The sequence below is a fragment of the Tachyglossus aculeatus genome, chromosome Y4, assembly GCF_015852505.1.
Source record: "Tachyglossus aculeatus isolate mTacAcu1 chromosome Y4, mTacAcu1.pri, whole genome shotgun sequence".
In the NCBI taxonomy this organism is placed as follows: Eukaryota; Metazoa; Chordata; class Mammalia; order Monotremata; family Tachyglossidae; genus Tachyglossus; species Tachyglossus aculeatus.
Genome location: NC_052096.1, coordinates 8,777,448 through 8,917,324, shown reverse-complemented (window position 1 = coordinate 8,917,324; position 139,877 = coordinate 8,777,448). Strand labels below are relative to the sequence as shown.

The 139,877-nt window shown below is 53.2% G+C and overlaps 6 protein-coding genes and 1 non-coding gene across 9 annotated transcripts in view; 2 read left to right on the top strand and 5 right to left on the bottom strand.

The window, feature by feature from the left end:
* Window positions 1-10,280, top strand: part of SLAMF8 (SLAM family member 8) — a 10,612-nt gene extending 332 nt beyond the window's left edge. Inside the window, exons 2-6 of the mRNA XM_038768453.1 lie at window positions 4,144-4,476; window positions 6,631-6,957; window positions 9,212-9,319; window positions 9,506-9,567; window positions 10,010-10,280. Coding sequence (XP_038624381.1) covers window positions 4,144-4,476; window positions 6,631-6,957; window positions 9,212-9,319; window positions 9,506-9,567; window positions 10,010-10,216 — 1,037 coding nt within the window. The 3' untranslated portion in view covers window positions 10,217-10,280. The remainder of the gene's footprint in view (window positions 1-4,143; window positions 4,477-6,630; window positions 6,958-9,211; window positions 9,320-9,505; window positions 9,568-10,009) is intronic.
* Window positions 10,281-21,334: 11,054 nt separating this feature from the next.
* Window positions 21,335-41,048, bottom strand: VSIG8 (V-set and immunoglobulin domain containing 8). Its single transcript, XM_038768452.1, has 9 exons — window positions 40,973-41,048; window positions 38,033-38,320; window positions 37,489-37,581; window positions 30,512-30,687; window positions 30,093-30,294; window positions 28,235-28,456; window positions 25,044-25,169; window positions 24,721-24,916; window positions 21,335-21,647 (listed from the first exon to the last, which is right to left on the bottom strand). The coding sequence occupies exons 1-9, from the start codon at window positions 41,046-41,048 to the stop codon at window positions 21,335-21,337; spliced, it is 1,692 nt and encodes a 563-aa protein (XP_038624380.1).
* A 9,082-nt stretch (window positions 41,049-50,130) lies between these two features.
* On the bottom strand, window positions 50,131-72,586 carry CFAP45 (cilia and flagella associated protein 45). Its single transcript, XM_038768855.1, has 12 exons — window positions 72,548-72,586; window positions 65,441-65,557; window positions 63,270-63,412; window positions 58,471-58,615; window positions 57,255-57,425; window positions 55,038-55,216; window positions 54,324-54,453; window positions 53,709-53,855; window positions 52,964-53,077; window positions 52,270-52,463; window positions 51,229-51,453; window positions 50,131-50,248 (listed from the first exon to the last, which is right to left on the bottom strand). Exons 1-12 carry the CDS (start codon window positions 72,584-72,586, stop codon window positions 50,173-50,175), a joined length of 1,680 nt encoding a protein of 559 aa, XP_038624783.1. The 3' UTR covers window positions 50,131-50,172.
* Window positions 72,587-76,284: 3,698 nt separating this feature from the next.
* TRNAQ-UUG lies at window positions 76,285-76,356 on the bottom strand. Its single transcript has one exon. It is a non-coding gene; the product is annotated as a tRNA-Gln (tRNA).
* A 4,418-nt stretch (window positions 76,357-80,774) lies between these two features.
* Window positions 80,775-86,527, bottom strand: TAGLN2 (transgelin 2). 3 transcript variants are annotated; one of them, XM_038768875.1, is made up of 5 exons: window positions 86,444-86,527; window positions 83,261-83,447; window positions 82,303-82,477; window positions 81,604-81,706; window positions 80,775-81,516 (listed from the first exon to the last, which is right to left on the bottom strand). In XM_038768875.1, the coding sequence occupies exons 2-5, from the start codon at window positions 83,438-83,440 to the stop codon at window positions 81,375-81,377; spliced, it is 600 nt and encodes a 199-aa protein (XP_038624803.1). In that variant the 5' UTR covers window positions 83,441-83,447; window positions 86,444-86,527; the 3' UTR covers window positions 80,775-81,374. The 3 variants fall into 3 exon arrangements, with proteins under 3 accessions (XP_038624803.1, XP_038624805.1, XP_038624806.1); XM_038768877.1 differs by having other exon boundaries at window positions 83,261-83,444; window positions 86,444-86,475; XM_038768878.1 differs by lacking the exon at window positions 86,444-86,527 and adding an exon at window positions 85,976-85,996.
* On the bottom strand, window positions 85,365-113,443 carry IGSF9 (immunoglobulin superfamily member 9). Its single transcript, XM_038768451.1, has 24 exons — window positions 113,386-113,443; window positions 111,483-111,665; window positions 108,733-108,885; window positions 106,299-106,450; window positions 103,410-103,527; window positions 102,928-103,069; window positions 102,637-102,849; window positions 102,226-102,412; window positions 101,893-102,033; window positions 101,528-101,578; window positions 101,321-101,437; window positions 100,910-101,060; window positions 100,398-100,521; window positions 99,917-100,092; window positions 95,317-95,579; window positions 94,011-94,095; window positions 93,721-93,897; window positions 91,868-91,910; window positions 89,935-90,624; window positions 88,591-88,736; window positions 87,376-87,617; window positions 86,444-86,586; window positions 86,172-86,266; window positions 85,365-85,510 (listed from the first exon to the last, which is right to left on the bottom strand). The coding sequence occupies exons 1-24, from the start codon at window positions 113,441-113,443 to the stop codon at window positions 85,365-85,367; spliced, it is 3,996 nt and encodes a 1,331-aa protein (XP_038624379.1).
* Window positions 113,444-124,755: 11,312 nt separating this feature from the next.
* FCRL6 (Fc receptor like 6) lies at window positions 124,756-134,127 on the top strand. The gene is made up of 6 exons (XM_038768991.1): window positions 124,756-124,799; window positions 127,555-127,575; window positions 128,034-128,276; window positions 129,736-130,029; window positions 131,386-131,679; window positions 133,831-134,127. The coding sequence occupies exons 1-6, from the start codon at window positions 124,769-124,771 to the stop codon at window positions 133,965-133,967; spliced, it is 1,020 nt and encodes a 339-aa protein (XP_038624919.1). The 5' UTR covers window positions 124,756-124,768; the 3' UTR covers window positions 133,968-134,127.
* The last annotated feature ends 5,750 nt before the right edge of the window (window positions 134,128-139,877 follow it).

The following is a 139,877-nucleotide window of genomic DNA, read 5'->3' as shown; positions in this document are numbered from 1 at the left end:
CTTTTTTTTTTTCCTGTGGTCTTTGTTAAGCGCTTACTATTTGCCAGGCACTGTGCTAAGCGCTAAGACGATCAGGTTGGACATGTGGGGCTCCCAGTTTTAATCTCTATTTCATAGATGAGGTAACTGAGGCCCAGAGAAGTGAAGTGACTTGGTCACGGTCACCCAGCAAACAAGGGACAGAGCTGGGACTAGAACCCAGATCTTTCTGACTGCCAGGCCCGTGCTTTATCCACTAGGCCACACTGCTTCTTCTAAGGATGGGGTGCAGGTGGGCGAGGGGACTGGGCACCCCTTCCATTGGGGTAGTCTCCCAAACTATCAGCCCCCCAGGGCCACCTGTCACCTGATTTCTCTCCCACATTTTGGATTATCCAGGGATTACTATTATCTGCACTCTCCTTGTTTCCATCCAGCAGGGCTGTGTATAATCAGCTCCCTTCGATCCCATAGATCCCCATTATCCACACTCACCTCAACTTCTTCCCCGAGGCCACGGATAATACAATACATCTTGCATTATCCATGGGTTTTCAATAGCTAAACTCTCTCCACTTCCTTCCCCCCATCGCTGAGGATAATCTGTGTTTTGAGTTTTCTGTGAGTTTCTGTGTTCTATCCTCTCTCTATTCCTTCCGGGCCATGTTTTGGAGTTTTTGAGAATTCCCATTATCCACGGTCCCTCTATTTCTAACCACGTGGCTGTGGATAGGCAGTGCATTTTGGCTGGTCTGTGGGTTTTCCTTCTCCACACTCTCTAATTCTTCCCTCATGGCAGAGGGTAGTTGGTATGTTCTGCATTAAATGTGCGTTTCCAATCCCCATGTTCTTTCCACTTTTCCCTTCCCCACAGCTGTGGAGAATTGGTGTTTTGGATTATCCACGGGTTTCCATTATCTGCTTCCCTTTCCCTTAAGCTGTGGCTAATCACTGTATCTTGGATTTGTCATGGGTTTCTGTTATCCTGTTCCCCTTCCCCGAGAATAATCAGTGTGTTTTGGATTGTCCATGAGTTTCCATTATCTGCCTTCCCTTCCCAGAGACCATGGAAATTGCTGTGTTTTGGAGTTTCCAACGGGTTTCTGTTATCCACTTTCTCTTTCCCGAAGCCAAGGATAATCGCTGTGTTTTGGATTTTCCTCAGTTTCCATTCTCCATTCTCTGTCCTCTCCCTTCTTGCTGCCACTGATAATCGAGAGTCAGCAGGGGCAGTAACTTCTCGGGGCACCGGAAGAGAGGCTTCCGGGGGGTCCAGCCGACCACTCGAGGCTTGCAAGGGTCATCATCATCATCATCAATCGTATTTATTGAGCGCTTACTGTGTGCAGAGCACTGTACTAAGCGCTTGGGAAGTACAAGTTGGCAACATATAGAGACAGTCCCTACCCAACAGTGGGCTCACAGTCTAAAAGTCTAAAAGGGTCCAGTGAACGGGAAGAGCCTGGGTCCAGGAGTCAGAAGGATCCCAGTTCTAATCCCAGCTCTGCCACTTGTCTGCCATGTGCCCTTGGGCAAGTCACTTCACTTCGCTGTGCCTCAGTTACCTCATCTAAAAAATGGGGATGAAAACTGTGAGCCCAATGTGAGACCTGGACTGGGACCCACCAGGCTAGCTTGTACCTTTCCCAATGCTTAGTATGGTGCCTGGCACATAATAAGTGCTTAACAAATACCATTATTATTATTATTGTTGTTATTATTATTATTACTCTCTGTGCCCCAGTTCCCTCATTTGTAAAATGAGAATGAAAACTGTGAGTCCCATGTGGGACAGAGACTTTGTCCCACCTTTATCAACCCAGCGCTTAGTACAGTGTCTGGTACATAGCGCTTAACAAATACCATTAAAAAAATCATAGGCAGCTCCCGTCAATCAATCGTTGGCATTTATTGAGCGCTTACTGCATGCAGAGCACTGGACTGAGTGGTTGGGAGAGGACACTAGAAGAATATAACAGACACATTCCCTGCATCTTCTTTAAAGCCCTCAATCCCCTTGCCCCTTCCTACCTCACCTCGCTACTCTCCTACTGCAATCCAACCTGCACGCTTTGCTCCACTAATAATAATAATAATAATAATAATAATGATGATGATGGTATTTGTTAAGCACTTACTATGTGCAGAGCACTGTTCTAAGCGCTGGGGGGGGATACAAGGTGATCAGGTTGTCCCACATGGGGCTCACAGTCTTAATCCCCATTTTACAGATGAGGGAACTGAGGCCCAGAGAAGTGAAGTGACTTGCCCAAAGTCACACAGCTGACAATTGGCGGAGCTGGGATTTGAACCCATGACCTCTGACTCCAAAGCCCAGGCTCTTTCCATTGAGCCATGCTGCTTCTCTGCTGTACTCTGCTCTAATGCTAACCTTCTCACTGTGCTTCGATCTTGTCTATCTCACCGCGATCTCTCACCAACGTCCTACCTCTGGCCTGAAATGCCCTCCCTCTTCATATCCGACAGACAATTCCTCTCCCCCACCTTCAAAGTCTATCTCCTCCAAGAGGCCTTCCCTGATTAAGCCCTCCTTTCCTCTTCTCCCACTCCCTTCTGCATCACCCTGACCGGCTCCCTTCATTCATCCCCCTGCCCAGCCCCACAGCACTTACGTCCATATCCATCATTTATTTATTTCTATTAATGTCTGTCTCCCCCTCTAGACCGTTAGCACCTTGTGAGCAGGGAATATGTCTGTTTATCGTTCTTTGTAATTTAATTCAATTCAACCGTATTTCTTGAGTGCTTGCTGTTTGCAAAGCACTGTACTAAGTGCTTGGGAGAGTACATTATAGCAATAAACTTACCCTTCCTAGTGCTTAGTAAGGTCGCTGTGGGCAAGGAATATGTGTGTTTATTGTTTTGTTGTAATTCAGTTGTATTTATTGAGTGCTTACTGTGTGCAAAGCACCATACTAAGCGTTTGAGAGAATACGATATAACAATAAACATACTCTCCCAAGCACCTAGAAAGCTCCTTGTGGGCAGGGAATGTGTCCGTTTATTGTTGAATTGCACTCTCCCAAATGCTTAGTACAGTGCTTTGCAAAAGTGCTCAATAAATACAAGTTGAATTAGTATAGTGCTCCGCACACGGTCAGCGGTCAATAATAGTAATAATTGTGGTATTTGTTATGTGCTTACTATGTGCCAGGCACCGTACTAAGTGCTGGGGTGAATACAAGTAAATCGGGTTGGACATAGTCCCTGTCCCACACGGGGCTCACCGTCTCCATCCCCATTTTCCAGATGAGGGAACTAAGGCAGGGCCCGTCTTCCCCCTTCTAGGCTGTGAGCCTGGGTTGAGCAGGGATTGATTGTCCCAGAGAAGCAGCGTGGCATAGTGGAAAGAGCATGGGCTTGGGGGTCAGAGGTCATGAGCTCTAATCCTGCCTCTGACACTTGTCTGCTGTCTGACTTTGGGCAAGTCACTTGACTTCTCTGCCCCTCAGTTACCTCCTCTGTAAAATGGGGATTAAGACTCCGAACCCCACGTGAGACAACCAGATTACCTTTGTATCTTCCTCAGCACTTAGAACCGTGCTGGACCCATAGTAAGCGCTTAACAAATGCCCTCATCATTATTATTATTATAGCAGCGTGGCTCACTGGAAAGAGCCCGGGCTTTGGAGTCAGAGGTCATGGGTTCAAATCCCGGCTCTGCCGATTGTCATCTGTGTGACTTTGGGCAAGTCACTTAATTTCTCTGGGCCTCAGTTACCTCACCTGGAAAATGGGGATGAAGACCCTCAGTGAGCCCCTGTGGGACAACCTGATCACCTTGTAAACCCCCCTAGCGCTTAGGACAGTGCTTTGCACATAGTAAGCACTTAATAAATGCCATTATTATGATTATTATTACTTGTTGCCGAATTGGCCTTCCCAAGCGCTTAGTACAGTGCTCCGCACACACTAAGCGCTCGATAAATACGATTGACTAAACGAATGAGAAGCGAGGTGACTTGCCCGAGGTCACCCAGCAGGCAGGTGGCAGAGGGGGGGACCAGAACCCACGTCCTTCGACTCCCAGGCTCCGGGCTGTCCGGAATGGGCCACGCTGCCCTGACCGAACTGGGACCCACAGGAGGCCGGACCCGACGGTCCCTCAGCTCAGCCCGGTTCCTTGTCCCTCTGCCGTTCCAGCCCAGTGGTGGGCCGCCTCCGGGGAGGCCTCCCGGGTGGAGGGCCTGGTGGGAACATCAGCGCTGCTGGAGGCGGAGGCGGGTCCGGGCTTCCAAGTAAGGGAGGCCATCTGGAGGAGGCTGTGTCCGTCGGAAGAGGAGCTGGTGGCCACGTTCTTCGGGGGCATGGCCCAGACCCTGTACCGCTCCCGCTTGCTGGGCCGCGCCCGGCTGCTGGCCAACCTGAGCCTGGAGGTGCGGCGGCTGCAGCGGGCGGACACCGCCAACTTCTCCCTCCTCCTCGTCGACGCCCACGGACGAGCCCGGACGCGCACCGTCCAGCTCCACGTCTACGGTGCGACCCCCGAGGATGCCGGACGCTGGCCCTCACGTGGCCCCGACACGACCCCCGACGCGGCCCCCGACACCACCCTTGATACTGCCCCGGCACGGTCCCGATATGGCCCAGATACGACCCCCTGAACAGCCCCGACACAGCCCCCGACATGGCCCGACACGGCCCCTTACACGACCCCCAAAACGACCCCCGATACTGCCCCGACACAGTCCCGATACGGCCGAGACACGACCCCCAAAACAGCCCCGATACAGCCCCCGACACGGTCCCGATATGGCCCAGACGCGACCCCCAGAACAGCCCCGAAACAGCCCCCGACGTGGCCCGACACGGCCCCCGACATGACCCCCGATACTGCCCCGACACGACCCCCAAAACAGCCCCGACACAGCCCCCGACATGGCCCCCAATACTGCCCCGACACGGTCCCGATATGGCCCAGACACGACCCCCAAAACAGCCCCGACACAGCCCCCGGCATGGCCCCCGATACTGCCCCGGCACGGTCCCGATGTGGCCCAGACACGACCCCCAGAACAGCCCCGACACAGCCCCCGAAATGGCCTGACACGGCCCCCGACACGACCCCCGATACTGCCCCGACACGGTCCCGATATGGCCCAGACACGACCCCAAAACAGCCCCGACACAGCCCCCGACACGACCCCCGATACTGCCCCAACACAGTCCCGATATGGCCCAGACACGACCCCCAAAACAGCCCCGACACAGCCCCCGGCATGGCCCCTGATACTGCCCCGACATGGCCCAGACACGACCCCCAAAACAGCCCCGACACAGCCCCCGACATGGCCTGACACGGCCCCTAACACGGCCCCCGATACTGCCCCGACACGGTCCCGATATGGCCCAGACACGACCCCCAAAACAGCCCCGACACAGCCCCCGACATTGCCCCGACACGACCCCCGCCACTGACCCCGATATGGCCCCCACACGATCCCCGACCCGACCCCCGACGCGCCCCCGATTCGGCCCCGACATAGCCCTGACACAGTTCCAACCTGGCCTCGACACTGCCCCTGACACGGCCCCGACTTGGCCCCAACACGACCCCCCGACACTGTCCCTGATAAGGCCGCAAAATGACCCCGACACGGCTCCCGAAGAGGCTTCCACCCGCCCCCCGACCTGTCACGGGCTCGGCCCCTGACACAACCCCCGACACGGCCCCGACACGGTTCCCCCCCTGCCCCGGGCCTCTACAGAGTCCTCTACCCCACCGGGGTGGAAAGGTGGGGCCAACTGAGGCGAGACCCCCACCCAGGGGGACCCAAGGCCCAGTGGGAGGAAGAGAAGGGAGGTGGGGGGAGGAGGAGGAGGAGGAAAAGGCAGAGGAACCTCTGGGAACACGAGAGTCGGGGTACTGTGGCGGGGTGGGGGGAAACGAAAGTGGGAAATTAATTAATGATGGGCATTATTAAGCGCTTACTCTGTGCGAACCACTGTTCTAAGCGCTGGGGTAGATACAAGGTAATCAGGTTGTCCCCTCGTGGGGCTCACAGTCTTAGTCCCCATTTCCCGGATGAGATCACTGAAGCACAGAGAAGTGAAGTGGTTTGCCCCAGCAGCAAGTGGCGGAGCCGGGATTAGACCCGACGCCCTCTGACTCCCAAGACTGCGAGCCCGTTGTTGGGTAGGGACCGTCTCTATATGTTGCCAACTTGTACTTCCCAAGCGCTTAGTGCAGTGCTCTGCACACAGTAAGTGCTCAATAAATACGATTGAATGAATGAATAAGTCACGCTGGCTCCAAAGAGAAGTGGGTGGGGGCCGTCTGGGAAACCAGGGAATCAATCAGTCGCATTTATTGAGCACTTACTGTGTGCAGAGCACTGTACTAAGCGCTTGGGAAGTACAAGTTGGCAACATATAGGGACAGTCCCTACCCAACAGTGGGCTCACAGTCTAAAAGGGAAAATCAATCAATCAATCGTATTTATTGAGCGCTTACTGTGTGCAGAGCACTGTACTAAGCGCTTGGGAAGTACAAGTTGGCAACATATAGAGACAGTCCCTACCCAACAGTGGGCTCACAGTCTAAAAACACGGGAGAAATTGGGGGTGGGAATGGGGGGGGGGGGGGCGTCTGAGATGGAGGCGAGGTTCCGGACTCTGTTCCCCATCCAGAGGCGGTGTCCAAGCCCACGGTCCAGGTGTTCACGGCCGAGGCGGGGGGCTCCCGTCCTGGGGGGCCCTGCCACGCCTTCCTGTCCTGCGACACCCGCAACGGCTCGGACGTGGCCTACAGCTGGAGGCGGGAGGACCGGGGCGGCCGACGGGAACAGGCCGGCTCGGGGAACGGGGAGCCCCTCTCCGTCCTGGCAGGGGGCAGGGTCCTGAGGGTCTCCCTGCCCCCCGGGGACCGGGACACCTCTTTCTCCTGCATCGTCGCCAACCCCGTCAGCTGCCACTCCACGGCCGTCACCCCCTGGGACCACTGCCACCGTGGGCCAGGTAAGACGGGACCTCCGACCCCACCGCGCCCACCATTCCGCAGGGGTAGGCCCTGCTGCGAAGGGGGCGGAAGGGGGAGAGGGAAAAGGAGGGGAGGTGGGGGAGAAGGGAGGAGGGGGATGAGGAAGAGGCAAAGGAAGTGAGGGAGAGGGAGGAAGGGAGAGAAGGAGGAGGAGAAGGAAGAGGAAAAGGAGGGAAAGTAGCGGAGAGGGAGGGAGAGAAGGAGGAGCGGGACAAGGAAGTCGAAGAAGAGGGGAAGTGAGGGGGAAAGGGAGAGGAGGAGAAGGAGGGGGATGAGGGAGAGGAGAAGGAGGGGAAGTGGGAGAGAGGGAGGGAGAGAAGAAGGAGGAGGATAAGGAAGAGGAAGAGGAGGGGGAGTGTGAGGGGAGGAAGGGAAGGAGAAGGAGGAAAGCGCTTAGAACAGTGCTCAGCGCTTAGAACAGTGCTCTGCATATAGTAAGCGCTTAACAAATGCCATCATTATTATTATTATAAGGAAGAGGGAAAGGAAGGGAAGTGTGGGAGAGGGAGGGAGAGAAGGAGGAGGGAAGAGGAACAGTAAGCTCATTGAGGGCAGGGAATGTGTTGAGCAACTCTGATATATCGTCGTCTCCCAAGTGGTTAGTCCAGTGCTCTGCACACAGAGAGCACTCAATAAATACCATTGATTTATTGTTTATTTAGGTTAATGTCCATCTCTCCCTCTAGACTGTAAGTTCCTTGTGGGCAGGGAACATGTCTACCAACTCAGCTATATTGTCCTTTCCCAAGTGCTTAGTATAATGTTCTGCACACAGTAAGCACTCCATAAATACCACTGATTGATTGATTGTATGGGGAGAAGGAGGAGGGAAGAGTGGGAGGACAAGGAGGAGGAGGAGAATCGATCACTTAATGGTATTTACTGAGCACTTACTGAGTGCACAGCACTGTGCTAAGAGCTTGGGATAGTACACTACAACAGAGTTGGTAGAAACTTTGGTAAGCCCATAGTGAGCTAGAGGCAGAAACAGACATTAATATAAATACATTTTGGAGAAGGATGAGAAGGAGGAGAAAGAAAGAGAGGAGGAAGACGAAAGAAGGGAGGCATAAGAACCCAACAGATAACCTCGGCTTTTAACCCTACCCCTAGTGATATCACAACTCTCTATAGCCAGCTAAAAAACCCCACCCTCAACCCTGCTCCCTGATGACATCACATCTTCGAAGCCAGCCAAGAACCAGGCCCTTAACCCCAGCCCTGGGGACATCAGAACCTAGTCAAGACCTTGGCCTTTCACCCCTCCCCGCCTGATGACATCATAATCCCTCAAAGAAAACCCTTCCCAGTGACATCACAATCTTCAAAGCCAGCTAAGAACCAGGCCCTTAACCCCACCCACTGGAGTCATTAGAATCCAGTCAAGAACTTGACCCTTCACCCTGCCCCCACATGATTTCTTAATCCCTTAAATCTTAGTGACATCACAATCCCTCAAAGCACCCCCCCCCCCCCCGCCAACCCCGTCCCAGAATCTCCACCGGCACCGCTCAGTGGTTCGGCATTATGGAAGGCCTGTCTATGAGGAGGTAGACTGCCTCTGGCATAGAAGAATGGGGTGGGACCGGGAAGGCTCAGAGAGGGTCACTGACAGGCCCATGGTCACACAGCAGGTCAGGGGCAGAGCTGGGACTAGAACCCGCGTCTCCTGACTCCTGGGTCCCTGTTCCAGAAGGTGATGCTATTAGTATGGTGGGTGGGAGGATGGGCTTTTCATTCATTCATTCAATCGGTATTTATTGAGCACTTACTGTGTGCAGAGCACTGTACTAAGCGCTTGGAAAATACAATTCAGCGATAGAGACAATCCCTGCCCACAATGAACTTACAGTCTAGAAGGGGGGAGACAGACATCAAAACAAGTAAACAGGCATTGACATAAATAGAATTATAGATATGTTCATATATACACAAGTGCTGTGGGGTGGGGGGGAATAGAGCAAAGGGAGCCAGTCGGGGAGATGGGGAGGGGAGAAGGAGCTGAGGAAAAGGGGGGCTTATTCTGGCAAGGCCTCTTGGTGGAGGTGAGCCTTCAGTAGGGCTTTGAAGGAGGTAAGCGTGATTGTTTGGCGGATTTGAGTAGGGAGGGCATTCCAGGCCAGAGGTAGGACGTGGGCCAGGGGTCGACGGTGGGACAGGTGAGAATGAGGCACAGTGAGAAGGCATTCCACTTTCCAAAGCTTTCCGCTGACCCTGCCCTGCTCCTTTCAGAGGCTGAGAAGATGCCCTACTGGGACATCATGCTGGTAGCACTTCCGGTGGCTGTGGTCTTGCTGCTGGTGGCTGTCATCACCCTGAGACACTGCATCCTCTGCTCAGGTTAGGGCTAGACGGGCTCTTCCCTGCCACTGCTGGGGTGGAGGTGGGGTAAACTGGGTCTGGCCCATCTCCTCACCAGCCGAATCAGCGGAAGGGACTGGTGCAGACTGGAAGGAGCGTGGCCTGGCCCTCAGGCAGGAGGATGGATGGAATGACCTCTCCTGTTCTCTCTGTTCTGTCTTCCAGGGAGTAAAAGGAAACAGGACCTGACCACCACCACCTCCTCCCTGGACACAGAAACTCCCCAGGTGTAGCACCCACTGCCCCTATCTCAAGGACTTCCCCTCCCATCCACCTACTCCGTTTGCCCTCGGGGGTCAGGAGGTGGGTCAGTGTAAGATTGGAGGGTGTGCACATGGGGGAAGGTGGAAGGAAGCAGAAGGAGGAAAGCTGGTTCAGAGTCCCCTTCCCCTCTCCCACCTCCTACCCACCCCATGGTTCGTGAGGTTGGGGGGAAGCGGGAATAGAGGTGAGGGACACAAATGAGGAAAGTAACTTGGGGCATAGTGGGTATTGCTGAACTCCCTGGGGTTTGTTTTTTTCCATTCCCCACCACAGCCCTGGCCAGTGCTCCTTGAGAGAAATCAGGCAGGACCTAAGAGAAACTAGGCTGTGGGATAGGTGTAAGCATTTAAGTAAAAGTTAGAAAAGGTGGTCCACCCCTCTGGCTTCTCCCCTCCCTCTCTCCAGGAGGTCCCCTCTTCCTCTGACCATGCTCTCCCACACATCGTGATTGGCGAGACACCGGAATGTCGTTTGGGGCTCCAAGAAGAGAGAGATCACTGCGGAGAATGTCACCCTGAGCGCTCCACCCCACTTCCCAGTGACCAGGAACGGACAGGACTGCGGGCAGGATGTCAGGAGCAAGCTTTTCACGCTCTGATGGCCATTCATTGAACTGTTCCCCACCTCCTGGCCCCTGTACCCTCCAATCAATCTATATATTCATTGAATGTTTACTTTATGGAAAGCTCTTTACTGAACGTGTGGGAGAGTACAGTGTAACAAAGTTGGTAAACACATTCCCTACCCACACCAGGGTTCCAATCTAGATGGGAGGTGGAGCCCCATTCCAGCCTGAGAGCTAAGGCAGAGAGCAGGCCCTGGGCCCTGGGCCACTAGTCACAGGAAGAGGCAACTTCTCTATGGGCCTGGCATTTCTCCTAGACCTAAACCCAATCCCAATACTAGTCTTTAAACTTTAATCCCTAAGACTCAACATCAGGCCAACCCAGCCCCAACTCAAATTCTCCTTCTCTGCCTCCTAAATCCATTCCCAAACTTACCCTTCACCCTCATCCAACCCCTGCAAACCCTTACCACCACCCAATCAAAACCCCAACCCTAACTCTAACCCTTAAACCAACTACTAACCCCAACCCCAAACCCAACACTGACCACATGGGTGGAAAGGGAGAGAGGGAAAGGAGAAGGGAAGGAAGTGAAAGGGAGATGGCAGCAGAGAGAGATAGAGAGGCAGAAAAAGAAAATCAGAGAGAGAGGAGAATGACAAAAAGGAAAAAAAGAGATGCAGAGAAAGGAGAGAGACAATATAAGAGACAAAGACAGAGACACAGAAAAAGACTGGAAGACAGAAAGACTGAGAAACAAAAAGAAAGAGGAGAGACGGCAAGAAAAAGACAGACATAAAGGCAAAGAGAGACACAGAAAAGGAGAGGCAGGAATGGGGAGCAGAGACATACAGGGACAGAGAGGCAAAGAGATGGAGAGGAAGATGGAAGTAAAGAGATGGAGAGAAAGACTGAGAAGTAAGAGAGGAAAAGAGAGAGGAGATTGAGAAAAAATCAGAGACAAAGACAGAGAAAAAGTGAGGATAGAGGCAGAACGAAGCCGAAACAGCAACCAGAAAAGGAGATAGAGAGAAAGACAGAGGTGAAGAGACACAAAGAGACTGATTAAAAGACAGAGCGAAGAGAAAGACAGTCATGCAGAGTGAAAGACAAACTGATAGACAGGCAAAAAAACACAGGGAGATGGAAAGAGAAAGAGAGAGGAGAGAAAGCAGTGTCACAAAGAGATAGAGAAAGGTAAAGAGACAGAGAGACAAAGATAGCAAAACAAAGGAAAGAGACAGAGAGCAAAAGGCAGAGTCAGAGAGACCAAGAGATACCAGGAGACAGACAGAGAGATCAAGAGGAGAGAAAATCAGTGAGTACCACAGAGAAACAGGTAAAGAGACATGGAGAAAGAGATAAAGATGGAGAGTTAGAGACACAAAGAAAGAAAGGTGGAGAGACAGAGAAAGAGGAAAGAGATAGAGAAAGGGGGAAGAGGCAGAAAGTTAAAGAGATCGAAGGAGACAAACCCAGAGAGATAGGGAAGGGGAGAAAGACGGTGAGTGCCACAGAGAGTTATAGAGAGGAGACAGAGAGTGGTAAAAAGTCACAGAGATAGAAAGAGAAGAAAGAGACAGAGAGAAAAGGGCAGAGAAAGAGAGATAAAGGGACACAGGGGGAAGGATAAAGACAGACGACTGTCTTCCAACCTCAGCTTCTGACTGTGCCTCTGACCCTGAACTCTTGCAACCCTTATCTCATCTATCTTGCTGCCGATCTCTCACATAAATCTTGGCCCTGGCCTGCAACATCCTCCCTCCTCATATCCGACAGATGATCACTCTCCCCACCTTCAGAGCCTTATTGAAAGCACCTCTCCACCAAGATGCCTTCCCCAACCAGGCCCTACTTTCCTCAAGTCCTACTCCCTTCTGCATCGCCCTTCCACTTGGATTTGCATCCTTTTTTCACTTCTCCCTCAGCCCCATAGCACTCATGACCATATCTGTAATTTATTTATTTCTATTAATATCTGTCTTCCCCTCTAGACTGTAAGCTCTTTGTGGGTAGGGAAAATGTCTACCACCCTCTTGTATTGTATTCTCCCAACTGCTTAGTCCAGTGCTCTGCACACAGTAAGGGCTCAATAAATACGATTGACTGATTGTTTGACTGATCGATTGAACCCTCTCCCCCTTCAAATCCACCTGTCCACAGTGCCCAACTGGCAGTGCCCTCCTAAAAGCCCACCTCCACTAGGAGGCTTTTTCCAATCTCCTCCATGTGCATTCATCATCCAGTTATTTATTTATCCTGCCACGTTCCTGCGAGCAGCAGCAATAGTGTGGTGTCTTTCTCCTCTGATGGACTCCTGGCCTCCTCCCACTCCCAGCCCCACAGCACTTATGTACATATCTGTAATTTATTTATTTATATTAATGTCTGTCTCCCCCTCTAGACTGTAAGCTCGTTGTGGGCTTAAACAATAAACAATATTGTTGAGGGTGATGATTACGGTACTAGTTAAGAGCTTACCATGTGCCAGGCATTGTTTTAAGTGATGGGGTAGATTCAAGGTAATCTGGTTGGACACAGTCCCTATCCCACATGGGGCTCACATTCTTAATTCCCATTTTACAGATGAGGGAACTGAGGCACAGAGTAGTGAAGTGACTTGCCCAATGTCACACAGCAGACATGTAGCGGAGCCAGGACTAGAACTCAGATCCTTCTGACTCTCAGGCCCGGACTCTAGCCACTAAACCAAACTATTGCATGCTCCCAAGCAATTAGTACAGTGCTCTGCACAAAGTAAGTGCTCAATAAATATGATAGAAGCAGCGTGCTTGGGCTTGGGAGTCAGAGGTCGTGGGTTCTAATGCCAGCTCTGCCATTTGTCGGCTGTGTGACTTTGGGCAAGTCACAACTTCCCTGTGCCTGTTACTTCATCAGTAGAATGGGGATTAAAACTGTGAGCGCCACGAGGAGCAATCTGATTACCTTGTATCTACCCCAGCGCTTAGAACAGTGCTTGGCATATAGTAAATGCTTAACAAGTACCATTATTATTAACAGTGATTGGCATATAGTAAGCGCTTAACAAACAGAGAAGCAGCGGGGCTCAGTGGAAAGAGCACGGGCTTTGGAGTCAGAGGTCATGGGTTCGAATCCCGGCTCCCCCACATATCTGCTGTGTGACCTTGGGCAAGTCACTTCACTTCTCGGAGCCTCAGTGACCTCATCTGTAAAATGGGGACGATGACCGTGAGCCCCACGCGGGGCAACCTGATCACCTTGTAATAATAATAATAATGATGATGGCATTTGTTAAGCGCTTACTATGTGCAAAGCACTGTTCTAAGCGCTGGGGGGGGATACAATGCGATCAAGTTGTCCCACGGGGGGCTCACAGTCTTAACCCCCATTTTTACAGATGAGGGAACTGAGTCTCGGAGAAGTGAAGTGACTTGCCTAAGGTCACAGAGCAGACTTGTGGCGGAGCCGGGATTCGAACCCACGACCTTGTATCCCCCCCCGCGCTTAGAACAGTGCTTTGCACATAGTAAGCGCTTAACAAATGCCATTATTATTATTAAATACCATTATTACTGTTATTATTATTATTACTGACTGACCGCCCCCCTACGCCGATCCTCGCTGGGTTGTAGGCTCGAGGTCAAGCTCGTGGTGGGCCACAAGGGGGCGCCCGGTCCGCGTTCGGCCACCGGGAAACGGGGGGTGCCGGGGGCGCGTTCGGCCACCAGGGGGCGCCCGGCCCCGCGCTCGATTTCCCCCGGAGGCGCCCAATAAGTAGCATTAGTGGATGGATTGAGGGCAGACTTGAGCCCACGGCAACGCGGGATGCGCCGGAACGAGCCAACCGGGCGTGACCCCTGCTCATTTTCCGCCGCACGCGAACGCCGAGTCAACCCCGACACCCCGGGGAGTGCCGAGGGTGCACGCCCAGCCACAGGGAAACACCCGCCCTGCTCGCCCCAGCCTGGACCCACTCTCCCCCACCCTCTCCGGGCCCCAGGTGATCCTGGCTCCCAATCAATCAATCGTATTTATTGAGCGCTTACTTTAGTATGTTTGGTTTTGTTCTCCGTCTCCCCCTTTCAGACTGTTGAGCCCACTGTTGGGTAGGGACTGTCTCTATATGTTGCCAACTTGTACTTCCCAAGCGCTTGGTCCAGTGCTCTGCACATAGTAAGCGCTCAATAAATACGATTGATGATGATGATGATGATGCAGAGCACTGGACGAAGCGCTTGGGAAGTACAAGTTGGCAACATCTAGAGACAGTCCATACCCAACAGTGGGCTCACAGTCTAAAAGGGGGAGACGGAGAACAAAACCAAATATACTAACAAAATAAAATAAATAGAATAGATATGGACAAGTAAAATAAATAAATAAATAAATAGAAACGCGGGGTGGGAGCGTGGCCTATCAATCATATTGATTGAGCGCTTACTGTGCGCAGAGCACTGTACTAAGCGCTTGGGAAGTACAAGTTGGCAACATATAGAGACAGTCCCTACCCAACAGTGGGCTCACAGTCTAAAAGGGGGAGACAGAGATCAAAACCAAACATACTAACAAAATAAAATAGAATAGATATGTACAAGTAAAATAAATAAATAGAAACGTGGCGTTGGAGCGTGGCCTATCAATCAATCATACTTATTGAGCACTTACCTTGCGCAGAGCACTGTACTAAGCGCTTGGGAAATACAAGTTGGCAACGTATAGAGACAGTCCCTACCCAACAGTGGGCTCACAGTCTAAAAGGGGAAGACAGAGAACAAAACCAAACATACTAACAAAATAAAATAGAATAGATAAGTACAAGTAAAATAAATAAATAGAAACGTGGGGTTGGAGCGTGGCCTATCAATCAATCATATTGATTGAGCGCTTACTGTGCGCAGAGCACTGTACTAAGCGCTTGGGAAGTACAAGTTGGCAACATATAGAGACAGTCCCTACCCAACTAGTGGAAAGAGCCCGGGCCTGGGAATCAGGCCTGGGTTCTAATGCCCGGCTCCGCCTCTTGCCTGCTGTGTGACCTGGGCTGGTCACTTCCGTGCCTCTGTTACCTCATCCGTCAAATGGGGAATCAAAACCTGGCCTTTCTCCTACTGTACGGGATGGTATGTATTCCTCCGTAGCTCTCTCAGGACTTAGAACAGTGCTTGGCACAAAATAAACACTTAAATAATAATAATAATGGCATTTATTAAGCGCTTACTATGTGCAAAGCACGGTTCTAAGAGCTGGGGAGGTTACAAGGTGATCAGGTTGTCCCACATGGGGCTCACAGTCTTAATCCCCATTTTACAGATGAGGTAACTGAGGCCCAGAGAAGTTAAGTGACTTGCCCGAAGTCACACAGCTGACAAATGGCAGAGCGGGGATTTGAACCCATGACCTCTGACTCCAAAGCCCGGGCTTTTTCCACTGAGCCACGCTGCTTCTCAAATACCACAATTATGTCAGCTGTGTGACTCTGGGCGAGTCACTTCATCATCATCATCAATCGTATTTATTGAGCGCTTACTATGTGCAGAGCACTGTACTAAGCGCTTGGGAAGTACAAATTGGCAACATATAGAGACAGTCCCTACCCTACAGTGGGCTCACAGTCTAAAAGGGGGAGACAGAGAACAAAACCAAACATACTAACAAAATAAAATAGAATAGATATGTACAAATAAAATAAATAGAGTAATAAATATGTATAAACATATATACATATATACAGGTGCTGTGGGGAAGGGAAGGAGGTAAGATGGGGGTATGGAGAGGGGGACGAGGGGGAGAGGAAGGAAGGGGCACTTTTCTGTGCCTCAGTTACCTCATTTGTAAAATGGGGATTAAGATTGTGAGCCCCACGGGGGACAACCTGATCACCTTGTATCCCCCCCCGGCGCTTAGAACAGTGCTTTGCACATAGTAAGCGCTTAACAAATACCGTCATTATTATTATGCCCCAGCTCGCCTGCCGCCACGGCCACCACAAACCACGTGATGCGGGGACACTCTGACCTAAATCCCTCTCGCTGCAGGTTCAGCCGCTCCGCCTCTGTCACTGCCCTCCCGGGAGGGAAGGAAGCTAATCCCATGGGAAAATCCTCCCAAACAATGGTTCGGGAGAACAGGGCCACGTGATTAAATTTTCCCAGTTCTACCTGAGGGAGCTGTTGATCTGCTCTTTAAGGGAGGAGTCTTCCCCTCCCCGCTTTCCGGCAGGGTCCTGATCTCCCCCACAGGCTCATAAACACCCAGGGGGACCCTGGGCTCCTCTTCCCCTCGTTGGGCACTTAATTGCCTCGTTGGGCAATTAATTTCCCACCTTGTCCCAGGTGTTATCCCGGTCAGACCAGTATGTACTATTCATTCATTCATTCAATCGTATTTATTGAGCGCTTACTGTGTGCAGAGCACTGTACTAAACGCTTGGGAAGTACAAGTTGGCAACCTATAGAGACGGTCCCTACCCAACAGCGGGCTCACAGTCTAGAAGGGGGAGACAGACAACAAAGCTAAACATATAAACCAAATAAAATAAATTGAATACATACGTACAAGTAAAATAGAGTAATAAATATGCACAAACATATATATATATATACATATATATATATATATATATATATATATATATATATATATATACAGGTGCTGTGGGGAGGGGAAGGATACTATTGATGGATCAATTAATGCTATTTATTGACCCTGGGCACCCCTTCCTCTCGTTGGGCACAAAGTTTTGCTCATAGTGGACCAGGGCCTAGCAGGGAGGAGTGGTAGTCTAGCAAGTGTCAATCAAATCGGGACTCCCCCTCCCCTCCTCCCAGTTCCTATTTCATCCTTCGCCCCTCACGCCAGGCACCCCTATACCAACCTACTCCCTACTTCCCTGCCCCCTGGGGGGTTCGGTCCATTCGGATTTCAGGGTCAGCCACACAAATAACACGGCACGGAGGCCGCCTCTGGGTTTGAGGGAACCCTGGGGGAGAGAGGGAGAAGAATTCCAGGGGGAAACTGAGGCAGGGAGCCAGACTCGGGGCTGTGGGGAGAGGAGGGAAATGGGGTATTTTGAGGGGCCGTGTCAGGGGAGGGGGCTGGGGGAGAGAGGGAGAAGAATTCCAGGGGGAAACTGAGGCAGGGAGCCAGACTCAGGGCTGTGGGGAGAGGAGGGAAATGGGGTATTTTGAGGGGCCATGTCAGGGGAGAGGGCTGGGTTTGGGGGCAGGAGAGACAGCGGGACTGAGAGATAGACAGTGAACAACTAGTAATTCCCCACAATGAGAAATGGCCCCTTTTAGACTGTGAGCCCACTGTTGGGTAGGGACTGTCTCTATATGTTGCCAATTTGTACTTCCCAAGCGCTTAGTACAGTGCTCTGCACATAGTAAGCGCTCAATAAATACGATTGATGATGATGATGATGACCATCTCAGGCATAGGGGTGAAGTGGTCTAGTGGAGAGTGCCCAGGCCCGGGAGTCAGGAGGTCTTGAGTTCTAATCCCAGTTCCGCCACTTGTCTTCTGTGTGACCTTGGGCAAGTCACTTCACTTCTCTGTGCCAGTTACCCCGTTTGTAAAATGGGGACTGAGACTGTGAGCCCCATGTGGGACAGGGACTGATTTGCTTGTATCCACCCCAGAGCTTAGTACAGTGCCTGGCAGAGTGTAAAAACTTAATACCCCAATTATTATTTGTAAGGTAAAAACATAACAAATACCCCAATTATTATTTGTAAACTAGCAAGATTCCTGAGGGCCGGAACAGGATCTACTTTTGTATTCTCCCAAGTGCTTAGTACAGTGCCCGACCCCCAGTATATACAATTACAGACAGCATATACAATTAATTTCCCACCTTGTCCCAAGTGTTATCCCGGCCAGACCAGTATATTGATAGATCAATTAATGCTATTTATTGAGCATTTACTATGTGCAGAGTACTGTACTAAGCACCTGGGAGAGTACAATCCAACAGATGGACTGATGGATTATTTCGCACCTATCTCACAGATGAATTGCAAGTTTCCTGGGAGGCAGAGGTCACATCTGCTAACCCTACCGGCTTCTCTCAAGCGCCCAGTGTGGTGCTCTCTGCCCACAAAATGGGTTCAATCCCATACTAGAGACAGATGGCTCCATGAAGGCTAGGGATTGACCCGATCGCATCTCGTCTCTAGACCGCAAGCTTGTCTCTAGAGAAGCAGTGTGGTCTACTGGATAGAGTGTGGGCCTGAGAGTCCAAAGGACCTGAGTTCTAATTCCAACGCTGGCACTTATCTGTTGTGTGACCTCGGGAAAGTTACTTAACGTCTCTGTACCTCAGCTCCCTCATCTGTAAAATGGGGATTAAGACTGTGAGCCCCATGGGGGATGGGGGCTGTGTCCTACCCGATTTGCCTAGCTCCATCCCAGGGCTTAGTACAGTGTCTGGCACATAGTAAGCACCTAACAAATACTGCAGTGATTATTATTATTCGACTGTAAGCTCTTTGTGGAAAGGGAATGTGTCTGTTTATTGTCATACTGTCCTCTCCCAATCTCTTAGTAACCATAATAATAATTAAGATACTTGTTAAGCACTTACTATGTGCCAAGCACTGTTGTAAGCACTGGGGTAGATACAAGGTAATCAGGTTGGACACAGCCCTGGTCCCTCATGGGGCTCCCAGTCTTAATCCCCATTTTACAGATGAGGTAACTGAGGTACATCCAAGGGCAGCGTGGCTCAGTGGAAAGAGTACGAGCTTTGGAGTCAGAGGTCACTAGTTCAAATCCCACCTCCGCCACTTATCAGCCGTGTGACTTTGGGCAAGTCACTTAACTTCTCGTGGCTCAGTGGAAAGAGCACGGGCTTTGGAGTCAGAGGTCATGGGTTCAAATCCCAGCTCCGTCACTTGTCAGCTGTGTGACTTTGGGCAAGTCACTTCACTTCACTTCTCTGTGCCTCAGTTACCTCATCTGTAAAATGGGGATGAAGACTGTGAGCCCCCTGTGGGTGACCACAGGTGACCACACCTGATCACCTTGTAACCTCCCCAGCGCTTAGAGCAGTGCTTTGCACATAGTAAGTGCTTAATAAATGCCATTATTATTATTATTATTCTCTGTGCCTCACTTCCTTCATCTGGAAAATGGGGATGAAGACTGTGAGCCCCCCGGGGGACAACCTGATCACCTGGTAACCTCCCCAGCGCTTAGAACAGTGCCTTGCACATAGTAAGCGCTTAACAAATGCCATCATCATCATCATCGAGGGAGGGGATTTGCCCAAGGTCACCCAGCAGACAGGTGGTGAAGCTGGGATTGGAACTCCCGAGTCCGTGCTCTTGCCAATAGGCCGGGCTGCTCCTCTAGAACGGTGCTCAGGACACAGTAAGCGCTCAGTAAATACGACCGAATGAATGAGTGTCTCTCGGGTAATGCCTTTATTCGCGCTGATACCACTGCCCCGAAGCTCTGCGCTTCCCTCCGCGTACAATCCGCAACCTGGCGCCGACTTTCTTTCCCGTGTCCTCCAGGCCCTGGCCCAGCCGCCCCTCGAGGCCCATCTGCCCGGCCTGGGGATGTGCACACTCTCCCTCCTGCTCTCCATGCCCACCCAGGGGTGGGAAGGGAGAGGGGTGTACCCCCTCACCTCTCTCCTGCTTTCCGTGCCCACCCAGGGGTGGGACCCCCACCCCCACCTCCGGGACACCCCCCCAAGTCCAAACCCAAGGGTCTCGGGAAGGCGATGGCATCTCCCTGGGGCCGCCCCGGCCGGTGCTTGGACGGCCTGGTTCAATCAATCAGTCAATCAATCGTATTTATTAAGCGCTTACTGTGTGCAGGGCACTGTACTAAGCACTTGGGAAGGACAAGTTGGCAACATATAGAGACAGTCCCTACCCAACAGTGGGCTCACTGTCTAAAAGCACTGAAAGGAGATGCCATGCACTACTGAGAAATTAATTAATGGACTTTGTGATGTGACGTGATTATCATCAGATTTTCCCAGAATTGGTGCCAAGCTGCTCCCATCCAAACTGGTCACAATTATGGGGTTGATGAGGACTAAAAGGATTTTTTTTTCTTTTTTGAATATTCTTTCCTAATTTATCTTGAGAGATCTGTCTCAGGGAACTGGACTGGCCTTCATCATAGAGAAGCAGCGTGGCTCAGTGTAAAGAGCACGGGCTTTGAGGTCATGGGTTCAAACCCCGGCTCTGCCAACTCTTTATTACTCTATTTATTGACTTATTTTACTTGTACATATTTATTCTATTTATTTTATTCTGTTAATACGTTTGGTTTTGTTCTCTGTCTCCCCCCTTCTAGACTGTGAGCCCGCAGTTGGGTAGGGACCGTCTCTAGATGTTGCCAACTTGGGCTTCCCAAGCGCTTAATCCAGTGCTCTGCACGCAGTAAGCGCTCAATCAATACGATTGATTGATTTGTTCTATTTGGTTTATATGTTTTGTTTTGTTGTTTGCCTCCCCCTTCTAGACTGTAATCCCCCTGTTGGGTAGGGACCGTCTCTAGATGTTGCCAATTTGGACTTCCCAAGCGCTTAGTCCAGTGCTCTGCACGCAGTAAGCGCTCAATAAATACAATCGATTGATTTGTTCTATTTGGTTTATATGTTTTGTTTTGTTGTCTGTCTCCCCCTTCTAGACTGTGAGCCCGCTGTTGGGTAGGGACCGTCTCTAGATGTTGCCAACTTGGGCTTCCCAAGCGCTTAGCCCAGTGCTCTGCACATAGTAAGCGCTCAATCAATACGATTGACGATGATGATGTTGCCAACTTGGGCTTCCCAAGCGCTTAGTCCGGTGCTCTGCACGCAGTAAGCGCTCAATAAATACGACTGATGATGATGATGATGATGTTGCCAACTTGGGCTTCCCAAGCGCTTAGTCCGGTGCTCTGCACGCAGTAAGCGCTCAATAAATACGATTGATTGATTGAGAGGGAGGGGACCCCGGGACCCCTCCCCGAATTGGGGCAGCGCCTCCATCATCAATCGTATTGATTGAGCGCTTACTATGTGCAGAGCACTGGACTAAGCGCTTAACTCCAGCCAATCAGGAGTCGGGGAAGGGGGCACGGGGCGGCCACACACACACACACACGTGCGCACGCGCGCTGTCCGTCGTCGGGGGGGCCGTCTCGGGCGCCCCCTTGCGGCCGCGCGGCCCCCTGCCCGCGCTCAGACGAGGCAGCCGTCCTTGACTGCGCGGCCCGCCCCGCAGTCGGCGGGCTCGGCGCTCTTGACCTTGACGTAGATGGGGGCGTGGCCCGCCTCGCAGGGGGCGGGGTCTGCCGCCGCGGTGGCGGCGGCGGCGGCGGCGCCCCCCACAGCGGCGCAAGGCGCCAGGGGCACGTCCTCGTGGGCGGCGCAGGGGGGCGGGGCGTACTTGCGGCGCAGCGATTGGCTGACGTTCTGCGTCGGGTAGCCCAGGAGACGGGGGAGGCCCCCGCCCCGGCCGCCGGCCGAGCACGAGGGGGCCATGGCGTCCTCTCTGTGGAAAACAACAGCGGGCGTGAGGGGGCCTCCTCCGGCGGCTGTGGGGGCGGCGGCCATGGCAGCGGCAGCTCTCTTCGACGTCCTCTTCCTCCCCCCGCCGCGAGCCCCCTCAGGCTCCTTCGCCATCACCGTCGCCGGGCCTCACTGGGCGGGCGCCCGCTCTGTACTGAGCGCTCGCGAGTGGGCGGGACGACGGACGAGGCCTTCTTCGGGGCCTCGCCTGCCTATTGCCGTTTCAGTCGAGGCCACCTCGGTGCTGTCGATTCGTCCAGTCGGTCGTATTTATTGAGCGCCTACCGGGTGCAGAGCCCTGTACCGTGTTGCCAATTTGTACTTCCCAAGCGCTTAGTACAGTGCTCTGCACATAGTAAGCGCTCGATAAATACGATTGATTGATTGTACTAAGCCCTTGGAAAGTATTAACCTGCCCGGCCACGGGCTCACAGGCCAGAAGGGGGGGAGACGGACAACAAAACCGAACAGACAACAAAACCGAACAGTGCTCTGCGCGTAGTAAGCGCTCAATAAATACAATTGATGATGAGGTAGACAGGCATCAATAGCATCGGGCGCCTACTCTGGGAGAGGGCGATGAGATACAGTTGGCGGGCCCGTCCCCTGCCCTCATCCTTCTAATAATATTTATTTATTTTACTTGTACATATCTATTCTATTCTATTTATTTTGCTAGTATGTTCGGTTTTGTTCTCTGTCTCCCCCTTTTAGACTGTGAGCCCACTGTTGGGTAGGGACCGGCTCTAGATGTTGCCAGTTTGTACTTCCCAAGCGCTTAGTACAGTGCTCTGCACATAGCGCTCAATAAATACGATTGATGATGATGATGATGATAATAACAGCATTTATTAAGCGCTTACTATGGGCAAAGCACCGTTCTAAGCGCTGGGGAGGTTACAGGGTGATCAGGTTGGACCCCGGTGGGGCTCACGGTCTTAAGCCCCATTTTTTACAGATGAGGTAGCTGAGGCACGGAGGAGTTAAGTGACTCGCCCAAAGTCACACGGCTGATATTTGGTGGAGCCGGAAGGACTGTGAGCCCGTTGTTGAGTAGGGATCGCCCCTATTTGTTGCTGAACTGTACTTTCCAAGCGCTTAGTACAGTGCTCTGCGCACAGTAAGCGCTCAATAAATACGATTGAATGACTCCTTTTGTTCCTCTCCTGCATCAAGCGCCTACTCTGGGAGAGGACCATGAGATAGAGTTGGCGGGCATGTCCCCTGCCCTCATCCTTCTAGACTGTGAGCCCATTGTTGAGTAGGGATCGCCCCTATTTGTTGCTGAACTGTACTTTCCAAGCGCTTAGTACAGTGCTCTGTGCACAGTAAGCGCTCAATAAATACGATTGAATGAGTGAATGAATCCTTTTGTTCCTCTCCTGCATCGAGCGCCTACTCTGGGAAACGACGATGAGATAGAGTTGGCGGGCACATCCCCTGCCCTCATCCTTCTAGACTGTGAGCCTGTTGTTGAGTAGGGATTGCCCCTATTTGTTGCTGAATTGTACTTTCCAAGTGCTTAGTACAGTGCTCTGCACACAGTAAACGCTCAATAAATACGATCAAATGAATGAATGAATCATTTTGTTCCTCTCCTGCTTATAGTCACTTAAGTTTTGCACTCGATGGGATCTATTGAGTGCCTGCTCTGGGCAGAACGCTGTACTGAGTGCTGGGGAGAGGACTGTACCACAGAATTGCAGGCACCTTCCCGACCCAAAACCTTCTTCTGTTCCTCTCTTGTCTCCTGCCTAAAGCCACTTCAATCGAGAACTCGGTGGTGCTTATTGAGCGCTTACTCTATGCAGAGTGCTGTACTGAGCGCTTGGGGGGAAGAGAGTTCGACGAGAGTTGGCAGACTTGTTCCCTAACCACAACCTTCCTCTGTTCCCTCCTGTCCTGCCACCTATCTATTGCCACTTCAATCGCGCACTCAGTGGTATTTATTGAGCACTTACTCTGCAGAGTACTGAACTGAGTGCTTGGGAGAGGACAGTACAATAGAGTCGGCAGACACGTTCCCTGCCTAAACCTTCCTCTGTTCTTTCCTATTGCCACTTCAATCACACACTCAGTGGTATTTATTGAGCACTTACTCTGCAGAGTACTGAACTGAGTGCTTGGGAGAGGACAGTACAATAGAGTTGGCAGACACGTTCCCTGCCTAAACCTTCCTCTGTTCTTTCCTATTGCCACTTCAATCGCACACTCAGTGGTATTTATTGAGCGCTTACTCCTCAGAGTACTGAACTAACTGTTTGCTAGAGAACAGCACAACAGAGTTAGCGGACACATTCCCTACCCATAACCTTCCTCTGTTCCTTCCTATTGCCATTTCAGCTGCACACTCGGTGGTATTTATTGAGCGCTTACTCTGTGCAGAGCACTGTACTAAGGCCCCTTTCTGGCTCCATTCTCACCAGGGAGAACGGATACTATTGGTCACCCCAGCGGGCACCCAAGGCCCGGCCTAGTGGATTAAGCCACACCATCGGCCCTGTTCCAGAAGGGGCCGTGGGGGACAGCCACACCCTGACACACCTCTTTTAGGGATGATGGGGACACAGGTTCTGCCCAATGAGGTGCCCACTAGGGAATTTTGGTGGCCCAGAAGTGGGAGGGGAGGGGAGGTATCCATACCTACACCTCTCCCTCCCCACCCCTAATTTCTCTCTCTTCCTCTTCCCTCTCCTCCAGGATGCCCCCCGGGGGAGCTAATCAGTTCTGGGATCAGTCTCTATTTTTTTCTACTTTTATTTCTAGTCGATGCTGGACGGAATTATCGATTTAAGCGTTTCTAAAGCCCGGCACCTGTGCAGATCAGGGTGGGGCGAGGGATTCGGAAACTCCAGGGGACGCATGCCCTGCCCTCGAGGGGCTCACAGTCTACAGAGGCAGACGAGAGAGACATGCGAGAGGGGTGGGGGACGCCCAGAAGCCATGCACGGGCGGGAGGAGACGTGCTGCAGTTCTACGGTGGCTGATGCAGGGGGGTGGGTGTTGGGGGGCTGGGGGGTCCCCCGGAGCAGCATGCACCATGCATCAGGTTTTACCTGATCTCACTCGCCAGATCGCAGGGGTCACCGCCCCTGACCCCGCCGCCATTGCCGAAGCCGAAGCCATTGCCTCGGCCAGCGCCGGTCCCGACGCAGCACCAGCAGACGAGGCCCCAGATTCCAAGTAAGAGGGAGGCCAGCATGAGGAGGGAGCCCAGCACGGCTCCGATGATCATGCCCACTCGCCGGGCATCTGCAGAGAAAAGGCCAAGGGGATGGTGGGGGGGGAGGGGGGCAGTCGGCATGGGGAGGGACTCGGGGACCACCTCCACCCACCTCCCGAGTGCCCACCCATCCACCCATCGCCCACCCCTGCCTACCTTTGACTTTGACTTCCACCACGCACACGCTGTAGCCCACGTAGTTGGCCACGGTGCACTGATACAGGCCATCATCTCGTTTCGAGATGTCCTTCAACACGAGGTCTCCATTGTTGAGTCCGGTGCCTGAGAGAGAGGGGAAGGAGTGGGAGTCAGTCCGAGCAGCCTGCGAGGTTGGTGGTAGAGTTGCGGGGGCATCTATGCCCTCTGCCCTGATTTGTAGGACCAGGCTCGTTGTGGGCAGGGATTGTATCTTAGTGTCCGCTCCCAAGCACTCAGTACAGAGCACACAGTAAACGCTAAATAAATGCCATTGTTTGTATTTTACTATTCCATGATTGATTGTATTGTACTCTCCCAAGTGCTTAGTACAGTGCCCTGCACACAGTAAGCGCTCATTAAGTACCACCAGATTGTATTTTACTCTCCCAAGGGCTTGGTACAGTGCTCTGCACATAGTAAGCACTCAATAAATACCACTGGTTGATTGACGAACAGTGTATTCTCTCCCAGAGCTCAGTACAGGATTGTGTTCAAGACATCTCCACCTGGATGTCTGCCCGCCATCTAAAACTCAATATGTCCAAGACTGAACTCCTTATCTTCCCTTCCAAACCCTGCCCTCTCCCTGACTTTCCCATCACTGTTGATGGCACTATCATCCTTCCCGTCTCACAAGCCCGCAACCTTGGTGTCATCCTCGACTCTTCTCTCTCGTTCACCCCTCACATCCAATCCGTGACCAAAAACTGCCGGTCTCACCTCCACAGCATCGCCAAGATCTGCCCTTTCCTCTCCATCCAAACCGCTACCCTACTGGTTCAATCTCTCATCTTATCCCGGCTGGATTACTGCATCAGCCTCCTCTCTGATCTCCTATCCTCCTGTCTCTCCCCACTTCAGTCTATACTTCACGCTGCTGCCCAGATCATCTTTGTGCAGAAACGCTCTGGGCATGTTACTCCCCTCCACAAAAACCTCCAGTGGCTACCAATCAACCTATGCATCAGGCAAAAACTCCTCACCTTCGGCTTCAAGGCTCTCCATCACCTTGCCCCCTCCTACCTCACCTCCCTTCTTTCCTTCTACAGCCCAGCCTGCACCCTCCACTCCTCTGCCGCTAACCTCCTCACTTTGCCTCGTTCTCGCCTGTCCCGCCGTCGACCCCCGGCCCATATCCTCCCCCTAGCCCGGAATGCCCTCCCTCTGCACACCTGCCAAGCCAGCTCTCTTCCTCCCTTCAAAGCCCTACTGAGAGCTCACCTCCTCCGAGAGGCCTTCCCAGACTGAGCCCCCTCCTTCCTCTCCCCCTCCCCCCAATCCTACCTCCTTCCCCTCCCCACAGCACCTGTATATATGTTTGTACAGATTTATTACTCTATTTTACTTGTACGTATTTACTATTCTATTTTATTTTGTTAATATGTTTTGTTTTGTTGTCTGTCTCCCCCTTCTAGACTGTGAGCCCGCTGTTGGGTAGGGACCGTCTCTATAGGTTGCCAACTTGTACTTCCCAAGCGCTTAGTACAGTGCTCTGCACACAGAAAGTGCTCAATAAATACGATCGAATGAATGAATGAATGCACCCATTAAGCGCTTAATAAATACTATTACTACTACTTCAGCTACTACTACTGGGAAGTAGCGTGGCCCAGTGGAAAGAGCATAGGCTTGGGAGTCAGAGGATATGGGTTCTAATCCCAGCTCTGCCACTTGTCTGCTGTGTAAACTTTGGCAAGCCACTTCACTTCTCTGTGCCTCAGTTACCTTATCTGCAACATGAGGATTAAGAATGTGAGCGCCACGTGGGATGGGGACTGTGTCCAACCTGATTACCTTGTATCTGCCCCAGCGCTTACAACAGTGCTTGGTGCATAGTAAGCACTTAACAAATACCACAATTATTACTATTACTACTACCTGGACGTCTGTTGCAGCCCGGTGCGTGAACATAGTATGTGTCTCTATGTGTCTCCCCCATCAGACAGGAGGGTGGGGAACGAGTGTCTGGTTTCTGTTGCATCCTGTTGTATTCCCCCCTGCGAAGCGCTCAGTATAGAGCTGAGCACTCAACAGAGGCTCAATCAATGCCATTGGAATGGCATTCCTTGGGTCCCCATAAGTTGTGTTAGGACCCAGAGCCTCAAGTCAACTGAGGGGAGGGTGGGCCTTTAAATTGGGGGACCCCCAGAGTCATGCAAAATGCCCTTCCCCCCATCAACTTCTATTGCTAGTTTACTCTCCCAAGCACTCAAGAGTGCTATGCACACAGTAGCTGCTAAGTCCTATTGATCAATTAGTTTATGAACTCCTTCAGGGCAGGAATTAGGTCTTCCACTACTACTGTACTCTCCCAAATGTGTAATACAGTGCTCTGCACACAGTAGGTTTTTGTACATACTACTGATGATATTACATCTCCCCTGAAAACTGTCAGCTCCCTGAAGTCAGGAATGATCTTTTCTAAGTCTTGAACTCTTACTATAGTACTCAGCCCCCAGTCGGTGCTCAATACATACTTGTGACTGATCAATTACTTTGTGTCTGTCTCTCCTGACTGTAAGGTTCCTGAAGGCAGGGATCATGTCTTCTAACTGAACTGTACTTTCCCAAGCACTTAATATAGTGTTCTGCACACAATAGGTGCTCAATAAATGCCATGGACGGATGGATGGATGGTTGGATGGACTGGTTGGTGGGTGGCTAGTTGCATGGATTTAAGACTGTAAGCTCATTGTGGGCAGGGAATGTGTCTGGCAACTCTGTTGTACTGTACTCTCTCAAGCCCTTAATAAAGTGCTCTGCAAACCGTAAGTGCTCACTATATACAAATGATTGATTGGATGGACAAATGAATGGATGGATGAATTAGTGGATGAATGGGTGGATGCATGGATAGATGGATGGGTGGGTGGGTGGCTAGATGGATGGAGGATGAATTTAAGACTATGAGCTCATTGAGGACAGGGAATGTGTCTAGCGCTCTGTTATACTCCACTCTCCTAGTGTTTAGTACAGTGTTCTGCACACAGTAAGTGCTCAATATATACAACCAATTGGATGGATGGATGGATAAAACTGGTGGATGGGTGGATGGACAGATGGGCGGGCAAATGGCTAGATGGATGAATGTGTGTGTGGGTGGGCGCCCCATCTCCCGCTTGCCCCACTGACATCCGGGCCCAACTCACCGCTGGAGATGGAGCTTTGATAGGACTCCTGGTAGGAAACCTCGGAGTGGTAGCTGTGCTGGGAGTTGTAGGAGCCGGCACGGTAGGGGTGGGTGGTGCTACTCAGCTTAGTCCACTTGTAGGCCAGGGGAGGCGTGCCTCCGTTGGCGAAGCACTTCAGCACCAGGTCATTGCCGTAGCTCATGCGGCCCTCAGTCCAGCACATGGGCACCGCGGGCCTTGCTGCCATGGAGGACGGGGGCAGGAGGCAGCGGGATCGGGGGGAAGGGAGGGAAGAAGACAATGGGACAACAGGGGGAGAGGTCAGCCAACTAGAGGAGCCTCGTGGCAACCCCCCTCTACCTCATCCCCCAGCGTGACCCATTTGGGAAGCCCTCACCCTGAAACGCATTCCCTGGTCTCCTCAGGCCATTTGGTCCAGCCCCCTGCCTCCGGGCCGGTGACGAATCCCTCTGGGAAAGGGGGCGTTGGTTCTTCCGTTTGGAGAAGCTCCCCAGGGGTGGAGATGTCACACCCTCTTTCGATTGCCTCGGCCCAGGACTAATCCCCTTGACTCTCCAGGAAGTCCTTCCTTACATCCAGCCACCTGCTTTCCCATCTTAATCTACTTCCTCCTGTTTGGGCCTCTGGGGACTCAGTGGCCGGTTGGCATCCTCCCCCTCACAGCCCAAGGAAACCTGTCAGGGCCAGTGGCCGAGCAGAGGGACCAAGGGACTGGGAGTCAGGACACCCGAGTTCTAGTCCCGGCTCTGCCCCTGGCTGGCGGTGTGACCTTAGGCAACGTGCTCAGCCTCTCTGGGCTTTACTCTCCTCAGCTGTACAACGACAGTAAGATAGATGGTGAGCCTCACGTGGGACAGGGACTATGTCCAACCTGTTAGTCGTGCATCTGCCCCAGCGCTTAGAACAGTGCCTGGCACATAGCGTTTAAACAAATACCATTTTTTTTTTTAAATGTGGGACATGGACTGTGTCCAACCTGATTAACTTGTGTCTACCCCAGTGCTTAATACAGTGCCTGGCACATAATAAGCCCTTAGTAAATACCATTTTTTAAGTGGGACATGGACTGTGTCCAACCTGTAACCCCAGCGCTTAGTATAGTGTCTGGCACATAGTAAGCACTTAACAAATACCATTTTTAAAAACATGGGACATGTACTGTGTCCAACCTGATTAACTCATATCTATCCCAGCTCTTAGAATTCGGCCTGGCACGTAGTAAACGCTTAACAAATGCCATTTTTTTAAAATATGAGACATGGACCATGTCCAACCTGATAAACTTGTATCTGCCTCAGCCCTTAGAACAGTGCCTGACATGTAGTAAGCTCTTAACAAAGACAATTAAAAAAAATGTGGGACATGGATGTATCCAACCTGATTAACTGGTATCAACCCCAGCGCTTAGTTCAGTGCCTGGCACATAGTAAGCACTTAACAAATACCATTTTTTAAAAAGTGGGACTTAGACTGTGTCCAACCTGATTAACTTGTATCTACCCCAGTGGTTAGTACAATGCCTGGCACATAGTAAGCACTTAACAAATACCAATTTTTTAAAATGTGGAACATGGACCGTGTCCAACCTGATTAACTTGTATCTACCCCAGCGCTTAGTACAGTGCCTGGCACATAGTAAGCACTTAACAAATACCATTTTTTTTAAGTGGGACATGGACTGTGTCCAACCTGTAACCCCAGCGCTTAGCATTGTGTCTGGCACATAGTAAGCACTTAACAAATGTCGTTTTTACAAAAAGGGGAGGAGGGGAGGGGAGGACAGGGAGTGGGGCTCTCCATCCCCACCCCTGGGGCCGAGGGAGGGGTCTAGATGAGGAAGGTCGAGGGGGCGAACCTTGGACGGTGACGACGACCTTGCGGGAGGCCATGGTGGTCTTCTTGACCCGGCACTCGTAGGTGGCCGTGTCGGCGACCTGCAGGTTCATGAGGTTGATGGAGGCATCATATTGGCTGGGGTCTTGGGCGGCGAAGCGGACTCGCTGCTGCAGGTGCGGGAGGCTCCCCTGGTTGATGCGCTTGTCCTGGTAGCTGAGAAACTGGGGGTTGGGGCAGTGGGGGGTGGGTGAGCCTCTCTTTTAGACTGTGAGCCCACTGTTGGGTAGGGACTGTCTTTATATGTTGCCAACTTGTACTTCCCAAGTGCTTAGTACAGTGCTCTGCACACAGTAAGTGCTCAATAAATACAATTGATTGATTGATTGACCCCAGAGACCCGTCCGTCCCTCCCGCCCCCTGCCCCGGCAGGACACTTACCACATTCTCCCGGTGCAAGGGGTCCGAGTTGAGCAGCATCCACTCGATGTCCAGCCCGTTGGGGCCGTAGTCCTCGGGGTCCAGCATGTAGGGACAGCCCAAGCGGACATTGTCCCCTTCGGCCAGGTACAGGACCTCCTGGCCGTCCCCGCTGATGCGGACCGCGGAGAGCAGGGCTGGGGGACGAGGAGCAGGAGTGGGGAGGGCAGAGTTATTATCGTTCATAATAATAATAACAATACTAATAATTGCTTCTAGACCGTGAGCCTGTTGTTGGGTAGGGATTGTCTCTTTCTGTTGCTGAATTGTACTTTCCAAGCACTTAGCATAGTGCTCTGCACACAGTAAGTGCTCAATAAATACGATCGAATGAATTAATGAATGGTATTTGTTAAGCGCTTATTCATTCATTCGATCGTATTTATTGAGCGCTTATTGTGTGCAGAGCACTGTACTAAGCGCTTGCAGAGTACAGTTCAGCAATTCATGCCTAATATGTGCCAAGCATGGCACAGAGGCTAGAGCACAGGCCCGGGAGTTAGAAGGTCATGGGTTCTAATCCCTGTTCTGCCACTTGTCTGCTGTGTGACCCTGGGCAACTCACTTCACTTCTCTGGGCCTCAGTTACCTCATCTGTAAAAAGGGGATTGAGACTGTGAGCCCCCATGTGGGACAGGGAGTGTGTCCAACCCCATTTGCTTGTATCCACCCCAGTGCTTAGTACAGTGCCTGGCACACAGTAAGCGCTTAAGAAATACCTTTATTACTACTATTACTAAGTGCTGGTGTGGGTACAAGCAAATCAGGCTCGACGAAGTCCCTATCCCACGAAGGTCTCACTTTCTCGATCCCCACTTGACAGAGGAGGGAACCGAGGCCCAGAGAAGGAAAGTGACTTGCCCGAGGTCACACAGCAGACATGTGTTGGGGGGAGGAGAGTCTGAGGGGGTGGATGGGGGCACGTGGGCGAGGTTGGAGGGATGGGGAGTGTGTGGGCTGGGGGCAAGGGGTGGAGAAAGGGAGGGCAAGGTTAGAAGGGGGGAGGAGAAACTGGAGGGTTGGGGTGGCACGTGGGTGAGGGGTAGGGGCAGGGTGGATCTGAGGGGAGGGGGCGCGCAGGAGAGGGGGTGGGCTGAGGTGTCTCCTCCTACTAGACTGTGAGCCCGTTGTTGGGTAGGGACCATCTCTAAATGTTGCCAACTTGTACTTCCCAAGCGCTTAGTACAGTGCTCTGCACACAGTAAGCACTCAATAAATACGACTGAATGAATGAATGAATGAGAGCAGGAATGCGGGAGGTACATGAGAGTGAATGTAAGGAGATGAAATTGTATATGTGTGTGTGTTTGAATATGTGCAGGAGTGTGGATTTGTCTCTAGGACAGACCCCTCCAGGGCAGGCACTCTGAATGGGTGTGTTTTGTGTATCTGAGACCCCTAATGTGAGTGTATGGGAATGTTTGGGTGGGGAATGTTACTAGTGTGTTGGAGGTTTTTTTGCGGTGGTGGTCTGTGTGTGTCTGAGAGTGTGGGAGTGTTTGTGTGGGAGGTGGCTGTAGTGTGAAGGGATATCTAGGTGTGACTGTGAGATCGTGTGTGAGAGTGATGGAGTGTGAGACTGTGTTTCAGTTTGGTACAGTGCAGTGCTCTGCACACAGTAAGTACTCAGTAATTACCATTCATTGATTGACTGTGAGTTTCTGTGGCTGAGACTGCCTACCCATGGGTGTGTAGTAGAAGTAATAATATTGATTTATCTATGCCTGTGTTTGTGTACATTCATTCAGTCATATTTATTGAGTGTTTACTGTGTGCAGAGCACTGTACAAAGTGCTCGGGAGAGTACACTACAACAATAAACAGGTACATTCCCTGCCCACAAAGAGCTTGCAGTCTACAGGGGGGGCCTTGTGGCATGGCCACTCTGTGTGTGTGGAGGGGGGGGGTGTCTGTTCAAGTGAGTCAGGGGATGCATGTGTGTTTATATGCCGCAGGATGAGTGTGTATGCCTCTGGGCCTGCTGATGAGCATATGTGTGCTTATGACTGGGTGGTGGGGTGTGTGTTTGTGTGCCTCTGTGTCTCTGAGCCTGTGTGAGATCATCTGTCTGTTTACATCTGCTAGTATGTCTGTGTGTGTCTGCCTCTGTGTATTTGTGTCTCTAGCTTTGTGTCTGTTTTGTAAGAGTATATGTGCGGTTGTATCAGTGTGTTCGTGTGTCTCCATATATTGATATCTCTGCCTTTGTATTTCTGAGTCTGAGACTATATGTGTGTGTCTTTGTGTCTGTGTGTATTTGTGTGTCTCCCTCTGTGGACCTGTGGCTCTGTCCTTGTGTCTCCGAGCCTCGTGGAAGCATATGTGTGGTGGTATCTATGTGTGTTTGTGTGCCTGTCTCTGTGCCTCTGTCTTTATGTCTCCAAGCCTCGCGGGAGCATGGGTGTTTGAGGTTATATCTGTCTATGTGCATGCCTCTCTCTGTGGATATGTGTCTGTGTGTTTGTGTGTCTCTGAGCCTTATGGGAGTATATGTGTGTGGTTGTATCCGTGTATGTGAGTGCCACTCTCTGTAGATATGGATCTCTGTTTTTGTGTCAATGAGCCTTATGGGTGCGTGTGTGTGTGTGTGTCTCCTTAAGTCTTGTGGAAGTGTGTGTGTGTGTGTGTGTGTGTGTGTCAATGACCTCGTATGAAGGGGGCATGGGGGGATTGTCTTGCCAGGGGAGGGGGACTGAGGGTCGGTCGGACACACACACACACACACACACACACACACACACACACACAGAGACTCAGAGCGTCCTCCCGCGACTGGTTCTCCGCTGAGTCAGCGGAGCCCCGCCCCGGCCTTGCCCCGGCCCAGCCGGCCTTTCCTGTCCGGACCTCGGACCCCGGGCCCCCCGGGCCCCCGGTCCCCCGGCCCCCAGCCCCGGTCCCGCCGACAGCCTCCCCGCGGCAGCCTCCCCTCAGCAGCCTCCCCTCCGGCCTCCACCTCGCGGCCTCGGACGGACCCGGGGAACCGGTCAGACCCTCCTCCCCGCCCGCAGCACCGAAACGCCGCTGCCCTGCCTCCCCCGAGACCCCCCCCCAGGACCCCCGGGACCCCCCTTCCCCCACCCCCCGCTCCCTCCACCGCCCCTGGGGCACCCTCCGTCTCTGCCGACGCTCTGTCTCTGCCTCTGTCTCCTCCCCTCCATCCCTCCCTGTCCATCTCTCGGTCCCTCGGTCTCTCTCTGTCTCACCCTGACTCTAGATTTCTCTCCGTCTTTGTCTGGGTCTCTCTGTCGGTCTGCCCCTGTCTCTCTTTCTCTCTCCGTCTCTTGTCTCTCTCCCCGCGTCTCCATCCTTCCCCTGCTGTTGGTCTGTCTTTACGTCCGTGCCTCGCAATCAGCTGCACCTCTCAGCACACTCACCAACTCGTCCCTTGACACGCACATACACACACACACACACACACACACACACACAAATCACTCCCATACTCTCACACTCGTAAACGCACAACGTCCACCTCTGGCTCACAGCTCCCCCCCCCCGCCCCCCCCCGTCACTCCCACAAATCCTCTGTTTTCCTTTCAAGTCTCTCCCGTCACTCCCACAAATCCTCTGTTTTCCTTTCAAGTCTCTCTGAGTTTCCACCTCTCTCTGTCACTCATACCTGAGTTTCCACCTCTCTCTGTCACTCATACCTGCATAGATCCACACCAGCACGCGCGCGCCAACACTTACACACCCATACACACGTGCGCAAACACATGCAATCCGTATACAACCACAGACATAGCCACACAGATCGACACGCAAACACCCTCACCAGGTACACACGCACACCAGTTACACTCGCCCCCCTTACCCTAAAAAACACAACCACAAGCATGACCACACAGACACACACAAACATGGGCTCTGGCCAAAGGATGGGGCTTTGGCGGGGGGGGGGGGGGGGGGGAGGTTTCCTTCCCCCTCAGCCCGGGACTCCCCATCCGCCCCACGCCCCCCTCAAGACCCCTTGAACCCGGGCGCCGACAGGACAGCAGGACGAGTCAGAGAAAAGGGAAGGAGGAGGAGGAGGAGGAGGAAGAGGGGGGATGATAATAATAATAATAATGGTACTTGTTAAGCGCTTACTAGGTGCCGAGCACTGGTCTAAGCGCTGGGGTAGATACAACTTAATCAGATCGGACTGATAACAGATGAGGTAAACTGAAGCCCAGAGAAGTGAAGTGACTTGTCCAAGGTCACACAGCAGACTTGTGGTGAAGTCGGGATTAGAACCCAGGTCCTTCTGACTCCCGGGCCCGGATTCTCACCCACTAAATTACGCCGGGGAAGATGTGGGGTGGGGGTGGGGGGTCGACGAAGAAGGTGGGGGAGGAGGAGAGAAGGGCTAAGAGGAGGGGGGAAGAAGGAGGAGGAAGAGGAGGAGGAGGAGGAGGTGGGGGGAAGGACGAGGAAGAGAAGGAGAGGGAAGAAGTGGAGGAGGAGGAAGAGGAGGGAGGGCTAACGGTTGAAACTGAGACGTCGGATCACCGCCCGTCCCATCCCATCCTATCCCATCCCGTCCCGTCCCGGTGCGTCGCAGGCTGCAGCCGCTAATTAGCGATAAGGATCCCTATCTCAGCCTGGCGTGGCTCAGTGCCGCCCGGGGCGGGCGAGCAGGCTGGCAAAGAGCCCATGGGCACGGCCCGCTGCCTACGGGTCGGAGAACCACCGGACTCAAGGGTCGGGGGTGAGATGCTCCCCCAACTCCCGCCTCCCTCCCTCCTCCCGCACCCGGCTGGAAGTTTGCACCAAGTCTAGCCCCAATCCGGCCTGCTGCAGGCTGAGGCGGGAAGGACCAAAGTGGGGGGTCGGGGGGCTTTCTCCAGTCTATCAGGGGAACCGGGTCATCCCTCCCGGGGCGGGGGCGCGGGGGGCGTTCACACACTCCCTCGCCCACACGGGGACGCAGGGTCGCGTCAGCCGCGGCTTGGAGCATCACAAACTCATGGATGCGCGGATGAGAATCCGGCTAGATTCACTACAACCTGCTCACCCCCATCACGCCTCGTTCCGTCTCCCTGTCTCTCTCTCTATCTATCTATCTCTATCTCTGTCTCTGTCTGTCTCTCTCTCTCACACACCCCTCCAGTACCCAGAGACACATATTCAACAACCTTTATGCACCACACACACACACATGCACGCACGCACTAGCCTACACCACTCTGGCACCCAGAGATACGATTTCAGAAACCTTTTTTCACCTCATAAACACGGAGACACATTTTTTACTTCCCCACGGACACACGTGGGGAAATCCAGAGATGCCACAGAGACAGGATTACTAAAGATACCTCCGGAGATGAACTCCCACAGAGACGCACAAATTCACATCCCCAGATATACACCCATAGGGACCCAAAGCTACCCACAGAGACACACAAATTCAATCCCACGGAGAACATAGACATGCACCCACGGAGATCCAAAGATGCCCACAGCGACAAATATCCACGGGTACACACAAATTCATAACCCTCAGAGACAAATTCACGGCCAGAGAGAGCACAGATATGCACCCACGGAGACACACAAATTCACTCCCACAGAGACCCAAAGGTACCCGTAGAAACACACCAATTCACTCCTACAGAGACACAAAGATACCCACAGAAATACGTAGGTGGGCCCACAGACGCACACAGCGTTTCACACAGATATCCACAAATTCACTCATACACACATAACCTCAGAGACACACAGTTATACTTCCAGAGGTACATAGATATGTACCCCGAAAGATACCTAGGGGGACATAAGAAACAGGCAAATCCCCACAGGGGCACACACACACATACACGTCATACATTAGAGACCACAACCTAGGTGCTCAGGGTCTCATACAAATCGTGATGCAAGCACTCAGACACACATTCTCTCTCCCCGGGCCCACGGTCACGCCTCCACTCAAGTCCACGAACACACTCTGCCACAAGCGTCTCCTCCACCCAACTGAGGGGTTATCCCCTACCCCGCGCCCCCTTTTCCCCCCGGTGCCCCTCTCCTACCATCACACTCCCCGCCACAGCCCAAAGTGACTTGCGCAAGTCACTTCACTTCTCTGTGCCTCAGTTCTCCTGTCTGTAAAATGGGGGTGGGGGGTTAAGACCGTGAGCCCCATTTGGGACAGGGATTGGGTCCAACTTGATAAGCTTGGATCTCCCCCACAGTTCAGTACAATGCCTGGCACATAGTAAGCGCTTAACAAGTACCATTAAAAAAAAGGAGTGGGGGTTTTCCTTCTTTATTCCCAGAGGGGGTTCCCCTCCATAATCTCCATCACCAGCCCGTCTAGGAATTGGAGTACGGGGAACCGGTGCTTTCCCACCGAAGACCCCTAGAATCAGACACCACCACCACCCCCCGACCCTCGCTGGCTCGAAACCCCTCTCCCCACGCCCCGGGAGGCGGCGGGAATAGAAAGAGTGGGAGAAAAGTCTGCAGCCCATCAGAGAAAAAGCCAGCTCACGATCCCAATGTGGAAACAGGTCTTTCACACAGAGACCCCAACCGCATCCTTCTGCGACCCCCCTCTCCGGTCCCCAGACAGGTCAGGGGCCGCAGCCCCGAGATCACCCAGGCGAGACCCTTCCCCAATCCCCCCTTCCCCACCCAAAGCCACCAAGCAGGGTAGATACGTTCCAAACGCGAAAGAGCTGGGGAATGGGGGAACGAGGCACCCCTAAACTCTTCTCTGCTGGCTGGATCCACCGGCCCACCACACATCTCACCCGCCCCCCCCCCCAAAAAAAAAAATCCCCCCTGCTTATTCCTGGACACGGGAGGCGCAGAGCTCCTATCTTTCCCATCTGGGCTGGAAGTTGACTGTGAGTCTCACCCCAAGCCGGCCTGCTGCGTTCTCCGAGCCGGGCTGAGGTTGGTGAGGGGGTGCTGGACGGGAACGGAGATTCTCCCTCGGGCCCCTCCCCGCTTACCTGGGCTCAGGCACAGGAGCAAAAGATGCACGGCGAAGCGCCCATCCATGGCTGGACAATTCCCCCAAGGGGTCCGGACGCGGCTGGGCAGAGCTGGGGGAGGGGGAGGGGGGTGTGCAGGGCCGGGCCCGGGGCCGGGAAAGGGTCTGGGGTCTCGGGGTGGGGGGAGAGGGGGGGCGGGGGTCCTGGCAGGCTGGCGGAGGGACGGGGGGGCCGGGGCCGGGGCTGGGCGGACTGTGACCGGGAGCCGGGCGGGTCGGAGTTATTTCTACGGGAGGGAGGGGCCCCCCGCCCGCCTTAATTAGCGGGGTGACGAGGTGGCCTACCCCGGTATTAGCCGGCGCTCACCCAAGCGCTTCCCCGGGCCGCGGGGCGCGGGGCAGGAGGGGAGGGGGAGGAGTGGGTCAAGGGTGTGAAGGTGGAGGGGCGGAGTGGGAGGGGAGGAAAGGGGGCGCCAGGCCTTGTAATTAAGGAGGCTCATAAACCCGCGCTTCCTCCCCCCGGCTCCCGGGCCCCGCCGTGGCCGGCGTCCCTTTCCCGGTACCTGGATCCCCCCCTCCCAGACCCCCGCCCCCACCCATCCCCGGCGGGGGGCAGCGGGAACGGGGAAACCACGGGACTCCACGGGACGGCTTGGGGGGGCCTCCCCCACGGCCGTCCCTCCCCAGCCGCGTCCCCGCCGGAGCGTCAGGGGTTAAGGAGACCCGGGGCGGGGGGCGGGGACGATGCCCTCCGTAGGCGTAGGGGCAGGTCCCAGCCACCCTCCCCACGAAAAAAGACCCCGCTGTCCGCCCCCCACCCAAGTTTCCCAATTTCAGGGCCCCTCCCGCGCCTGGGGTGGGACGGTGGGCGGTGGTCAACGACCCCCGACCCCGGAGGGGAGGGGGTAAAGGCTGGAGAGGAGGCCGAGGCCGTCGGCAGTTTGGAGGGGCAAGGGGCTAGGGCCCAGGGTGGTCGCCGGGAGCATCTAAGAAGGGGAGGGGGGTTGGATGTCTTGGAGAGGGGAGGGGGAATAGGGTAAACTGAAAGGGGAGGGGGCTGTCAGCTGGTCATAGAGGGGAGAAGGGACTAGGAGGGGGGAATGGGGCAAGCTGATGGGGGGCTGGAGGTCGTTAAGGGGAGAAGGGGCTAGGAGGATCTTGGAAGGGGAGGGGATGGGGGGTCGTTGAGGGGGTGGGAATGGAGTTGAAGGAATCGGGAGTGGTTGGGGACTGGGGTCTTGGGGGGCTGGGAATGGGGGGCGCAGGGGGAGATTGGGGAACCGATTTAGGGGACCCAGGAGTGCCCCACCCCTACCCTTCTCCGACCCCTGACTCCGACTCCCTTCCCAGATCCCAGCTCACTGTGCCCCTCAACCCCCGCGCCCTCCCCCGCTGCCTAGGCATGGGCGGGGGAGCCCCGGGGGTAGGAGGTGCGGGGAGGTGATGGGAAGGGGTGGGAGGATGAGCCCGGGGCGGAGGGGGGGGGGGGGACAGGGCTGGGGTGGAGGGGGACAGGGGCCGGAGTCGGGGCGGGGGCTCTGTCCCTCCCAGCGGGGGCAAGGACAGAAACCGGTTGTGTGAGCTGTGAGGGGCCAGGATGAGGCCCAGGGGTGGGGGACCCGAGCTTCCTTTGCGAGCCACAAGGCAGGACCAACTGGGCCTCGGGGGCGGGTGGGGGGTGGCTGTGTGTGTGTGCGCGTGAGTACATGTGAATGTGTGTGGAAGTGGGGACATCAGCTTGATGCACCTGTGTGTGTATGTTTGTATGTGCATGTATGTGTGTGCGTAGGTATGGAAGTGGGCTTAGGAGTTAGAAGGTCATGGGTTCTAATCCCAGCTCTGCCACTTGTCTGTTGGGTGACCTTGGGCAAGTTAGTTCACTTATCTGGGCCTCAATTACCTTATCTGGAAAATGGGGATTGAGAGTGAGAGCCCCACGTGAGACAGGGATTGTGTCCAACCTGATTTTCATATATCCACCCTAGCGCTTAGTACAGTGCCTGGCACATAGTAAGTGCATAACAAATGCCACTGTCATTGTAATAATAATGGTATTGGTTAGATAATAATAATAGTGTTCGTTGAACGCTTACTACGTGCCAGACACTGTACTAAGCGCTGGGGTGGATAGAAGCAAATCGGGTTGGACACAGTCCCTGTCCCACGTGGGACTCACGGCCTCAAATCCCCATTTTCCAGCTGAGGGAACTGAGGCCCAGAGAAGTGAATCGACTTGCCCAAGGTCACACAGCAGACAGGCGGCAGAGCCGGGATTAGAATCCTTGAACTTCTGACTCCAAGGCCCGTGCTCTATCCACTATGCCATACTGCTTTTATATGTCAGTTGTCAGCTGGATGCACCTGTGTATGTGTGTATGTGCATGTTTGTGTGCGCAAGTATGTGTCTTTTTTGGTGTGGAAGTGGGGACGTCAGCTGTATGCACCTGTATGTGTGTGTATGCGAGTGTGACTGCATGGCTGGGTGAATTGCTTTCTAGGTGTCTCTGGTCATATGTAGAAATAGTGTCTGTGTGTGCATATGTTTGTCTTTGTATATGTGTGTCAGAGGGCGTGTGTGCATCGGTGTGTGTCTGGGTGCCTGTGACTGCGGGTCTGGATATCTGGGTGATGTCTGGTAGGGGGAGGTGTCTGATCTCACCGTGTACGTTTGCGCATCTGTCTGTGAGCAAGTGTGTGAGTACCTCTGGGGAGGGGACGGCCCGTGTGTGATTGTGCATTTTTTATGGTATTTGTTAAGCGCTTACTATGTGCCAGGAACTGTTCTAAGCGCTGGGATGGAGATACAAGCTAATCAGGCTGGACACAGTCCATGTCCTACGTGGGGCTCACAGTCTTCATCCTCATTTTACAGATGAACTGACTGAGGCACGGAGAAGTGAAGTGACATGCCCAAGGTCACACAGCAAGCAAGTGGTGGAGTGGAGATTAGAACCCAGGTCCTACTGACTCCTGGGCCCGTGCTCTATCAACTAGGCCATGCTGCTTCTCTGCTGTTTGTGTCTATAGAGCTCTTTGTGCGTGCATACGGTTGTTGCCTATGTACATCTCTTTGTGGACAGCAGGATGTGATTGGGGGGATCAGGGCTGACTTTCTGTGTGTGTGTGTGTGTGTGTGTGTGTGTGTGTGTATCTGTGTCCGAGGACTGTAGGCCCGCATACACGTGGGAGTCTGCTTGCGTGTGTGTGAGTTTATGCGTCCCTGGGAGTCTGTGTTTATTTCTAAGTGTCTGTGTTGTGTATGCGTCTGTGGGTGTGTAATCTCGGGGTGTGCGTGCATGCACCCGTGTGCACTTCGGTGGGAGCCCGCCCCCGGGAGTCTTTCTCCTAGTGGCAAGTGTCCGGGTGGGAGTGGGAGGGGAGGGGGGTGCTGGGTGCGTGGGAAGCTGAGTGAGAGGGGGATAAAGCAGGGGAAAGGACGGGGTGAGGGGGGGAGTTGAGGGGAGCCGAGAGGGTTGGGGGGTAAGTAACCCCCGGTCACTCACCGCAGCCCTCGGGGTCCCCGGGGACCCGGCCCAGGGCAGTGTGGAAGGGGTTCCCCCAAGAAAATGACACCCACATTTCCATTTGGAGGATGAGGACGGGACGGTGAGTTCGTTGTGGGCAGAGAACGTGCCTACCAACTGTTGTTTGTATGGCATTCCCCCAAGCGCTTGACACAGAGGTCGGCACCCAGTAAGTGCTCAATAAATACCGTTGATGGATCGATTGATTGATGGATGGATTGAAGTTTGAGTCGGGGAGTTGCAAGTGGGGAATAATAATAATAATAATAATAATTAATAATAATAATAATAATAATGGCATTTCTTAAGCACTTACTAGGTGCAAAGCACTGTTCTAAGCGCTGGGGTATACAAGGTGATCAGGTCATCCCACGTGGGGCTCACAGTCTTAATTCCCATTTTACAGTTGAGAGAACTGAGACTCAGAGAAGTTAAGTGACTTGCCCAAGGTCACACAGCAGACATGTGGCGGAGCCTGGATTCGAACCCATGACCTCTGACTCCAAAGCCCGGGCTCCTCCACTGAGCCACGCTGGTTGATACAAGGTAATCAAGTTGTCCCACGTGGGGCTCACAGACTTAATCCCCATTTTCCAGATGAGGGAACTGAGGCCCAGAGAAGTGAAGTGACTTGTCCAAAGTCACCCAGCTGACAAGTGGCGGAGCCGGGATTCGAACCCATGACCTATGACTCCAAAGCCCGGGCTCTTTCCACTGAGCCATGCTGCTTCTCATATCTGTGCCTATGGGGGACACCCGAATCCTGTCTCTAGTTACGACGCTGACTCCTGGGGAGGCGGGTCTCCCTCTCCCTCCCTGTCCCCTCCTTTGCTGGGGGAGGGGGGCGGGAGAGGAGAAGCCCATTGGAAAAACCAACTCCCCCTTCTGCGTCATAACCCTCTCCATACGACTCCCCTCCAAAAAAAATCACCTTTCCCCATCCCCCTATGCCTCCCACCCAACAACCTTCTTTCCCATCAGTCACACCCTCAGAAAAGTGCAGGACAGTTTTGGGGGGTGGGAGTGGGGGATTCGGGGAGAGTGATGAAGAGAGGGAGCCTGCTTCTGGGAAAGAGCACAGGACTGGAAGTCAGGAGGCCTGGGTTCTGGCCACAGTTCTGCTTCTGCTGTGTGAGTTGCTTAGTCTCTCTGGGCCTCAGTTTTCTCCTCTGTCAAATGGGGGTAAGTATCCCGCTCTCCCTCCCTCTTCACCTGGGTGGGACAGGGAGGGGGTCCAAGCTGATGTCCCTGTAATTCCGTCCATGCTTGGCACAGTGCTTCGTGCTAAATCTAGACTACCAATCAATCAATGATGTCTATTGAGTACTTACTGTTTCATTTCTATTTATGTCTGTCTCCCCCACTAGACTCGTTGTAGGCAGGGAACGTGTCTGTTTTATTGCTGTGTTGTACTCTCCCAAGCGCTTAGTATAGTGCTCTGCACACAGTAAGCACTCAATAAATACGCTTGACTGCCTGTAGATCACTGTTCTAAGATAAGAAGGTGAGGAAATCTTCGAGCATCTCTGCCCAGCAACCGTAGATTTGGGGTTGAAGGAGGGAGAAGCTAATCCACCGGGCTCCAGATGGGGCCCGGACGGCCCACCGGACTGAGCTGGACGGGTCCAATCTAGGGGTCCTGGTGCCACCGACCCAGCGAGGTCTGACGGGGGGAGACACCACACACACACATTCAAATCCCGGCTCCACCACTTGACAGCTGTGTGACTTTGGGCAAGTCACTTAACTTCTCTGTGCCTCAATTACCTCATCTGTAACATGGGGATTAAGACTGTGAGCCCTCCGTGGGACAACCTGATCACTTTGTAAACTCCACAGCTTTCAGAACAGTGCCTTGCATGTAGTAAGTGCTTAATAAATGCCATCATTATTATTATTACACACACACCACGCTGGAGGAGAGGACAGAGGAAGAGGAAACGGTAGAGATACAAACTAAAACAAATTAAAACAAAGCTATGGAGCATGCAATCAGGCGAATACCCCCTTCCCCAAACACATACACACACACAAACACATGCATACACATGCACACTGGGCACTGGAGGAGAGGAAACTGTACATACACTTTTTTTTAAAAAAAAGCTATGGACCATTCATTCTTTCATTCAATCGTAGTTGTTGAGCGCTTACTGTATGCAGAGGACTATACTAAGCGCTTGGACCATGCGAACCCCCTCTCCCCAAAACGCACACACACACACACAGAGTACAAGAATACACAAACGATGGAAAAATCACCAAACTCAGCAGTAGAGCCAGGAAGAAAGTTGGGAGACCAGTAGGATAGACTGTGACCTCTCCCTGTCTAGACTGTAAACTCGTTTTGGGCAGGGAACATATCCACTAATTCTGTTGTATTGTACTCTCCCAAGCTCTTAGCACTGTGCTCTGCACCTAATAAGCGCTAAATAAATACCACTAATTGATTGGGGCATTTGGGGAAGACTGCCAGAAGGAGGTGGGATTTTTTTCTCTTTTTTTAAAATAGTATTTGGTAAGCGCTTACTATGTGCCAGGCACTATACTAAGCCTTGGGGTAGATACAAGTTAATCAGGTTGGACACAGTCCATGTCCCACGTGGGGCTCACAGTCTTCATCTCCATATTACAGATGAGGTAACTGAGGCCCAGAGAAGTGAAGTGACATGCCCACGATCGCACAGCAGACAAGTGACAGAGCCGGGATTAGAACCCAAGTCCTTCTGACTCCCAGGTTGGGGCTCTAGCCACTAGGCCATGCTGCTTCGGGGACCGAGTTGAGGTTGGGACACTGTGTCCATCTCAGAGCCAGGCCGCAGAGGGGGTTAACATTGGCTGGCCGCGCCAGGGGCTGGGGGTGAGGAGAGAGTTGGAGTAGTGGTCGGAACTAAGGTTAGGGTGGGGTGATGGGGTGGGTGGCTTAGTGGATAGAGCACGTGCCTGGGAGTCAGAAGGTCATGGGTTCTAATCCTGGCTCCGCCACATGTCTACTGTGTAACCTTGAGCAAGTCACATCACTTCTCTGGGCCTCAGTTACCTCCTCTGTAAAATGGGGATTAAGAGTGTGAGTCCTATGTGGAACAGGGCCTGTGTCCAACCTGATTAACTTGTACAGCACTGTAGGGAAAGTACAATACAACAATAAACAGTGACATTCCCTGCCCACAACGAGTTTACAGTCGCGGGGTGGGGGAGGGGGAGGGAAGACAGGCATCAGTTCTAATAAATAAAATTACAGGTATGTACATACGTGCTGTGGGGCTGGGGGAGAGCAGAGGGACCAAGTCAGGGTGATGCAGAGGGAGAGGGAATCAGGAAAGTAGGGCTTAATCAGAGAGGGCCTCTCGGAGGAGATGTGACCTTAATAAGCCTTCGAAGGTGGGGAGAGTGATGGTCTGACATATAATAATAATAATAATAATGGCATTTGTTAAGCGCTTACTATGTGCAAAGCACTGTTCTAAGCGCTGGGGAGGATACACGTGATCAGGTTGTCCCACGTGGGGCTCACAGTCTTCATCCCCATTTTACAGATGAGGTAACTGAGGCTCAGAGAAGTGAAGTGACTTGCCCAAGGTCACACAGCAGACACGTGGTGGATCCGGGATTCGAACCCATGACCTCTGATTCCAAAGTCCGGGCTCTTTCCACTGAGCCACGCTGCTTCTATATATATATAATATATATATATAATACATATATATACATATATATATATAATACATGCATAATAGAGCAGCATGGTGTAGTGGCTAGAGCATGGGCTGCGAGTCAGAAGGTCATGGGTTCTAATCCCGGCTCCGCCACTTGTCTGCTGTGTGACCTTGGGCAAGTCACTTCACTTCTCTGGGCCTCAGTGACCTCATCTGTAAAACGGGGATCAAGACTGTGAGCCCCGCGTGGGACAGGGACTGTGCCCAACGCGATTAACTTGTATCCACCCCAGGCTTAGTGCCTGGTGCGTAGTAAGCAGCGCTTAACAAATACCATAATTATTATTATTCATTAATTCACTCATTCAATCGTATTTATTGAGCGCTTACTGTGTGCAGAGCACTGTACTAAGCGCTTGGGAAGTACAAGTCGGCAACATATAGAGACGGTACCTATCCAACAACGGGCTCACAGTCTAGAAGGGGGAGACATCCCCCTCTCTATCCCCCCCATCTTACCTCCTTCCCTTCCCCACAGCACCTGTATATATGTATATATGTTTGTACATATTTATTACTCTATTTATTCATTTATTTATTTTACTTGTACATATCTATTCTATTTATTTTATTTTGTTAGTATGTTTGGTTTTGTTCTCTGTCTCCCCCTTTTAGACTGTGAGCCCACCGTTGGGTAGGGACTGTCTCTATATGTTGCCAACTTGTACTTCCCAAGCGCTTAGTACAGTGCTCTGCACACAGTAAGCGCTCAATAAATACGATTGATTGATTGAGACGGACAACAAAACCAAACATGTAGACAGGTGTCAAAATCATTATCCACCCCAGAGTTTAGAACAGTGCTTGGCACAGAGTAAGCGCTTAACAGGTAGTATAATAATCATTGTATTATGCGTTGCCGTGGGGTGAGCTGGGGTCGGGATGAGGGTTGGGGCGGGGGTGATGTCATTTTGGGGGTCACACGCCAAACGGGTCGGCGGTCCCCGGTGGCCGTGGGGGCCGGGCGGGCAGAAAGGCGAGCACGGGGCAGGGCTGGCCACTGGGTCTCGGTCTCGGTACCGGTCCCGGTCCCGGTTTCCTGCGCCCCTGTTTGTTTCACGGTTGCCTGGATCCCGAGGCCCGCCCCACCCTCACCCCGCGTCCCGCTCACGCTGACTGAGCCGCCGCGGATCACGGAGGGTGCGGGATGAGGGCGTGAGAAGGTGTGGCGGGGAAGGAGGGAACTGGGCTGCGGAAGAGAGTTTGGGGAGGAGTCGTGGAGGTTGGGGGGGCGCTCCCAGGGGGGATCCTCCCAAATAATAATAATAATAATAATAATAATAATAATGGCATTTGTTAAGCGCTTACTATGTGCAAATAATAATAATAATAGTAATAATAATAATGACATTTATTAAGCGCTTATGTGCAAATAATGATAATAATAATAATGGCATTTATTAAGCGCTTACTATGTGCAAAGCACTGTTCTAAGCGCTGGGGGGATACAAGGTGATCAGGTTGTCCCACGGGGGGCTCACAGTCAACCCCCGTTTTACAGATGAGGTAATTGAGGCCCAGAGGAGTTAAGTGACTGAGGTCACACAGCTGACAATTGGCAGAGGCGGGATTTAGAACCCACGACCACTGACTCCAAAGCCCGTGCTCTTTCCACTGAGCCACGCTGCTTCTCTTAGCACTGTGCAAAGCACTGTTCTAAGCGCTGGGGGGATACAAGGTGATCAGGTTGTCCCGCGTGGGGCTCACAGTCATCATCCCCATTTTACAGATGAGGTAACTGAGGCTCCGAGAAGGTAAGTGACTTGCCCAAGGTCACACAGCAGACACGTGGTGGAGCCGGGATTCGAACCCACGACCTCTGACTCCCAAGCCCGACCAGCCTGGGCCCTCCCCTGTCCGTCCGTCCCCCATACGGTCTTAAGACTGTGAGCCCCATGTGGGACGAGGATTGTGTCCAACCTGATTATTTACCTTGGATCTACCCCAGCGTTTAGAACAGCACTTGGCACATAGTAAGCGCTGAACAAATGCCATCATAACCTGATTTGCTTGTAACCTCCCCAGCGCTTAGGACAGTGTCTGGCACACAATAAACGCTTAACAAATGCCATCATAACCTGATTTGCTGTTTTTAGACTGTGAGCCCACTTTTTAGACTGTGAGCCCACTGTTGGGTAGGGACTGTCTCTATATGTTGCCAATTTGTACTTCCCAAGCGCTTAGTACAGTGCTCTGCACATAGTAAGCGCTCAATAAATACGATTGATTGATTTGCTTGTATCCACCTTAGCGCTTAGGACAGTGTTTAACACATAGTAAAGGCTTAACAAATACCACCAAAACCTGACTTGCTCCTATCCACCCCAGAGCTTAGTACAGTGTCTGGAACATAGTAAGCGCTCAACAAATACCAGAATTATTATTATTACTCCATCCCCTCTGACCACCCCCCCTCCCTAAAAGGGGATTGCTGCTTTGGGCGTGGCCAGTCTCCATTAACCCTTTTTGGACCGGGCCCCGGACACAATTTTTTTAATGGTATTTTTTTAAGCGCTTACTATGTTCCAGGCACTATACCAAGCCTTGGGGCATATACGAGATAATCAGGTTGGACAGAGTCTCTGACCCACATGGAGTTCCCGGTCTTAATCCTCATTTTGCAGATGAGGGAATTGAGGCACCGAGAAGTGAAGTGACTCGCCCAGGGTCACCCAGCAGGCAAGTATCCAAGATTTTCCCCGGAGCCCCCGCCCTGCCGGACCCCTAGTTGTGTCCGGCGGGGCCCGGGCCCAGTTCCCGCTCCCAAGCCTCGGGATCGAGCGATCCCAGGACCCTGTCCCGCAACCGGCCACGCCTCGGGGAAGCTCTTCCTGGCTTTGAACCTCCCAGCCCCTTTCATCCCCGCCTAATCAAAGCGTTTATAGAGCCCAAGGAATCCCACTGGGCGGGGCGGGGCGGGGAAGGGGACTCTGGCTCCTGAGGGGAAACCGAGGCAGGCCCCGGCTGACCGGGATCGGGGAGGATGACCCAAGACCTCTGAGTCACGCCGCTCCCCAGGGTCAGCCGGCGTGGACGGCAGCTGGCTCTGGAGTGGAGCCACCCGGCCGGGGCACGCGGGATGAAGGGGTGGAGGGGGGCTGGGGGAAGTGTGGGGGGCGGACGGGGGGCTTCCGAACCGAAATTACATCGGGAAGGGGTCCGGGAAAGGAGCCGGCTAGAATGGCGTGGCTCTGGGCAACGAGAGGCCTGGTGGCTCTGACCCCGCGGGACAGGTTGGCGTGGCGCCCCGGGGACGCCGCCGCTGCCGCCGCTCTGACATCACCCACGCGGGGGAGGAGAGGGGAGAGGAGGGGGACGCCCGCCGGATCTCGGCCTCGGAGACCTCGCGGCGGCTACTCCCTTTCAGCCCCTGCCCCCCTCCGTCCAACGCCCCGCTACCTCGTCCCTCTCCTCCGTCCTTGGCTCCTGCCTCTCATTGTCCCTGCCCCTCTTCCCTTAGAGAAGCAGCGTGGCTCAGTGGAAAGAGCGCGGGCTTAGGAGTCAGAGGTCAAGGGTTCTAATCCCGACTCTGCCACGTGTCTGCTGTGTGACTTCGGGCAAGTCACTTAGCTTCTCTGTACCTCGGTTACCTCATCTGTAAAATGGGGATTAAGACTGTGATCCCCAGGCGGGACAACCTGATTACCTTGTATTCCCCCACCCACAGTGCTTAGAACAATGCTTCCCTTAACAAATACCATTATTATTATTATTCTCTCTCTCTGCCCCTGCTCCTCTCTCTCCTCCCTCGCTGGCTCCTGCCCCTCTGTGCCCTTGCCCCTCTCTTCTCTCTACTCCTGTTCCTCTCCATCCTTTTTCACTGGCTCTTGCCTCTTACTCTCCCTGCCCCTCTCCCCTCTCTGCCCCTGCTCCTCTCTCTCCTCCCTCGCTGGCTCCTGCCCCTCTGTGCCCTTGCCCCTCTCTTCTCTCTACCCCTGTTCCTCTCCATCCTTTTGCACTGGCTCTTGCCTCTCACTCTCCCTGCCCCTCTCCCCTCTCTGCCCCTGCTCCTCTCTCTCCTCCCTCGCTGGCTCCTGCCCCTCTGTGCCCTTGCCCCTCTCTTCTCTCTACCCCTGTTCCTCTCCATCCTTTTTCACTGGCTCTTGCCTTTCACTCTCCCTGCCCCTCTCCCCTCTCTGCTCCTCTCTCCTCTCTCGCTGGCTCCTGCCCCTCTCTTCGCTGTGCCCCTGTTCCTCTCCCTCCTTCTTTGTTGGCTCCTGCCCCTGTCTCTGCCCCTTTCCCCTCTGGCCCTGCTCCTTTTCTTCCTTCTTCGCTTGCTCCTGCCCCTCTGTGCTCTTGCCCCTCTCTTCTCTGCCCGTTTCTTCTCCCTCCTCCTTCGCTGGCTCCTGCCCCTCACTGTCCCTGTTCCTCTGCCCTCTCTGCCCCTGCTCTTTTCCCCCTCTCTCGCTGACTCCCACCCCTCGGTGCCCTTGCCCCTCTCTTCTCCCTGACCCTGCTCCTCTCCCTCCTCTCTCTCTGACTCCCGGTGTCCACCAACTCCTTCTCCGGCTCAGGGGACCAACTAGTCGGTTCTTCCTCCTCCTTAAGACCGGCCCGGCTCGGGTCCCGGTTCCCTTCCTTGGGGAAATGCCCTAAAGGAAGCGGAAAGCCGGCGGCCGGCAGACTCTCCGGAACCCGATGAAAGGAGAACTCCGGCCCGTGGCCCTCGTAAACTGGTATCGTAAACACCCTGGACGCGGCCGCCCTCCCGCCCGCCGCCGTCTGCCCCTGGGCCCGGCCCGGCCCTGGCAGGTGACCCTGACCGCCCCGAGGGCCGGTCTACGCTGTAGGCCGGGCAGAGCCGGGCCTGGGGACCCGGGGTCTGGGCGGAGGGCACTGGGGGAAGCTGGAACAAGGGAGGAAGAGGAAGAGGACGACGAGAAGGGGAAGGAGGAGGAGGGAGGGGAGGAGGAAAGGAGAGGGGAGGAGGGAGAAAGGAGGTAGGAGAGGAGGGAGGGAGGAAAGGAGGAAGAGGGAGGGAGAAAGACAAGAAAGGGAAAGAGGAGGAAAAGGAGGAAGAAGTGGAGGAGGCGAAGGAGGAGGGAGAAGAGGGAGGAGGAGAGGGGAAGGAGGGAGGAGGAGAGAGGGGAAGGAGAGAGGGAGAGGGAGGAGGAGGAGGAGGAGGGGGCAGGGGTGTCCCTCTGGCCGTCAGGCCGGGCCTGTGTTGCCATGCTACTGGAGTTGAAAGAAGTCGGAGTTACAGGCGTGTCCGGGGGCAGCGCCGGGACCATCCCATGTGGCGGTCGGCAAGGACTACTGACCACACTATGCCCGGGTCCCGGGGCGGCCGGGGGGCGGGGGCTGATCTCTGGAGTGTGGGACCCCCGCCCCGCCCCACCCCCGAGAGTGAAGGATACCGGCACTGACCCCGGCGGAGGGGAGACAGGATAGAGACTCTATTGGTGAAGGATTTGGGGGGTGGGCACGGGGGGGTTCGGGGCCGGGGTGGGGAGATGGATCGGCTCAGCGCACCAGGGAGGGCAGGATTATGGCTTTGCGCTCCACTTCCACGCAGTATTTCTCCGGGAGACCGGCCGCCCTGCGGAGCCAAGACAAAAGAACCCATTAAGCCCTAGAGGACAAAGCACGAGACTGGGAGTCAGGAGGACCGGGGTTCTACTCCTGACGCCTCCGTCTGTCTGCTGTGGGACCCTGGGCGAGTCACTTCACCCCTCTAGACCTCAGTTTCCTCCCCTGTAAATTGGGGATTGAGATTGGGAGCTCTACGTAAGGACCAGGATTGTGTCCAACCCCATTATCTAGTAGCTACCCCAGCACTTAGTACAGTACCAGGCACCTAGTAAGCGTTTAACCAATACCACAGTTATTATTATTACATACTCTTCAATAACCATTATAAATATAAGTATATTTATACAAACATAAATATATGTAATTATAAACATATTATTATAGTTGATATATTGTTAGTAATATAATTGATAATAATAGTAATAGACTGCAAACTCCCTCATGACTGTAAGCTCGTCGTGGGCAGGGATTGTCACTCTTCATTGCTGTATTGCACTTTCCCAAGCGCTTAGTACAGTGCTCTGCACCCAGTAAGCGCTCAATAAATACGACTGAATGAGTGAATGAATATTATAAAAGTGTGAACCCCTCGCAGAGAGGGATGTGTCCACCCTGATTAACTTGCATCTACCCCAGCGCTTAGAACGGTGCTTGGCACATAGCAAGAGCCTAACACGTATCATCATGATTATTATTATTATTATTGAGAAGCAGCGTGGCTCAGTGGAAAGAGCCCGGGCTTGGGAGTCAGAGGTCATGGGTTCAAATCCCGACTTCGCCTCTTGTCAGCTGTGTGAACTTTGGGCAAGTCACTTCACTGTGCCTCAGTTACCTCGTCTGAAAAATGGGGATTAAGATTGTGAGCCCCATGTGGGACAACCTGATCACCCTGTATCCTCCCCAGCTTTTTAGAACAGTGCTTTGCACATGGTAAGCGCTTAACAAATGCCATCATTATTATTATTATTCAAGGGGAAGCGCTGTCACCTCAGCTCTTCCAGTTTCTTCTGCTTGAGCGTGTTCATGCGCTCCCGCCTCTGGGCCGCCTCCTCCTGGAGCCTCCTTCCCTCCTCGAAGGTGGCACTGCGCTCCTGCACCTGCTGCTGCTGGTGCTCCCGCACCTGGCGCCGCAGCTCCTCCGCGTGGGCCCGCCGCGACGCGGCCCGCCGCTCCGCCTCCTTCCGCTCCTTCTCTATCTGCTGCCGCTGGGCCCTGGGGAGGCGGGACAAGGGCAAGGGGCTGGGCTCCGGGGCGGCCGAGGAGGCGTTCCTCCCACTCTCACCGCACGCCCGGACTGCTTTGGGTATGTGTTTGCGTGTGGATCATCCGCAGGTCTGGATTATCTGTGGGTCTGGATCATAGCCCGTTGTGGGCACGGATTGTCTCTTTTTATTGCTGTATTATACTTTGCAAGCGCTTAGTACAGTGCTCCGCCAATTGTCAGCTGTGTGACTTTGGGCAAGTCACTTCACTTCTCTGTGCCTCAGTTACCTCATCTGTAAAATGGAGATTAAGACTGTGAGCCCCCTGGGGGACAACCTGATCACCTTGTAACCTCCCCGGTGCTTAGAACTGTGCTTTGCACATAGTAAGCGCTTAATAAATGCCATTATTATTAGTAGTAGTAAGCGCTCCATAAATATGATTTATTGATTGAATGAATGAATGAAATCCATTGGTTTGGATTAACCACTTGGCCCAGTGCCTGGTGGTTCGTTCTTTCTTTTCTCGCTCTCCCTCTGCATGTGTGTGTGTGTGGGGGGGTATCTCTCCCCTTCCCCCAGTGTTATATGGGCAGCAGAAAGCGCAGATGGGTGGCGGCGGGGCAGCACTCCCAGGGGGTCCGGGCCCCCGATTCCTTCCAGTCGGTTAGACCTGGACAAATCCGAGCTCGTCCCCCCAACCCCTGCCCTGCAGGGTGGGCCTCCCGCTGTTTCCCGGCCCTGGGAGTGTGGCCCTGGGTAGGTGACCCCTGGCAGGGAGGCCTGGGGAAGGGGGTCCCGGGGAAAGCGGGGGTCCGTGACCTACCCCAGGACCCGCTCAAACTCATCGCGGTCTCTCTGCACCTGCACGGCCAAGGCGTGCTCCTTCTGGGCCACCTGCTGCAGCCGGCTGCGCTGCAGTTGCGCGTTGGCCTCCGTCTTGCGTTGCGCCTCTTCCACCTCCTTCTGGCGCCAGGCGCGCTCCATCATCTCCTGGATGTGCCGGGCCCGTACCGCATCCTGGGGAGGGGGCGGCCGGGTGGGGTCACTGGGATGGGGGTGGGATGGGGAAGCAACGGGAGCTGGGCAGGGGGCGTCAGGAGGGTGGCCTCAGCACTGGGTGGATGGGGGGATTGGGAGCAGAGGGCATGGGGGGCAGTGTCAAGAAAGCAAGGGAAACTGGGTGGGGCAGAGTGCTCCACACAGAGTAAGGGCTTGATAAATAATGATAATAATAATTATTATTACGGTACTTGTTAAGCGCTTACTATATGCCAAGCACTATTCTAAGCGCTGGGGTAGATACAAGGTTATCAGGTTGTCGCATGCGGGGCTCACATTCTTCATCCCCATTTTACAGATGAGGTAACAGGCGCAGAGAAGTTAAGTGGGTTGCCCAAGGTCACACAGCCGTGCTTCTCAACACCATCGACTGGTTGATTGCACCACTGCAGATGGGGGCTGAGGAGCAGAGGGAGGAAGAAGAGGGAGGGAGGAGGGACGGGAGGGCAGAAGGAGACCTGTTCTGCTTGAGTGTCCTGAGCCTTCTCCTGCAGCGCCAGGAGCCGCGCTGTCTCCATCTCCTTCTCCTTCCGGATCTTCGCCTGCTCAGCCTCGAATTCTGCTTCTCGGGCCTGGGAGCGAGAGGGGGAGGTGGAGGGGAGCTGACCAGGCTGCCCCCATTTCTGGCCCGCGGATGATCCTCCCACCCACCTTGTGGCCAGGCTGCCTCCTCCCCCTGGGGACTGGAAGCTCCCTGAGGGCTGGGGCTGGCCCTTTCAACTCTTCTGAAGCAGCGTGACCCAGTGGTAAGAGCCCGGGCCTGGGACTCAGGGCAACTATTGCCGAACTATACTTACCAAGAGCTTGGTACAGTGCTCTGCACACAGCAAGCGCTCAATAAATACAATTGAATGAATGAATGGCTCTGCCACCAGCCTGCGGTGTGACCTTGGGAAAACCACTTCCCATCTCTGGGCCTCAGTTTCAACTGCTAAATGGGAATTCAGTACCTGTGCTCCCTCCTACTTAGACTGTGGGACACGGACTGTGTCCAGCCTGATTATCTACCCCACAGCTTAGAACAGTACCTCACAACATAGTAAGCCCTTAAGTATAATAACAATAATAGTAATACAGTCCTCTCCCCAGAGCTCAGCACAGAGCCATCCTGTCACTTTTGATGGAGTCAAAGGGCCGGGCTGGGGCTGGATGTTAGCGAGCAGGGATGTAGGGGCCCGGGGGGTCCCACCGGTGGGCGCCCACCATCTTCCTCTGGGTGTACTCCTGGGCCCGCTGGTCGGCCAGCCGCTCCTGCTCCAGGATCTCCTCCTGCCGCTGCCGGTTGGCCTCGTTGCAGCGCATGATCTCGGCCTGGATCTTCGCTTGCTCCACCCTGCGACGCTCCAGGTCCTGCGGGGTGAAGGGGGGGACTGAGACATCGTCAGGCAGAGACAGAGGGATAGCAGGGGGGCACAGAGACACAGTTAGACAGAGACACCAGAGACACAGTGGTGGGGGCAGAGACACCAGACAGAGAGACAATGGCGGAGACAGAGACACCAGAGTCAGAGAGACAGCGCGGGGACAGAAATAACAGAGAGTGATGGGGACAGAGAGCAGGGAGAGAGAGTGAGAGAGAGAGAGAGACCCCAGAGACAGAGAGGCAATGCGGGGACAGAATCACTAGACAGAGAGTGATGGGGGACAGAGACCCCGTCAGACAGAAAGACAGCTGCGGGGACAGAGACCCCATCAGACAACGGGGGTGGGGGGAGAAGGACAGAACTTTGAGAATGAACCTGTATAGCCCCCACTGGCCCCCTACCGTGGCCCTGGCCATCCCAGACCCTGGGTCCCTGGGTCCCCGGGCAGGCACACCTGCATGTCCTCCTCCTGCAGCCGGTCCAGGTACTGGAGGACCCTCTGCGCCTCCTGCTCCCGCTGCTCGCTTTGCAGCGACCGCTCCTCCAACTTCTTCTCTATCTGTGCCACGATCAGCCGCTGCCCGCTGTCCACCGGCGGGGACCCATGGCTCAGGCCCGGTCCGGGGCCCCCACCCCTACCCCCTCCTCGCCCTGTCCGACCCCAGATTTTGGGGGCGGAGATTCGGGGGTCCTGGAGCACATCCCAGGGGAGGGGGTGGGGGGCTGGGGAAAGGGACTGATTGGTCAGGGACCAGTCTGGTGAGGGAGACCCCCCCCCCCCAGCAAACACACACGCACACACACAGTGCTGAAAGCTGAGAAAGGGACAGCGCGAGGTGGAGACACCATCCGCCCACAAGGAGCTGCTAGCCTGATGGGGGGAGACCGGAGACACACACACACACACACACAACTGCACATGTGCAGGAGATGGAAAGTGACACTAAAGATTGGCCGGGAGGGTCTGGTGAGGTGGCCAGACTACATTCGTGGAGGGGTAAATCTCGGAAGACTCCCTGGAGGAAGTGGCTCTCGGGAGACTTTCAGGAGGGGAGGGTGGCGCTTTGCCCAGGAGGACGGAGAAGGGCATCGCAGACTGGGAGAACTGGCTCGTGGGTTGGTTGGGCGGAGCAGACAGTGCCCGCGGGGGCGGGGCGGGCCCATTTACCGGATTTGCTCCTCCTTCCTCCTCCTGTCCAGCTCGTCCTGCCGCTGCATGGCCTTCTGCCGCTCCACCTCCATCATCCGGTCCAGACGCTTCTCCTCGGCGTCCATCTCCTTGCCGATTATCTGCTTCTCCAGTATCTGGGCATCACGGATGGCGTGGCACTTGGCATTCAGGATGATCTAGCGGAGGGTGGGGAGGAGGATGGGAGGGTCGGGGAGAGGTTGAGGCTTGGCCTTGGGCACCAGAGGGGAAGGACAGGGCAGCAGGGTTGAACTGTTTTCCCCGCTCTAGACTCTGAGCTCGTTGTGGCCAGGGGATGTCACTGCTTATTATTGTATTGTACTTTCCCAAGCGCTTAATACAGTGCTCTGCACACAGTAAGCGCTCAATAAATACGACTGAATGAATGATGATTTGCCTTCTGCTGGTCATAGGACCGTACTACCCCCGGAGGGGTCAGGGGGAGAGAGTGTAGCCTTTGCCCTCAGCTGCTAGGGCTTTGGGAAGGGGGTGAAGTCAGGGGATCAATCAGTCATATTTATTGAGTGCTTACTGAGTGCAGAGCACTGGATTAAGCACTTGGGCGAGGACAATAGGTAGAACTCTCCCACTCCCGTCTGTGTTTTGCCCTGACTTGCCCCCTTTGCTCTTCCCCCCTCCCAGCCCCACTGCCCTTATGTCTGTATCTATAATTTTATTTAATAATAATGATGGCATTTATTAAGCGCTTACTATGTGCAGAGCACTGTTCTAAGAGCTGGGGAGGTTACAAGGTGATCAGGTTGTCCCACGGGGGGCTCACAGTCTTAATCCCCATTTTACAGATGAGGTAACTGAGGCACAGAGAAAGTTAAGTGACTTGCCCAAAGTCACACAGCTGACAATTGGCAGAGCCTGGATTTGAACCCATCATCTGACTCCAAAGCCCGTGCTTTTTCCACTGAGCCAAGCTATTTGTAGTCTCCCAGACCCACAGCCTGTATGTACATATCTGCAATTTTATTTATTTGTATTGATATGTCTTGCCCCTCCCACCCCCGACTGTAAGCTCGTTTTGGACAGGGAATGTCACTGTTTATTGTTCATTCAATTGTATTTATTGAGCGCTTACTGTGTGCAGAGCACTGTACTAAGTGCTTGTATTGTACTTTCCTAAGCTCTTAGTACAGTGCTCTGCACACAATAAGTGCTCAGTAAACAAATACGATTGAATGAAATGAATGAATGAATGAATGAACAGGGTTAGGAGACATGTCCCCTGCCCACGATGAGCTTATAGTCTAGAAGGGGAGGCAGACATTAATAGAAATAAATGAGGGATAGGGACGTGAGTGCTGTGGGGCTGAGCGTGGGAGCAAAACCAAGTATAAGGGCGAAGAGGAGATGAGGGCTTAATCAGGGAAGGCCTCTTGGAGGAGATGGGCTTTCAAAAAGGCTCTGGAGGTGAAAGAGTCCTTGTCTGACTGATAGGAAGGGGTCCCTGCACCCCGAGGAGGGGCGAGGGGGTGGGGTGGGGAGGACTCCATGCTCCTCCATGGGAGCAGCGGGGTTTGGGGGAGGTGGGGAAGAAGGATTCATGGGGAAGGATTAAACATCTCAGAGGGAGGAAGAGTGGTGATCTGATCACTGTTTTAAAGGTGGGGGAAACGGAGGGCCTGACCGGGGTGGGGTGGGGAGGGTAAGTGACATGCCCAAAGTTCCACAGCAGGCCGGGGCACAGCTAGGATTAGAACCCAGCCCTCCTGACTCCCGGTCCCAGGCTCTTTCCCGTGGGCCGTGCTGCCTCTTCAGGGACACCCTCCTTCCCCACCACAGCAGACACATACACATCCCACACCCCCGGGGCACGTGTTTCACCTTGAGCTCATCCACCTGGTCCAGGTGCACTCTGAGGCCCCGCGCCCCCGGGCGACACCTGGTTCATTTTGAGTTTATCTTCCTTGTCCAGGTGCAGTGCGCGGCCCCGCCCCCGCCCCCTCCCCCCCCCGGGCACCTGGTTAATGATGGCATTTATTAAGCGCTTACTATGTGCAAAGCACTGTTCTTAGTGCTGGGGAGGTTACAAGGTGATGAGGTTGCCCCACGGGGGGCTCACAGTCTTAATCCCCATTTTACAGATGGAGGTAACCGAGGCCCAGAGAAGTTAAGTGACTTGCCCAAAGTCACACAGCTGACAATTGGTGGAGCCGGGATTTGCACCCACGACCTCTGCTTCACCTGGTTCATCTCCTTGAGCTCATCCTCCTGGTCCAGGTGCAGCTTTCGGGCCCGCTCCAGGAGGCTCTGGGCCTGCTTCCTGGCCGCCTCCTCCAGGTCGCTGAGTTTCTCGTTTTTCCTCCGCATCACATCATTCTGCTTCATCTCCTGCTTGCGCTGCGCCATCCCGACCTAGGGGTCGACGAAGGCGGGGGCGGGGCTCCCTCAGAGGGACACGCCCCCCACAGGCCAGGCCGACCAATTCATTCATTCATTGATTCATTCAATCGGATTTATTGAGCGCTTACTGTGTGCAGAGCACTGTACTAGGCGCTTGGGAAGTCCAAGTTGGCAACATCTAGAGACGGTCCCTACCCAGCAGCGGGCTCACAGTCTAGAAGGGGGAGACAAACAAAACAAAACATATAAACCAAATAACGTAAATATGTACAAGTAAAATAGAGTAATTCATTCATTCATTCAATCGTATTTATTGAGCGCTTACTGTGTGCAGAACACTGTACTAGGCGCTTGGGAAGTCCAAGTTGGCAACATTCATTCATTCAATCATATTTATTGAGCGCTTACTGTGGGCAGAGCACTGTATTAAGCGCTTGGGAAAGTACAGTACAGCAACAGCCACAATTCCCTTCCTTTCCTTTCCCACGACCCCCCTGCGGGGATGCAAGGGACTCCCAGATCTCTCTTGGGTGGTGGGCGAGGGAATCACCCTCTCTCTTCTCAATCGATCACTTAATCAGTGTACTAAGCGATGGGGTGTCTACAAGCAAATCAGGTCCTATGTGGGGCTCACAGTCTCAATCCCTATTTTACAGATGAGGTAACTGAGGCACAGAGACGTGAAAGTGACTTGCCCAAAGTCACACAGCAGACAAGTGGTGGAGGTGGGATTAGAACCCATGACCTCTGACTCCCAGGCCCGTGCTCTGTCCACTGGGCCATGCTGCCTCTACGATCCCTGTCCACCTCCCTTGCTATGCCCCCCCCCCCGCCCCAGGCTGCAAGTATTCACAGATTCATTCATTCAATCATTTATTGAGCACTTACTGTGTGCAGAGCACTGTACTAAGTGCTTGGAAAGTACAATTCGGCAACAGAGACAATCTTGCGGGGGTCCCTCTCTTCACCTACTATCCTCCCGTGCCCCTCCCTCCTCCCCCCTACCACAACAACCATCAGTGGGGGCACAGGGTTTGGGGGGGGCAGAAGAGGCTACCAAGATTTTGTCCTTCTCAGCCTTGTAGGCCTGGAGCCCAGCTTCCCTCTCCTCCTTGGTCAGGACTCGGGCCGACGACTTGATCCTCTGGAAGTCCTCGGGGCTGATGATGAGGGACTCCCCGGAGGGATCCTCCACCGGGATCCTTGGTGGGCAGGAAGGGGAAGGGGCAGACCAGAGGAGAGGGAGGGAGAGAGAGACACCCAGCACATCAGAGAAGGAGAGAGGCAGCACAAGACAGAGTCAGACCGGGCAAGGGAGAGAGAGCCAGATAAATCAATGAGGCACTGCCTGTCCCCTCCCTCTTTGCTTCTGAGACCGGGCAAGAGAAACGAAGACAGAAGAAGGGGCAGGGCAAGAGACACACACTGAGAAAATCAGTGAACGATGCAGTGGGACAGTCAGAGAGAAAATGACAGAGACAGGCCTGTGAGAGCCGGAATCAGAGACTGAGAGGGGCCAAGAGACAGAAAGAGAATCAGAGACACCGACAGGAAAGTCAGAGAATCAAAGACCCTGGGAGAGACAAAGACAGAATAGGAGAAACAGCGACAGTGAGAGAGACAAAAAGAAAATCAGAGACAATGGGAAAGACAGAGACAGAGTCAGAGCAGTGGAGATAGAGAAAAAGAGAATCAGAAGAGTGACAGAAAGAGACACAGAGGCAGGGAGAAACAAAGACTCTGGGAGAGACAGAAACAGTCAGAGAGAATCGGAGACCACAAAATTGAAAGAGGTGAAGACAAAGATAATCAGAGACAACAAGAGAGACAGGCAGAAACAGAAACACCGTGGCAGAAAAAAAGAGTGAATCAGAGACACTGGGGGAAAGATAGAGACAAATGAAAATAAAGAAAATGAGACAGAGATAGAATTAGAGACTGAGTCAGAGGAAATCAGAGACCCTGGGAGACATATTCAGAGATTAAAACAGACACAGTAAGAGAGACAAAGAGAAATAATCAGAGACGCTAAGAAAGACAGAGACAAACAGAATCAGAGCAGTGGAGACTCAGAAGCAGAGAAAATCAGAGCAGTGCAGAAAGAAGCAGAGAGAATCAGAGCAGCAGAGACAGGGGCAGAAAGATTCAGAGAAGCAGAAAGGGGCAGAGGGAATCCGAGCAGCAGAGACAAGCAGGGAGGGCCAGAATGAGTGCCCCCCTCCCCCGTCCCCACCCCAGACTTTCCCAATTCCATGGGTTTACACGTCATGTGACCCTGGAGCTCAGGCCCACCCACTCAGCATTGCCAACAAGGCAGGGTGACCGCAATGGGGGCCCAGCTGTCCCGCAGAGGGCCCGGGGCGGACTGGGGCTGGGCTCCGGGCGCCAGGCCTACGTGTCCGACTAGGGGGAAGACAGAGGGAGGGCCTCCCCCAATCAATCAATCAATCGTATTTATTGAGCTATTACTATGTGCAGAGCACTGTACTAAGCGCTTGGGAAATACAAGTCGGCAACACATAGAGACAGTCCCTACCCAACAGCGGGCTCACAGTCTAGAAGGTCTGGGGGTCCAGTTCTGACGCCCCACGGGGTTTTGGGTGGCCATTCACCTCGGGGACCCCTGTCCACCTGCCCACTCGGAGGACCGGCCGGGGGCAGGCAGTGGGGGGGAGGGGGGGGAGGGACGCTAGTCAGCCCTGGGGGCTGTGATAACCCCTCTCCTCAGCCCGGCCCCATCCGAGTCCAGGCCTCTCCCAGTCCACCCTACCCAGCCCTGCCACCCTCGGGCCTGCTCCCCCAAATTTCCCCCCCCTAGCCCAGCCAGGTACCCCACGACCCCCCGGGGTGTCGGAGCACGGAGCCCACGTTAATTAAGGCCCCCGACCCTGCTGCCCCACGGGTCCAGCGCCCCACACCTAATTATCGGGGTTACGAGCCGGGGGCCAGAACATTAAAGCGTGGGGGTGGGGGGGCTGAAGTGACCCGCGCCTCGTAAAAGCGGGGTGCCGGGGTTGGGGAAGAAGGGAGGAGGATTTGGGTTCCGGCCAGGACGGGGCGGTTCGCAGCTGAACGCGGCTTCGGAGGGCCCCGGGGCTCACGGTGTCGGGCAGCAGCAAGGCCAAGGGAGGGGAGGGGGCTGGGGTCCCGAGTGGAGCCGGGGGTGGGGTGGGGAAGGGGTCTGGGGTAGCGTCGGGAGGGACAGACTGGGGGACGGGGTGGTCCGAGAGGTGCTGGAGGAATAATAGTAGTAATAATAATAATTGTATTTGTTAAACGCTTACTATGTACTGGGCACTGTACTAAGCGCGCGGGTGGATACAAGCAAACCGGGTTGGACAGAGCCCCAAGCGGCGTGGCTTAGTGGAAAGAGCATGGGCTTGGGAGTCAGAGGTCGTGGGTTCTAATCCCTGCTCCGCCACTTGTCAGCTGTGTGATCTTGGGCAAGTCACTTAACTTCTCTGGGCTTCAGTTGCCTCATCTGTTCAATGGGGATTAAGACCGTGAGCCCCACATTGGACAACTTGATTACCTTGTATCTCCCCTAGAGCTTTTAACAGTGCTTGGCACATAGTAAGCGCTTAACAAATACCATTATTATTATGTGGATCTAATGGTCTCCATCCTCATTTGACAGAGGAGGGTACGGAGGCCCAGAGAAGTAAAGTGACTTGTCCAGGGTCACACAGCAGACGAGTGGCGGAGCCGGAAATAGAACGACTGAATGAATGGATGAACCCAGAACCATCTGACGCCCAGGCCACTATGCCACGCTGCGTGGATGGGGGTGGGTGAAGGGAGAGGGGTGTTTTTAGGGAGAGGAGGTCGGGGAGTTGGGGGGGGGTGGAAGAAGTGTTTTCAGGAAGGGGCGAGGAGATATTTCTAGGAAGGGACGGCTTGGGGGGAGGCGGGGAAGTGTTTTCAGACGGGAGGGGTCGGGGGTCCCGGCATGAAAGCAGGGAGGGAGGAGGTCGCGCCCCGGGGGGAGGGGAGGGGCGATGGGACCTGGAGTTGCCAGGGGTCGGTGCTGAGCTAGTCCAAAAGCAACCCAGCTCGTCCCCCGACCCCGCTCCCTCTTCCTCCAGCTTCCCTGGTAATCCCCCCCTCCCCGCTTTTCGCCCCCGGGAGCCGAGAACTGAGAGCCGAGTTGGCAGCAGTTTCGGATTCTAGACTGTGAGCCTGTTGTTGGGTAGGAATTGTCCTTATTTGTTGCCGAATTGTATTTTCCAAGCGCTTAGTACAGTACTACAGTACGGTAAGCGCTCAGTAAATACGATTGAATGAATGAATTCCTGCCGTCCCGCAACGAGCTGACTCACCCGCCCCTTTCCCTGCCCGGGGGGAGGGGGTGGGGCAGGGGGCGGTCAGAGACTGGGGAAACCAGGCAGGAAGAGACGAAGAGAGTTAGCAGGGACGGAGAGACAGCGAGGCAAGCAGTGAGAGAGAGAGAGAGAGAGAGAGAGAGAAAAGGAGAGGTAGATAGACGAGAGAAGACGGGAAGGGGCGACAGAAGAAGAGACGAGAGTCTGAGAGTGGAGAGACAAGAGACAGAGAGGGGAGTCCTAGAGACAGAGAGAAACGAGGGGCAGAACGGAGATGAGAGAAGAAACAAGAGGCAGAGGGGAGAGACAAGGGATAGACAGAGAGGAGAGAGAAAAAACGAGAGAGAAAAGAATAACAAAAGACAGCAGAGATGCGGGAGATGAGGGGCAAAACAGGTGAGAGACAGGAGAAAGCAAAAAGAGACAGAGAGAAAGGAGAGATAGAGAGAAAGGAGAGATAGAGAGAGAGAAAGGAGAGATAGAGACACAGAGGAGAGAGAGAGGAGAGATGAGGGACGAAATAGGAGAGACAGGAATAGAGAAAAGAGGAGACCGAGAGACAAGAGATAGAGAAAAGAGGAAAAGAGACAACAGAGGAAGAGAGAGAAGAGTGCAAGAGACAGAAAGAGAGAGAAAAAAGACAGAAAAGAGAGACAAGAGACGGAAACAGAAAGGAGACAAAGGAGATGCAGGACAAACCGGAGGCCAGAGACAGAGAAGAGAGATGGAGTCAGAGAGGAGAGTAAGAGTCAGAGAGAAGACAGACAAAGGACAAGACAGGCAAGGGCAGGAAAGAGAGACAGAAGAGGAAAGGGGTAGAGCAGAGACAAGAGACAGAAACAGAAAGAAGAGAGACAGAGACAGAAAAAAAGAGACATGAGATGGAGAGAGACCAGAGACAGGCAGAGGCCAGGAACAGGAAAGAGAGACGGGCTCGCAGTGGGGACCGGGAGGGCTGGTCAGCCCGAAGCATTGTGGCTTAGTGAACAGAGTCTGGGCCTGGGAATCAGGAGGCCCTGGGTTCTAATCCCAGCTCTGCCACGTGTCTGCTGTGTGACCTTGGGCAAGTCATTTCACTTTTCTGGGCCTAGTTACCTCATCTGTAAAATGGGATAAAAGTGCAAGCCCGATGTGGAAGAGTGACTGTGTCTGACCTGAGTAACTTGTATCTATCCCAGCTGTTAGAACATTGCTTAGCACATAGTAAGCCCTTTACAAGTAGCATTATTATTATTGTTGTTGTTGAGAGAGGCAGAGCTGGGAGACAAGAGACAGAAACAGAATGACAGAGGCAGCAAAAGAAACAAGAGATGGAGAGACACCAGGGACAGAACAGAGGGGAGGAAACAAGAAAGAGAAACAGAAGAGAGAGAGAGAGAGAGTGCGGAAAGACAGAAACAGAGAGATAGTGGCAGAAAAAAGGAGAGAGAAGAGCTAAAAGCAGAGAAAAGAGACGTGAGAGAGCCGGGCGAGGGTCTCCCTGCAGTCCAGGGACGTCAGTGTTTGGGGGTTGGGGGGCCAGACGGCTACTCACACGAGGTCTCGGACCAGGTCCCGGGTGATGAGCCGGATTGTGTCCGGTTTGCGACCCCAACCCAGTGCGGAGGTCGTCTTGCGTATGGCCCGCTGGTCTCTCAGGAGCACGATGGGGCTGTGGGCGCGGGACCGGTGGATGGGCTATGGTGACACAAAGAAAGCGGGGGTCGTACTCGGGGGATGGGGTGGGGGGCAACCCTGGGTCCATCCCGGGCCTCCCGGGTCGGGGAGGGAGGCAGTCCGTCCCGAGCTTTAAAATTAACAACCCGGGTCCCCGCGGGAAGCGGTTCGGTGTTGGGAGGGGAGATCGAGCCTGAAGCAAGAGGGAAGCAGATTAGACCTGTGGGATGCTCCTCCGGCCCTGAGGCAGGGGACTGGCCGGACAGGCCTTCGGGAGGCGGAGGAGGTGCGGTGCTGCCCCCTGGTGCCCGAACCGGGCGCAGGCCCAGCCGATGTGTGCCATGGGACTCGTCTGCCCCCTACTGGCCAGAAAGGTCTGCATGGGCGGGGGGGGCTTGCTTTGTATAGTATTTAATAATACGTGAGGTAATAATAATAATAATGGCATTTATTAAGCGCTTGCTATGTGCAAAGCACTGTTCTAAGCGCTGGGGAGGTTACAAGGTGATCAGGTTGTCCCACGGGGGGCTCACAGTCTTAATCCCCATTTTACAGATGAGGTCACTGAGGCCCAGAGAAGTTAAATGAGTTGCCCAAAGTCACACGGCTGGCAACTGGCAGAGCTGGGATTTGAACCCATGATCTCTGACTCCAAAGCCCGGGCTCTTTTCCACAGAGCCACGCTGGTATTTATTAATAATAATAATTGTCTCTGTTAAGCGCTTACTATGTACTAGGCACTATACTAATTATACTGATCATATCCTATACTAATAGTATATACTATTATACTAATTATTACTAACTAGGCGCTATACTTATAATTATCTATGTGCTAGGCATTAGACTAAGCATTGGGTGGATACAAGCAAATCGGGTTGGACACAGTACCTGTCCCATGTTAATCCAGGCACTGGACTAAGCGCTGGGGTAGATACAAGATAATCGGATTAAGCATTGGGTAGATACAAGCAAATCGGGTTGGACACAGTACCTGTCCCATGTTAAGCCAGGCACTGGACTAAGCGCTGGGGTAGATACAAGATGATCAGACTAAGCATTGGGTGGATACAAGCAAATCGGGTTGGACACAGTACCTGTCCCATGTTAAGCCAGGCACTGGACTAAACCCTGGGGTAGATACAAGATAATCAGGCTGGACACCCAATTATTACTATTATTATGACACAGTTCCTGTCCCACATAGGGCTTGCCACCTTAATCCTCAATTTACAGATGAGGGAAATGAGGCACAAAGAAGTGAGTGATTTCCTCAGAGTCAGACGGCAGACAAGAGGCAGAGCTGGGATTAGAGAAGCAGCGTGGCTCAGTGGAAAGAGCCCGGGCTTTGGAGTCAGAGGTCATGGGTTCAAACCCCGGCTCTGCCAATTGTCAGTTGTGTGACTGTGGGCAAGTCACTTCACTTCTCTGTGCCTCAGTTACCTCATCTGTAAAATGGGGATTAAGACTGTGAGCCCGCAGTGGGACATCCTGATCAACCTGTAACCTTCCCAGCGCTTAGAACAGTGCTTTGCACATAGTAAGCCCTTAACAAATGCCATTATTATTATTATTAGAACCTAGGTCTTTCAAACTCCTAGGCCCATACTCTATCCACTAAGCCATGCTGCTTCTCTGGTAGGTCTTGCTGCTTTGTTAAACCCCTACTATGTTATAGGCACTATAACAAGGGCTGGGATAGACGCAAGATAATCAGGTGGGAAACGCTCCATGTCCCACATGGAGCTCACAGTTTTAATCCCCATTTTACAGATGAGGGAACTGAGGCCTAGAGGAGTGACTGATGAGGGAACTGAGGCCTAGAGGAGTGACTGGCCAGGGTCACACAGCAATCAAGTGGTGGCGTTGGAATTAGAACTCGGGTCTTCTGACCCAGGCCTGTGTTCTATCCATTAGGCCGCGATGCTTCTCCCTTTGGCTCTCTGCCATCACCCACTGGCCTGGTGGGGGTGGGAAGGGGGTGGAGACAAGAAGTTGGTAGGGGCTAGAGGGGAGCGGGGTGAGACTCTGCCGTGGGGTGGGGGTTACCTCGGCGCCCCCAAAGAGGCTCTCATCCACCTCGGAGCTCACGGCCTTGGTGCGGTAGCGGGTGCGGGTCTTGGACCCCGAGGAGGCGCTGGAACTGGGCACTCCCGACGCTCTGGACTAAGGAGGAGGAGGGGAGATTTGTTGCCGATTTGTAATTCCCAAGCGCTTAGTACAGTGCTGTGCACACATTAAGAACTCAATAAATACGATTGAATGAATGAATGACATAGGGGTGCGAGGGGCAGAGGGGGGGGTTCACATCCAGAGAGAGAGAGAGGGTAAAACTCACCTTGAAAATCACCCCTCTTCTCTCTACAACCCAGCCCACATACTTCGCTTCTCTAGTGCTAACCTTCTCACTGTGCCCCAATCTCATCGGTCTCACCACTGACGCCTGGCTCATGTCGTGCCTCTGACCTGGAACGTCCTCCCTCCTCAAATCCAACAGACAATTACTCTGCCCCCCTTCAAAGCCTTATTGAAGGTATATCTCCTCCAAGAGGCCTTCCCCAGGCTAAGCCCCGCTTTTCCCCACCTCCCACTCCCTCCTGCATCACCCTGACTTGCTCCCTTTGCTCTCCCCGGGGTGATTTCCACCCCCAGGAAAAGTCTGACCCCTCGTGTTCTCTACATTGTGATCATTTATGGTTTCACTGAATCTTGTATTTTACATTTTTGAAAAAGGGTAACTGCTGCCCACACACAGAAGCAGACATATGTTCACACACATGCCCTTTCTGTTTGAATATGCCACCAATGATGATGGGATCTGAATCATGTGGGAATAAACATTATTTCTTGCTGTGCTGGTAGGTTTGTCCCTTCAAAGCCCTACTGAGAGATCACCTCCTCCAGGAGGCCTTCCCAGACTGAGCTCCCTCCTTCCTCTCCCCCTCCTCCCCCTCTCCATTCCCCCTGCATTACCTCCTTCCCCTCCCCACAGCACCTGTATATATGTATATATGTTTGTATACTCTATTTTATTTGCACATATTTATTCTATTTATTTTATTTTGTTAATATGTTTTGATGTCTGTCTCCGCCTTCTAGACTGTGAGCCCACTGTTGGGTAGGGACCATCTCTTTATGTTGCCAACTTGTACTTCCCAAGCACTTAGTACAGTGCTCTGCACACAGTAAGCGCTCAATAAATACGATTGAGTCCCCCATGAGCCCCACAGCACTTATGCATATATCTGTAATTTTATTTAATAATAATAATAATAATAATGGTATTTGTTTAGCACTTACTATGTGCAAAGCACTGTTCTAAGCGCTGGGGGAGATACAAGGTGATCAGGTTGTCCCACATAGGGCTCACAGTCTTGATCCCCATTTTTCAGATGAGGTAACTGAAGCCCAGAGAAGTTAAGTGACATGCTCAAAGTCACACAGCTGATAAGCAGCGGAGATGGGATTAGAACCCATGACCTCTGACTCCCAAGCCCGTGCTCTTTCCACTAAGCCACGCTGCTTCTATTTTATTTTATTTATTTTTATTTATCTCGACTGATGTCTATCTCCCCACCCAGACTGTAAGCTCATGGTGGGCAGGGAATGTGTCTGCTTATAAGCAGCCTGGCCTAGCGGAAAGAGCCCCATTTTGGGAGCCAGAGGTTGTGGGTTCTAATCCCAGCTCTGCCACATGACAGCTGTGTGACTCGGGGCAAGTCGCTTAACTTCTCTGTGCCTCGGTGACTTCATGTACTTCCCAAGTGCTTAGTACAGTGCTCTGCACACAGTAAGCGCTCAATAAATATGATTGAATGAATGAATACGATTGAATGAATAAAATGGGGATTAAGATTGTGAGCCCCACGTGGGACAACCTCATACGCAGTATCTACCCCAGAGCTTAGAACAGTGCTTGGCACATAGTAAGTGCATAACAAATACCATTATTATTATTATTATTGTTGTTGTTGTATTGTACTCTCCCAAGCGCTTAAGACAGTGCTCCGCACACATGGAGAAGCAGCCTGGCTCAGTGGAAAGAGCACGGGCTTTGGAGTCAGAGATCATGGATTCAAATCCCGGCTCTGCCAACTGGCAGCTGTGTGACTTCGGGCAAGTCACTTCACTTCCCTGGGCCTCAGTTCCCTCGTCTGTAAAATGGGGATTAAAACTGTGAGGCCCCCCCCGGGGGACAGCCTGATCACCTTGTAACCTCCCCCAGCGCTTAGAACACTGCTTTGCACATAGTAAGCGCTTAACAAATACCATCATCATTGTTATTATTATTACAGTAAGCGTTTAATAAATACGATTGAATGAATGGATGAATGAATGAATTACTCTATTTATTTATTTATTTATTTTGCTTGTACATACCTATCCTATTTATTTTATTTTGTTGGTATGTTTGGTTTTGTTCTCTGTCTCCCCCTTTTAGACTGTGAGCCCACTGTTGGGTAGGGACTGTCTCTATATGTTGCCAATTTGTACTTCCCAAGCGCTTAGTACAGTGCTCTGCACATAGTAAGCGCTCAATAAATACGATTGATGATGATGATGATGAATCCCTCTGCCAACAACGCGGCGGCCAGGACAGTGCCGTCCCCGCTACCCGGGGCCGTCGTGGCTGCTCCCGCCCCGAGGTTTGTACCGCCTTAGGGTCTAGACTCCGAACCGCCCATTTAGGGTCCCATTGTCTGGGGGTGAGATGGGGGGCAGGGGGCTGCCCGAAATGATCTCTGGAAGCACTCTGGAATCAAATTGGGGAGGGGCGATCCCGGGGACCCCCGCAGGAAGATGGGGGGAAGGAGCAGGCCGAGAAAACTTAATCTGGGGAAACCCTAGTTAGGAGAAGTGGGGTGGTGACTTCTTGCTCTGGGCAGGCTGCCGGGGACACAGGGAGTAAACTACTGGGAAGTGGGATCAGGGCTCTAATTCTGTTTATTCTGACGGTTTTGACACCTGTCTACATGTTTTGTTGTCTGTCTCCCCCTTCTAGACTGTGAGCCCGTTTTTGGGTAGGGCCCGTCTCTATATGTTGCTGACTTGTACTTCCCAAGCGCTTAGTACAGTGCTTTGCACACAGTAAGTGCTCAATAAATACGATTGAATGAATGAATGAATGAATCAGGGCAAATCCCGGGGGTAAAGGTCAAGCGGGAGAAGCATTGTGGCTCAGTGGAAAGAGCCCGGGCTTTGGAGTCAAAGGTCATGGGTTCAAATCCCGGCTCTGCCAATTGTCAGCTGCGTGACTCTGGGCAAGTCACTTCACTTCTCTGTGCCTCAGTTACCTCATCTGTAAAATGAGGATAACTGTGAGCCCCCCGTGGGACAACCTGATTACCTTGTAACCTCCCCAGAGCTTAGAACAGTGCTTTGCACATAGTAAGTGCTTAATAAATACCATCATTATTATTATTATTATTAAGCGCTCAATAAATACAATTGAATGAATGAATGGCACAGGCTAGGTTGTAGAAGGAGTGTGGGAAGGTGGGTAGGAGGGAGCAAGGAGGGAGTGTTTTAAAGCCAATGGTGAGGAATTTTTGTTCGATGAGGTGGTGGATGGGCAACCACTGGAGTTTTTTTGAGGAGTGGTGTGACATATCTTCTAGACTGTGAGCCCACTGTTGGGTAGGGACTGTCTCTATATGTTGCCAACTTGTACTTCCCAAGCGCTTAGTACAGTGCTCTGCACACAGTAAGCAGTCAATAAATACAGTTGATATCCTACGTGTTTTTGTAGAAAAATGATCCGGGCAGCAGAGTGATATATGGACACCTGACCACATGTTTTGTTTTGCTGTCTGTCTCCCCCTTCTAGATTGTGAGCCCCTTGTTGGGTAGGGACCATCTCTAAATGTTGCCAACTTATACTTCCCAAGCACTTAGTACAGTGCTCTGCACATAGTAAGTGCTCAATAAATACAATTGAATGAATGAAAGAAAGGCCCAGCTCTCCTGCTCCATGCTAATGCTCTGGGCAGCCCTAATAATTGTGGTATTTGTTAAGCGCTTACTATGCGCCAGGCACTGCACTCAGCACTGGGGTGGATACAATGCAAATCGGGTAGGGGACAGTCCCTGTCCCACGCGCTTACTATGTGCTGAGCACTGTCCCTGGCTCACACTAGACCCTCTAGACCTGTAAACACATTATGGGCAGGGAGTGTTTGCTAATACTGTTGTATTGTACTCTCCCAAGTGCTTAGTACTGTGCTCTGCACATAGTAAACGCTCAATAAAGTCGATTGATTCATTCATTCATTCCCTGCTTCTCTTTTCTCCCATCTGTAAACTTCAGTCTCTCTAGACTGGGAGCTCACTGTGGACAGGGAACGTATCTGCTAGCTCTGTTGAATTATGCTCTCCCAAGCCCTTAGTGCAGTGTTCTGCACATAGTAAGCGCTCAATAAATATCATTGAATGATTGATTGATCTTTAATGGTATTTGTTAAGCATGCACTATGTGTCAAATGCTATTCTAAATGCTAGGGTAGGTACAAGTTAATTAGGTAGGACACAGTCCCCATCCCAAATGGGCTCACAGTCTAAGTAAGAGGGAGAACAGGTATTCCCATTTGACAGTTGAGGAAACTGAGGCACAGGTCACATGGCAAGCAATTGTCAGAGGAGAATTAGAACCCAGGTCCCTCTGACTCCCAGGCCTGTGCTCTCTTCACCAGACCCCACTGCTTCTCTGATTGATCGATTGATTGACAGCACTACTATCCTTCCCGTCTCACAAGCCCGCAAACTTGGTGTCATCCTTGACTCTGCTTTCTCATTCATTCCTCACATCCAATCTTTCACCAAAACCTGCCGGTCTCACCTCCACAACATCTCCAAGATCAACCTTTTCCTCTCCATCCAAACCACTACCTTGCTGGTTCAATCTCTCATCCTATCTCGACTGGATTACTGCATCAGCCTCCTCTCTTATCTCCCATCCTCCTGTCTCTCCCCACTTCAGTCTATACTTCACTCTGCTGCCCGGAACATCTTTGTGCAGAAACGCTCTGGGCATGTTACTCCCCTCCTCAAAAATCTCCAGTGGCTGCCTGTCAACCTACGCATCAAGCAAAAACTTCTCACCCTCGGCTTCAAGGCTCTCCATCACCTCGCACCCTCCTACCTCACCTCCCTTCTTCTCCTTCTCCAGCCCAGCCCGCACCCTCCACTCCTCTGCCGCTAACCTCCTCACTGTACCTCGTTCTCGCCTGTCCCGTCATCGACCCCCCCCAGCCCACATCCTTCCCCTGGCCTGGATTGCCCTCCCACCACACATCCTCCAAGCTCACTCTCTTCCTCCCTTCAAAGCCCTACTGAGAGCTCACCTCCTCCAAGAGGCCTTCCCAGACTGAGCCCCCTTTTCCTCTCCTCCTCCCCATACCCCCTGCCCTACCTCCTTGCCCTCCTCACAGCACCTGAATATATGTTTCACAGATTTATCACTCTATTTATTTTACTTGTACATATTTACTATTCTATTTATTTTGTTAATAATGTGCATTTAGCTTTAATTCTATTTGTTCTGACAACTTGACACCAGTCCACATGTTTTGTTTTGTTGTCTGTCTCCCCCTTCTAGACTGTGAGCCCATTGTTGGGTAGGGACCGTCTCTATATGTTACCAACTTGTACTTCCCAAGCACTTAGAACAGTGCTCTGCACACAGTAATTGCTCAATAAATACGATTGAATGAATTAATGAATGATAGACTCGGGGGGTGGGGGGAGGGCAGAGCCCATGGGGAGGATCTGGTGGGGTTGGAGGGGATGGGGCCTGGCTGGATCAGAGGGAAAAACCCTCAATTCCAGGTGGCCTTCCGTGGGCCTGGCTGGTCTGAACTGGAGCGTCCGGGTGTGCGGTTTCCATGATGTCACCGCAACACCTGTCGGGCGAACCAAGACAAAGGCCGGTCCTTCCCAGCATCTCACCCCCCTGGGATCTGATTTCCTCTGAGTCTCCGGGAGCTGCCCTTCACCCCTCCGCTTCAGGTGCATCCCATTCCCTCCGCAGGAGAAAGGGGCTCTGACCCGCCCTTGGGAGTCGGGGATCACTGACACTGTTGGGGGGGGGGGGGCCTGGGATGCAGGTGAGGGAGGGGAGCAGGGAGAGCTGGAGAGGGGGCTGTGGGTATAGCCCAGCCTGGTCACTCCCGAAGCCCAGGTCGGACTCGGGACTTGCCGCTGGTCGCTCCAGGCCATAAGTCCAATATTTCAACCCAACCTTTCTCCCAAGCCCCCCCCACCGAGCCAGGCATGTGATCACACTAAATATACCCCCAAAACCCTCCACCTAGGCTCAGGTTCCTTCCTGTGCTCCCCAGATCCGTGTCTCCCAAAGCACCCCCCGGCCCCACCAAAGATCCCTCAGACCCTTCTCGGCCCCCCCAAGACCCTCTTCCAGGCAAAGTTCCTTTCTGTGCCCCCCAGATCTGCGCTCCCCAGCCCATCAAGGATCCCTCATACCTTTCTAGTGCCCCACCAAGGCTCGTCCTCTACCCAGGCCCAGGCTCTTTCCTGTACCGCCCAGATCTGTGCCTTTTAATGTTCCCCCCAGCCCCACTAGGCATCCCTCAGATCTTTCTAGTGCCCCCCAAGACCCTCTGGCAGCAGCCCCCCAACTCGTGTCCCCCACCTCACCAAAGATCCCTCGAATCTTCCCTATGTTCCCCAAACTCCCTCAGCATGCACAGATCATCCCCTTCCATTGCTCCCTCAAAGCAGCCACCAGTATCCCCCAGACCTCCCAATAATAATAATAATAATTTTGGTATTTGTTAAGCACTTACTATGTGCAAAGCACTGTTCTAGGCGCTGCGGAGGAAACAAAGTGACCAGGTTGTCCCATGTGGGGCCTCACAATCTTAATCCCTATTTTACAGATGAGGTAGTGACTTGCCCAAAGTCACCCAGCTGATAAGCGTTAGAGCTGGGATTTGAACCCATGACCTCTGACTCCCAAGGCCATGCTCTTTCCACTGAGCCACGCAGCTTCTCTATACTTCCCAATGCTTCCCATATTCCCCTAGACCGATGACCCCCCACCCCTTGGCCCCTCCATGCCCTCCTGAACAGATTCCCAGCCTCACTCCCTCTAGAAATCCCCCAGACCCAGCCCACCCCCACGCCCCTATCAAGCCTCACCATCGCCTCAGCTGCCCGGATCTGTTGATCCGTCACCATAGCAACCTAACCCCCCTCCTCTTCCTCTTTCCTCCCGAATCCCGGAAGTGGCGGGCCCTTCGGCCTCCCCCCGCCCCCGCAGCCAACCAGACTTGGCTTTCGGCCCGCGCCCGTTGCTATGGATACCGCCCCCCCCCCCAGGCCGTTCTGGTGGTCGGTCCTCAGGGGGTCCCGGGCACAAAGAGACCCAAGGAGGGTGGGTGTGTGGTCCCCTATGCCCACTCCAAAAGCTTTCTCCACCGCCCCCCCCCCCATCGTGCTGTGCAACCCCAATCTCCTGCCCTATCTGAGTTAGCTGGACCCACTCTCTCTTGGAGAGAAGCAGCGTGCTCAGTGGAAAGAGTGTGGGCTTTGGAGTCGGAGGTCATGGGTTCAAATCCCGGCTCTGCCAATTGTCAGCTGTGTGACTTTGGACAAGTCACTTCACTTCTCTGGGCCTCAGTTACCACATCTGTAAAATGGGGATTAAGACTGTGAGCCCCACGTGGAGCAACCTGATCACCTTGTAACCTCCTCAGCGCTTAGAATCAATCAATCAATCGTATTTATTGAGCGCCTACTGTGTGCAGTGCACTGTACAAAGCGCTTGGGAAGTACAAGCTGGCAACATATAGAGACAGTCCCTACCCAACAGTGGGCTCACAGTCTAGAAGAACAGTTAGAACACTGCTTTGCAAGTAGTAAGCGCTTAATAAATGCTATTATTATTATTATTATTGGAGCAGAGAATTGGGGGACCCCTGGGTGGGGTAAATCCTGTTCTGTGTGTCTGTGGGTGAGGGGTTCTGCCCTCCACAGGACCTTTTCCCCCGGAGGTAGGCGACAATGGAGGCCCGAGAGGTTTGGAGTGGGGAGGAGGAGGGAAGGGAGGAAAGCAGGAGGAGCGACAGACGGGCTGGACAGAGCCCAGGGGGCGGGCCTCGGGGAGGAGGGAGGGTCCCTGGGGGGCGAGGCAGCTAGTCCCTGGCCGCCTGCCCGCCGCGGTCGGCCCGAGTCGTTCCCACCCGGGGGAAGGGGAGACTTTAACCCCCTCTTCCCCCCTGCCGGAGAAAAGAGTAGAGAAAAAACGCTGTCTTCTCTCCTTCCCGGGCGGAGGGGGGGAAACTGAGGTAGAGAGCAGGAGCGGCGGCCTGGGGCTGGGAGGGACCCAGGAGTCCGCTGTTCTTCCCGCTTGACTGGTGGTGACCGCTAGTTCACCCGTCGCCCCCCCCCCCGCCCTCTTTCAGTCCCCACACATTTCCTCTTTTCTGTCCCTCCCCCCAAAGTCCTGCGGCCCCCGGATGGTGGGCGTGGGGGGTGGGGGAGGGCTCTGCCCCTGTTTCGGACGCCCTGGGTTTACAGTCAGATGGGTCTCTGATAAGGGCCGCCGAGCTCGGTCCCCCCCCAATTCCGCTCATCGATGACCCTCTGAAAGAGAGAAGGGGGGCAACCGAGGTGGGCGTGGAGGAGTTGTAAGGACAGGACACACTCCCCCTCCCTCTCCCCTCCCAATTCAGTCCATTCCCCTGCCTCTGAGAAGCCAACCCCTGCCTGCCCCCCTACTCCACACCCACAATATTGGGATCCCCATTTGTCGGGGCCCACGCTCTTTTTCCCTCTCCACCTCCACACCTCAACATCTTCCCCTTATTACTAGTACTAGTACTAGTAAGTGCTTAATAAATGCCATTATTATTATTCCCTTAGCACTAAATTCTCTCTGCGGTCTAACCTCAGTCCCATCAACTGCAACCCACAGAGGGACCGGAGTGGTGGTGATGGCCAGGCAGAACTTGGGTGAATGGGGTTTTGGGGGTGGGGAGGTTGAGAAGGGGAGGGTCACAAAATTTAAGGAAAGGGGGGGAGGGGATGTTCCACCCCAACCACACCCGGGGTCAAGAAGAGAGATCATGAAATCGCCTCCAACACCCACGGGTGCCCAGAGGGTGGACGGAAGGGGAAGCCAGGGGGGAGACCGTGTCTCCCGCATGTCTCCCATGTGGACTGGGTGGGGCAAGAAGAGGCCACAAGCTCAGAAAAGAAAGTGAGGTGAAAGGGAGGGAAGAAGACAGGCTGTATGGCCTAATGGATAGAGCCCGGCCCTGGGAGTCAGAAGGATCCCACTTGTCTGTTGGGCGACCTTGAGCAAGTTGCTTCACTTCTCTGTGCCTCGGTTGTCTGATCTGTAAAATAGGGATGAAGACTATGAACCCCATGTAGGACGTGGACTGTGTCCAACCTAATTAGCTTCTAATCTACCCCAGTGCTAGTACAGTGCCTGGCTTTGTAAGAAGCGATTTACAAGTGCCATTAAAAAAAAAAAAAAGACAGTGGCCTTTGGGAGCATTGGGAGCATCCCTCTGCCTCCACACTGGAACAGAGGGGAATCCTTCCAGTAGCTTGGGCTGGAAGGGGGCGGGAGAATGACCCCTACAATAATAATAATAATGATAATTATTATTATTATTACCCTTATTCTCTACAGTCGAGTCTTCTCGCCAGCCTCTCCGGCCTCGGGAAAGCCCCCGCTTAGGCTGAGTCAGAGCAGTACCAGGGGTAGGACAGGGACTTCTGCACATGCGCACATACATCCTAGGTGATCAATCAATCAATCAATCAGCTAGTATTTATAGAACACCCTACTGATCCCTCCCAGAGTGTCTTTCTTCTTGCGGTCAGGCTCAGTATCATACAGACATACACCGAACCCTAATTAAACACAAAAATATGCATGCACGGTCACGGACACACTCGACAACACCCACACCCAGACACCCTTGCACATACACACACACACTCAGACTACGCGCACGCATATTCACATACGCACATTCTCAGACCCACACGTCTGAGACTGAGACAGGCATATACATAGTCTCACAGATACACACACACATTTCCAGACACACACACACACACACACACACACACACACAATTCTCACAGACATGAACTCACACCCAGTCATTTTCCCTGACACTGGGCCATCTCTCAAGCCCTCTCCCTCCTTGGATCCCTGGACTCTCCCCTCTTCTCCTGATCCTCTCCCCGGCCCCCCTTCTTCACCCACCCCCGGGGATTTTCCACTCTGGGAAAGAGGAAAATGAGTCAATGGGCTGGTTGGCCCAGCCTCCTTAGCGCACGCGCACACACACACATGCACACATTTATACCCACACAGGCGCGCTTTCCTCCTCTGTGCTGCAAGGAAAGAGCCAGGGTGGAGGGAGAGACGAGGCCAGAGGATGAACACAAAGGATCTGGTCTCTTGCAACCCTCTCTCCTCTGGCTCGCCCCTCCTCTCTGCAAGCCCCCAGCCCCCTCCTCCTTTCCCTAGCTGCCCCAACTCGGGCTAAGCACTGAACAAGTACTATTAGTATTATTAGAAAGACCCAGGGACCCAGAGATCCAGGTTCTAAACCCAGATTCATTCATTCAATCATATTTATTAATAATAATAATAATAATGGCATTTATTAAGCACTCACTATGTGCAAAGCACTGTTCTAAGCACTGGGATAGATACAAAGTAATCAAGTTGTCCCATGTGGGGCTCACAGATGGAATCCCCATTTTACAGATGAGGTAACTGAGGCACAGAGAAGTTAAGTGACTTGCCCAAAGTCACACAGCTGACAAGTGGTGGAACCGGGATTTGAACCCATGACCTCTGATTCCAAAGCCCGGGCTCTTTCCACTGAGCCATGCTGCTTCAAAATAGGTTCTGCCGAGATTTGAACTCAGATCACTGGATTCAAAGTCCAGAGTGCTAACCATTACACCACAGAACCATAGAACCAGCACAATAAGTGCTTACTGTGTACAGAGCACTGTACTAAGCACTTGGGAAAGTATAATACAACAATAGTGACATTTCTTGCCCACAACAGGCTCACAGTCTAGAGGAAGGGGAGGAAGTTCTGCCCTTGGGCTGCTGGGTGGCCATGGGCAAGTCGTTTACCCTGTTTTTTGGTATTTGTTAAATGCTTACTATGTGCCAGTCACTGTTCTAAGCGCTGGTGTAGATACAAGGTAATCAAGTTGGACACAGTCCATGTCTCACAAGGGGCTCACAGTCTTATTCACCATTTTACAGATCAAGTAACTGAGGCATAGATATTTGAAGTGACTTGCCCCAAGTCACATCACAGACAAGTGGCAGTTCCTATTTGAGCTTCACTTTCCCTCTCTGTAAAAAAAAAAAATAAAAATGGGGAAGCAAGTGATACCTACTCTCCCTCTGAGTTTGTGAGCCCCACCTGGGACCAGGATGATGTCCAATCTGGTTCTAGGCAGTGTGGTCTAGAGGAAAGAGCATGGGCCTGAGAGTCAAAGGACCTGGGTTCTAATCCCAGCTCCATTACATGCCTGCTGTGTGACTTTATGTAAATCACATCACTTCTCTGTGCCTCCGTTCCCTCATCTAGAAAATAGAGATTCAGTACCTTTTCTCCTTCCTGCTTAGGCTGCGAACCTCATGTGGGGCCTAATTATCCTCTATGCACTCAGAGATAGAGCTACTCAGAGAAGCAGCATGGCTTAATGACAGGAGAACGGGCTTGGGAGTCAGACGTTATGGGTTCTAATTCCTGCCCCACCAATTATCAGCTGTTGACTTTGTGCAAGTCACTGAACTTCTCTGTGTCTCAGTTACCTCATCTGTAAAATGGGGATTAAGACTGTGAGCGCCACTTGGAACTACCTGATTACCTTGTATCTACCCCAGTGTTTAGAACAGTGCTTGGCACATAGTAAGTGCTTAACAAACACCATCATCATTATTATTATTATTATTACTCCAATGCTTAGTACTGTGCTTGACACATAATGCTTAACGAATAGCAAGTGATTATTTTTTCTCTCCTCAGAAACCTCCAGTAATCACCTATTCCTAGAGTAAGTGATTGATTGACTGGCTTTAAGGCACTCAATCACCTCCCTCCTTATCCACTCCCTTCTCCCACACAACACCCCACCTGGCACTCTTCATTCTTCTCAAGACCACCTACTCACTGTATCTTGTTCTCTCTCCCACCACCCACCTTTCACTCACAACTGCCCCATCTTGATTTTTTTAACGGTATTTGTTAAGGACTTACTACGTGCCAGGCACTGTACTAAGCACCATGGAAGGCACAAGATAGACACAGCCCATGTCCCTCATGAGGCTCGCAGTGTCAATCCCTATTTTACACATGAGGTAACTGAGGCACAGAGAAGTGAGGCGACTTACCCAAAGTCACACAGCTGACAAGTGGCGAAGCTGGGATTAGAACCCAGGCCCGGGCTTTGCAGACCACAGTTCTTCCCAACTTTAAAACCATTCTGCAATCACATCTCCTCCAGGAGGTCTTCGCTAATTAATTTCTTGCCTCTCTTGTTTGCTTTTCCCTCTCCAACTGCCACTTTACTTCTGCACTACCTAGAGAAGCAGCGTGGCTCAGTAGAAAGAGCACGGGCTTTGGAGTCAGAGGTCATGGGTTCAAATCCCACCTACACCGATTGTCAACTGTGTGACCTTGGGCAAGTCACTTAACTTCTCTGGGCCTCAGTTGCCTTGTCTGTAAAATGGGGATGAAGACTGTTAGCCCCCCGTGGGACACCTGATCACCTTGTAACCTCCCCAGTGCTTAGAACAGTGCTTTGCACATAGTAAGCACTTAATAATAGTCATTATTATTATTACCCAAGCACTGAAGTATGCTCAACCTCCCACAACACTTATGTTCATAGCTTACATACTCTATTACTTCCTCCTGTCTGTAGTTTATTGTAATGTCTCCTCTCTAGATTGTAAACTCCTTGAAGACAGGAACTGTGTCTAATTCAGCTGGAACGCTAAGTGGCCTAGTGTAAAAAACACAGAACTGGAAGTCAGAAGATGGACTTTGCTGTGTGACCTTGGACAAGTCACTTCATTTCTCTGCACCTCGGTTTCCTTGCCTATAAAATGGGGATAAAATAACTGTTCTTCCTCCTGCTTAAACTGAGAGTTCCATATGGGACAGGGCCTGAATCCAACCTGATTATCTTGAATCTACCCAAGTGCTTAGTGTGGTGCTTGACACATAATAAGCACTTAACAAATGTCACAATTGTTATCATTCCTCTTCCAAGTGCTCAGAACTGGGCTCCTGTGCAGTAAATGCTTTTTTTAAAATGGTTTTTAAGGGCCTACTATGTGCCAGCCACTGTACTAAGCGCTGGGGTAGATAGAAGCTTACCAGGATGGACACAGTCCATGTCCCACATGGAGCTCACAGTCTTAATCCCCATTTTACAGATGAGGTAACTGAGGCCCAGAGAAGTGAAGGAAATTGCCCAAATTCACAAAACAGACAAATGGCAGATCTAGGATTAGAACCCAGGTCCTTCTGACTTCGAGGCCTGTGCTCTATCTACTAATCCCTGCTGCTCTATTATCATTCCTCTCCCAGATGAGGTAACCGAGGCCCAAGAAGTTAAGTGTCTTGTCCAAGGTCACATAGCAGACAAGCAGCAGAGCTGGGATTAAAATCGATTAAGACTACTGAGATTGTATTTGTTTTACATTTACAAAACCATGAATAAGGAACAGCATGGCATAGTGGAGAGAGCATGGGCCTGGGAATCAGAAGGTCATGAGTTCTAATCTTGGCTCCACCACTGGTCTGCTGTGTGACCTTGGGTAAGTCACTTCACTTCTCTGGCCCTCATTTCCCTCATTTCCTCATAAATGGGGATTGAGATAGTGAGTCCTACGTGGGACAGGGACTGTGTCCAACCCAATTTGCTTGTATCCATCCCATTGCTTAGTATAGTGCCTGGCACATAGTAAACATTTAAGAAATACCATTATTATTATCATTATTAATAATAATGAAGCACCTTAACTAAATAATATGATCAACTGGAGAGGTGGGGACAACTGGAGATTGGGGGAGGAGTGGGATGCCTTGGGTATTTGCTTCCCTGTAGACTACAAACTCTTTGTGGACAGGGATCGTGTCTACCACTTTTGTTGTACCAACGCATCAGGCAGAAACTCCTCACCCTCGGCTTCAAGGCTCTCCATCACCTCGCCCCCTCCTACCTCTCCTCCCTTCTCTCCTTCTGCAGCCCAGCCCGCACTCTCCGCTCCTCTGCTGCTAATCTCCTCACCGTGCCTCGTTCTCGCCTGTCCCGTCGTCGACCCCCGGCCCATGTCATCCCTCTGGCCTGGAATGCCCTCCCTCCCCACATCCACCAAGCTAGCTCTCTTCCTCCCTTCAAGGCCCTACTGAGAGCTCACCTCCTCCAGGAGGCCTTCCCAGACTGAGCCCCCTCCTTCCTCTGCCCCTCCTCCCCCTCTCCATCCCCCCTGCCTTACCTCCTTCCCTTCCCCACAGCACCTGCATATGTTTGCACGTATTTATTACTCTATTTTATTTGTACATATTTATTCTATTTATTTTATTTTTTTAATATGTTCTGTTTTGTTCTCTGTCTCCCCCTTCTAGACTGTGAGCCCACTGTTGGGTAGGGACCGTCTCTGTATGTTGCCAACTTGTACTTCCCAAGCGCTTAGTACAGTGCTCTGCACACAGTAAGCACTCAATAGATACGATTGATTGATTGTAACATACTCTCCCGAGCACTAGTATAGTGCTCCGCACACAGTAAGCGCTCAGTAAATTCCACTGATTGATGGATTTCCTTGTTGGGGTGTAAATTTCAAGTCAATATTTGCCCTGGGGGCAGAGCCTGGAGGTGGGGGTGGGCGGAGCGGAGGAAGAGGGTGCCTGGCTTCCTGCCGGAGCTCTTTGGCCACACACCCTGCCCTCTCCCAACTCTCCCCAGCTGCTTGGGAGGAGGCGTCTCCCTTCTCTACCCTCCCTTCAACTTCCAGCAACGGCCAGGTTCCCGCCCAGGCCCGTCCCCAGCCGCTCCCCACTGCCCACATGCCACTCCCGGCTCTGCCCGCCCCTCTCCCCACACCATGACATCATCCACTTCACCAGCCCCCAGGGGCTCCCCGCCTTTCTCAGAGATGGGCAGGGTAGCAGGGGAAAGAGCCAGGAGGACCACAGCCCCCTCCCACCTACCCCTCCCACAAACAATGGGGCAGAGGCTGGAAGGTGTAAGGACAAAACACACACACACAATACACACACACTGCTGTGCTTCTCCTTCAGCCACTCCAGCTGTCCCCCACCCCCCCGCCGACCACAGACACAGAGCTGGGAGTCAGTGTGTGAAAAACGGTATAGGAATCTTTATTCCAAGCCACAACCACAGTGGAGAGACCTTGCCCCCTCCCCCACCAGCTGCCCTTCGGGGTGTATATGTGTGTTTGTGTGAGTGGGGGGGAAGAGGGAGAAGAGGGGCAAGTTGGGTGGAGAACGTTGGTGGGGTGAGGGTGGGCACTGGCTCCCCCCACCATCTCCATGGCAGAGGGGCAAAGAGGGAGGGAGCCGGGGAGTGGTCTCGTCCAGCTGTGCATCTCGGCGGGGCGGCTGTGATCACGTCCTCTCCCACCCCCAACCCCTCCTTATAAATTATAGCCTGGCAGCAGCAGGGGAAAGGGTTGAGGGAGGGCGATTTTTGAAGTTTGGTCCCTCTCGCCCCTCCCTGGAATGATGTATGGTCTGCCCCCCCGCCTGCCTTAGGCACTGGAAATTTGGTCCAGGATGTAAGGGTGGGGGAGGGGAAGGAGCCCACCCCCTAGTTGATCCAGTTTCAGTGTTTGTCTTGGGTGGGGGGAGAATATCCCCCCAGGAATGTCGGTGCTTAAAAAATATATTAACCATTCGAGGGGGGGTTGGGGGGAGCTGGGGGGGCTTCAGGCAGATCAGAGGATCTGGCGGGGCATCCCGTACCCGGTCATGCCCGCCTGTGACGCCCCCCGGTTGGTGCCCATTTGGAGGCCGATGACGTTCTTGCCCTCCTTCAGCTGGTTGTCCGAGAAGTTCCGGGGATTTTCCTTGGACTTCCTGCGGTGAGGGGGAAGCATCAGGGCTGGCAGGAGGGGATGCCCGTCCCCCCCTGGGGTTAGGAGCAGGGGGCACCCCCACACTTACTTGGGAAACCAGTTGGGATCCCCGGAGAAGAGCCCGTCATCCTGAGCCACCGCCAGACCTCCCAGGTTCATCAGTGTCCTCTGCACACACGCCATGTTCTTGCCTGGTTGTTTCAGGGTAGGAGGAGAGGAAGGAGGGGTCAGAGACTCTCTTCCTCCAGGACCCCCCTCTGACACACTGGGACCCCCTTCATGACCCATGTCCTAGACCTGGTCCTCCCCTCTTGGTGCCCACCTGGCTCAGACCACCTGGGACTCCCTCCATACCCCTAGGGCTGACCCTCCACTCTCTGTGCCCACCCTTCCAGACCCCCCTGGCTGACTCTCCCACCTCTTGCCCACCTCTTCCAGATCCTCCAGGATTTCCTCCATACTCCTGGGATGACCCTCTCCTCCTAGACCCTCCCCCTGTGCCCACCCCTTCCAGACCCCCTCCGGCTGACCTTCTCCTCTCTGTGCCCACCCTCCCAGACGTCCCCCAGTGCTGACCTTCCCCTCTTTTGTCCACCCCTCCCGGATCCCCCAGGATTCCTTCCACATTCCCAGGCTGACCCTCCCCTCCCTGTGTTCACCCCTCCTAGACCCCCCAGGACTCCCTGCACACCCCCAGGCTGGTCCTCCCTTCTCTGTGCCCACCCCTCCCAGACCCCTCCGAGACACCCCCCCCCCAGTTCCCCCACTCCACAGCCCCCAGGCTGACCCTCCCAGAGGTCCACGGTCTGGAAGATGTCGGTGGCATTGATGCCGTAGCGCTCGGCCGCCTGCAGGAACTGGGAGATCTGTTCCATCTGCTTGAAAGCCATGGCGGACGCTTGGATCTTCTTCACGGGGCCCTGCCCCTCTGGGTACAGCCCGTTGATGAGCTCACACAGCACCTGGGGGCCCAGGATGATGGGGATGGCATCAGGGATCAGGAGGTGCCTCTCCACCCCCGCTGGGTCCCTTCCGCCCACCCCTGGGAAGCACTCCGCCCACACCCAGAGAAGCTCTCTTGCCTAGGGGATAAAGCACAGTCCTGAGAATCAGAAGGACCTGGGTTCTAATCCCAGCTCTGCCACAGGTCTGTTGTGTGACCTTGGGCAAGTCATTTCACTTCTCTAGGCCTCAGTTATCTCATTTCTAAAATGGGGATTAAGAGCGCAAGCCCCATATGGGACAGGAACTGTGTCCCACCTGATTAGCTTGTATCTACCCCAGCGTTTAGAAAAGTGCTTGACACATAGTAAGCGCTTAACAAGTACCATAATTATTATTTGAGCCCGGGCCTAGTAGTCAGGAGGACCTGGATTCTAGTCTGTCAGTCAATTGTACTTAATGAGCGTTTACTGTGTGCAGAGCTCTGTATTAAGTGCTTTGGAGAGTACGATAACAATATAACAGACACATTCTCTTCTCACAACAAGTTTATAGTCTAGAGGGAACACCCCTTGTCTGCTGCGTGACTTTGGGTATGTCACTTCACTTCTCTAAACCTCAGTTACCTCATCGGTAAAATGGAGATTAAGACCTTGAGCCCCAGGTAGGACATGGATCTCGTATCTACTTCGGCGCTTAGTACAGTGCCTGGCACATAGTAAGTGCTTGTCAAATATCATAAAATTAAAGAAAGACCTCCGTGGTCGTCCCCTCCGCCCCGCGGCACCCCACCCGGGGCTCACAGTGCCATCCTTGAGCCAGTTCTGGAAGTTTTCCCGCCCGGGCTGCGGCCTCCCCACGTCCCGTCGGCACTGGGCCGCGATCCACTGGATCAGGATCTGCTCCAGCTCTCCGTCGTACTGCTTCTCTATCTTCTGCTGCACCTCCCGGCTCAGTCCGTACGCGGGGCCGCGGTTTGCCATGGTGCTACTGGGGAGGGCATGGGCAGAGAGACACAAGATGGATGTCACTCCTTCCGCTCCAGATGCCCCTCCCTCCACACCCTCCTCTGGCTCTCTGCGACTACCTGCTTCGGCCTGAAGAAGCCAGGCTCTGAGTCTCAAGGTCATGGGGTAACAAGTAACAAGTAACAAGCAGGGTGGTATAGTGGATAGAGTCCGGGTCTGGGAGTGAGAGGTCTTAGTGGCTCCGCCACTTGTATCCTATGTGACTTTGGGCAAGTCACTTCATTTCTCTGGGCCTCGGCTTCCTCATCTGTAAAATGGGGATTAAGACTGGACTTAGACTGTGTCCACCCTAATTGGCTTGTTTTCACCCCAGGGCTTAGTACGATGCCTGGCACATAGTGAACACTTAACTACCCTCAAAAAAGAAAAAAACAAAAAACATATCTCGTTCCTGCCCCTGTGGCTATGTGGGAGTGTGGCGTCCATCTTCAGGGGCAGGGGGAGGAGAAGGAGGCGGGCCCCTCCCCACAGCACTTGTATATATTTGTACATATTCATTACTCTATACACATTTACTATATTTTATTAATGTGTATATAGCTATAAGTGTATTTATTCTGATGGTATTGACATCTATCTACTTGTTTTGTTTTGTTGTCTGTCTCCCCCTTCTAGACTGTGAGCCCGTTGTAGGGTAGGGACCATCTCTATATGTTGCCAATTTGTACTTCCCAAGCGCTTAGTACGGTGCTCTGCACACAGTAAGCGCTCAATAAATACGATTGAATGAATGAATGAGGGAAGAAGACGGGAAAGAGCATGGGGACTACCTCCTTCCTCTTCCCCCCACACGAGGACATGGAGCCCTTGGGAGGGCACCTGTGGCCGCCTCTCTGCCCGGGGCAGGGTCTATCTTTCCTGGGCTGCCACGTCTCTTCCATTTCCCTTCCCCGGGGAGAGGGGAGGGTCCTCCTGGCACCCACCCAGAAGCTGGCAGAGGTGGAGGGCAGCTCTCTCTGCCACCCCAAAATGTCTTCCTTCCTGTGCCTCGCCTTATCGGCCACCCTGGCTCACTTCCTGCCCAGCACCCGCCTCCTGGACAGCTTAAATCCCCCATTTTCCCCAGGCCCAGAAGGACGGGGCAGGCAGAGAAGGGGAGGCCCCTTTAGACTTCAACCTCTGACCTTGGGCAACCCTCTCTCCTGCTCCAAAGCCCACGAGGGGTGGGTCCCTCCTGGGAAACCCAGGCCGCAAGCTCTGTGCCCTGCAGTGCCCAAAGTTCAGTCACGGGCCCGGGTACGGCTGCTCGCATGTGGGGCAGGGAGGCTGTTGGCAGTGCCCGTCTTTCCGCTCTCCACCCTCTTCCTTTCCTCGGTGGGCCAGGCCCCAGCCGGCCCAGGGGGCGGCGGGGGACGCCAGCTGCAAGGTTTCTGCTGGGCCGGTGCCAGGGTGACAGGGACAGATGGGGTAGGAGGGAGCCGTACTGGCCACCAGCTGTTAGTGCGGAGCCCGCTCAACCCGTCCCTCTGCCCCCACCTGCGGAGGGAGCCAGGGATGGTGGGATGGGGGTCGTAGGACACCCCACATTCCCTATCTCCCACCACCACACCTCGGGGAGAAGGGGAGGGCAAAGAGCGGGTGGTGCCCATCTGGAGGGAGGGCAGGAGGCCAGATGGCCCCTTCCCCTTGTCAGCTTGTGGCAGCGGTGGGAAGGCACTTGCCCACTCCTACCCCGGCCCACCCAAGCAGAGCAGGGCTAGGCCCAACTGAACACAGGCCTGGACCATTGCCTGGGTGGAGTGGGGGGCATTTGTTTTGGGGAAGGGGGGTTTGAGAGGCTGGGGAGGGGGTTGCCCATTCCCCAGAAGCTGTCTCAGCCCCCCGGCCAGGGGTCAGGCTCCCTCCACTAGAGAATTGGGGGCGGGAGGGGAAAAGACAGTCATTGCAGGAAGTGGTGGTGCTCCGTTTCGGGGACGGGAGGGTTGGGGGATGCCCAGGAAATCCTTAACTCCTCGGTGACCACGGAGCCCCCCACCGCCTGCCCCCGGATCCCCCTCCCCACCCTCCCACCCGGCCAGCCCCATCCTGTGCGGACAAAACCGCACAAACAGGAAGCCGCCGGGCGGGGCGGGGAGGGGAGGGGCGGGAGGAGGAGGAGGATACGGTGGGAGGGAGGAATTGGGGGGAGAGGGGCGGGACGGGAGGGGGCCGTTGCTACGGTAGTTGTGTACCAAACACAGGAATTGGGGGGGCCGAGCCAGCCGGACACAGAGGGAGGGAAAAGGGGAATGGGGGAGGGCGGGGTGGGTGTGTCCACGACCAGGCCGGAGGGGCAGAAGCCCCTTTTGGGAGGGGGCCGGGGAAATGGAGAGGGTGTCCGGAGAGAGGGGGGTGTTGTCTGATGCCCGCCCTCTTCCCCTCCCCACCCCCATCCCCTTCGATCTCTCTAGGAAAAGCTTCCGAGAGAGGAGCCAGGGAGCAGGGGAAGGGAGGAGAGGGGTCCCGCCCTGCCCCCATGCCCCCCGGGCCCGTTACCGAGAAATGACTCACTCCCGCCCGAGGTGACGCAGGGGTCTGGGCAGCCAGTTACTCTCCCAGCGGCGGGGGGTCGTGGGAACGTTTGGGTGGGCGTTGAGGAGGGAGGGGGCGTTGGATGAGGTCACACCCCTCTCCGTCCAGACTCCGGGAGACCGGGGGCGCAGGAGGTGAGGGTCTTCCCCTCCCTGTCACCCACCCTTCGACCCACCCACGTGTCTGCCCCGGAGTGGGGAATCCCCGGCCCCCAGCCCGGCTTCCGACAGGGAAAGGGGGTTGGGGGAGCTCCGGGTGGTCCTCCCTTGGCTAGTTGAGATTTGGGGCTGCGTGTTCCAGGTCAGGGGAAATCCAAGGGGACTCCCGGGGGGCGGGGGTCCCCGTTACCCCTTGCGGGACGGGAGGCGGGACACCAACGGCAGACCTTCTTCGGGAGTGGGGAGGGTCGGGGATCTCCCCTTCCGCTGGGGAGGGGTCTCAACTCACCGTGCGTCTGGGGGTGCGGGGGCGAGCGCTATATCCGGGGCTGGGGCGCGGCAGTGAAGTGGCGCGTTGCACTCGGGACCCCGGGTTTTGAAAGGATCCGGGTGGGAGGGGAGAGGAGGGGCGAGGGCGGGGCCGGGACGAGGCTTAAAGTCACAGGGATCGGGGGCGGGGGGCGAGTTGCAGGAGGGAAGGCCCTCTCCTCCTAGAAGGAGGATAGAGTTGAATCCAAGGAGTGGAGTCAAGATTTGGAAACTTTGGCTTTCTCTCTTCGCACATTCCCGGCCCTCCCTCCCACCCCCTTCCTCGAACTCCCGCTCCTTTCATCTCTCCCCTCATGGGTGGGGAGGGGGGGACCCCTAGGTTTCGTATTGGGGGGAGGGTGCCCAGGTACGAGGGGTGGAGGTCCTGTCCTGAAGGCTCCTCCTAGGAGCTAGAGGGGAGGGTCTGCCTAGTAGCAGGAAAGGGGGTGGGGGAAACTGAGGCAGGGACCAGGAATCGTCCAGGCCCGAGGTGGACTGACTGACTGAATGAGTGAATGACTTCTTGGCCGGCTAGCCCCTCCCGCTCCTTCCTCACCACGGTTCCCCGGAGTCAGGGCAATACAGACTCGGTTTTTCGTGTTTTTAATGAACTGTAAAAACCTCTCTCTCTCTCTCTCTTACACGCGCACACACACACACACACGGGAGGTGGGGTGGGGGCAGGACCCCCGGGCACGATAGTCACCCGTCTCCCTTTGTGGTGGGAGGAGGGGGTCGCCCCACGGCTCGGTGATTGTCACCCATCTCTCCCCACCCACCCACGACAAGACCTTATCAAGGGCCCTTCTCCGCCTCTCCTCCCTCTTTCCCCCTCCTCCCCACCGTGTCCGGGCACCGGATCTGGGGCTGGGGTCCCGGGCTCCTGGGTCCTGGGCCTCAGAGCAGCGTGGCCTGGTCGGGGCAGGGGGCGGCAGCGGTGGGTTCCCGGCGGGAGGGCAGCCGGGCCCGGGCGGCATCGCGCCGCCGCCGGAAGGCCAGGAATTCCTCGCGTAGGGCAGCGCAACGGGCCTCGGGGCCGGACCGGGCGCCGGCACTAATGCCCAGGGTCTCCGCCCACCGGGCACGGTCCGGGCGTTGCCCGGACTCCGACACTTTGGAGCCTGCGAGGAGGGGCGAGGACGGGGAGAGAGGGGCTGGTGAGAGGAGGAGAAGGGAGAGGAGGAGGAGAAAAGAGAGAAGAAGGGAGAGGAGGAGGAGAATAAAGGAGAGGAGGAGGAGAAGGGAGAGGAGAAGATGAAGGGAGAGGAGGAGGAGAGGAGGAGGAGAAGGGAGAGGAGAAGATGAAGGCAGAGGAGGAGAAGGGAGAAGAGGAGGAAAAGGGAGAGGAGGAGGAAAAGGGAGAGGAGGACAAGCAGGAGAAGAAAGGAGAAGAGGAGGAGAAGAAAGGAGAGAAGGAGGAGGAGAAGGGAGAGGAGGACAAGCAGGAGGAGAAGGGAGAAGAGGAGGAGAAGGGCGAGGAGAAGATGAAGGGAGAGTAGGGAGAGGAGAGAGGAGAAGGAGGAGGCAGAGGAGAAGACAAAGGGAGAGGAGGACAAGCAGGAGAAGGGAGAGAAGATAAAGGGAGAGGAGAAGGAGGGAGAGAAGGAAACGCAGGAGGAGAAGGGAGAGGAGGAGGAGGAGGAGCAGGGAAGGAGAAGGGAGAGGAGGACAAGGAGGAGGAGGAGATGCAGGAGGGAGAGAAAAAGGAGGGAGGGGAAGAGGAGAAGAGAGATGAGGAGAAGGGAGAAGAGGATGAGCAGGGGAGGAGGAGAAGGGAGAGGAGGAAGGAGAGAAGAAGGAAGAGGAGAAGGGAGAAGATGAGCAGGGGAGGAGGAGAAGGGAGAGGAAAAGGGGAGGAGGAGGTGAAGGGAGAGGAAGAGGAGGAAGGAGAGGACGGGAAGAGAAGAAGGAGCGGAGGACAAGGAGGAGAAGGAGAAAGGAAAGGAGGAACAGGGGAGGAAGGGAGGTGGAGGAAGAGGAGGAGAGGGAAGAGAACGGGAAAGGGGAAGGAGGGAGGAGAGGAGGAGGAGGAGGAGGAGGAGGAGGAGAAACTCCCGAGGCCGGAAAGGGCCCCGCTCCCCAGCCAACGACAGGGGTCGGCGGTCCCTCCGTCCCTCCCGCCCTCACCGTGGGACCGGTCCTGCAGGGCGGCGGACGAGCCGGGCCGGGGTCTCCCGCCGCCGCCCCGCACCATCCGCAGGGCCTCCAGCAGCTCGGTCTCCTCCGGGCCCTGGGGGTCCCACTCGTAGTTTTCGTCCACGGACGTGTTCCTCCTGCGGGGGGCGGGGGACGAGGGTCGGCCCGGCGGCAGGGGGTTTCCGGCGATGGGCGGGGATCCTCGGGAGTCGCGGGGGTAGGGTGGCGGGGCACTGATTTCGCCCCTCCTAGGGCTTCGCTCACGCCCGGGGGGTGGGGTAGGGGGATCGGAGCGCTTCCGAAGAGACCCCCGACTCATTTCTCCACTACTTGGGGCAGACACCCTGCCCTCCCCTTCCCACAAGACTCAGTCTTTGTCTAGAGCTCTTCCATTCTCCCCCCACTTTGACTGCGAGCCCCATGTAAGACAGGGGCTGTGTCCGACTTGATTATCTTGAATCTCCCCAGCGCTTAGCACAGTGCTTGGCAACAGAGTGAGCGCTTAACAAATGCCACAATTATTATTATCACTATCATTTTTATTGTTATTATTATTATTCCCCCACTGGGCTGCTAAATTCTAACCCGGCCACAGCTCTGGAGGGGGTGGGAGGGTTGCGACTGTCGACCTTCCCCCTCCTCCTCTTGTTGTGGGCAGGGAATGTGTTTGTTATGTTGCTGTATTGTAATAATAATAATAATAATGATAAGGGCGGTATTTGTTACGCACTTACTATGTGTCAAGCACTGTTCTAACTGCTGGGGTAGATATGAGATCATCAGGTTGGACACGGTCTCTGCCCACATGGGGCACACAGTCTCAATCCTCAATTTCCCAGAAGCGGGAATTGAGGCACAGAGAAGTGAAATGATTTGCCCAAGGTCACACAGTAAACAGGTGGCAGAGCCGGGATTAGAGCCGGCATGCCCATACTCTATTCACTAGGCCATGCTGCCTCTCAAATCGCCTGCACTCTCCCAAGCGCTTAGAACTCTGCTCTGCACATAGTAAGCGCTCAATAAATACGACTGACTGACTCCTCCCTTTATCTTAAAAAGGTGGAAGCCCAGAGAGGTTAAGCCACCTGCCTGCCGTCGCCCAGAGGGGCAGAACCAGTTCCTCTGAGACGCTGACAAGGGAGATCTTTCCCAGGTGCTTAGTACAGTGCTCTGCACACAGGAAGCGCTTAATAGATACCATTGAATGAATGAATGAACCTCCATCAACGCCCACTGTGTGTGTTGGGGGTGGAAGGGGGGGTCTGTCCGAAGGCTTCTCCTCTCCCTGCCCCCCACCCGAAAAAAAGAGGAAGAAAGGGAGGGGGGCAGTCGTACCTCTTACTGACGGTGACCACATGCTCCTTGGCTGGCCGGGCCTCGGGCCCACCCCCCCAGCTGGCCCAGCTGGTCCAGCTGGCCCAGCTGGCCGTGTCTTCCGGGGCCGGGGGGCTGGGGTAGCTGCCCCCCGAGGAGGGCACGAGGGAGGGCGGGCGCAGGAAGGAAGCGCTGCCCCTGCCGCTGCTCTGGCTGGTCAGGCTGGCCCGGAGGGGACGGGGGGAGGCCTGGGGCTGCGGGGGTCGGGGCGGGGGGTCCGGGGGCCGCGTGTCCATGTAGTCGGGCGGGGGGATGGGCCCGGGGGGCTCGTCCCCGTCCACGTTCATCTCCCGGAAGAAGGGCAGGCTCAGGTAGTGCAGGAGAGCCGACGGGGGCGGGGAGGGGGCCGGGGCGGGCGAGCCCACCGGGCTGATGTCGACGATGCAGAGAGGCCGGACCATCGCCTCCTCGGCCGCCCCCGCCCCCGGGAGGGCCGCCGGGCTGCTGCTGGTGGCGAAGGGCGACCCCGGGCGCCGGGCGGGCGGGGGGAGGGTCGCGACCACCCTCCCCACCACGAAGCGGCCGTCGGGCCCGCGGCTGATGGGCTCCAGGTCCGGGCCGGGGGGCGGGGAGCCATGCGGGGACGGCGGCGGGGACGGGCGGAGCTGCAGCTTCAGCAGGCTGTCGGGGCTGCCGGAGCCTGCGGCCGAGCTGGGCGTGGTGGGGGGGGGAGGGAGGGCGAGGGGCGGGGGGTCACCGGAGGTCCCGGACCCGGGGGGGGGCGGCGCAGGGGGACTGGACACACCCTCCCACTTCCAGAGGGGCCGGCGGGGGAAGGAGGACCGCTAGGGGGCGAGGTCCGCAGGGGCACGGAGGACAGTCGGAGCCGCCAGGGGGCGGCCCAGGGCCGCCGGGCAGATAAAGGGGAGGCGGGCTCACGGGTGATTGACAGGGCGGGGCAGCCTTCGGGCTGATAAAGGGGGCGGGGTCACGGGTGATGATTGACAAGGCGGGGCAGCCTTCGGGCAGATAGAGGGGGCGGGGTCGCGGGTGATTGACAGGGCGGGGCAGCCTTCGGACAGATAAAGGGGGCGGGGTCACGGGTGATTGACAGGGCGGGGCAGCAGGCGGGCAGATGAAGGAGGCGGGGTCACGGGTGATGATTGACAGGGCGGGGCAACCGGCGGGCAGATAAAGGGGGCGGTCACGGGTGATGATTGACAGGGCGGGGCAGCCTTCGGGCAGATAAAGGAGGCGGGCTCAGGGGTGATTGACAGGGCGGGACAGCCTTCGGGCAGATAAAGTGGGCGGGGTCACGGGTGATTGACAGGGCAGGGCAAGGGCAGATAGATAAAGGGGGCGGGGTCACGGGTGATGATTGACAGGGCGGGGCAGTCGGCGGGCAGATAAAGGGGGCGGGGTCACGGGTGATTGACAGGACGGGGCAGCCTTCGGGCAGACAAGGGGGGCGGGCTCACGGGTGATTGACAGGGCGGGGCAGCCTTCGGGCAGGTAAAGGGGGCGGGGTCACGGGTGATTGACAGGGCGAGACAGCAGGCGGGCTGATAAAGGGTCCGGGGTCAGGGGTGATTGACAGGGCGGGGCAGCCTTCGGGCAGATAAAGGGGGCGTGGTCAGGGGTGATTGACAGGGCGTTGCAGCCGGCGGGCTGCGGCCGGAGACATAATAACAATAATAATAATAATAGTATTTGTTAAGCGCTTACTATGTGCAAAGCACTATTCTAAGCGCTGGGGGGATACAAGGTGATCAGGTTGTCTTAATCACAGTCTTAATCCCCATTTTATAGATGAGGGAACTGAGGCCCAGAGAAGTGAAGTGACTTGCCCAAAGTCACACAGCTGACAATTGGCGGAGCCGGAATTTGAACCCATGACCTCTGACTCCAAAGCCCGGGCTCTTTCCACTGAGCCACGCTGCTTCTCTGTACTTACTGAGGAGGTGACTTCCGTAGCGGGGAGAAGACGAGAGGAGGATCTGGAATAATAATAATAATAATAATTGATGGTGTTTGTTGGCGCACACTATGTGCCAGGCACTGTTCTATGCGCCATGACAAGGCAGGGTTGTGGTGACCGGAGACTGGGGTGGGGGGTCCCTTCCCCCTCAAAGCCCCCGGGAGGCCCCCCAACCTCGGGGACCGACGGGAAGGTGGGATTGGAGGCCAGGCGGGAGGTGATCGATAGGATGGGGTCTCAAACGTGGCTCAGTGGAAAAGAGCATGGGCTTTGGAGTCAGAGGTCATGGGTTCAAATCCCTGCTCCGCCAATTGTCAGCTGTGTGACTTTGGGCAAGTCACTTAACTTCTCTGCGCCTCAGTTCCCTCATCTGTAAAATGGAGATGAAGACTGTGAGCCCCCTGTGGGACAACCTGATTACCTTGTATCCTCCCCAGCGCTTAGAACAGTGCTTTGCACATAGTAAGCGCTTAATAAATGCCATCATTATTATTATTAAAAATTGGCAGATCTGGGGGGGGTGGGGGGGCTGCTCCAAGAGGGCAATGCCCAATGAGGAAGTTCTGGGGGGCAAGGCCGGTCCCGGAAGGGAGAGGTGCATGGGTGAGACCGAGATGTGTGTGGGCAGGGGGATTGATAGGGGGACATGCCAGGTGTAATAATAATAATGATGGTATTTGTTAAGCGCTTACTATGTGCAAAGCACTGTTCTAAGCACTGAGCAGGTATGTGGGGGAGGGGGATTGGGAGAGGCCAGTCATGGGAGGGGGAGATTGGGGTCAAACGGAGGGGGGGAGGGGAGAAGGGGCAGCAAGCGTGTGAGGGGAGCGTTGGGGGGGGGGGCTATTTGTTGCCGAATTGTAAAAATAATGATGGTACTTGTTAAGCGCTTACTATGTGCAAAACACTGTTCTAAGTACTGGGGAGGTTACAAGGTGATCAGGTTGTCCCACGGGGGGTTCACAGTTTGAATCCCCATTTTCCAGATGAGGTTCCTGAGGCACAGAGAAGTGAAGTGACTTGCCCAAAGTCACAAAGCTGACAGTTGGCGGAGCCGGGATTTGAACCCACGACCTGGGTTCTGGCTCTGGAGTCAGAGGTCATGGGTTTGAACCCCGACTCCGCCAACTGTCAGCTGTGTGACTTCGGGCAAGTCACTTCATCATCATCATCAATCGTATTTATTGAGCGCTTACTTCTCTGGGCCTCAGTGACCTCATCTGGAAAATGGGGATTAAGACTGTGAGCCCCACATGGGACAACCTGATCACCTTGTATCCTCCCCAATGCTTAGAACAGTGCTTTGCACATAGTAAGTGCTTAACAAATGCCATTATTATTATTATTATTCTCTGGGCCTCAGTGACCTCATCTGTCAAATGGGGATTAAGACTGTGAGCCTCACGTGGGACAACCTGATCACCTTGTATTCTCCCCAGAGCTTAGAACAGTGCTTTGCACATAGCAGGCGCTTAATAAATGCCATCATTATCATTATTATTATTCTCTGGGCCTCAGTGACCTCATCTGTAAAACGGGGATTAAGACTGTGAGCCTCACGTGGGACAACCTGATCACCTTGTATCCTCCCCAGCGCTTAGAACAGTGCTTTGCACATAATAAGCGCTTAATAAATGCCATCATCATTATTATTATTATTATCTGGGCCTCAGTGACCTCATGTGTAAAACAGGGATTAAGACTGCGAGCCCCCTGTGGGACAACCTGATCACCTTGTATCTTCCCCAGCGCTTAGAACAGTGCTTTGCACATAGTAAGCGCTTAACAAATGCCACCATTATTATTATTATTATTATCCCCTCCCTTACCTCGTCTGCGCTTGTGTCGTGCGGCCCGTCGGCGTCGGCGGTTCACGCAGCAGGCGGCGGCGATGCTGCTGAGCAGGACGGCGGCGCCCAGGAAGGCCAGGCCGCCCACCAGGCCGGCCAGCACGGGCTCGGGCAGCAGCCCCGACAGCTGCGTCCGCGACGGGTACACCTCCAGCCCTAGGCGGGGCAAGGGCCCGGCACGCCGGCTCGGAGAGGGCAGGGGACCCTCGTCCTCCCTCCCGTCCCCCTCCCCCGTGCCGCCCTCCCGGCTTGGGAGCCGGGGCTCTCACCGGCCGTGGAGATGTTGGCCGTGTTGCTGGGGTCACTGACGTAGCTGCCCGCGAATGCCACCAGACGAAACTCGTAGAAGGAGTCCTGGCCGTGGGATGTAATAATAATTATTAGTGTTTGTTAAGCGCTTACTATGTGCCAGGCACCGTTCTAAGCGCTGGGGGAGATACAAGGTAAGCGGGCTGGACACATCCCTGGACATGAAGCAGTGTGGCTCAATGGCTCAATACTCTATTTATTTATTTCACTTGTACATATCTATTCTATTTATTTTATTTTGTTAATATGTTTTGTTTTGTTGTCTGTCTCCCCCTTCTAGACTGTGAGCCCACTGTTGGGTAGGGACCGTCTCTATATGTTGCCAACCTGTACTTCCCGAGCGCTTAGTACAGTGCTCTGCACACAGTAAGCGCTCAGTAAATACGATTGATTGATTGATTGATTGATTGATTGGAAAGAGCACGGGCTTTGGAGTCGGAGGACATGGGTTCAAATCCCGGCTCCGCCACTTGTCAGCTGTGTGACTTTGGGCAAGTCACTTCACTTCTCTGGGCCTCAGTTCCCTCATCTGCAAAATGGGGATGAAGACTGTGAGCCCCTTGTGGGACAACCTGATTACCTTGTATCTACCCCAGCGCTTAGAACAGTGCTTTGCACATAGTAAGCGCTTAACAAATACCAACATTATTAGTATTATTATCCCTGTCCTACACGGGGATCACACTCTTAACAGTGCTTTGCACATAGTAAGCGCTTAACAAATACCAACATTATTAGTATTATTATCCCTGTCCTACACGGGGATCACGCTCTTAACAGTGCTTTGCACATAGTAAGCGCTTAACAAATACCATCATTATTATTAATTTCCATTTTACAGATGCGGGAACTGGGGCCCATTGAAGTGACTTGCCCAAGGTCTCACAGCAGACAAGTGGCAGAGCCGGGATAAATAAAATAATAATAATAATGATGGTATTAAGCGCTTACTATGTGCCAAACACTGTTCTAAGCGCTGAGGGGGGATACAAGGATGGGATGAGAACCCTTAACCTCTGACTCCCAGGCACGTGCTCTATTTGTTCAATCGTATTTATTGAGCACTTAATGTGTGCAGAGCACTGTACTAAGCACTTGACCTAATCCACTAGGTCATGCTGCTTCTGGTGAGGGGTAAGGCTTGGGAGGGTGGAGGGCAGGGGGGGAAATAGGGTAGTGAGGATCGTGGAGGAGGGTTGGGTCCCCCTCCCTTCTCTCCAGAGGGGGTGGGTGCCCCCCACGTCCCCTCTGTCGTCGCCCATTCACCTTGATGAGGGCTGGCACCACCAGCCGCGTGTCGGTGCCGCCGATGTCCCGGTTCAGGACCTCCCAGCCGCCGGGCCCGTGCTTTCCTTCCAGGGCATAGTGCCTTCCTTCCAGGGCATAGCTGGCCAGGCCCCCCGGGGCCAGCAGCGGAGGCTCCCAGCTCAGCATCACCCCCCGGGCTGTGCCCGCCGCTGTCAGGGCCCGCGGCGGGGACAGGGGCAGGTGCGGGGGCGCAGAAGGGGCTGCGGGGGTCGTCCTGAGGCCTGCGGGACCCGAGTGGGGAGAATCCTTAGGGGCCGGGGGGCTGGGGGCTCCCGGCTGACCATCCAGCACCCCCCAGTCCACTACGTCTCATCTCCCCCTAAGCACTTACTATATGCCAGTCTATCGTATTTATTGAATGCTTACTGTGAGCAAAGCACTGTACTAAGCCCTTGAGAGAGTACAATATAACAACAAACACAGACATTCCCGCCGACAGGGAGCTCAAGTCTCAAGGGGGAGACAGTACCAGGCACTGTCCTAAGCACTGGGGTAAAGCCAAGCTAGTCAAAATGGACACAGTCCTTGTCCCACATGGGGCTCACAGCCTTTATCCCCATTTTACAGATGAGGGAACCCAGGTACAGAGAAGTAAAGTGACTTGCCCAAGGTCACACAGCAGACCAGCGGCAGAGCTGGGGTTAGAACCCAAGTCCTTCTGATTCCCAAGCCTTTGCTCTATCCATTAGATCAGGCTGCTTCTCGTGAGCCTGAGATGCTGGGAGATGGGAGACCTGTGTTCTCACCCCAGCCCTGTCCCTGGCCTGCAGAGGGACCTTGGGTAAGTCCTTTAACCTTAGTTTCCTCATCAGCAAAATGGGAACAAGCTCCTTGCTCTCCCCACCTCTTGACTGTGACCCCTGGCTAGGGCAGTGACTATGTCCTTTTGATAATAATCTGCATTTACCCCCATGCTTAGCACAGTCCTTTGGCTCAAAGGAAACACTAGAGAAGCAGTGTGGCATAATGGGTAGGGCCTGGGCCTGGGAGCCAGGAGGACCAGGGTTCTAATCCCGGTTCCACCACTGGCCTCCTTTGTGACCTTGGGCAAGTCACTTCACTTCCTTGTGTCTCAGCTCCCTTATCTGTAAAATGGGGATTAAGACTGTGAGCCCCATGTTGTACCTGGACTGTCTCAAACCTGATTAGCGTTTTTCTAACCCAGCACTTAATACAGTGCCTGATACATAGGAAGTGCTTAACATACCATTAAAGAAACTCACTAAATATCACAATTATTAAAAGCCCCTCTAAAGCTTTCCTACTCCAGGAAGTCTTCCCCAAATTAATTCCTTTCACTCTGAGTCAAATCAACCTACAGTCACCCCAAGCACTTTTGTGTCTTCATACCTCTCCTCAGTGCATCCATCAATATGTATATACAGTGATACATTCCATTTTTAATGGTACATTCAATTTCTTTCTGGTCTATTTGCTCAACTTCCTATCTTATCCCTGTCCTTCCTCCTATTCCCAGGTCAGCATTTCCACCTCGCCTAAGCACTTGGGTAATCAATCAGTGGTATTTATTACTCTGTGCACAGTACTATACCAAGAGTTTGGGAGAGTCTCAATCAATTTGTGGAGTGCTTACTGTGTGAAGAACACTGTACTAAGCGCTTGGGAGAGAACAATATAACAGAGTCGGTAGACACATTAACCTGTCCACAATGAGCTTACAGTCTAGAGGGGGAGATAGACATTAATATAAATGACAGACATGTACAAAAGTGCTGTGGGGCTGAGGGGTGAATACAGGATGAAACTCCAAGTCAAGGATGACACAGAAGGGAGTGGGAGAAGAGGAAATTAGGGCTTAGTCGGGGAAGGCCTCATGGATGGAGAGTAAAATATAACAGGGTTGGTAGATACATTCCCTGCCTACAGTCAAGATGGGGAGACAAGCATTAAAATAAATTATGGATATGGACGTAAGTGGTGTGGAGCTGAGGGTGGGGTGAATAAAGGATTTCAGGGTATTCACCCACTCCCTTCCTTAATGTCACCACCTTCACCCTCTATTGCTTGCTTGTACCTGTAATTTATCTACTCTCCCCACCCTCATCAGATTGGCAAATCCTTGAGGGCAGGGATCCTGTCTAGTAATTCCACTGTACTCTCCCAAGACCTTAGTAGAGTGCTCAGCCTCTAGTAGACTGCTACTAATGCTGCTAATTGATTAAATCTCCATGCCCCCAACTATATATAAACACTTTTGTGGAGTTTGCAATGTAATGATGGAGAAAGAAAACAGAAATCCTCAAACACCCAAAGCTGAGAGAGCAGATACAAGCAGTAAAAATAAAAGAAACCGATTTTTGTCAACAAACAGGAGATAACAGCTAAGGGGCTCCAGAAGAAGTAATTACCTAAGTGAGCTTAGATAAATAAACAGTTAGAGACACAAGAGTTAAGAGGCTGCTGGGGTTAGAAGAAGCCATTACCATACTTATCCTGAGAAGCATCCTGGCCTAGTGGAAAGAGCCTGGATCCAGGAGTCAAGAGGACCTAGGTTCCTAACCCAGCTCTGTCACTTGTCTGCTGTGTGACCTTGAGCAAGTGACTTCACTTCTCTGTGTCAGTTCCCTCATCTAGAAAATGGGGATTCAATACTTGTTCTCCCTCATACTTAGAATATGAGTGGGACCTGATTAGCTTGAATCTACCCCAGTGCTTAGTATAGTGCTTGGCACAGAGTAAGCACTTAATTACCACAATTATTGGTCTTTGCTTTGAACTTTCCAAGTGTTTAGTATCAATCAGTGGGCACTTACTAGGTGTTCAACACTGTACTAGGCACTGTAGAACAACACAGTAGAGTTGGTAGACACATTCCCCATCCACAAGGAGCTTAATCTAGAGGGGGAGAAAGACATTAAAATACATTTCCTATAGGGGAATGGGAGAGTTTAGGGAGTATGTCTGCCAACTTTGTGGTATTGTATTCTCCCAAACACTTAGTACAGTACTCTGCACATAATAAGCGCTCAAGAAATACCATTGATAATGTACTGAAGAGCTGTGGGGCTGAGCGTGGAATGAATATCAAGTGCTCCACTAGACTGTAAGCTCTTGTGAGCAGGGAATGTGTTTATTGTTATATTATCCTCTCCCAACTGCTCAGTAAGGTGCCCTGCATACAGTAAATGCTCAATAAATACAACTGAATAAATACAGACCCGAGTGTTCAGTAAGGTGCCCTGCATACAGTAAATGCTCAATAAATATGACTGAATAAATGAATACAGACCGGAGTGCATAGTAAGCTCACTGTGAGCAGGGAACGTATCTACAAACTCTGTTGTACTCTCCCAAGCACTTAGTACGGTATTTGCACACAGTAAGCATTCAATAAATACTGTTGATTGATAGATGATGTCGAAGAGGGGACAGATGGAAGAAATGAAGGCCTAGTCCGGGAAGGCCTCTTGGAGGAGGTGGGGTTTTAGGATGGCAGTGAGTAATAATAATAATAATAATAATGATAATAATGGTATTTGTTAAGCACTTACTATGTGCCAAGCACTGTTCTAAGTGCTGGGGTAGATACAACCTTAAGGAAGAGATAGTAGTGGTCTGCCAGATATGAGGGGTGAGGGAGTTCCAGACCAGAAGGAGGACGTGGGCGAGGGGTGGGTAGTTGTTCTACAGATCACTTCAATCAGCAAGTGCTCAAAAAATGGTGTTGAGATTACAGGAAGGTAGGAACTCTATTAGAAAAGACCAGGTGGAATTTCAGGACGTTCCGAAGGGTGGGGAGGGGGGTGGTGTCTAGTGGGGTTAGAAGCAGGAGAAGGGGGTGTGCCACGAGAAGGGGAAGCACAGAGGGACTGGTGACCTTGGGGTAGAGGAAGAGTGGAAAGAAGATAAGGCAGCTGGACATGCCCAGCTCTGGGAAGAGTCTCGAAACTGATTGGGGAAGAGAGGCTAGATAAGTGGATCCAGCTCCGGTGTTGGGGGGGACCCTGGAAACTGACATTGTCACCTGTCTGATCCCTCCTTTTTCAGCTTTGCCCAATCAATCAGTGGTATTTATTGAGCGCTTACTATTGAGCGCTTAAGAGAAGCAGCATGGCTCAGTGGAAAGAGCACGGGCTTTGGAGTCAGAGGTCATGGGTTCAAATCCCGGCTCCGCCAATTGTCAGCTGTGTGACTTTGGGCAAGTCACTTCTCTGGGCCTCAGTTACCTCATCTGTAAAATGGGGATTAAGACTGTGAGCCCCCCCGTGGGACAACCTGATCACCTTGTAACCTCCCCAGCACTTAGAATGGTGCTTTGCACATAGTGAGCACTTAATAAAAGCTATCATTATTATTATTATTACTATGTGCAGAGCACTGTCCCAAGCACTTGGGAGAGTACAACACAATTAGCACACCTGTTCCCTGGCCAGAACAAGCCTACAATGCTGCCCCGCCCCTCCTCCAAAGCCACCTTCTCCAGGAGGCCTTCCTTTATTGCTCTTTCGATTGCAGCCCCTGACAGCACCCATCTGGGTGGTCGGGGGGGGGGGGGTCCCCGGTGCCAGGGACCACTCCCCGACCGCGGGACACTGACCGGCTGGAGAGGAGGACACGATCTCGCTGAAGGGTCCGCTGCCCAGCTTGTTTTGGGCTAAGACGCTGAACTGGTAGCTGGCGTGGGGCTGCAGGTTGGGCACAAGCAGGTGGGCCACGCCCAGGGGCACCGGTAGGGATAACCAGCCGTGGTGAGCCCGGTCTGGCCGCTTGGGCCTGGGGGATACAGGGTGGGTTGGCGGGGAGCGGGTGAGCAGGGAGGGAGGGCTCCCTCGTCCACTCTATCCTCCCAACCCATTTGCACCACTCCAGGGTCTGGGGGGAGGGAAATCTCAGCTAAGTGCCCCCCTTCCCACATGCTCAGGGTTTGTGGTGGGGCAGTCTGAGGCAGGCGTGGGGGATGCACATGGGGTATACCTCTCCTGAGTCTGGGAGGGCCTGGGGGGCGGTCTCAGGCCCGTGACCCCCTCCCACCTACTCCAGGTTTGTAACGGGGCAGACCGAAGGGGGCAGGGACTTACAGCGGGGTGTACCACACGCTGAACCTCTGCAGGTAGCCTCCATCAAAGCCGGGTTCCCATGATACGTTGACCCCCGTGGGCAGTGGCTGCACGGAGATGTTGGTAGCGACATGGGGGCTGGTCCCTGGGCAGAGGGTAGGGGGAGATAGTCAGCCTGGTGGAAGGGAGGGAGGGCAGGAACCCCCTTCTCTCAGTTTACTCGGTCCCCATCCCCCTCCTAGTCCTGCCTCCATCCCCCCTCATACCCACTTCATGCCACCCCTCATCTCCCCATCCCCCTCCTATTCCCTTTCCTCATCTCCCCATTTCCCTTCTATTCTCTCCCCTCATCTCCCCTCAACCCCACTCATCCTCCCCTCATACCTCCCTCATCCCCCCTCGTCCTGCCTCTTGTGCCCCCATCCTCCCACCCTCCTCCCATTCCCACCCCTCATGCTCCCCTCTTCTCCCCCACCCACCCCTGGCCCCTCCCCGGCCTCCGCCTGCCTCCGGTCCTGTGGGCACTGACTGACCCAGCACGTAGACAGTGGTGCCAGCGGCCACACTGGCCACGGCATTGACGGCGCTGCACTCCCAGCGCCCGTGGGCCTCTTTGGTCAGCGGCCGGAGGACCAGGCTGCCGTTGACGTCCACCTGGGCCTCGCTCCGTGGCCTGGGTCCCTCCTGTGGGGTGACACCCGCACCGCTCCCCCTCAGCCTCTTCAGCCCCTCCCTCCTTGCCTCCCGCCCCCCACAGTAGCCTGCTAGCTAGGAAACCCAGGCTGCTGGGAGGAGGCTGAGTGGAGCCCCAGAGCTTGGAGTCTCTGCTCCCTTGAGGGCTGAGGGACAGGGCATCAGGGGGAAGTGGGGTCCCTCGAGGCATCAGGTGGGTGGGGTGGCTGTGGGTGGGGAGCTTTGGGGCCAGGGGGCGGGATAAGACTCACCTTAGTCCAGGTGATGGTGGGCAGGGGGTCGCCTTGGGCCACACAAGGGATGACCAGTTCTCGCCCTACTTCCTGGAAATATTCATCCTTGGGCAGCACCACTAGAGCTGGGGGCGCCTACAGGAGGGGGTTGGGTCAGTGGGGGGGGGGGGCAGAGGACTAATTAGGGAAGGGAGGGAGGGCCCAGGAACCCCTTACATTTCTTACCCTCTCAAACTCTTCATCCCCCCCAACTTCATCCCTCTTTCTCTGAACTCTCTTGAGAAGAGAGTGGGTGGCCACTCTCTTAGGGTGGCCTAAGTGGCTAGAGCTCAAGAAGGATCTGGGTTCTAATGCAATCCCCACCATTTGTCTGTTCTGTTACTGTGGGAAAATCACATAACTTCTCTGTGCCTCAGATACCTCGTCTGTAAAATGGGGATTGAGACCGTGAGCCCCATGTGGGGCAGGGACTATGTCCGACCTGATTAGCTGGGATCTATCCCAGGGCATAGTCCAGTGTCCGGCACAAAGTAAGCACTTCACGAATACCATTAAAACAACAACAACAATCACAACAAAAGAAAGCAGACCTTGAGCTGCACGCGGGTGGGTGGGGAGGGGCCTGTGGTGCCATGGCTATTATAGGGGGTGCATGTGTATTCCCCCTCTGCGTCCTCATTGGCCACCGCCACGACCACAGAGCCATCCGCCGCCTGTGACCAGCCTGGCACCTGTGTGAACCAGGGAGAGACTGCGACAGAGACCGCCACAGGTAGGGAGAGACCACCCCAGAGAGGGAGGGGCCCATGGGGGAAGAGTCCCAGAGAGGAAGACAGATCCACCACCCAAAAAAAAGGAGGGATCCCCCACCACCAGGGTCAGAGGAAGTTGTCCCACCCCTCTCCTCCAACCACTCCCCGCACCTTGTCCAGCTGCAGGGCCTGGCCGTCCTTGGTCCAGTGGACGAAGAGCTGGGGGGGGTTAGCGCGGAAGGGGCAGCGGATCACACCTCGCATACCTGTGGGCAGGGGGGTCTCTGCGGGCATCTCGGTCACCTGGGCAGGGTCTGGGGGCGGGGGGTGGGAAAAGAAGGAGTGATGGTTGTACTCTCTGATAAAGGATCCAAGGGATGAAAGAGCGTTTCATGAGGGGGGGTGGGGAAAGAAGGAGTGGTGGTTGTACTCTCTGAGGTGGGGTGCTTCTGGGATTATGGGTGGGACTGACAGAGGCAGGAGGTGGGGCTTCTGGGATTGTGGGATGTGGCTGATGGACAGGAGTGCTTACTAAACGCCATCATCATCATCATCATTTTTGGGATTGTGGGTGGGGCTGACGGGCGGAAGGGGCTTGTGCCTGGGAGCCGCGCGTCCCCTTGCAGGGTGGTGGTCTTGGGGGTCTCACAGAGAACGGTGAGGAAGGCGGAGGCAGAGGGAGGGTGGGGGAGGCCGTTGCTGGGCACGCAGGTGTAGCGCCCGGCGTCGTCGGGCTGGGCGGCCTGGAGCCGGAGGCTGCCGTCCACCAGGACCCGCACCCGGGACTGCAGGCGGCTGGGGGGGCGGGAAGGCAGGTTCAGGCTCTGGACACACCAACACCCCCCACCCCTTGACCCCTTTCCCGCGCCCCACCTGATGTGAAACACGTTGGTGTCGCCCTGGAACCAGTTGTAGGTAAGGTTGGCAGGATAGGCCTGGGCCCGGCAGGCCAGGAGGGCATCTTGGGTGGCGTTGACCGTGCTGTTCTCCGGGGGTCCTACGATCACCGGTGGCCCTGCAGGACCCCGCGGGGTTCGGGGGGCGGCCACCAGCCCCTTTCCCTCTGTCCCCACCCCTCCTAGGCCTCCATCTCCTCCAAGAAGCCTTCCTCGACTAAGCCCTCTTTTCCTTATTCTATTATTCCTTTCCTCAACTCTCTTCCGCCTTTTATTCATCCCCCCGTCCCAGTCCCACAGCACGTATGTCCGTATCTGTCATGTATTTATTTCTTTTAATGCCTGTCTCCCCCTGTCCTTGCGGTCAGGGAGCAGGTCTGTTATCGTGTCCTCTCCCGAGCGCTTAGTACAGTGCTCTGCACACAGTAAGCACTCAGTAAATAGGACCGACTTACTGACCCAGCACCAGCAGGCGGGTGGTGTGTATGGCCGTGCCCTCGGGGCTGGACGCCTCGCAGGTGTAGAGGCCGGCGTGGCCCCGCTCCAGCCGGTCGATCCGCAGGGTCCCGTTCTGCACCTGGGGGTCGGAGGTGGGGAGGGAGAGGGGGTGAAGGTCACCCCCCTGCACCCCCCCACCATCCCTCTAGACTGTGAGCTCACTGTGGGCAGGGGATGTGCGTGTTGTTAATAGTAATAATAATAATGGCATTTGTTAAGCCCTTTCTGTGTGCCAGGCACTGTACTAAGCACTGGGGCCAATACAAGCAAACTGGGTTGGACACAGTCCCTGGCCCACTTGAGGCTCACAGTCTCCATCCCCATTTTACAGATGAGGTAACTGAAGCAGAGAGAAGTGAAGTGACTTGCCCAAGGTCACACAGCAGACAAGTAGCTGAGGCAGGATTAGAACCAACGACCTTCTAACTCCCAGGCCCGTGCTTGATCCACTATGCAATGATGCTTCTCATGTACTGTACTCTCCACGTCGCTTAGTACAGTGCTTTGCACACAGTAAGCACTGACTTTTCCTCATCTCCCACTCCCTTCTGCGTTGCCCTAACTTGCTCCCTTTACTCTTCTGCCCACCCCCCGCCCAGCCCCACAGCACTTATGTAATTTTATTTATTTGTATTGATGTCTGTCTTCCCTCCTCTATACTGTGAGCTCGTGGGCAGGGACTGTCACTGTTGATTGCTATACTGTTTTTTTCCCAAGCTCTTAGAAGCCAGAGTGGCTTAGTGGAAAGAGCACAGGCTTGGGAGTCACAGGTCATGGGTTCTAATTCCGACTCTCCCACTTGTCAGCTGGTTGACTTTGGGTAAATCACTTAGCTTCTCTGTGCCTCAGTTCCCTCATCTGTCAAATGGGGATTAAGACTGTGAGCCCCTCATGAGACAACCTGATTACCTTATATCTACCCCAGCGCTTAGGACAGTGCTTGACACACAGTAAGCGCTTAACAAATACCAGCATTATTACTATTCTCTATGCCTCAGTTCCCTCATCTGTCAAATGGGGATGAAGACTGTAAGCCCCGCGTGGGACAACCTGATAAACTTGCATGTACCCCAGCGCTTAGAACAGTGCATGGCACATATTAAGCGCTTAACAAATACCAGCATTATTTGTGCCTCAGTTCCCTCATCTGTCAAATGATAAGCAGCGTGGCTCAGCGGAAACAGCAGGGGCTTTGGAGTCAGAGGTTATGGGTTCAAATCCCGGCTCTGCCAACTGTCAGCTGTTTGACTTTGGGCAAGTCACTTCACTGGGCCTCAGTGACCTCATCTGTAAAATGGGGATGAAGACTGTGAGCCCCTCCCCCACCCCCGTGGGACAACCTGATCACCCTGTAACCTCCCCAGCGCTTAGAACAGTGCTTTGCACATAGTAAGCGTTTAACAAATGCCATCATCATTATTATTAAATGGGGATGAAGACTGCGAGCGCCCCGTGGGCCAACCTGATCACCTTATAACCTCCCCAGTGCTTAGAACAGTGCTTTGCACATAGTAAGCGCTTAACAAATGCCATCATCATTATTATTAAATGGGGATGAAGCCTGTGAGCCCCCCGTGGGCCAACCTGATCACCTTGTAACCTCCCTAGCGCTTCGAACAGTGTTTTGCACATAGTAAGGGCTTACTAACAAATGCCATTATTTTTACTATTAAATGGGGATGAAGACTGAGAGCCCCCCGTGGGCCAACATGATCACCTTGTAACCTCCTCAGAGCTTAGAACAGTGCTTTGCACATAGTAAGCGCTTGCTAAAAAATGCCATCATTATTATTATTAAATGGGGATGAAGACTGCGAGCCCCCGTGGGACAACCTGATCACCTTGTAACCTCCTCAGCGCTTAGAACAGTGCTTTGCACATAGTAAGCGCTTAACAAATGCCATCATCATTATTATTAAATGGGGATGAAGACTGCGAGCCCCCCGTGGGACAACCTGATCACTTTGTAACCTCCTCAGCGCTTAGAACAGTGCTTTGCACATAGTAAGCGCTTAACAAATGCCATCATCATTATTATTAAATGGGGATGAAGACTGCGAGCCCCCCGTGGGACAACCTGATCACTTTGTAACCTCCTCAGCGCTTAGAACAGTGCTTTGCACATAGTAAGCGCTTAACAAATGCCATCATTATTATTATTAAATGGGGATGAAGACTGCGAGCCCCCCGTGGGCCAACCTGATCACCTTGTAACCTCCTCAGCGCTTAGAACAGTGGTTTGCACATAGTAAGCACTTAACAAATGCCATCATTATTATTATTAAATGGGGATGAAGACTGCGAGCCCCCCGTGGGACAACCTGATCACCTTGTAACCTCCTCAGCGCTTAGAACAGTGGTTTGCACATAGTAAGCACTTAACAAATGCCATCATTATTATTATTAAATGGGGATGAAGACTGCGAGCCCCCCGTGGGCCAACCTGATCACCTTGTAACCTCCCCAGCGCTTAGAACAGTGCTTTGCACATAGTAAGCGCTTAACAAATGCCACCATCATTATTATTAGATGGGGATGAATACTGCAAGCCTCCCGTGGGCCAACCTGATCACCTTGTAACCTCCTCAGTGCTTAGAACAGTGGTTTGCACATAGTAAGCGCTTAATAAATGCCATCATCATTATTAGTATTATGATGTATGAATGAATGCTGGGCCCATCCCGCCTTGTGCGGCAGAGAGGCGGGCGCCATGTCCCGGTTGGGTTGGGTTGGGTTGGGTTGGGCCCGGTTGGGTTGGGTTGGGTTGGGTTGGGCCCGGTTGGGTTGGGTTGGGTTGGGTTGGGCCCGGTTGGGTTGGGTTGGGTTGGGTTGGGCCGGTCCTCGCCGCACCTGCCCGGAGCCCATCGCCTTTCGGTCGTGCCCGTCGTGCTTCCAGACGATCCGGGGCTGGGGGCTGCCGCCGGCGGTGCAGCTTAGGCTCAGCGGCTCCTGCTCCCGGGCCTCCAGCACCGACGGCGGCGTCTCCTGGAACCGCGGGGGCGCTGGGGGTGGGGAGCATGTGAGGAGTGGGGAGCGGGGGGCGCACCCACACCCCGGGACCCGAGCCCCCCAAGGCCACTCCGGCTCCACGGAAATCCCTAGCCCCGGGGGATGGAGAGAGGGGGCCCGGGCTCCGGCCTCTAATTAGCGACGCCTGGGACATCTGCCTGTTATATTGTCCTCCCCGAGCGCTTAATACAGTGCTCGGTAAATACGATTGAGGAAAGCTGTTATATTCTCCTCCCCGAGAACATGGTACAGTGCTCTGCACATAGTATGTGCTCAAGAAACACAATTGAGGAAAGCTGTCTTCTGTTATATTGTCCTCCCCGAGCGCTTAGTACAGTGCTCTGCATACTAAGCACTCAATAAATACGATTGAGGAAAGCTGTCTGTTATATTCTCCTCCCCGAGCACATGGTACAGTGCTCTGCACACATTACACGCTCGATAAAGACGATTCAGGAAAGATGTCTTCTGTTATATTGTCCTCCCCGAGCGCTTAGTACAGTGCTCTGCACACTAAGCGCTCAATAAATATGATTGAGGAAAGCTGTCTGTTATATTCTCCTCCCCGAGCACATGGTACAGTGCTCTGCACGCAGTACGCGCACGATAAATACGATTGAGGAAAACTTTCTTCTGTTATATTGTCCTCCCCGAGCACTTAGTACAGTGCTCTGCTAAGCACTCGGTAAATACGATTGAGGAAAGCTGTTATATTCTCCTCCCCGAGCACATGGTACAGTGCTCTGCACACAGTACACGCTCAATAAACACGATTGAGGAAAGCTGTCTTCTGTTATATTGTCCTCCCCGAGCGCTTAGTACAGTGTTCTGCACACATTAAGCCCTCGATAAATACGATTGAGGAAAGCTGTCTGTTATATTTTCCTCCCCGAGCACATGGTACAGTGCTCTGCACACAGTACGTGCTTGATAAATACGATTGAGGAAAGCTGTCTTCTGTTATATTGTCCTCCCCGAGCGCTTAGTACAGTGCTCTGCACACTAAGCGCTCAATAAATATGATTGAGGAAAGCTGTCTGTTATATTCTCCTCCCCGAGCACATAGTACAGTGCTCTGCACACAGTATGTGCTCGAGAAATACGATTGAGGAAAGCTGTCTTCTGTTATATTGTCCTCCCCGAGCGCTTAGTACAGTGCTCTGCACACTAAGTGCTCAATAAATACGACTGAGGAAAGCTGTTTGTTATATTCTCCTCCCTGAGCACATGGTACAGTGCTCTGCACACAGTACGCGCTCGATAAACACGATTGAGGAAAGTTGTCTTCCGTTATATTGTCCTCCCCGAGCGCTTAGTACAGTGCTCTGCACACTAAGTGCTCAATAAATACGATTGAGGAAAGCTGTCTGTTATATTCTCCTTCCCGAGCGCTTGGTACAGTGCTCTGCACACAGTACGTGCTTGATAAACACGATTGAGGAAAACTGTCTTCTGTTATATTGTCCTCCCCGAGCACATGGTACAGTGCTCTGCACACATTAAGCGCTCGATAAATACAGTTGAGGAAAGTTGTCTGTTATATTCTCCTCCCCGAGCACATGGTACAGTGCTCTGCACACATTAAGTGCTCGATAAATGCAGTTGAGGAAAGTTGTCTGTTATATTCTCCTCCCCAAGCACATGGTACGGTGCTCTGCACACAGTATGCGCTTGATAAATACGACTGTGGAAAGCTGTCTTCTGTTATATTGTCCTCCCTGAGCGCTTAATACAGTGCTCTGCACACATTAAGCGCTTGATAAATACGATTGAGGAAAGCTGTCGGTTATACTCTCCTCCCCAAGCACATAGTACAGTGCTCTGCACACAGTACGCGCTTAATAAATATGATTGAGGAAAGCTGTCTTCTGTTATATTGTCCTCCCCAAGCGCTTGGTACAGTGCTCTGCACACATTAAGCGCTCGATAAATGCGAATTGAGGAAATCCATCTGTTATATCGTTATATTGTCCTCCCCAGGTGCTTAGTACAGTGCTCTGCACACAGTAAGCGCTCGATATGACTGATTGCCTGACTCCCCCTCCCCAGCCCCTCCCTCCTGGGAGAGCAGAGACCGAGGTCCAGAGATAACCCTTTGGGCCCAGAGACAGGTGGGCAGAGAGAGAGAGAGATGAGAGACAGCCCCCTCACACCTGTCTCACCAACCCAAAGATCACTGGAAGGCTTTGGTGACCCCAAGACTTTGACCCGGCTCCGAACCTGGCCTGGAAGTTAGGGAGGAGAAGGAGCAGGAGGGGGGACCCCCGCCACGTACAACGGACGGCGAGATGCACCCAGGAGCCGTTGCGGAAGTCGTCCTCAGGCCCTGGCCGGTCAAGGAAGAGGACGCGGCACTCGTACCAGCCCTGGTCCTCGGCACGGAGGCCGTCGATGCGCAGTGAGGCGCCACCTTGCAGCTGCACGCGCCCTGTGGGAGGGGGCGGATGGCAGGGGGTCGGGGGGGGGCAGCAGGGGCAGGATCCACTCCTCGTCTCTCTGGACAGCTTCCCTCCTTCCCCGGACAAGGGGCAGTCTGGACCAGGGGACAGTGCTGAAGTAACTCTCTCTCCTGGGGTGCAGAGGCCGGGGGCAGGATTCCTTCCCCCATTTCCCATCTCCCCTTAGGTGATTTCCCAACCTTCTAGCACCCCCTCCCTCCAGGCCTGGACTAATGGCCCAGGGCCTGGAGACCCCCTTCCCCCAGCTCACTGCCACAGGTCACCGTTTTGGCCTAGCCAAAGCCCCTAATCCCCTTTGATTATTATCAGAGCCCTAAGCGCCTTAGGTTGGCAGAAGCCTCGCTCAGCCTGGGGTGGGGTGGGACCAGACACAAACACACACACGTACACACTCTCTCTCTCTCTCTCTCTCTCTCTCTCTCTGTCTCTTGCTAAGCTCTCACTATGAGCCAGGCACTGTACTAAGCGCTGGGGTAGGTCCAAGCTAATTGAGTTAGAACTAGTCCCTACCCCTCATGGGGCTCACAGTCTTAATCTCCATTTTACAGATGCGGTAACTGAGGCAGAGAGGTGACTTGCCATAGGTCATCCAGCAGGCAATTGGTGGAACCAGGATTAGGACCCAGGTCTCCTGACTCCCAACCTTACGCTCTCTCTCTCCTAAGCCACTCTGCTTTTCTTTTTCATGGTAACTGTTAAATGCTTACTATGTACTGTACTAAGCGCTGGGGGAGATACAAGCTAGTCAAGTTGGACACAGTCCCTGTCCTAAATGGGGCTCACAGTCTAAATTCCCCATTTTTCGGATGAGGGAATTGAGACACAAGTAAGTTAAGTGACTTGCCTAAGGTCACACAGCAGACAAGTGGCGGAGCTGGTATTAGAACCCAGGTCCTTCTGACTTCTAGGCCCACTGATATGATTTGTACTTCCCAAGCACTTAGTTCAGTGCTCTGCACACAGTAAGCACTCAGTAAATACGAATGAATGAATTGTGAAAGCAAGCCCCTTGCAAACATAAAAGCCCTCTACAAATACAAGGGGTCCTTATTGTTATCTGAGATCTGAGTCCCTTTCTTTCCCCCACCACCGGACCCTGTCTCCCGCTGCCCACCTCCAACCCATTTTCCTAAACCGGCCCTGTCTGACCTCTCCTCACCCGCCCAAAGCACTGACAAAACATCATTGTCCTTAGGAACCACCACCTCCTGTTGCTTAGCAACCCCAATTCAGTCACATAAAGGTGGGTGGGATTAGTAGGGGGAGAGGGTATCCCTCCTCTCCCACCCCTCCACTAAGGGGATTCCCCACGCCTGGGCAAAGGGCAACTGGGGCATCTCTTGTTTCCTAATCGTGTCTGCCCATCTGCTCGGGGGGATTGAGGCAGACGGGGTGTCAGGGTCACAGGGCGTGGTAGGGATGGGGGCGGCCTATTCTTGCAGGCGGAAGTGGGGTCTGTCCGGGCCAGGCCCAGCCAGGCGGCGACCAGACAAAACTGATCCAGACTGTCTGGGAACTCTGGGAGGGAGACCGAGCACTGAGGGTGGGAGAGGGGGCAGGGGTGTGGGGGATGGGGGCAATGGGGGTGGTGGGCTAGAGAGGAGGCAGAGGGAAAACCGGGGTGCATCGGTCGGCCTGCCTTCTTCCTCTGACCCACTCCCCCGCCCTCTCCCTGGCCCCCTCAAACGCCTCGTGGGGAGAGGTCTGGTCCCTGAAGCTGGGGAGGGGGCCACCACCCAGTCCTAAACTCTGGGGAGTGGGAGCGCTGGGGGAAGGGGTAAATCCCTCTTTTTCTTTTTCCGTTGCTCTAATTAGGGCCTCATTTACATGTGCATCCCACCAGCATTTGAAACACGCTCCAAGGCCTCCCCCACCCGTCTTCTCCCTCGACCCCGCCCCTTCGAGGCCTCAGCCAATCCTCAAGGCTCCTCGGAGAATTGAAAATAAACCGGGCTTGGAGAGAGGGTGGGAGGGGGCTGGAAGGGTATCCCTCACCTCCTCCGCAGCTAGACTGGGGAGGGGGCTGTTCTCACCCAGGCTCTGCCTGCCAACCGGCCTCAAGACCAGTTGTGCCCTGCCTGTGCCCCTTCCTGAGACCCTGAGCTGGTGGGGCCTGGTTCTCAGACAGGAGGGGGTGGGGGGGAACACAATGTCCCCTCCCCTTTGCCACGGGATGCCCCCCCACAGTGTGGCTCGCCGAGAGGGTGGGGGTAGGGGAGAGGAGCTGGGGTCTCCCCACCCCCATGCCGGCATGGGCCCTGGGCCCTGCGCCAGTCGGGATTAGGGCTCCAAAGGGGAGATTAGGGAAGCGGAGAGGCCCAGGGGTGGGGATGGGAGCAGGATGGGGAGGAGGGGGCAGCTGAAACACGACCGCCTGCCCACAATAAAGGGCCTTTGTATCTCCACCAATGACCAGCCCCAGCCCCCACCTCTGGGGCCCAAGAGGGGAGACCACCACCCTCCCGGCGCCCCAGGCCCTGGTGCCCTAGGGCTCACCCTCACCCCAGGTCATGGCACCCCAGTCTGTGCCCTCCCTTCAGTGCCCCTCAGTCCCATCTGCTCTTACCCAGGTACTGTGGGTCCACGCGGGGGGAGTAGAGGCCGAACTGGATGAAGATGGGGAGCAGGAAGCCGAACCGCTGCCACTCGATGACGTGGAGGGGGGGTCGTCCCGAAGGTGGCAGGAGGTCGCAGGTCAGCAGGGCGCTCTGCCCTGCCCGGCCCACCACGGCCACGGCCGCGGAGTCTCCTGGGGGTCCGCCGAGGCGGGTGCGGGGAAAGGAGAGTTAGCCTGGTGTGTGGTCCGTGGGGGTGGGTGGGCAGGGGTCCCAGATGTTGGGGCAAGGCCCTTCAGTCCCAGGGTCTCCAGCCAGATGTAAGAGCCTGTCTCTCACTTCCCAGTTGCACCCCCTAAATCCACGCACACACCCCAGTGGCTACGGGCACTGGGGGGCACCGGGCGCCACTGGGGGAGAGATAGAAAACAGGGTGGGCTGTGGCTGACCTGCGGGAGATGGGGCATGCCTCAACATCTGGGTTGATCCAGAGGGCCGTGGATTGGGGAGGGGTGGGGATCCTCTCTTTTCAGGGAGAAAGACTTCCTCAACATCACCCTTACAGCAGTGCACATTTAACTATTTGCAGAACACTGTACTGAATGCTTACTGGATTCAGAGCACTGTACTGGGCAGCTACTTTATGGTTCCAGGCACTTAATGTGTGCAGAGCTCTGCACTAGAAGCATAACAGGTGTAGATGCTTTACTGGATGCCTACTGGGGGCAGAGCACTGTACTAGGGCTTGAGAACATAAACGGTCACCAAAGATTCAGTCCTGGCCCTGAAGAACTTGACAAAGTTGAGGAGTGACTACCTCAAGAGGAAAGGCATTGATGCAAAAAAAAGTAACCAATTAATAATTAATAATTGCAAACAAAAAAACAGATATTGGCATCCGTTAAGATGGCCGATGGAGGTGACCTGGCCAGGAAGGTGTATGGGAGGGTTCAGGTGGCCTGGACAGGTGGCCTTTCAGGAAGCCCTTGAAGACGGGGTGGGCGGGGGTGAGGTTTGGTGGATTTGATTGGGGCAGGAAGTTCCAGACAGGGGAAAAGCCAATAATAATAATTATGGCATTTGCTAAGTCCTTACCATGTGTCAGGCATTGTAGTGTACACTGTACCGTCTCCAAGAGGCCTTCCCTGACTAAGCCCTCCTTTCCTTTTCTCCTTCTCCCTTCTTGCCTAGTGTTTAGAGCCCAGACCTGGGAGTCAGAAGGACCTGGGTTCTAATCCTTACTTCTTGTCTGCCCTGTGCCCTTGGGCAAGTGACTTCACTTCTCTGGGCCTCATTTACCTCATCTGTAAAATGGGGATTAAGACCGTGAGCCCCATGTGGGAAGAGGTCTCAGTGGCTCGCCTCCTCCAAGCAGCCTTCTCAGACTAAGCTCCCCTTTTGCTTAACTCCCCCTTCCCTCCACGTTGCCCTGACTCGCTCCCTTTGCTCTACCCCTCACAGTATTTGTGTATATATCTATAATTCTATTTATGTACACTGATGCCTGTTGCCTTCTAGACTGTGAGCCCGTTGTTGGTTAGGGACCATCTCTATATGTTGCCAACTTGTACTTCCCAAGCGCTTAAAACGGTGTTCTGCACACAGTAAGCGTTCAATAAATATGATTGAATGAATGAATGAATGACAACGACTGTGTCCAGCCTAATTAGCTTGTATCCACCGCAGTGCTTAGTACAGTGGCACTTAATAAATGCTTAACAAATACCGTAGAAAAAAAGTGGACCAGTCTTTTCCTTTAGCTCGAGGGCAGGGATGGGGTTCGATGCTTGTCTGCCTACCACCCCCCAGCCCAGGTGTTCAGTTCAAAGTCCCAGGCCTGGAACCCAGTCCAGCCGTTGCCAGTTGGGCAGCCCCTGCTCCTGCCCTGTCCCCTGCCCCCGGTTCCCGACTCACCGTTAGCCCCCTGGCAGGTGAACAGGCTCAGGGTAGCCAGGAAGAGGAACCAAATCATAGCCCAGCCGCCCCGCCTGGCCCGGCCTGCCCCCTCCTGCCCCCGGGGAGCCCAAGGGCTGCACGAGGGCCGGGGCTGGGGCGGAGGGCTGGGTGGGGGGCTTCTCCTTCTGGTCCCTTGGCACGGCCCCCTCTCCGGACACCTGGCTCCAGTGGCGAAGGGGGGTGGGTCAGGGTAGACCTCTAGGGAGCTGGGCCCACCGGGAGATGAATCTGCCGAGGGAAGGAAACACAAGGAGATGAACTGAATTGAGGGGGTAAGGGGTGGAAGGGGAGACCCAGGGAGCTAGAGAGGGGAGTCCAAGGGGATAGAAGGGAACCTGGGGGATGGAAAGGAGGACGGGAGGAGTCCCTGGGTGGGGTGGGGGGGGATAGAGAGGGGAGTTCAGGGGGTTGGGGGAGCCCTGGGGGATAGAGAGGGGAGCCCAGGGGGATAAAGAGGGGGCTAAGGAGAGTCCCACGAGGGGATAGAGAGGGGGCCAGGGAGATTTGCCTAAGGGGACAGAGACGGGAGCCCAGGGGGATACAGATGGGCCTACGGAGAGTCTCTGGGGGATAGAGAGAGAACTCCCAGGGGGCTAAAGGGGACCTCCAGGGCCTTAGAGGAGAGCGAAGGGCACAGACCGAGAATATGGAGGTGGGGGACACAGAAGAGACTCCAGGAGATAAAGAGGGACGCTAGGAGACCCCAGGATAGAGATAAAGTTCTGGGAAAGGGTCGGGGCACAGAGGGGCGAGCCTCTCTCTGCCACCCAGCTCCTCTCACCTGCTCTCCTCCACCAGGCTCCCTGCGCCCGGACACCCCACACCCTCTTCCTCTCCCCGTCCCCACCCCGAATCCTCCTCTCTCCTCCCCTCTCCTCCCCAAAGGCCTCTCCGTCTTCTGGAGCGGACCACGGCCCCACCCCCACCGGCCCCGAGGGCCTGGGCTCTCCACCCATTTCCATCCACCCCCTCACAGCTGGGGCGGGGCTGGAGGGGTGCAGGGAGGTGTGTATGTGTATGTGCAGACTTTGTTTCCTCTTGGCAGGCTCCCACCAGGTCTGGGCAGGTAGCTGAGATGCTGCTAAGTCCTCCTCCTCCTCCTCTTTTTTCTCCCTTCTTTCCCTTCTCCCTTTCCCTCCTTCTTCTCTGCCCCCACCTCCTTTTCTTCCTCCTCTGTTCTCTTGTCCTCTTCTTCTCTTCCCACCTTCCTACTTTGCAGGAGCCCCCCTTCCTCCCTGCAGCTCTGCCCAGTTCTGAACTCGGGCTCCTTCCTGCCCCTCCAGCTCTCTGGACCTGCCCCTTCCAGTGCCGCTCCCGCCCCCCTGCTGTCCCCTATGATCATGCCTCCCCCCACCTCTGGAGCTTGGTGACTCCCTTCTTGGCCCTGGAGACATCCTTTGGAACCGAACGTCTACGCAGCCCAACCAAGCAAAGTTGTGGGAAACATCACTGGCCTCTGGTTTGCCAACTGGAGCTGCTCGTGGCTGATTTCACCCTCTTCTCCCCACCAGGTCCGGCGGACCCAGCTGAACCCTGTCCCGGGAGCCCCGACCTCGGACCCCCTGCTCCCCATCAGGCCCGACAGACTTAGCTGAGCTCTGACCTGGGAGCCTTGACCTCTGACCCCCTGCTCCCCACCAGACCCAGCTGAATGATCCAGGAGACCCAACCTCTGACCCCCTGCTCCACACCACACCAAATGAACTCTGTTCTGGGATCCCTGACCTCTGACCCCCTGCTCCCCGCTATGCCGGCAGACCCAAGCCGAGTTTTGATCAGGAAGCCCTGACCTCTGACCCTCTGCTCTCTGGCATCAGTCACCCATCCCTTGCTCTCAAGTGTCCCCCACATTAGCCCCACTCTTCCTACTTGCTCCCCACAAATCTGACCTGTCCGAGTCCTCTTCCCCTCTCCCAGCACTCCAACTCCCTCAGCTCTTCATCCCTCCTGTTCCCCCAATCACTCCCCGTATTTCCCAATCTCCTCCAGATCTCTCATTTCCTTCCCCTCTGATTTCCATAGTTCTTCCCCCTCTGATCCCCTCAGTTCTCCCAGGTCCTTCCCTCAAATTTCCAATTCTCCGTTTCCTCCCCCAATCTACCTAGTTCTCCCAATTCCTCTCTTTTTATTTCTCCCTGTTCTCCCAGCTCCAATCAATTCCTGCAGTCTCCCTCCCTCCAGTTGCCCCAGTTCTCCAAGTTTCTCCCTCCAATCCCCCCAGTGTTCCTAGTTCCCCCCCTCTTATCTTTCTCAGTTCTCCCAATTCCCCTCCCTCCAATTCCCCAGTTCTCCCACTTTCTCCCCTTCCGATCCCCCCAGTTCTCCTAGTTTCTCCTTCCAATCCCTCCAGTTCCTCCCACTCTGACTTCCCCTAGTTTTTCCAGTTCCGCTCTCCCATCCCCTCAGTTCTCCCAGTTCCTCTCTTCTTATTGCTCCCAGTTCCTGTCCCTCCAATCCCCCCAGTTCTCCCAGTTTATCTCTCTGATCCCCCATTTTCCCAGGTCCTCCCCTCTTATCTCTCTCAGTTCTTCCAATTCCCCTCCCTCCAATTCCCCAGTTCTCCCACTTTCACCTTCTGATCCCTCCAGTTCCTCCCACTCTGACTTCTCATTTTTCCAGTTCTGTTCCCCCTGTAGACTGCGAGCCCACTGTTGGGTAGGGACCACCTCTCTATATTGCCAACTTGTACTTCCCAAGCGCTTAGTACAGTGCTCTGCACACAGTTAGCACTCAATAAATACTGACTCCAAAGCCCGGGCTCTTTCCACTGAGCCACGCTGTATATATGTTTGTACAGATTTATTACTCTATTTATTTTACTTGTACATATTTACTATTCTATTTATTTTGTTAATGATGTGCATCTAGTGTTATTTCTACTTTGATGACTTGACACACGTCCACATGTTTTGTTTTGTTGTCAGTCTCCCCGTTCTAGACCGTGAGCCCGTTGTTGGGTACGGACCGTCTCTATACGTTGCCAACTTGTACTTCCCAAGCGCTTAGTACAGTGCTCTGCACACAGTAAGCGCTCAATAAATACGATTGAATGAATGAATGAATGATTCCCTCAATTCTCCCAGTTCCCTTCTCTCTGATCCCCAGTTCTCCCAGTTCCTCCCTTTTATCTCTTCCATTTCTATCATTTCCCCTGCATCCGATCCCCTCAGTTCTCCTAGTTCCTCCCCTTATCGCCCCCACTTCTCCCAGTTCCCTTCCATCCGATCCCCTCAGTTCTCCCAGTCCCTTCCCTCTTAAGTCGCCCACTTCTCCCAGTTCCCCTCCTTCGGATCCCCGCAGTTCTCCCAGTTCCTTCCCTCTTACGTCCCCCACTTCTCCCAGTTCCCCTCCATCCGATCCCCTCAGTTCTCCCAGTTCCTTCCCTCTTATCTTTCCCACTTCTCCCAGTTCGCCCCTTCCGATCTCCCCAGTTCTCCCAGTCCCACCCCTCCTATCTCCCCCGCGCCCAGGTCTCCCACTAAGTTTTCCCCGATGTCCCCGGGCCCCTCCAGCTCTCTTCCTCTTTTCCCAATAAACTTCTCTCCACTTTTCCGGCCTCCTGGTCCCCCGGCCCCCCGACCCCCTCTCTCACCGCTCGGCTCCGCTCCCGTCCGCTCCCCGGGCCCCGGCTCCCGGTCACACAAAAGGGAGCGGGACCCACTTCCACGCCTCCCGAGCGCTTCCCGTTGCCCTGGAGACCGTCAATCATCCCCCCCCACCGGAGGGACCAATCGGAGCGGCGTGGGGGGGCGGGGCCAAGCCGTCGAAGCCCCGAGGGAGTCTGGGAGTTGTAGTCCCGAGCGAAGGAAGCAGCGTGGCCCCGAGCGCCCCCTAGTGGAGCTCTAGATTATCAGGCCTGGCTTCCTCCCCCTCTCTCTCTCTGTACCCCGAGTTAGGGCCGGACCCTGGGGGCCTAATAATGATAATAATAATAATAATAATAATAATAATAATAATAATAATAATAATAATAGCATTTATTAAGCGCTTACTATGTGCCAAGCACTGTTCTAAACTGTGGGGAGGTTACAAGGTGATCAAGTGGTCCCACCGGGGGCTCACAGTCTCAATCCCCATTTTCCAGATGAGGTCACTGAGGCACAGAGAAGTGAAGTGACTTGCCCAAAGTCACACAGCTGACAACTGGCGGAAGCGGGATTTGAACCCATGGCCTCTGACTCCAAATAATAATAATAATAATAATGACGGCGTTTATTAAGCCCTTACGATGTACGAAGCACTGTTCCAAGCGCTGGGGAGGTTACAAGGTGATCAGGTGGTCCCACGGGGGGCTCACAGTCTCAATCCCCATTTTCCAGATGGGGTCACTGAGGCACAGAGAAGTGAAGTGACTTGGCCAAAGTCACACAGCTGACAATGGGAAGAGCTGGAATTTGAACCCATGACCTCTGATTCCAAAGCCCGTGCTGTTTCCACTGAGCCACGCTGCTTCTCCATGTGCCTAGCCACGTGTCTGCTGTGTGACCTTGGGCAAGCCACTTCACTTCTCTGGGCCTCAGTTACCTCATCTGTAAAAATGGGGATGAAGACTGTGAGCCCCACATGGGACAACCTGATTACTCTGTATCTACTCCAGCGCTTAGAACAGTGCTTCACACATAGTAAGTGCTTAATAAATACCATCATTATTACTATTCTCTGGGCCCCAGTTACCTCTTCTGGAAAATGGGGATTGAGGGTGTGAGCCCCATGTGTCCAACTTAACTTGAACCCACCCCAGCGCTTAGAATAGTGCTTGGTACCTAGTAAGCGCTTAACGAGTACCATCATTATTATTAATCGTTATTATTATCCCCCAGAGGATGCCAACTGGATTCCCACCCCTTCACCTCCTGCTCTGTCCCTCTGTCGCTCCCTGCCCCCCCATCAGGACCCCAGCTGTGGCCCCCTCTCCCTTGGCTCTTCTCCTTTGTCACTCCCCGCTCCTCCCTGTCAATCAATCAATCGTATTTATTGAGCGCTTACTGTGTGCTGAGCACTGTACTAAGCGCTTGGGAAGTACAAGCTGGCAACATATAGGGACAGTCCCTACCCAACAGTGGGCTCACAGTCTAGAAGGGGGAGACAGAGGACAAAACCAAACATACTAACAAAATAAAATATAAAATAAAATAAAATAAAATAAAATAAAAAAATAAAATAAAATAGTCGACATCCCCAGTGCTCCGCTCTCCACTCCCTCCCCTCTTCCTCACCGGACTGGAAATACCTGTCTGCTCTGGCTCCTGTCCCCGGGCCCCCTCCCCCACCTGCCCCGTCAGCCCGGTGTGGGCAGGGATCGTCTTCCTTTGTTGCTGAATTGTGCTTTTCAAGCGCTTAGTACAGGGCTGTGCACGCAGTAAAAGCTCAATAAATACGATTGAATGAATGAATGAATGAGGAGGAAGGTAGCGCCGAGGCCCCTCCCCTCCTAATATGGTATTTGCTAATAATAATGATGATGGTATTTGTTAAGCGCTTACTATGTGGCTCAGGGGAAAAAGCACGGGCTTTGGAGTCAGAGGTCAAGGGTTCAAATCCCGGCTCTGCCAATTGTCACAACTTCTCTGTGCCTCAGTTACCTCATCTGGAAAATGGGGATTAAGACCGTGAGCCCCCCGTGGGAAAACCTGATCACCTTGTAACCTCCCCAACGCTTAGAACAGTGCTTTGCACATAGTAATCACTTAATAAATGCCATCATTATTATTATACTATATATAGTAATATATATTATTGTATATATGTATGTATGTACGTATTTATTACTCTATTTATTTATTTATTTTACTTGTACATATCTATTCTATTTATTTTATTTTGTTAATATGTTTGGTTTTGTTCTCTGTCTCCCTTTTCTAGACTGTGAGCCCACTGTTGGGTAGGGACCGTCTCTATATGTTGCCAACTTGTACTTCCCAAGCGCTTAGTACAGTGCTCTGCACACAGTAAGCGCTCAATAAATACGACTGATTGATTGATTGATTGGTTGGTTGATTATACAAGGTAATCAGGTTGTACCACTTGGGGCTCACAGTCTTCACCCCCATTTTACAGATGAGGCAACGGAGGCACAGAGAATTTAAGTGACCCGCCCAAAGTCACACAGCAGACAAGTGGCGGGGGAGGGATTAGAACTCATGTTCTCTGACTCCCAAGCCCAGGCTCTTTCCACAGAGCCCCGCTGTTAAGCGCTTACTATGTGCCAGGCACTGTTCTAAGCGCTGGAGTGGTGTCTCTCTCCTTGATTTCTCTCTCTATTCCTGTGTCTCTTCCTCGGCCTAGGTTTCTCTCACCTCTACCTCTTTCTTTGGGTTTCTTTTTTTCCTGTGTCTCCCTCTTCTTTGTCTCCCCCCTGCCCAGTATCACCTTCTTCTCTGTGTCTCTTCTCCTCTGTCTCTCTCTCTCTTCTAGTTCCTCTCAGCACCCCGACCAAGAGTTTGGGGGCTCCTCCGTCCCCGACACCCACCCTGGCACCCCCAACCCAAACACCCGCCCCAAACTCTGGGGGAATTGTGCGGAAAGGGGCGGGGTGGGATGAGGGTCGAGGCTTGGAAGGGGAGCCCCAAGAAGAGGCAAGGTTTTGGGGTCCGCCATAGGGGCCTGGGGAATCTGGTGGGAGGATGGGGAGGGTCTTCTCTCCCTGCAACTATCCCAGGTTTGTCCTTGGCCACGGAGCCCCTGGAAGTCAAATAACTGGGAAGGGGGATTTTGCAGCAGTGCTGTGGGGTGGGCAGGAGGGTAGAGCAGAGGGAGATGGAGAGGGGAAGAGGGGCAGAGGAAAATGGGAGTAGATAGCGTCTGCTGGGAAGACGATGGGAAGACGTACAGAAAGACGGATGGACAGGATGGTAGAGCGGATGCAGCCGGGCCTGGGAGTGAGCAGGTCATGGGTTCTAATCCCAGCTCCGCCACTCGGCTGCTGTGTGACCTTGGCCAAGTCACTTCACTTCTCTGGGCCTCAGTTACTTCATCTGGAGAATGGGGATTAAGACTGTGAACCCTAGGCAGGACAGGAACTGTGACCAACCCGATTTGCTTGTATCCACCCAAGCGCCTAGTGCAGTGCTTGGCACATAGTAAGAGCTTAACGAGACCATAATTATTATTATAACTGTTATGGACAGACGGACGGATGGGCAGGCAGACGAACCGGCAGATGGACAGATGGATGGACGGATGGACAGGCAGATGGGGAGAAGGACAGTCTTTCATTCATTCATTCAATCATATTTATTGAGCGCTTACTGTGTGCAGAGCACTGTACTAAGCTCTCAGGAAAGTACGATACAACAATAAACGGTGCCATTCCCTGCCCACCATGACCTTACAGTCTAGAATGGGGGAGACAGACATTAATGTAAATAAATAAACTACAGATATGGACATAAGTTCTGTGGGGCTGGGATGGGGGAAGAGAAAAGGGAGCAAGTCAGGGTGACGCAGAAGGGAGTGGGAGATGGGGAAAAGTGGGGCTTAATCTGGGAAGGCCTCTTGGAGGAGATGGGCCTTCAGTAACGCTTTGAAGCGGGAGGGGGGGAGAGTAATTGTTCGTCGGATTTGAGGAGGAAGGGCGTTCCAGGTCAGAAGTAGGATGTGGGCGAGGGATTGGCAGTGAGACAGGGGAGATGGAGGCGTAATAAGAAGGTGATGGACAGACCGAAGGACCTCCCCCACCCCCCGCGGCCATTCTGTACATATTTATTATTCTATTTTATTAATGTTGTGTATATATCTACAATTCTATTTATTTATATTAATGCTATCAATCAATCAATCAATCGTATTTATTGAGCACTTACTGTGTGCAGAGCACTGTACTAAGAGCTTGGGAAGTACAAGTCGACAACATAGAGACAGTCTCTATCCAACAGTGGGCTCACAGTCTAAAAGGGGGAGACAGAGAACGAAACCAAACATACTAACAAAATAAAATGAATAGAATAGATATGTACAAGTAAAATAAATAAATAAATAAATAGAGTACTAAATATGTACAAACATATATACATATATACAGGTATCTATCGGTGCCTGTCTACTCTTTGTGTTTTGTTGTCTGTCTCCCCCCTTCTAGACTGTGAGCCCGTTGTTGGGTAGGGATTGTCTCTATCCGTTGCCGAATTGTACTTCCAGGCGCTTAGTCCAGTGCTCTGCACGCAGTAAGCGCTCAATAAATACGACTGAATGAATGAATGAATGACTACTCGCCGAGCAACTCCGATCCCGCAGCATCCGCCGGTCTCTGGCGCCGCCTGGTGGCCTCGCCGGGCTACTGCCGCCCTTTGGGGAAGGCACATGTGCTTTGAGTTCTGGAACTGGATTCAATTCTAATTCCCGTTTATGAATTGACGTCAGCCCTGAGTTACCTTCTCACTCAATCGTATTTATTCAGCGCTTACTGTGTGCAGAGTACCTTCTCCACTTCATCAACTCACCTCCTCCAGGAGGCCTTCCCAGACTAAGCCCCCCTTTTCCTCCTCCTCCCCTCCCCATAATAATAATAATAATAATAACATTTGTTAAGCGCTTACTATGTGCAGAGCACTGTTCTAAGTGCTGGGGGGGATACAAGGTGATCAAGGTGACTTGGTGCTCACAGTCTTAATCCCCATTTTACAGATAAGGGAACTGAGGCTCAGAGAAGTTAAGTGACTCGCCCAAGGTCACACAGCAGACATGTGGCGGAGCCGGGATTCGAACCCATGACCTCTGACTCCAAAGCCCGGACTCTTTCCACTGAGCCATGCTGCTCCCCATCGTCCCGACTCGCTCCCTCTGCTCTGCCCCGCCCCCGCCTCACAGCACTTATGTATAGATGTACATATTTATTATTCTATTAATTTTTTAATGATGTGTATATAGCTATAATTCTATTTATTTATATTGATGCTATTGATGCCTGTAGACTGGCTTTGTTTCGGTTTGGTTGTCTGTCTCCCACCTTCTAGACTGTGAGCCCGTTGTTGGGTAGGGATTGTCTCTATTTGTTGCTGAATTGCACTTTCCAAGCACTTAGTACAGTGCTATGCCCACAGTGAACTCTCAGTAAATACGGTTGAAATGAATGAATCAATCAATGGGATTTACTGAACCTCTAGTGGCTGCAGAGCACTGAACTAGCCATTTGGGAGAGGAGAATAATAATAATAATAACAAAAATAATAATAACAACAACAATAATAATAATAATGGTATTCATTGAGCGTTTACTATGTGCTGGGCACTGTATTAAGCACTGGGATAGAGGCAAGGTAATTGGGTTGGACACAGTCCCTGTCTCACTTAGGGCTCACAGTCTTAAGGACATGAGTTCTAATCCCAGCTCCTCCACTTGTCTGTTGTGTGAACTTGGGCAAGTCGCTTAAATTATCTGTGCCTCAGTTACCTCATTTGTAAAATGGAGATTAAAACTGTGAGCCTCCTGTGGGAGAACCTGATTACCTTGTATCTACCCTAGCGCTTAGAACAGTGCTCGGCACATTGTAACACTTAACAAATACCATTATTATTACTATCACTACTACTACTACTACTAATATTCCAGATGAGGTAACTGAGGCCCAGAGAACTGAAGTGACTTTCCCAAGGTCACACAGAAAACAATTGGCAGAGCCGGGATTAGAACCCAGAACAAAAGAGCTCTCCACCTCTAGACTCTAAGCTCCTTAGGTGCAGGGAATGGGTCTACTAAGTCTGTTATAGTGTACTCTCCCAAATGCTTAGTACAGTGTTCTGCATACAGTAAGCATCCAGTGCTTAGAACAGTGTTTGGCACATAGTAAGCGCTTAATCAATTAATCAATTAATCAATCAATCGTATTTATTGAGCACTTACTGTGTGCAGAGCACTGTACTAAGCGCTTGGTAAGTACAAGTTGGCAACATATAGAGACGGTCCCTACCCAACAGTGGGCTCACAGTCTAAAAGGGGGAGACAGAGAACAAAACCAAACATACTAACAAAATAAAATAAATAGAATAGATATGTACAAGTAAAATAAATAAATAAATAGAGTAATAAATATGTACAAACATATATACATATATACAAGTGCTGTGGGGAAGGGAAGGAGGTAAGATGGGGGGATGGAGAGAGGGACGAGGGGGAGAGGAAGGAAGGGGCTCAGTCTGGGAAGGCCTCCTGGAAGAGGTGAGCTCTCAGTAGGGCCTTGAAGGGAGGAAGAGAGCTAGCTTGGCGGATGGGCAGAGGGAGGGCATTCCAGGCCTGAGGGATGACGTGGGCCGGGGGTCGATGGCGGGACAGGCGAGAACGAGGCACAGTGAGGGGGTTAGTGGCAGAGAAGCGGAGGGTGCGGGCTGGGCTGTAGAAGGAGAGAAGGGAGGTAAGGTAGGAGGGGGCGAGGTGATGGACAGCCTTGAAGCCCAGGGTGAGGAATTTCTGCCTGATGCGCAGATTGATTGGTAGCCACTGGAGATTTTTGAGGAGGGGAGTAACATGCCCAGAGCATTTCTGGACAAAGACAATCTGGGCAGCAGCATGAAGTATGGATTGAAGTGGGGAGAGACACGAGGATGGGAGATCAGAGAGAAGGCTGATGCAGTAGTCCAGACGGGATAGGATGAGAGCTTGAACGAGCAGGGTAGCGGTATGGATGGAGAGGAAAGGGTGGATCTTGGCAATGTTGCGGAGCTGAGACCGGCAAATACCATCATTATTATAATAATTTACACTTTACAGAAGAGGTAACTGAGACCCAAAGAAGTAAAGTGACCTGCCCAAGATAACACAACAGACAAGTTATGGATCCAGGATGAGAACCCACGTCTTTCTGCATGCCAGGCCTGTGCTGCATCCACAGGGCCCTCTCGGTGGAGTGGGGTGAGAGAAATGCAAGAGACCCTTCCGCCAGACAGCTCCCCTCCACCGGCCCCCAAGCTGTTGGGACACGCTCAGAGGCGTCCAGACTTGAGGGTCTCCAGTGTCAGATTGCCGATGGGCTGGTGGGCTCCATCCACCCGGCGGGGAAGGGGTCTGGAGAGGCAGAGGGCAGCCTGCAGGTTGCATAGAGCGTCCGTCCGCGTGACATCAGGATTTGGGGCAGGGTTTGAAGAGGTTTTGAAGAGTGTGGAAACCGGCTATTTCCCAGGCAGGGTCAGGAGGAGGTGAAGCTGCTGACGTTACAAAAGAATGTTCCCCACTTCCTCTATCCTCGCCCTGAACAGAATCACCCACCCCATTCCTCCCGGAGGCCCTTCTGGTGTTAGTGGGGGGGAACGCTGCCCCTCAGCCCGGAAAAGCACCAGCCTGCCCGGGCCTGGCTCCGTCTGCCCACCTACTGTCTGGTCTGGTCTGTCCGGCCCCCGCCGGTTCCGCTCCATGCTGCTCTGTGTGACTCTGCTGGTCCTAGGTGAGTAGGGGTAGCATCACCCCCGCCGGGGTCTTAGGAAAAGCAGCGTGGCTCAGTGGAAAGAGCCCGGTCTTGGGAGCCAGAGGTCATGGGTTCTAATTCCCACTCCGCCACTTGTCTGCTGTGTGACTTTGGACAAGTCACTTCACTTCTCAGGGCCTCGGTGACCTCAGCTGTAAAATGGGGATTAAGACTGTGAGCCCCCCGTAGGACAACCTGATCACTTTGTAACCTCCCCAGTGCTTAAAACAGTGCTTTGCACATAGTAAGGCCTTAATAAATACCATCATTATTATTATTATTGGAGCTCGGAAGAGGGGTGATGTCAGTGACGGGAGGCTGGGGCGACAGGGAGAGAGGGGAGAGGGAAGGAGAAGGTAACTTAAGGTGTGCTGTGAGACAGAAGCTGGAGGTAGGCAAATGAAAACCATGGCCAGCCCAGGGTTTGGGGGAGACGGAGGGGAGAATCTGAGTCCTCACCTTGATGCTGAGGGGTTCCCCTGGGGTCCAAGTAGGGGATGTCCAACCCCACTTGATTCCCCTTTTAGGAAGGAAACTCCAATCTCTCCCTCCTGACAGAGAGGGGCTGGAATCCGTAGGCAGAGGACGGTGAGGAGATGTCAAATCCATCACAGACTGATCTCCACAGACTGATTTGGACGCTTGCAGTTTAGAGGCAGAGCTTACAGCTTAGAGGGTAGCTGATAGCCCAGAGGGGTGTTTGCAGCCTAGAGGGGCAGTTTACAGTCTAGACCGAAATTTACAGTCTAGAGGGGGGTTAACAGCTTAAAGGACAGCTTACAGTCTAGGGATAGCTAACAGCCTAGAGGGGCAGTTTTCAGTCTAAAGGGGCAGTTTATAGTCTAGAAAGGGATCTTAGAGTGTAGAGGGGGAAATTACAACGTATAGGCGCAGCCTACAGTCTCTTCTTCTGACTCCTGATCCAGCTAGAATCTCAGGTCAAAACCCCAACAGGGGGAAGAAATGGGAAGGAAGAAGAAGAGTTTCATTCGCAAACTCTCCCAGGCAGGCAGGGTCTCTGCTAACTCAGACACCCATCACTGTATTTCCCAACTTTATTCAGCAGGTCAATAATGCTTGGTAATTATGATATCTACTAAGCATTTCCTTTGAACTAAGAGCTAGTGTAGATATAATAGTGGTAGCTGTTGAGCACCTACTGGCTTCTGTGCCCTGAACTGATTGCTCAGGAAAACACAACCCAAAGATTTAATCAAAGGTATTTACTAAGTGCCTATTTTATTCAGAGCACTGTACTAAGTGCTTTGGGAGAGTACAATACAATATTCATTCATTCATTCAATCATATTTTTTGAGCTGTTACTGTGTGCAGAGCACTGTACTAAGCGCTTGGGAAGTACAAGTTGGCAACATATAGAGATGGTCCCTACCCAACAGTGGGCTCACAGTCTATAAGGGGGAGACAGACAACAAGACAAAATATATTAACAAAATAAAATCAATAGAATAAATATGTACAAATAAAATAAATAAATATATAGAGTAATAAATACGTACAAACATATATACATATATACAGGTGGTGTGGGGAGGGGAAGGAGGTAAGGTGGGGGGATGGGGAGGGGGAGGAGGGGGAGAGGAAGGAGAGGGCTCAGTCTGGGAAGGCCTCCTGGAGGAGGTGAGCTCTCAGTAGGGCTTTGAAGGGAGCAAGAGAGCTAGCTTGGGGGATGTGCAGAGGGAGGGCATTCCAGGCCGGGGGAGGACGTGGGCCGGGGGTCAACGGTGGGAAAGGCGAGAACGAGGCACGGCAAGGAGATTAGCGGCAGAGGAGTGGAGGGTGCGGGCTGGGCTGTAGAAGGAGAGAAGGGAGCTGAGGTAGGAGGGAGCAAGGTGATGGAGAGCCTTGAAGCCGAGGGTGAGGAGTTTTTGCCTGATGCATAGGTTGATTGGTAGCCACTGGAGATTTTTGAGGAGGGGAGTAACATGCCCAGAGCATTTCTGGACAAAGATGATCCAGGCAGCGGCATGAAGTATGGATGGATGAAGTATGGAAGTACAATAGAGTTGGTAGACATGATCCCTGTCCTCGGAGAAGAAGCGTGGACTAGTGGTTAGAACACAAGCTTGGGAATCAGAAGAACCTGGGTTCTGATCCCAGCTCCACCATTAAGTCTGCCATGTGACCTTGGGCAAGTCACTTAATGTCTCACCGACTCAGTTACCTCATCTGTAAAATGGGGATTAAGACTGTGAGCCCCACATGGGACATGGGCTATGTCCACTCTTATTAGCTTGTACCTACTCCAGCGCTTAGTACAGTGCCTGACACATAGTAAGCAGTTAACAAATATTATAAAAAAGGACCTTACAATCTATGAGGGAGATAGACATTAAAATACTTTCCAGAAGATGAAACTTGTTCCCTACCCACAGGAAGCTTCCACTCCAAAGGGAGAGAGGGACATGAAAATATTTAGAGCTGGAGTAAATGAGATAAGTAACTGAGCGAACAAATCAATAACAGACAAGAGACTCAGATTATCTTCATCCCACAAGGGGTTCCCAGTCTAAGAGGCAGGGATCTTAACCCTCTTTTTCCTGATGAGGTAACTGAGACAGCAAGAAGTTGCCCAGCGTCACACAGCAGACCAGCAGCAGAGCTGGGAGTAGAACCCATGTTTCCTAACTCCCAGGCCCAAGCTCTTTCCATTAGGCAAGACTGCCCGTCATCCTTCCTGTTGTCTAACCTAGCTCCATCTTCACTCTATTGCAGCTGCCAGCAGTGACCAATCTGGTGAGTTTTCCCTGGTGGGTCTCCCCCAGTCCCCGGCCTCTCCCCACCCCTGACTGTTGAGAAATACCCGAGAGCCGTCCTCTGAGACTCTGCACCTCATGGCCAGTTCCCAGGTGTCCTCTGACCTTATCGTTATTATTATTATTATATCAGCCCATCTCTGGGTGATTTATCAGCTGGGCCCCTGAACCTCATGGCCTGAGAAGGCGGAGAGGGCTGTTCCCAGGATGACCTATGACCCCACACCCAGGGCACTGTGGGGGGCTCTGGACAATTTGCCAGCTGGGTCTCTGGGCCTCAAGGCCTGAGAGGGCTGAGCGGTCAGGTCTAAGAGTGACCTCTGACCACACACCCGGAACATGCCCCACATCTGACCCCCCGGGGGCAGGGAGGAGGGCTGTTTCCGGGGCAACCTCACCCCCTTTGTGATGGGGCGTTCCCTTCTTGTCCCCCCACAGCCGCCCCCAAGCCGACACTGACTCTCCAGCCTCCGTGGACCACCTTGTTCAGCTCGGAGTCGGCGAACCTGACATGCAGGGAGACCAGCCCCCAGGCCCCGGGAAACACCATGTGGTATCGGGAGGGCCAGGTGTGGGCAGAAACCCCAGGCCAGAGCATACTTGTTCAGACGGCTGGTGTCTACACCTGCCGGAGACCGGCCTCTGCCCTCAGTGATCCTGTGACCCTGACTGTCTCTGGAGGTGAGTAGAGGCCTGTTGGGACCCATGGGAATCTCTTTCTCTCCCTCTCTCCCCCCTTTCTCCCTACCTCTCTCGATCTCTCTCCATCTCCCTCTCTCCCTTCTCTCCCTCTCTATCTCTCTTGCTCCTTCTCTTTCTCTCCCTCCTCTTTCCCTACTTCTCTGTCTGTCTCTATATACATCTTTCCTTCTCTCCCCTTCTCTTTCTCTGTCTATATAATCTTCTCTCTCTTCCCCCTCTGTCTCTCTCCCCTCTTTGCCCCATTTTCTCTCCTTATCTCCTCCTTCTCTCCCCCTTCTCCCTCCTTCTTCCCCTTCCCTCTCCTTCTTCCCCTTCCCTCCCTCTCTCCTTCTCTGTTTCCCTCTCTCTCCCCTTCTCTCTTCTTCCCTCTTTCTCTCTCTTTTCTCCCCCCTTCTCTCTGCCTCCATCTCCTTCTCTTTCTCTCTCTCCTTTCCCCTTCTCTCTTACCCTACTCTCTCCCTCCCTCTTCTTTCCCCAACCCCCTCTCTCCCAGAGGTCAGAGTGAGCAGCCCCCCACCCCAAGCCAAGGCCAGCCAGCTGTTTCTGGCACCGTCTCTATCTTCCTCCCTCAGTTGGGTTTTTGGTGTTGGGAGGCAGGGAATCTGGACCAGTCCCGACCAGCCCAGGCCAGTTTAAGGCTCTGGTATTTGTTAAGCGCTTATATGATTACTATTATTATTACTATCATCATTAATCTTAAGATGAGGCCATCAGGGGAAGTGGCAGGTGTTGTGAAGTCCAGTCTGTTGGAGCTGTAGAAGAAAGAAAAGTTAGAATAATAATAATAATGATTGTAGTATTTGTTAAGTGCTTACTATGTGCCAAGCACTGTTCCAATCACTGGGGTAGATACAAGTTTATTCGTTCATTCACTCATTCATATTTATTGAGCGCTTACTGTGTGCAGAGCACTATACTAAGCGATTGGGAAGTACAAGTTGGCAACATATAGAGAGGGGTCCCTACCCAACAACGGGCTCAGTCTAGAAGGGAGAAACAGACAACAAAACAAAACATGTGGACAGGTGTCACATTAGAATAAATAGAAGTAAAGCTAGATGCACATCATTAACAAAATAAATAGAATAGTAAATATGTACAAGTACAATAGAGTAATGAATCTGTACAAACATATATACAGGTGCAGTGGGGAGGGGAAGGAGGTAGGGTGGGGGGATGGGGAGGAGGAGAAGAAAAAAGGGGCTCAGTTAATAAGACGCAGTCTCTGTCCCACACAGGGCTGAAAGTCTTCATCTCTATTTTATAGATGAGGGAACTGAGGCACAGAGAAGCAAAGTGACTCTCCCAAGATCACAAAGCAGAACATGTGGCAGAGATGGTATTAGAATCCATGACCTTCTGATTCCCAGGCCCCGGGTTCTAACCACTACTCCATGCTGCTTCTCACATACTACTTCTCACACGCTGCTTCCCACAGCCATGCTGATCCTGCAGGCCCCTCCTTGGTTGTTCGAAGGCGACATCCTGACCCTGTGGTGCCGGAGCCGGGAGGGCCAGTCCGTCTCCCAAGTGACCTACTACTGGGATGGGCAGCCCATCCACTTTCCCGGAGGAAATGGCAGCCTCCCCGCCGTGCCCGTGAGGCTGGGGGCAGAGGAGGCCCGGGGGGCCGGGGAAGCTGGAGGGGGTCTCTACCACTGCTCTGCAGTCATCAAGGAGCCAAGGAGATCGAGGATTGTGAGGTCGCAATCAGTCAACCTCCAGGTCAGAGGTCAGTATGGGCCAGGGAGTGCCAGGAAGTGGCAGGCGGTGAAGGTGGGGGTGGTCCCGGGAGGGATGGGGAGGGGAGGTGGGCCCCCACACCATTTTTTTTGGGTGGGTGACACCCCCAGCCAACGATCCAGCTGGTATTCACCCCACCTTTAACCCCACAACACTTAAGTACATCTGTGTTAAAGATTTATTCATATTTATGTCTCCCCCTCTAGATGGAAAGCTCCTTAGTAATAATACTAATTATTATTCATTATTATTACTAACTAAACACTTAGGAGAGTACAATAGCAATCATATTATTATATTAATTATGAATATTATTATTGTACTCTTCCAAGTGCTTAGTCAGTGCTCCGCATGCAGTAAGCGTTCAATAAATACTACTGGTTGATTGGTAATTTATTTATTTGTATGAATGTCTGTCTCCCCCTCTGGGCTGTAAGCGCTTTGTGGGCAGGGGACATGCTCACCAACTCTGTTATATTGTACTCTCCCAAGTGCTTAGTACAGTGCTCTGCACACAGTAAGCACTCAATAAATACCACTGATTGGTACTTTGTTTATTTGTATAAATGTCTATGGGCCATGGACTGAGTCCAATCCAGTTTTCTTCTGTCCATCCCAGTGCCTAATACAGTGCCTGGTACATAGTAAGTGCTTAGCAGTCCTCTAGACTGTAAGCTCCTTGTGGGCTGGGAATCAATCAGTCGTATTTATTGAGCGCTTACTGTGTGCAGAGCACTGTAGTAAGTGCTTGGGAAGTACAAGTTGGCAACATATAGAGACAGTCCCTACCCAACAGTGGGCTCACAGTCTAGAAGGGGGAGACAGAGAACAAAACCAAACATATTAACAAAATAAAATAAATAGAATAGATATGTACAAGTAAAATAAATAAGTAAATAGAGTAATAGATATGTACAAACATATATACATATATACAGGTGCTGTGGGGAAGGGAAGGTGGTAAGACGGTGGGGATGGAGAGGGGGACGAGGGGGAGAGGAAGGAGGGGGCTCAGTCTGGGAAGGCCTCCTGGAAGAGGTGAGCTCTCAGTAGGGCCTTGAAGGGAGGAAGAGAGCTAGCTTGGCGGATGTGTCTACGCACTGTTATATTGTACTCTTCCTAGCAGTTAGTACAGAGCTCTGCGCATAGTAAGCATTCAATAAATATGACGGATTGATCGGTTGAAGGAGGAGAGAGGCCAATCCTGGGATGCGTGGGATTGGATGGTGGGGGGATGGGTCAAAGAGGCCCCCCCAACTGGGGAACAGGACTGTGCTGAGACAGAACCCAAACCCCCCAACCCTGGAGCTCTGCACCCCTTAACCCCCAGTCTGCCCTTCTCCAGAGCTGTTCCCTCCACCCGTGCTGAGAGCCGCCTCCTCTGTCGAGCCCAGAGAGGGGAGTCCGCTGACCCTGACCTGTGACACACAGCTGGACCCCCTCAGGCCGGACTCCCAGCTCCGCTTCTCCTTCCACCGAGACAACCGGACAGTGCGGGGCTGGGACGGCTCCCCGGAGCACCAGATCCTGGTGGCCCAGAGTGGGGACTCCGGCTCGTATTGGTGCGAGGTGGCCACAGACACCAGGAGCGTCTGGAAATGGAGCTCCGAGTTGCAGATCCGGGTGCAGAGTGAGTCTGGCGAGGTCGGGGTTGAGGGCATGAAGGGGTCAGAGGGTGTAGAAGAGGAATCCAGCCCTCACCGAGGGGTGTCCAGGTGCCCTTTCCCCAGCCCCATCACACTGGGTTGAGTGGTGGGGGGGATTCCAGTGTGTGAGGGGGACACAGGTCATTCATTATTCATTCACTTGTTCATTCAGTCGTATTTATTGAGCGCTTACTGTGTGCAGAGCACTGTACCAAGCGCTTGGAAAGTACAATTCAGCAAAAAGGAGCAACAATCCCTGCCCACACTGGGCTTACAGTCTAGAAGGGGGGAGACAGACATCAAAACAAATAAACAGGCATCAGTATAAACAAACAGATTTATAGCTATATACACATCAAAATGTCAACAGGCACTAATTTAAGTAAATAGAATTATAGATATGTACATTTAATTGTGGTCTTTGTTAATTGATCAATCAATGGTATTTATTGAGTGATTACTATGTGCAAAGCACTGTTCTAAGCACTTGGGAGAGTACAATACAACATCATCATCATCATCGATCGTATTTATTGAGCGCTTACTATGTGCAGAGCACTGTACTAAGCGCTTGGGAAGTACAAATTGGCAACATATAGAGACAGTCCCTACCCAACAGTGGGCTCACAGTCTAAAAGGGGAAGACAGAATAATACAAGAGTATTATTGGGTTGGTTTGGAGGATTCCAGTGTGTGAGGGGACATGGGTTATTATCAAATAATAATTGTGGTCTTTGTTAATCAATCAGTGGCATTTATTGAGTGCTTACTATGTGCAGAGCACTGTTCATTCATTCATTCAATCATATTTTTTGAGCACTTACTGTGTGCAGAGCACTATACTAAGTGCTTGGATCTAAGCATTTGAGAGAGTTCAGTGCAACAGAATTAAGCAGACACTTCCCCTGTCCATAATGATTTTACAGTCTAGAAGACTGTTAAGCACTTATTATGTGCTAGGCACTGTACTAAGAGCTGGGGTGGATACAAGTAAATTGCATTGGGCTCTGTTCATGACCCACACGGGGCTCAGACTCTTAATCCCCATTTTACAGATGAGGTAATTGAGGCCCAGAGAAACAAAGTGACTTGCCGGAAGTCACACAACAGGCAAGTGACGGAGCTGGGATTAAAACTCATGTCCTTTTCATTCATTCATTCATTCATTCATTCATTCATTCATTCAATTGTATTTATTGAGTGCTTACTGTGTGCGGAGCACTGTACTAAGCGCTTGGGAAGTACAAGATGGCATCACATAGAGGTGGTGCCTACCCAACAACTGGCTCACAGTCTAGAAGCGGGGAGACAGACAACAAAACAAAACATGTCGACAGGTGTCAAAACCATCAGAATAAATAGAATTATAGCTATATGCACATCATTAATAAAATAGAGTAGTAAATATGTACAAGTAAAATAAATAGAGTAGTAAATCTACAAATTTATACAAGTGCTGTGGGGAGGTAAGGGTTGGGCGGGATGGGGTGAAGGAGAGGAAAAAGGAGGCTCAGGGTGAGAAGGCCTCCTGGAGGAGGTGAGCTCTCAGTAGGGCTTTGAAGGGAGGAAGAGAGCTAGCTTGGCGGATGTGTGGAGGGAGGGCATTCCAGGCCAGGAGAAGGACATGGGCCGGGGGTCGACGGTGGGACAGGTGAGAATGATACACCATGATCCTTCTGACTCCCAAGCCCAGGCTTTTATCCTCTAAGCCATGCTGTTTCTCTTAAGTAAATAGTGGATAGAGCATAGGCTTGGGAGTCAGAAGGATCTGGGTTCTAATCACGGCTCCACCACTTGTCTGCTGTGTGACTTTGGGTAAGTCACTTCATTTTTCTATGTCTCTGTTCCCTCATAGGCAAAATGGGAATTCAATCCTTGTTCTCCCTCCTCCTTAGACCATGAAGCCCCAAGTGGAACTCAGTGATCTTGTATTCATGCATTCATATTTATTGAGCACTTACTGTGTACAGAGCACTGTACTAAGCGCTTGGGAAAATACAATACAACAATAAACAGACACACTCCCTGCCCTCATCTAGTATCTACCCCAGTGCTCAGTACAGTGCTTGGCCCATAGTAAGAGCTTAACAAATGCCATAATAACTATTCTTCTCCCACCCCAACCCCTCGATGCGTTTTTCTAGGTCAAAGTGTCCTCCCCTGCTGGCTGTGTTTCCTGCCCACCCTGGCAACGGGAATCCTGTTTGCCGTGGACACAGGACTCTATGTCATCCTAAAGGAGAGAATCCGGTTCGGGGAGCAGAGTCGAGGAAGGCAGTAGTCCCAGTGGCTCCCTGCCCCATGGCTGATGGCTGATGTTTCAGCAAAGAAAAAGCCAGCAGCAGGTTCTTGCCACTGACCACCACCACCACTGACCACCACTGTCATGAAACACTACTGCCACAGACCACCAACCCTCCTGCCATGGGCCACTACCTCCACAGACCATTCATTCATTCATTCATTCATTCATTCATTCAATCGTATTTATTGAGCACTTACTGTGTGCAGAGCACTATACTAAGCCCTTGGGAAGTACAAATAGGCAACATATAGAGATGTCCCTACCCAACAATGGGCTCACAGTCTAGAAGGGGAAGACAGACAAAAAACCAAAACAAAACAAGTAGACAGGTGTCAATACCATCAGAAGAAATAGAATTATAGCTATATACACATCATTAATAAAATAAATAGAGTAATAAATATGTACAAATATATACAAGTGCTCTGGGGAGGAGAAGGGGGTATGGCAGTGGGGGGTGACAGGGAGGGGAGGAGGTGGAGTAGTGGAAAAAGGGGGGCTCAGTCTGGGAAGATCTCCTGGAGGAGGTGGGCTCTCAGTAGAGAGGAAGAGAGCTAGTTTGGTGGATGTGTGGAGGGAGGGCATTCCAGGCCAGAGGTGGGACGTGGGCCAGGGGTCGATGGTGGGACAGGCGAGAACGAGGACCAGTGAGGAGGTGAGCGGAGGCACAGGAGCAGAGTGTGTGGGCTAGGACGTAGAGAAGAGAAGGGAGGTGAGGTAGGAGTGGGCGAGGTGATGGAGAGCCTTGAAGCTGAGAGTGAGGAGGACCACCACCGCCACGGACCACCATTGCCACAGAATACCAGTGCCATGGACCACCACCTCCAGGGACCACCCCAACTACGGGCCACTACCTCCACAGACCTCCACCGCCATGGACACCTCCCCCACAGACAACTACCTCCCCAGACCACCACCGTCATGGACCGCTACCCCCGCAGATCCCCCCCCCCCCCCCACCATGGACCACCACCTCCACGGACCACCATCATCACTGACACAAGGGCTCTGATCTGTCTTCCTCCACCTGCACCTTGCCTTTGTTCCCTGTACGTCCCTTGCCCACCCCCAGCCCAGCGGAGACCCCTCCCACCTACCAGCCAACGAACCTGTCTCCCTCTCCAGCCCTTTCTAGGGAGAGCAAATGTGAGAAGAAGCAGACTAGCAGCATCATCTAGTGGATAGAGCACAGGCCTGGGAGTTAGAAGGACCTGGGTTCTAATCCTGGATCCTCCACTGTTTTACTCTGTGATCTTGGGCAAGTCACTTCTCTGGGCCTCAGCTGCCTCACCAACCTATGAATGAATAAATACTGATAATGCCTTTTCAGTAAATTGGATAGATTGATTGACTTACTGAGTTTGCCCCTGCTGATGGGAGTGACTGCCCCTACTTGGTTTTCTCACAGGGAGTTCAATCAATCAATCAATCAGTGGCATTTTTTGAGCACTTACTGTGTGCAGAACACTGTACTTTATCTGTCCCAGTGTTTAGCACAGTGTTTGGCACATAGTAACTGGTGAATAAATGCCATTATGATGATGATGATGGTGCAGCATTGCCTATTGGATGGAACACCTGGGTTCGAATGATGACTCCGCCACTTATCAGCTGAGCGACCTTGGTCAAGTCACAACTTCTCTGGACCTCAGTTACCTCATCTGTAAAATAAGGCATAAGACCAAGAGCCCCTTGTAACATATAACAACATTATTATTATTATTATTATTATTATTGTTATTATTATTGGACAGGGACTGTGTCCAACCTGATTAGCTTATATTCATTCATTCATTCATTCAATCAATCATATTTATTGAGCGCTTACTGTGTGCGAAGCACTCTACTAAAGCACTTGGGAAGCGCTTGGAAACATATAGAAACGGTCCCTACCCAACAATGGGCTCACAGTCTACAATAGGGAGACAGACAACAAAACAAATCTACACCAGCACTTAGTACAGTGTCTGGCACATAGTAAGCACTTAACAAATACCATAATAAAATTATTACTGGGGGCAGTGGGCATAGAAGGGAGTTTCCTTGCCCAACCAGACTCTCTTCCCCACCCAGAACTTTCTAATGTGGACACCAGCCCCCATTCCCAAAGTCCTGGTCCAGCCCCTGCTCCAGACTTGTGCCACCCAAAGATGGGATCAGGAAAAAACCCCAGCCATCTGGAGGTGGGGAAGGGGATCCCCAATGCCCAAAGGACATCGGCAGGGAGAGATCACCAAAATGGTAGAGGCCACTGCAAACTGCACTGGGCAAAGAAGGAAGTCCTGGTCTGAGAGAGCAACTCCTAACACCTGCCAGGGTCAGGGACTGGCCTCAGCGGGTGGGAGGTGGGCCGGGGTGAAGGGCTTCTGAACTAAACTTGGGGAGGTGTCCAGGAGGTGAGGGGACCCGTGGGGGTCTGTGGAGAACTGCGGTGGACATCTGACCTGGAAGGGTAGGCCGTGGTATACACACACGTATACACTCTAGACTGGAAGCTCACTGTGGGCAGAGAAAGTGTCGGTTTATTATTATATTGTACTTTCCCCAGTGCTTAGTTCAGTGCTCTGCACACCGTAAGCGCTCAAATACGATTGAATGCATTAATTTATTAATACCCCCCCCCCACACACACACATACTCATACACACACATGCACACACAAAGCCATCAGGCCCTGAAGTGCGACAGCAAATGGAACCCAGACAGTGGGTCACCTTCTGAGGTAAACTGGGGTGGGATACCAGACAAGAAAATTTGCCTAATTCATCAGTCAGTCAATAGTATTGTTTCAGTGCATGTGGATTACTCCCCTAAGTATTATGGTACTTGTTAAGTGCTTACTATATGCCAAGCACTGTTCTAAACACTGAGCATTGTTCTAAGTGCTTGGCAGACTACAACAGAGTTAGGAGACATGATTCCTGCCCTCAAGGAGCTTACAGGTTTAGTCAGAGAGGCAGATGCTAAAATAAATTTCAGTAGGAAGAAGAAATGTCAGGTGCCCTCTCCTCAAGATCACTCCCTGGGGAAGGGGCTGGGGGAAAGCTGTCAATAGACATGGCTGTCTATCACTCACCTCGAGACATCAGCTGGAGCACAGGCAATTGCAGGGGAGGAATTAGGTGAGGAGGAGGAGCTAGGAAAGTGTGAGAGGAGGGCTAGGGGAGATGGGTGATGAGGAATGGAGAAAGAAGCTGGTTCTTGCCCCTTGAGGGTGAGCCGGGTGGGCTACCATTCATTCATTCATTCATTCAGTTGTATTAAGTGCTTACTGTGTGCAGAGCATTGTACTAAGCACTTGGGAAAGTACAATACAACAATAAACAGTGATATTCCCACCCACAATGAGCTCACAGTCTGCGGGGGGAACACCAGTGGTTGTCCTCACAGGAACTGCTAGAACAGGGTTATGAAGGTAAAAGCGGGGGGCGATAGCCCCCGGGTGTAATTGAGGAACTAGGGCCAGATCGGGGATAAGGCATCCATCATTATGTGGCCACAACCCTAACACACACATACACACATGCACACCACATGCACACACCCCGGTAACCATCAAGCACTAGAGGGTCACCAACGAACACTGCACACACAGCAGTTGAAGTGTCTGTCTGTGTTACGCGAGTGTGTGTGGAAGTATGAAAGTCTATATACGTATTCATATGCATATTTGATGAGGTCTAACCTCAAGCCCTCCTACTGCTAAGAAGCCCCAGTAGATGATGTAAAGATTGGACAAAGATGAGAGCAGGCTGCCAAGGAAAGCGAGATGTTGTGGCCACCTCTCCGAACTCTACTTGACCACTGGTCTAAAAGTCTCTGGGGAACACATCCAAAAATCAATCATATTTATTGAGCGCTTACTGTGTGCAGAGCACTGTACTAACTCCTAGGGAGTGTACAATATGACAATATAGCAGAGTTGGTAGACACATTCCCTAGCTCCTTGGGACTCTTCTGACCACTCAGAGAGGATCTTCTTTGTCTGGGGTAAGTAGAAAGGGTTGGGCATGGAAGTAGGGGGATAGCCTGAAAGACCTACTTGGAGAGTGTCAGTGACAGGAGGAGGATAAATAATTAATAAGAATTGTGGCATTTGTTAGGTACTTACTATGTGCCAGGCACTGTTCTAAGCCCTGGGGTAGATATTAATGCCTGTTTACTTGTTTTGATGTGTATACATCTATAATTCTATTTATTTATATTGATGCTATTGATTCCTGTTTACTTATTCTGGACTGTAAGCCCATTGTGGGCAGGGATTGTCTCCCTTCATTGCTGAATTTTACCTTCCAAGCACTTAGTACAGTGCTCTGCACACAGTAAGCGCTCAATAAATATGATTGAATGAATGAATGAATACAAGATAATCGGGTTGGACACAATCCATGACCCACATAAGGCTCACAGTCTTAATCCCCATTTTACAGATGAGGTGACTGAGGCCCAGAGACGTAAAGTGACTTCCCCAAGGTCCCACAGCAAAGTGGCAGAGCTGCAATTAGACCCATGCTCTTTTCCATTAGGCCACACTGCTTCTCCAGGATAAGAAGAGAGAAGCCCCTGGGTGGTGTTGGGGGGCTGTTGCCAGGGTCCCCCCACAACCCTGCAAAGGAAGGAGAGGAGAAAATACCCTGTGAGTCACAACAACGTGAGAAATGTCAGTAACCCAACAGCTTCATCGGCTTATTAATATCCATCTCCCCCTCTAGACTGTAAAATTGTCATGGGCAGGGAATGTGTCTTTTATTGTTACATTTTACTCTCCCTAGATCTCAATACAGTGCTCTGCACACAGTAAGTGCTCAATAAATACGATTGATTGACTGACTGACTTACTTTATCATCCATGTGAACGCCATTATTCAGCCGGACCAATCAGCTCAATCATCCAAATCTCCAGCAGTGACGAGAGGATGCTGGAGGGAGGCTGAGTGGAGAGAGCCTATTTCCGGGAGTCAGAAGATTCGGTTTGTGGTCTCTGCTCTGCCACTGGCCCTTTTAAGTGACCTTGGGCAAGTCACCACACCACCCTGGGCCTCTGTTTCCTCCTCTGTAAAATGGAGATAAGAATTCGGCCCTCCCTTCCTCTTAGACTGTGGGCTCCAAGCCTGTCTGATTAACTCGTACCTATCTACGCATGGGTTTGGCACCAGGGAATTGCTTCATACATTCGACAACTAGACACCAAAGAGGGTGGGAAATGGAAGAAATGGGGTTGCCAGAGAGGGATCGGTCTGTTTACTGTTGTACTGTAATAATAATAATGATGATGGTATTTGTTAAGCGCTTACTATGTGCCAAGCACTGTTCTAAGCACTGAAGTGATACAGGTAATCAGGTTGTCCCACATGAGGCTCACAGTCTTACTTCCCATTTTACAGATGAGGTAACTGAGGCACAGAGAAGTGAACTTACTTGCCCAAGCCCACACAGCAGACAAATGGCAGAGCCGGGATTAGAACTCATGCCCTCGGACTCCTAAGCCCATGCTCTTGCCACTAGGCCATGCTGCTTGTACTCTTCCAAGTGATTAGTACAGTGCTCTGCACACAGTAAGTGCTCAGTAAATGCGATTGAATGAATTATGAATGAATGGGTTCCCCCCAACCCAGGGGTAGGCGGGGAGACAGGACCCAGCTCTTGGAAGAGACCCTCGATAGGGAGGTGAAATCAGTCAGTCAATCATATTTATTGAGTGCTTCCTGTGTGTAAAGCACTGTACTAAGTGCTTGGGAGAGTACAATATAACAACAGACATAGTCCCTGCCCACAAGGAGCTTACAATCTAGAGAGGGAGATAGACATTCATAGGAAGAAATAAATGACAGATATGGGTCAGGGGGGGATGAATAAAGGGAGCAAGTCAGGGAACTTCACTCCACC

What these genes read in the sequence shown, in the direction of transcription:
- FCRL6 (XM_038768991.1), top strand. Translation starts at nt 124,769, where the DNA reads ATGCTGCTCTGTGTGACTCTGCTGGTCCTAG. An exon ending in TGCCAGCAGTGACCAATCTG is followed by an intron (nt 127,576 to 128,033) that starts GTGAGTTTTCCC and finishes GTCCCCCCACAG; the next exon opens with CCGCCCCCAAGCCGACACTG. An exon ending in CCGGGTGCAGAGTGAGTCTG is followed by an intron (nt 131,680 to 133,830) that starts GCGAGGTCGGGG and finishes GCGTTTTTCTAG; the next exon opens with GTCAAAGTGTCCTCCCCTGC.
- VSIG8 (XM_038768452.1), bottom strand. Translation starts at nt 41,048, where the DNA reads ATGTGGGTGTCATTTTCTTGGGGGAACCCCTTCCACACTGCCCTGGGC. An exon ending in GGTCGTCGTCACCGTCCAAG is followed by an intron (nt 28,457 to 30,092) that starts GTTCGCCCCCTC and finishes CCTCCATGGCAG; the next exon opens with CAAGGCCCGCGGTGCCCATG. An exon ending in GATCTGGCGAGTGAGATCAG is followed by an intron (nt 21,648 to 24,720) that starts GTAAAACCTGAT and finishes TGTTTTCCACAG; the next exon opens with AGAGGACGCCATGGCCCCCT.
- TAGLN2 (XM_038768875.1), bottom strand. Translation starts at nt 83,440, where the DNA reads ATGGCAAACCGCGGCCCCGCGTACGGACTGAGCCGGGAGGTGCAGCAG. An exon ending in ACTGGCTCAAGGATGGCACT is followed by an intron (nt 82,478 to 83,260) that starts GTGAGCCCCGGG and finishes CTGGGCCCCCAG; the next exon opens with GTGCTGTGTGAGCTCATCAA. An exon ending in GATCCCAACTGGTTTCCCAA is followed by an intron (nt 81,517 to 81,603) that starts GTAAGTGTGGGG and finishes CCCTCACCGCAG; the next exon opens with GAAGTCCAAGGAAAATCCCC.
- CFAP45 (XM_038768855.1), bottom strand. Translation starts at nt 72,586, where the DNA reads ATGGTGACGGATCAACAGATCCGGGCAGCTGAGGCGATG. An exon ending in TCCGGGCAGCTGAGGCGATG is followed by an intron (nt 65,558 to 72,547) that starts GTGAGGCTTGAT and finishes CCTCCTCCTTAG; the next exon opens with TCCAGAGCGTCGGGAGTGCC. An exon ending in CTGAGAAGGACAAAATCTTG is followed by an intron (nt 57,426 to 58,470) that starts GTAGCCTCTTCT and finishes GTCGACCCCTAG; the next exon opens with GTCGGGATGGCGCAGCGCAA.
- IGSF9 (XM_038768451.1), bottom strand. Translation starts at nt 113,443, where the DNA reads ATGATTTGGTTCCTCTTCCTGGCTACCCTGAGCCTGTTCACCTGCCAG. An exon ending in ACCAACGTGTTTCACATCAG is followed by an intron (nt 102,850 to 102,927) that starts GTGGGGCGCGGG and finishes CCGCCCCCCCAG; the next exon opens with CCGCCTGCAGTCCCGGGTGC. An exon ending in CCGCCCCCTGCCCCGACCAG is followed by an intron (nt 86,587 to 87,375) that starts GCCACGCTGCTC and finishes TGTGACTTTAAG; the next exon opens with CCTCGTCCCGGCCCCGCCCT.